The sequence below is a fragment of the Rhinoraja longicauda genome, chromosome 1 (genome assembly GCF_053455715.1).
Source record: "Rhinoraja longicauda isolate Sanriku21f chromosome 1, sRhiLon1.1, whole genome shotgun sequence".
NCBI classification, from domain to species: Eukaryota; Metazoa; Chordata; class Chondrichthyes; order Rajiformes; family Arhynchobatidae; genus Rhinoraja; species Rhinoraja longicauda.
The window spans coordinates 5,588,442-5,732,620 of NC_135953.1; the positions used below are offsets into that span (position 1 = coordinate 5,588,442).

Genomic DNA, 144,179 nt, shown 5'->3' on the forward strand with positions numbered 1-144,179 from the left:
TGGCTGGCGTTTGTGTTGTCCCTAAATCTGGAGGTGTGCGTTTCCACACTTCTGTGCCTCTTGCCCGATGGGAGAGGGGAGAAGAGGGAGTGACCGGGGGTGAGACTGGTCCTTGATTATGCTGCTGGCCTTGCTGAGGCAGCGTGAGGTGTAGATGGAGTCAATATCCTCAACAGATGTCCATACCCTCCATAGATGCTGCCTGACCATCTCAGTTCCTCCACCATTATTTGTTCAGACTTTAGACTTCAGAGATACAGCGTGGGAACAGGCCCTTCGGCCCACCGTGTCCACACCTACCAGCGATCCCCGCACACTAACACTATCCTACTCACACTAGGGACAATTTCCCATTTTACCAAAGCCAATTAGCCAACAAACCTGTACGTCTTTTGGAGTGTGGGGGAGAAACCGGAGCACCCGGAGAAAGCCCACGTGCTCACAGGGAGAATGTGCAGACTCAGTATAGATAGCACCTATAGTCGGGACAGAACCCGGGTCACTGGCGCTGTGAGGCAGCAACTTTACCGCTGCGCCACCGTGCCGCATTTCCCTCAAGATTCCAGTGTCTGTCCAAGTGCTTGTTAAATGCATTGAAGGTTGAGGCAGGTACTTTCAATGCATTTAACAAACACTTGGACAGGGACATGGATAGGACAGGCTTGGAGGGGTTGGGCGGAAGGACAGGCAGTGTTTGTTTGTCCCTTTGCGTTAGGTTGAAGAGCTAGATTCCATGAGACCGCAGGGAGAGGGAAAGAGGGGGGGGGGACAAACCGAACAGAATGGATTCATGGGGGTTGGTCTTGGAGGGGAGGATGATCCTCAAACTGTGGAGCATCCTGGACAATACAGCTCACCCCCTCCCCTCCGTGACACACTGGCCAACCTGAGGAGCACATTCAGCAACAGACTGGTCCCAACAAGATGCAGCACAGAACGCCACAGGAGATCCTTCTTCCCTGTGGCTGTCAAACTGTACAACTCCTCCCCCTACCGCCGAGTCTGACTGACTCCCCTCCCCTAAACCCACTCCCCACCTTCCCAATCTTTGCACGTCCCCCAAGCCGTTCCACTCGTCACTTTAACTTCATGCTTCATGTATCTTGTGTTGTTATGACTGTTGGCACCAACACCCAACCGCCTCTCCGAAGCCTCAGCGCCTTTCCCGGCCGATCCCAGGCCCGGACCACTGACGCTGCGGCCGCCTCTGCTGACTCTCACCCCGTCCCCGACTCTCACCCCCTCCCCGACTCTCACCCCCTCCCCGACTCTCACCCCCTCCCCGACTCTCACCCCCTCCCCGACTCTCATCCCCTCCCCGACTCTCACCCCTCTGCCAACTCTCACCCCTCCCCGACTCTCACCCCCTCCCCGACTCTCACCCCTCTGCCAACTCTCACCCCTCCCCGACTCTCACCCCCTCCCCGACTCTCACCCCCCCCCGACTCTCACCCCCTCCCCGACTCTCACCCCTCTGCCAACTCTCACCCCTCCCTGACTCTCACCCCCTCCCCGACTCTCACCCCCTCCCCGACTCTCACCCCCTCCCCGACCCTCGCCCCCTCCCCGACTCTCACCCCCTCCCCGACTCTCACCCCCTCCCCCACTCTCACCCCCTCCCCGACCCTCGCCCCCTCCCCCACTCTCACCCCCTCCCCGACCCTCGCCCCCTCCCCGACTCTCACCCCCTCCCCGACTCTCACCCCCTCCCCGACTCTCACCCCCTCCCCGACTCTCACCCCCTCCCCGACTCTCACCCCCTCCCCGACACAAACCCCTCCCCGACTCTCACCCCCTCCCCGACTCTCACCCCCTCCCCGACTCTCACCCCTCCCCGACTCTCACCCCCTCCCCGACTCTCACCCCTCTGCCAACTCTCACCCCTCCCCGACTCTCACCCCCTCCCCGACTCTCACCCCCTCCCCGACTCTCACCCCCTCCCCCACTCTCACCCCCTCCCCCACTCTCACCCCCTCCCCCACTCTCATCCCCTCCCCGACTCTCACCCCCTCCCCGACTCTCACCCCCTCCCCCACTCTCACCCCCTCCCCGACTCTCACCCCCTCCCCGACTCTCACCCCCTCCCCGACTCTCACCCCCTCCCCGACTCTCACCCCCTCTCCGAGTCTCACCCCCTCCCCGACTCTCACCCCCTCCCCGACTCTCACCCCCCTCCCCGACTCTCACCACGCCATCGGTCTGGTTCCAACTTCCACGCCTTTAGTTTAGTATAGAGATACAGCGCGGAAAGACAATAGACAATAGGTGCAGGATTAGGCCATTCGGCCCTTCGAGCCCGCACCGCCATTCAATGTGATCATGGCTGATCATTCTCAATCAGTACCCCGTTCCTGCCTTCTCCCCATACCCCCTGACTCCTCTATCCTTAAGAGCTCTATCCAGCTCTCTCTTGAATGCATTCAGAGAATTGGCCTCCACTGCCTTCTGAGGCAGAGAATTCCACAGATTCACAACTCTCTGACTGAAAAAGTTTTTCCTCATCTCAGTTCTAAATGGATTGACAGATTCTTGATTAGCACGGGTGTCATGAGTTATGGGGAAGAAGGCAGGAGAATGGGGTTGAGAGGGAGAGATACTATAGATCAGACATGACTGAATGGCGGGGAATACTTGATGGGCCGAATGGCCTAATTCTGTTCCCATCACTTATGAACATGAGTCCGGCAGCACCTTCAGATAGGTGATGTTTTGGAGATGGACACAAAATGGCCACTTGTGGCACGGTGGCTCAGCGGTAGAGTTGCTGCCTTGCAGCGAATGCAGCGCCGGAGACTCAGGTTCGATCCTGAATACGGGCGCCGTCTGTACGGAGTTTGTACGTTCTCCCCGTGACCTGCGTGGGTTTTCTCCGAGATCTTCGTATTTCCTCCCACACTCCAAAGGCGTACAGGTACGTAGGTTAATTGGCTGCGTAAATGTAAAAACTGTCCCTAGTGTGTGTAGGATAGTGTTAATGTGCGGGGATCGCTGGGCGGCGCAGACCCGGTGGGCCGAAGGGCCTGTTTCCTCGCTGTATCTCTAAATCTAAAAAAATCTAAAATGCTGAAGTAACTCGGCGGGACGGGCAGCACCTGGGGAGAGAAGGAGCAAGTGGCGTTTCGGGTCGGGACCCTAGTTCATATTTGCGCCACCGTGCGGCCCTGGGTTCACCCAGTCGCTGTGGTGTGTTTCTGCCTTGGTTTGGAGAGTCTGGGTTTTGCTGACATAAGTATAGGCTATCCGTGCAGGGACGGGGCTGCACACCTGTTGTCACGGGGCTGCGCGAGGGGCCATTACCGCTGGACGCTTCAGGCACGGGCACGGCACCAGGCTCCCCTCTCACGCACCTCGGCAGCGAGCAGCGTCTCACTCAAACCCTTCCCCCCTCGCTCCCGTTCTCTCCCCCCACCCCCCCAGCCCACCCATTCACACACTTGCCGGGCTTCATAGACACATAGAGACAAAGAAAATAGATGCAGGAGTAGGCTATTCAGCCCTTCAAGCCCTTCGAGCCAGCGCAGCCATTCAATATGATCAGAGCACTTAAGGATAGCGGAGTCAGGGGGTATGGGGAGAAGGCCGGAACGGGGTACTGATTGAGAATGATCAGCCATGATCACATTGAATGGCGGTGCTGGCTCGAAGGGCCGAATGGCCTCCTCCTGCACCTATTGTCTATTGTCTATTTATCTTGCACTAAATGTTATTCACGTTATTCCCTTCTCATGTATCTGTACACCCTGGATGGCTCGAATGTAATCATGTGTAGAAAAGAACTGCAGATGCTGGTTTAAATCGAAGATAGAATCAAAATGCTGGAGTACCTCAGCGGGACCGGCAGCATCTCTGGAGAGAAGGAATGGGTGACGTTTTGGGTCGGGACCCTTCAGTCTTCAGTCTGAAGAAGGGTCTCGACCCGAAAGGGCACCCGTTCCCTTCTCTCCAGAGGCGCTGCCTGTCCCGCGGAGTTACTCCAAACTTTCCACTCCACCTACCGAGGCACACATGACAATAAACTAAACTCAACCTCTCATCGTGAAGGTATGAAGGCTATTTGGTGGGAGACTCACCGGAGTCGCTGGCCTGGCATCTGTTTCTTGTTGATGGGAACGAATTCATTCCATGTTAGGAATGTGCCAAATTAGAAATGTGCTCCTGTACCAGGTGGTGAGAGAGCGGGCTCCCAGCTGAATAATGATGGCTGGCCTGGAGATTACAGATGTGTGGAAAAATCAGACGTTCTCCCATCCCTAACACCCAAGAATGGGTGTTAGGGTGTGCAACTATCTGGCCACGGTCTCATGTTCATAAGTGATAGGAGCAGAAATGGGCCATTTGGCCCATCGAGTCATAGTGTAGCTGGGATATGATGGCCAATGTGGGCAAGTTGGGCCTGTTTCCAAGCTGTATTACTCTCTGACTCTATTCGAGGAGCAGAATAAGGCCATTCGGCCCATCGTCTACTCCGCCATTCAATCATGGCTGATCTATCTCTCCCTCCTAACCCCATTCTCCTGCCTTCTCCCCAAAACCTCCGAAACCCCCATACTAATCAAGAACCTTTCAATCTCCACCTTAAAAATATCCATTGACGTGGCCTCCACAGCCTTCTGTGGCAATGAATTCCACAGATTCACCACCCTGACTAAAGACATTCCTCCTCATCTCCTTTCTAAGGGTACGTCCTTTGATTCTGAGGCTGTGTCCTCTGGTCCTGGACTCTCCCACTAATGGAAACATCCTCTCCACATCCACTCTAACCAGGCCTTTCACTGTCGTACTGTCGATATGTAGCACAATAAACAATCTTCGTTGAAGCATCAAATTATAATGATGCTAATGGATATTATTAGAACTATGAGACATGCAGTTAGTGCAGGTTTTTTAGTTATCTATTTTGGACAAAGGAAATCTGAGTGTTAAATAATGACGGGATTATCAGAGTCATTTACCCAGGGAGGGGGAATCAAGAATCAAGGCGGCACGGTGGCGCAGCGATAGAGTTGCTGCCTTACAGCACTTACAGCGCCGGAGACCCGGGTTCCATCCCGCCTACGGGCGCTGTCCGTACTGAGTTTGTACGTTCTCCCCGTGACCCGTGTGGATTTTCTCCGAGATCTTCGGTTTCCTCCCACACTCCAAAGACGCACAGGTTTGTAGGTAAATTGGCTTGGTAAATGTAAAAACTGTCCCTAGTGTGTGTGGGATAGTATTGATATGTGGGGATTGCTGGTCGGCGCTGCCCCGGTGGGCCGAAGGGCCTGTTTCTGCGCCGTTTCTTCGCCCGCCCCGAGTCGCGGGGCTTGGGTCGGCCCGCTGCGGACCTTTCACCGTCCGGCGCGGCCTGGAACGCGGCAACTTCAACAGCCTGACCGCGGGAGAAGACGGCAGGGGAAGAGAAAAGACATTCTGGCCTTCCATCACAGTGAGGAGGTGACTGGAGGAGACTCACTGTGATGGATGTTTCTTTTTGTTTGGTGTTGGTTTATGATTGTGTATATTATTGCTTATTTTTATTACTCTTGTTGTTGGACATAGAAACATAGAAAATTGGTGCAGGAGTAGGCCATTCGGCCCTTCGAGCCTGCACCGCCATTCAATATGATCATGGCTGATCATCCAGCTCAGTATCCCGTACCTGCCTTCTCTCCATACCCCCTGATCCCTTTAGCCACAAGGGCCACATCTAACTCCCTCTTAAATATAGCCAATGAACTGGCCTCAACTACCTTCTGTGGCAGAGAATTCCATAGATTCACCACTCTCTGTGTGAAAAAAAACTTTCTCATCTCGGTCCTAAAAGACTTCCCCCTTATCCTTAAACTGTGACCCCTTGTTCTGGACTTCCCCAACATCGGGAACAATCTTCCTGCATCTAGCCTGTCCAACCCCTTAAGAATTTTGTAAGATTCTATAAGACCCCCCCTCAATCTTCTAAATTCCAGCGAGTACAAGCCGAGTCTATCCAGTCTTTCTTCATATGAAAGTCCTGCCATCCCAGGAATCAATCTGGTGAACCTTCTCTGTACTCCCTCTATGGCAAAAATGTCTTTCCTCAGATTAGGAGACCAGATTAGGACTGGGGGTAATCTTTCATTTCACTTCACATTTATGTGTATGTGACAAATAAAATTAACTATTGATTATTGACTATTGAGGGGAGAGATTTAATATGAAGCTGAGGGGCAAGCTTTTCACACAGAGGGTGGTGGTTGTATGGATGGAGCTGCCATAGGGGGCAGTTGAGGCAATGTGCCAGTCAGCTGAACATTACCACACCATCCGCTGTTCGTGGAAAGGTTCTTCCGGGCCAACACCTTTGACCACAAGTCAATAGACAATAGACAATAGACAATAGATGCAGGAGTTGGCCATTTGGCCCTTCGAGCCAGCACCACCATTCAATGTGATCATGGCTGATCATTCTCAATCAGTACCCCGTTCCTGCCTTCTCCCCATACCCCCTGACTCCGCTATCTTTAAGAGTTCTATCTAGCTCTCTCTTGAAAGCATCCAGAGAATTGGCCTCCACTGCCTTCTGAGGCAGAGAATTCCACAGATTTACAACTCTCTGAGTGAAAAGGTTTTTCCTCGTCTCCGTTCTAAGTGGCCTACTCCTTATTCTTAAACTGTGGCCCCTGGTTCTGGACTCCCCCAACATTGGGAACATGTTTCCTGCCTCCAACGTGTCCAATCCCTTCATAATCTTATATGTTTCGATAAGATCTCCTCTCATCCTTCTAAATTCCAGTGTATACAAGCCCAGTCGCTCCAGTCTTTCAACATACGACTGTCCCGCCATTCCGGGAATTAACCTAGTAAACCTACGCTGCACGCCCTCAATAGCAAGAATGTCCTTCCACAAATTTGGAGACCAAAACTGCACACAGTACTCCAGGTGCGGTCTCACTAGGGCCCTGTACAACTACAGAAGGACCTCTTTGCTCCTATACTCAACTCCTCTTGTCACAAAGGCCATCGGGCGGTGGTCAGCATGGGACGGCCTGCAGGCTCTGCAGGGAAAGGACTCCATGGATCCTGTGGCGTGGTTCCCAGAGCAGACTGCCCAGCTTGTCTGGCGAGATGCCTCATCACCACAACTCACCGACAAGCACCAAGACCTGGCTTGGCTGACGGTGAGGGGAGCCCTCCCAGTCAGATCCTTCCCACACGGTCGAAACCTCAAGATGGCTGTCATGGAGAAAAGAAAGTTGCCCACCTCTTCACAGAGCGTGGATTTGCCAAGAGAGTCTGGAGAGGTCTGCAGGGGTCCCTGTCACGATTTATTCCGAACAGCCCCGTCACAGAGGACTCTGTGATCTACGGACGGTTCCCAGGGACGCATTCAGAGACTGACGTCGAGTGCTGCTGGAAGCTCATCAACTCGGTGAAAGACGCTCTTTGGTCTGTCCGAGCTTTGTTGACCTCCCAGCGGAGCGAGCTGTCCGTGGGGGAATGTTGCCGACTGGCCCGCTGCAGACTGCAGGAGTACGTGCTGAGGGACGCACTCAAGCTCGGTGAAGACAACGCCAAGGCCCTGTGGGGGAGGACCACAGTCTAGGGTCCTTCCGCTGCTGGACATGGGGGGGGGCAGGGTGTGGTGGAGAGAGACGCCCCTCCAAATAAGGGAAGGGATATGACCCGAGGAGGGGCCACATGAGTGGCAAGGTTGTGGGGTAAATGTGTGATTTGAATGGATGTCTAGCCTCCGAGAATGGCGGACAAATCTTTGCACAGTTCCTGGACTGTACATATAGTATAAGAAGATAACTGCAGATGCTGGTACAAATCGAAGGTATTTATTCACAAAATGCTGGAGTAACTCAGCAGGTCAGGCAGCATCTCGGGAGAGAAGGAATGGGTGACGTTTCGGGTCGAGACCCTTCTTCAGACTGATGTCAGGGGGGCGGGACAAAGGAAGGATATAGGTGGAGACAGGAAGATAGAGGGAGATCTGGGAAGGGGGAGGGGAAGAGAGGGACAGAGGAACTATCTAAAGTTGGAGAAGTCAATGTTCGTACCACTGGGCTGCAAACTGCCCAAGCGAAATATGAGGTGCTGTTCCTCCAATTTCCGGTGGGCCTCAGTATGGCACTGGAGGAGGCCCATGACAGAAAGAAGCATGGCGTGGTTTCGGATTCACAACTCGATGGATGAAAAAGGTTTTACAAAAAGAGGAGGTAGTTGAGGTTGGGACTATATCAGCATTTAGAAACAAAGAAACATAGAAAATAGGTGCAGGCCCTTCCAGCCAGCACCGCCATTCAATATGATCATGGCTGATCAGCCAAAATCAATACCCCGTTCCTGCTTTCTCCCCATATCCAGGCCCCAAGTGGTCAGGATGGGGGAACACACATCTAGCTCCCTCACCCTGAATATAGGATCCCCCCAGGGCTGCGTCCTTAGCCCCCTACTGTACTCCCTGTACACACATGACTGTGGGGCCAGGTTCAGCTCAAACTCCATCATCAAGTTTGCTGATGACACTGTGGTGGTGGGCCGGATCTCCAACAACGATGAGAAGGCCTACCGGGAGGAGGTGGCTGATCTGGCACTCTGGTGTCAGGACAATAGCCTCCTCTTGAATGTCACTAAAACAAAGGAGCTGAATGTGGACTTCAGAAGGGCTAAACATCCAAGGACATACATGCCACTGGAGATAAATGGGTCTACTGTGGATAGGGTGAGCAGTTTTAAATACTTGGGAGTCCGCATCACAGAGGATCTGACGTGGGCAACACACATTGCTGCACTGGTGGGTAAGGCAAAGCAGTGCCTTTACCACCTTAGACAACTGAGGAAATTCAGTGTCTCTGAGGATCCTTCATTGCTTCTACTCTGGGGCTGTAGAGAGCATCCTGTCCGGCAACATTACAGTCTGGTTTGGGAACAGCTCTGCCCAGGACAGGATGGCTCTGCAGAGAGTAGTGCGTTCGGCAGAACACACCATGGGAACTACACTCGCCCCCCTGCAGGACCTATACATCAGGAGGTGCAGATCCAGAGCAAGCAAGATCATGAGGGACCCCTGCCACCCCAGTAACGGACTGTTCCAGATGCTACGATCAGGCAAACGCCGCCGCTGTCACACTGTGAAAACGGAGAGGATGAGACGGAGCTTCTTCCCACAGGCCATCAGGACTGTCAACTTTTATAACCCCAGAGACTAAATTTTTGTCGACACTATAGTAACTTATTAACTTTATTTATATGCTGTAACTGTAATTCTTTTTTGTGCACAATCCGCAGGCATTGCCACTTTCATTTCACTGCACATCGTGTATGTGTATGTGACAAATAAATTTGACTTGACTTGATATCCCTTGATTCCGTTATTCCTAAGATCCCCTCTCACCCGTTTCTATAAGATCCCCTCTCATCCTTCTAAATTCCAAAGAATACAAGCCATGTTGATCCATTCTTTCATCCTATGTCAGTCCTGCCATCCCGGGAATTAACCTGGCGAACCTACGCTGCACTCCCTCAATAGCAAGAATGTCCTTCCTCAAATTAGGAGACACTTGGACAGGTACAGCTTTTTCACTCAGAAGGAGGTGGGTGTGGGGGCAAGCTGCCGGGGGAGGTGGGTGTGGGGGCAAGCTGCCGGGGGAGGTGGGTGTGGGGGCAAGCTGCCGGGGGAGGTGGGTGTGGGGGCAAGCTGCCGGGGGAGGTGGGTGTGGGGGCAAGCTGCCGGGGGAGGTGGGTGTGGGGGCAAGCTGCCGGGGGAGGTGGGTGTGGGGGCAAGCTGCCGGGGGAGGTGGGTGTGGGGGCAAGCTGCCGGGGGAGGTGGGTGTGGGGGCAAGCTGCCGGGGGAGGTGGGTGTGGGGGCAAGCTGCCGGGGGAGGTGGGTGTGGGGGCAAGCTGCCGGGGGAGGTGGGTGTGGGGGCAAGCTGCCGGGGGAGGTGGGTGTGGGGGCAAGCTGCCGGGGGAGGTGGTTGTGGGGGCAAGCTGCCGGGGAAGGTGGGTGTGGGGGCAAGCTGCCGGGGGAGGTGGGTGTGGGGGCAAGCTGCCGGGGGAGGTGGTTGGGATGAAAGCAGTATCAGCACTTGGAAAACAAATTGCCTCCAAGATGGCGCCCAACCCAGGCGACGATATGCGTGCTAGCCACAGAAGCAGATCTACAGTCACGTATTACAATCGCTCCACACTCTTAAATCTCTATTCCGACAGCAACATTTCTTACTTTAACTGTGATCTTCTTAAACTCCTTTCAGATCTTTTCAAAGGTGGCACGGTGGCGCAGCGGTAGAGTTGCCGCCTTACAGCGCTTTCAGCGCCGGAGACCCGGGTTCAATCGCGACTACGGGCGCTGTCTGTACGGAGTTTGCACGTTCTCCCCATGACCTGCGTTGGTTTTCTCCAAGATCTTCGGTTTCCTCCATCACTCCAAGGACATACAGGTTAATTTGTAGGTTAATTGGCTTGGTATAAGTGTAAATTGTCCCTTGTGTGTGTTGGACAGTGTTAAGTGTGCGGGGATCGCTGGTCGGCACGGACTCGGTGGGCCGAAGGGCCTGTTTCCGCGCTGTATCTCTAAACTAAAACTAAACTAGGGAAATCAATATTCATACCGCTGGGTTGTAAGCTGCCCAAGTGAAATATGAGGGCCTGTTTCCACGCTGTATCTCTACACTAAACTAAACTCCAGATCTGTCCGTATCAAAGATACTAGAGGAACAAGATGGACCACTCCGTTGAAATCACCTATACTGAAGTGTAGTACGCAGAGGAGCCATTTTAGTAAGCAAAACCCGCCGTTCACTTTGCCTCTCGCAGTGTAATCAGTGTTTTGGGGGAACAGTATGTGTGATGATACCATTAAAATGCAGAATGTACCTAATTTATCAATTTGTTATTTTTCTTTTAAAATGGCGCCGTGGCGTACTACGGTTTCTAGGGTCGAGTGGTCTATCTTGTTCCTCTAGTATCTTTGGTCCGTATCTCGACTCCCAGCATCCGAAGACCAACTGCACCGACTCCTGGCTGGGCGAGGACGAGCAGCGAACCCCAGCGCAACCAATGAGAGCTAAGGCCCAGCAACCTCCTGGAGCCTCCGAAACCACACCATGCTCCTTCCCCCAGAGCTCCCAGGCCAACACACAATCCAACGCATCCCTTCCGCTGACTCTATCTACACCTCACGCTGCCTCGGCAAGGCCAGCAGCATCATCAAGGACCAGTCTCACCCCGGCCACTCCCTCTTCTCCCCTCTCCCATCGGGCAAGAGGTACAGAAGTGTGAAAACGCACACCTCCAGATTCAGGGGCAGTTTATTCCCAGCCGTTATCAGGCAACTGAACCATCCTGTCAACAACTAGAGAGCAGTTGTTCTAGGCGGCACGGTAGCTCAGCGGTAGAGTTGCTGCTTTACAGCGAATGCAGCGCCGGAGACTCAGGTTCGATCCTGACTACGGGTGCTGCACTGTAAGGAGTTTGTACGTTCTCCCCGTGACCTGCGTGGGTTTTCTCCGAGATCTTCGGTTTCCTCCCACACTCCAAAGACGTACAGGTATGTAGGTTAATTGGCTGGGTAAATGTAAAAATTGGCCCTAGTGTGTAGGATAGTGTTAAATGTACGGGGATCACTGGGCGGCACGGACTTGGAGGGCCGAAAAGGCCTGTTTCCGGTTGTATATATATATGATATGATATGATATGATATGATATGATAGTCCTGAACTACTATCTACCTCTTTGTAGACCCTCAGACTGTCTTTAATCGGAATTTATTGGACTTTATTTTGCACTAAGCATTATTCCCTTCATCCTGCTTCTGTTCACTGTAAAATGGCTCGATTGTAATCATGTATAGTCTTTCTTTTGACTGGATCGCACGCAACAAAAAGCTTTTCACTGTACCTCAGTACACGTGACAATAAACTACATTAATCTAAACTAAATTAAACTAAACTAAACTAAACTAAACAATGAGGATTGGCCTGGACACTTCCTCTTCTCCCATCTCCGATCAGGCAACAGGTATTATAAGAAAATAACTGCAGATGCTGGTACAAATCGAAGGTATTTATTCACAAAATGCTGGAGTAACTCAGCAGGTCAGGCAGCATCTCGGGAGAGAAGGAATGGGTGACGTTTCGGGTCGAGACCCTTCTTCAGACTGAAGAACAGGCAACAGGTATTGGATTGTAAAAACACACACCTCCAGATTCAGGGACAGCTTCTTTCCAGCTGTTATCAGGCAACTGAACCATCCGACCACACCAGAGAATGGTCATGAACTACTATCTACCTCTTTGATGACCTTCGGACTGTCCTTGATTGGCTTTACCTCGCATTAAACGTTATTCCCTTATCATGGAGGACACAAAATGGTGGAGTGCCTCAGCGGGTCAGTCAGCATCTCGGGAGAGAAGGAATGGGTGACGTTTCGGGTCGGTATCGGTGATGTTTCGGGTCGAGAACATTCTTCAGACTGAGAGTTAGGGGGGATGGAAACCGAGGTATGGGAAGCTACGGAGAAAAACAAATCAGAGCCAGCACCGATGACTCGGGAAAGGTGGAGCTCACAATGGTCCATTGTTGGACACAAAAAGCTAGAGTGAATCAACGGGTCAGGCAGCATCTCTGGAGAAAGGGAATAGGTGACGTTTCAGATCGAGATCCTTCTTCAGACCCTCCTTCAATGAATGAATGAATACTTTATAGTTACATGCGAGAAGTCACGGTGATTTTTTCTTTGCTTGCATACGCAAGGTATGCAAACAGTCGCCCATAAAGGGCGCTGACAAAGTTGGTGCATGGTTGGCGCTGGAGGAGGTCACCACAAAGGGAGGTGAACAGTTAATCGAGCTGGACGACTGGGACTGGGGAGGGACAGAGAGAGAGAGAGAGAGGGAAAGCAAGGGTTCTGGAAACTAGAGTGGCACAGTGGCGCAGCGGTAGAGTTACTGCCTTACATCGCTTGCATGGTTCGATCACGACCATGAGCGCTGTCCGTACGGAGTTTGTACGATCTCACCGTGACCTGCGTGGGTTTTCTCCGAGATCTTCGCTTTGTAGGTTTGTAGGTTGTATAAGAAAATAACTTCAGATGCTGGTACAAATCGAAGGTATTTATTCACGAAATGCTGGAGTAACTCAGCAGGTCTGGCAGCTTCTCGGGAGAGAAGGAATGGGCGACGTTTTGTTTCTTCTGTGTGTGAAGAAGGGTCTCGACCCGAAACGTCGCCCATTCCTTCTGATCAGTCTGAAGAAGGGTCTCGACCCGAACCGTCGCCCATTCCTTCTCTCCCGAGATGTTGCCTGACCTGCTGAGTTACTCCAGCATTTTGTGAATAAATATCAGGTTTGTAGGTTAATTGGTATCTCTAAACTAAACTAAAAGCTGGTCCATTAACAATTCATAATAGGAATCTGAGGCGTAACCTTTTCACACAGGGGGAGGTGCTGACTCGAAGGGCCAAATGGCCTGCTCTTGCACCTATTTTCTATGTTTCTATGTAACCCCATTCTCCTGCCTTCTCCCCATAAGCCCTGACACCCGTACTAATCAAGAATCTGTTAATCTCCACTTAAAAAATATCCGTTGATTTGGCCTTCACAGCTGTCTATGGCAATAAATTCCACAGATTCATCACCCTCTGACTATAGACAATAGACAATAGGTGCAGGAGTAGGCCATTTGTCCCTTTGAGCCAGCACCGCCATTCAATGTGATCATGGCTGATCATTCTCAATCAGTACCCCGTTCCTGCCTTGTCCCCATACCCCCTGACTCCGCTATCCTTAAGAGCTCTATCTAGCTCTCTCTTGAATGCATTCAGAGAATTGGCCTCCACTGCCTTCTGAGGCAGAGAATTCCACAGATTTACAACTCTCTGACTGAAAAAGTTTTTCCTCATCTCAGTTCCAAATGGCTTACCCCTTATTCTTAAACTGGAGATCTTATCGAAACGTATAAGATTATTAAGGGGTTGGACACGTTAGAGGCAGGAAACATGTTCCCAATGTTGGGGGAGTCCAGAACAAGGGGCCACAGTTTAAGAGCCGAATGGTCTCCTCCTGCACCTATTGTCTATTGTCTATATTTAGATATGATGATAGACACAAAATACTGGAGTAACTCAGCGGGACAGGCAGCATCTCTGGAGAGAAGGAACGGGTGACGATTTGGGTTGAGACCCTTCTTCAGACTGAGGGTCAGGGGAAAGGAAATGAGAGATATAGACGGTGACGTGGAGAGATATAGAACAAATGAATTAAAGATATGCAAAAATGTAATGATGATAAATGTAACAGGCCATTGTTAGTTGTTTGCTAAGTGAGAACGAGAAGCTAGTGTGACTTGGGTTGGGGAGGGATATAGAGAGAGGGAATGCCGGGGTTACTTGAAGTTGGAGAATATATATAAAACTTCTTTGTGTTGTTTATTATGGGTTTTACAGTGCACTATGTTCACATATTTGTTGTTCTGCTGCAAGTAAGAATTTAATCGTGTATGAAGGAACTGCAGATGCTGCTTTAAACCAAAGATAGATACAAAACGCTGGAGTAATCAGCAGGTCAGGCAGCATCTCTGGAGAGAAGGAATGGGTGACGTTTCGGGTCGAGGTTGAGTCTGAAGAAGGGTCTCGACCCGAAACGTCACCCATTCCTTCTCTCCGGAGATGCTGCCTGTCCCGGTGAGTTACTCCAGCATTTTGTGTCTATATTTGGTAAGAATTTACTATGTATGAAAATAAAACACTTTTGACTCGTCTGACTGTTAGCTATCTACCTTGTTAGACAGGTACATGGATAGGACAGGTTTGGAGGGATATGGACCAAATGCAGGCAGGTGGGACTAGTGCAGATGGGGACATGTTGGTCAGTGTGGGCGAGTTGGGCCGAAGAGCCTGTTTCCACACCGCATATTTATAACTCTATTGCCCTCATGATTTTATACACCTTTCTATGATCACCCCTAATCCTCCTGCCCGCCAACGAATAAAGTCCTTCTGTTTGAACAATGTTTTCGACAGCCGAATACTTTAGTTACCGTATAGTTCTGTCAGGTTTGTCATGGATAATCGACCCTTTACAGATCCATGCCAACTCTCTCTGATCAGCTGAAAATCTTCAAGGCATTCAGTTGTTCCATCCTTAATTATAGACTGGTGATATTCCATCACAACAGCTGTTAAGACTAACTGCTCTATAATTGCCTGGCTGATCTCTCTCACCTTTCTTAAATATCAGAGAGACATATGCAATTTTCCATTTTCAGGGAATGGGACCCAAATCAAATGAACTTTAAGGGATTATGCACAGGGCCATCTAGTGTCTCACCTGCTTGCATTTATAGAACACTTTTAATCTTCAGCTTCCTCAGAACTGTCTGTACAAGAGTTCGTACGCTCTCCCCGTGACCTGCGTGGGTTTTCTCCGAGATCTTCGGTTTCCTCCCACACTCCAAAGGCGTGCAGGTTTGTAGGTAAATTGGCTTGGTATAAGTGTAAATTGTCCCTAGTGTGTGTAGGATAGTGTTAAAGTGCGGGGATCGCTGGCCAGTGCGGACTCGGTGGGCCAAAGGGCCTCTTTCCGATCTGTATCTTTAAACTAAACTAAACTAAACTTTGAGGAGTAGGAAAAAAAACCTGCAGATGCTGGTTTAAATTGAAGGTAGACACAAAATGCTGGAGTAACTCAACGGGTCAGGCAGCATCTCTGGAGAGAAGGAATGGGTGACGTTTTGGGTTGAGGCCCTTCTTCAGACTGAAAATACGGGATGTCCCGGCTAATACGGGACAGTTGGCAACCCTAGGAAGAAGGTAAACGAGCCTGAGAACCGTGACCAGCTGGTTCAAGGACAGCTTCTTCCCATTAACTAACAGGCTCTTGAACACTGCACAACCCTAAACACAACCCTACCTCAGCAACGATCTACGATTAACTTTGTTCTGGTTATAGACAATAGACAATAGGTGCAGGAGGAGGCCATTCGGCCCTTCGAGCCAGCACCGCCATTCAATGTGATCATGGCTGATCATTCTCAATCAGTACCCCGTTCCTGCCTTCTCTCCATACCCCCTGACTCCGCTATCCTTAAGAGCTCTATCTAGCTCTCTCTTGAATGCATTCAGAGAATTGGCCTCCACTGCCTTCTGAGGCAGAGAATTCCACAGATTCACAACTCTGACTCAAAAAGTTTTTCCTCATCTCAGTTCTAAATGGCCTACCCCTTATTCTTAAACTGTGGCCCCTTGTTCTGGACTCCCCCAACATTGGGAACATGTTTCCTGCCTCTAACGTGTCCAACCCCTTAATAATCTTATACGTTTCGATAAGATCTCCTCTCATTCTTCTAAATTCCAGTGTATACAAGCCTAGTCGCTCCAGTCTTTCAACATATGATAGTCCTGCCATTCCGGGAATTAACCTAGTAAACCTACGCTGCACGCCCTCAATAGCAAGAATATGCTTCCTCAAATTTGGAGTTACACTACGTAGAGTCCCAGCAGGCTCTATTCCCTGGAGCTCAGGAGGATGAGGGGTGATCTTATAGAGGTGTACAAAATCATGAGAGGAACAGATCAGATCTCTTGCCCAGAGTAGGGGAATCGGGAACCAGAGGACATATCATATCATATCATATATATACAGCCGGAAACAGGCCTTTTCGGCCCTCCAAGTCCGTGCCGCCCAGCGATCCCCGTACATTAACACTATCCTACACCCACTAGGGACAATTTTTTACATTAACCCAGCCAATTAACCTACATACCTGTACGTCTTTGGAGTGTGGGAGGAAACCGAAGATCTCGGAGAAAACCCACGCAGGTCACGGGGAGAACGTACAAACTCCTTACAGTGCAGCACCCGTAGTCAGGATCGAACCTGAGTCTCCGGCGCTGCATTCGCTGTAAAGTAGCAACTCTACCGCTGCGCTACCGTGCCACCCTAGGTTTAAGGCGAAGGGGAAAAGATTTAATAGGAATCTGAAGGGTAACTTTTTCACAAAAGTCGTGGAAAGAGCAGAGAGGTAGTTGAGGCTGGGACTATCCCAGTTAGACAGGTACATGTATAGGACAGGTTTGGAGGGATATGGACCAAATGCAGGCAGGTGGGACCAGTGTAGATGGGGCATGCTGGTCGGTGTGGGCAAGTTGGGCTGAAGGGCCTGTTTCCACGCTGTATGTCCACTCCATGACTTCAGTTTTGCTCTATTATGATCTGGCTACTTAGTATTACAGATTATCAATTTTTTGTCAGAAGGAACTGCAGATGCTGGTTTAAACCGAAGATAAATACAAAAAGCTGGTTTAACTCAGCGGGTCAGACAGCGTCTCTGGAGAAAAGGAATGGGTGACGTTTCGGATTGAGACCCTTCTTCAGGCTGAGAGTCGGGGAAAGGGAAACGAGAGATATAGACAATAGACAATAGGTGCAGGAGGAGGCCATTCGGCCCTTCGAGCCAGCAATAGCAATCACATTCAATGTGATAATGGCTGATCATTCTCAATCAGTACCCCGTTCCTGCCTTCTCCCCATACCCCCTGACTCCGCTATCCTTAAGAGCTCTATCTAGCTCTCTCTTGAATGCATTCAGAGAATTGACCACAATCCCTGGCTTAGGAAGCCAGTGCCTGTAGAAAGATATAGAAAAAATGAATGAAAGATATGCAAACAAGTAATGATGATAAAGGAAACAGGCCATTGTTAGCTGTGTGTTAGATGAGAACGAGTACCGACAATGAGACTCAATGAGATGACTTTGAAGCTGGTACCACTTGGGTGGGGGAGGGATGGAGTGAGAGGGACTGCAATATTTATTTTTATTTTCTTGTGTTAGTGAGTCCAGAAAGCTGCAGTAATAATTTCATATTTCCATTCAGGTTCATACGACAATTGAACACTCTTGAAGGTATTTATTCACAAAATGCTGGAGTAACTCAGCAGGTCAGGCAGCATCTCAGTCTCGACCCGAAACGTCGCCCATTCCTTCTCTCCTGAGATGCTGCCTGACCTGCTGAGTTACTCCAGCATTTTGTGAATAAATACCTTCGATTTGTACCAGCATCTGCAGTTATTTTCTTACATTAAACACTCTTGGCTCATCACATAGTGATAGAGTGATACAGTGCGGAAACAGGCCCATTGTCCCAACTAGCCCACACCGACCAACATGTCCCATCCACACTAGTCCCACCTGCCTGCGTTTGGCCCATATCTCTCCAAACCTGTCCTATCCATGGACCTGTCACCCATCCTTTTTCTCCAGAGATGGAGCCCAATCGGCTGAGTTACTCCAGCACTTTGTGTCTATCTTTGGTGTAAATCAGCATCTGTAGTTCTTTGCATCTACACCAAGGCACAGAGTGGATGTGGAAAGGATGTTTCCACATCCTGAGAACCAGAGGTCACAGCCTCAGAATTAAAGGGCGCTCTTTTAGAAAGGAGGTGAGGAGGACTTCTTTAGTCAGAGGGGAGTTAATCTGTGGAACTCATTGCCACAGAAGGCTGTGGAGGCCGAGTCAGTGAATATGTTTAAGGCAGAAGTAGACATATTCTTGATTAGGACAGGTATCAAGGGTCAAGGCCTCAGGAGGCAGTGGAGGCCAATTCTCTGAATGCATTCAAGAGAGAGCTGGATAGAGCTCTTAAGGATAGCGGAGTCAGGGGGTATGGAGAGAAGGCAGGAACGGGGTACTGATTGAGAATGATCAGCCATGATCACATTGAATGGCGGTGCTGGCTCGAAGGGCTGAATGGCCTCCTCCTGCACCTATTGTCTATTGTTATGGTGAGAAGGAATTCCCATGGAAAATGGGATTAGGAGACAGAGATCAGCCATGATTAAATTCTACTCCTATAACTTGTGAACTTGTGATTCAGTGGTTTGGTTCTGGCGGTCGTTCATACCCATGGGATGAAGTCCATTTCGGCAATGGGGTTGTTGACTGGGCCATCGCTGCCCCCTGGTGTTTAATGACGTGCAGTGGCAGAATCAGACGTATCGTGCTCCCTTCACCGCCCAGCACGGTTACCCTAAGACCTTCAAACCTTCTCCTGCGTTGTGTGGACTTCAGCACCAGCACATCTGGTGAGCTCTGCCCAAGACCCCAGGACGTTTCTTGAGGCAGCGTGAGATCTCGTGGGCGGCTCAGTGGGACAGCTGGGTTGGTAGAGCTGCTGCATCGTGGCGCTACACACCAGAGGTTCAATCCTGACCTCCGGTGCTGTCCTTGTGTGGAGTTTGCACGGTTCTCCCTGTGATTGCGTGGGTTTCTTCCGGAGGCTCCGGCTTTCCTCCCACATCCTGAAGACGCGCGGATTTGCAGGGATGTATCTAGGTACACGTGTCAATAAAGTATCATTGAATTAACTGGTCCTGAGACCCTGAGGGCGATGCCGTCTGGAGCTACACTCCTGGTAGGGTCACCCGTGGCGGGCAGGTCGATGGGGAGGTCCCTGACAAAGAGCAATCCGACCAAGGCCTCAACGGTGGAACAGGCGGAGGGAGGATGGCGGCTGACTTTAGTGGAGCGTCACAGCGGCTGGGAAGGCGGATGGATGAAGGCCGCAGCAGAAAAGGGTCCCCGGTCGTCTTGGACTCCACGCCACTGGATCCTGACCCAGATCTGTCGAGGACCGTGTGGTGGCTGTCTGTGCACCAGTCTCCCCGCGTTAAACAAAGTCACGCACAGGCGTCCGACCCTATGGAGAGGACGGTCACACTCGCTTCGAGTGACCGCCGATGATGATGGTGGAGTATCGTTTCTGTGTTGGACTGGGCGACATCCACAACTCTCGGCCATTTTGATTGATTGATTGATTGAAAGATCCACTCGAGTTCTATGTTCTACACACTAGTTCTATGTTATCCCACTTTCTCATCCGCTCCCTACGCACCAAGGGCAACTTCAGTTTAGTCTAGTTTATTGTCACGTGTACTGAGGTACAGTGAAAAGGTTTCCTTGCGTGCTATCCAGTCAGCGAAAAGAATAGACATGATTACGATCAAGCCGTCCACAGTGTACAGATACAGGATAAAGGGAATAACATTCAGTGCAAGATAAAGTCCAGTAGAGTACGATTAAAGATAGTTTGAGGGTCCCCAATGAGGCAGATGGGAGGTCAGGACCACTCTCTAGTACGTGAGAGGATGGTTCAATTGCCTGATAACCTCTGGGAAGAAACTGTTCCTGAATCGGGAGGTGTGAGCACTTCAAACTTCTTGCCTGATGGGAGAGGGGAGAAGAGGGAGTGATCGGAGTGAGACTGGTCCTTGATCTAGGATGCTTAAAACAGCTGAGAACACGCAATGGTGCAACATTTGAAAAGTAAAACAGACGTCGAGATGCAGAGTTTAATCGTGATGTGAAACTGAAACAGCCTATTGTCAACCATTCTTTATTCAGAAAACCAAATGCAGGAATGAGACAACAAATCCTTTCAATTTACCTTACAATCAATGGAACATTGCAAAAGGGTAAAACATTTTCACAGCTCATACCAACGATATCTGAAAACCACATTCTGTTCGGTCCCAACAGTAATCACTGGGTCTCCCATTCATTGAAGAATTCATCGCGGAATTCTTTGCCACAGAGGGCTGTGGTGGCCAAGTCATTTAATGCAGAGATAGATAAATTCTTGATTAGTACGGGTGTCAGAGATTATGGGGAGAAGGCAGGTAGAATGGGGTTAAGAGGGCGAGATAGATCAGCCATGATTGCATGGCAGAGTAGACTTGATGGGCCGAATGGCCTAATTCTACTCCTATCACTCATGGACTTATGACATCAGTAAGACTTGCTCCGATGTAATAGTTGCATAAAAAACCACTGCTTGATACTGATATTTTATGTTCTCTTGATACTGTATTTATCAGACAGAAAATCACCTCTGCATTTATCAGACACAAAATCACCTCTACTAACAGGTGGGTGTTCAAGGATTAATGGACACAGTGCAAACAATAGACCGCATTAACATCATTGCGTTTGTACTCTGCAAGTGAAAGAATGTTGGCCTTTGATGCAAGAGGGATTAGAGTACTAAACTCTTGTTACAAGCGCACAGGACTTTAGCCAGGCCACACCTGGAGCGATGCGCAGTTTTGGTTTTCTTATTTATGGATGGGTACACTTGCACTGAAGTTCTTCGCAGGCTTACTGGCTTGAGTCCTCAAGTCAAGAGATAACACTGTCGTTTATTAGTACGGGTGTCAGGGGTTACGGGGAGAAGGCAGGGGGATGGGGTTAGGAGGGAGAGATAGATCAGGCATGAGTGGATGGCGGAGTAGACTTAGATTTTAGATTTAGATTTAGAGATACAGCGCAGAAACAGGCCCTTCGGCCCACCGGGTCCGCGCCGCCCAGCGGTCCCCGCACACTAACACTATCCTACACCCACTCGGGACAATTTTTACATCTGCCAAGCCAATTAACCTACAAATCTGTACGTCTTTGGAGTGTGGGAGGAAACCGAAGAACTCGGAGAAAACCCATGCAGGTCACGGGGAGAACGTACAAACTCCGTACAGACGGCGCCCGTAGTCAGGATCGAACCTGAGTCTCCGGCGCTGCATTCGCTGTAAGGCAGCAACTCTACCGCTGCGCCACCGTGCTGACTTGATGGGCCGAATGGCCCAATTCTGCTTCTATCACTTATGAACTTTGGAAGAGGTGATCTTGTTGAGATTTAGGGTCTTGACAAAGGTAAATGCTAGGAGGATGCTTTGTCTTGCAGGCTCAGAATAAGGTGAGAAGAACTTTCTACTTTCAGAGGGGAGTGGAAGTTTAAACTTTTCTGCCTCAGAGCTGTAGAGGCTAAGGCACTGAGTATATTCAAGGCTATGACACAAGATATATGGCAGATGCTGGAATCCTGAGCAAAAAGACATCAGGACAGGTACATGGATAGGAAAGGTTCAGAGGGACGTGGGCCAAATGCAGACAGCTGGGACTAGTGTAGATGGGGCATCTCGGCCGACGTGGGCAAGTTCCATCATGGAATCTGTATCCATGCTGTATGAGTTTAAAAAACAAAGTGCCGGAGGAACTCAGCGGGTCAGGCGGCATCTATGGAGGGAAATGGACAGGTGAGGTTTTGGATCGGGACCTTTCTTCAGTCTTCAGCCAAAAGGTTGTCTGTCTATTCCGTCCACGGATGCTGCCTGACCTAATGAATTCTTCCGGCACTTTGTTTTTAGACTTTAGAGATACATCGCAGAAATGGGCCCTTCGGCCCACCGAGTCCGCACCAATCAGCGATCACCCCGTATACTAACACTATCCTACACACTAGGCTCAATTCACAATTTTACCGAAGCCAATTAACCTACAAATCTGTACGTCTTTGGAGTGTGGGAGGAAGCCAGAGCGCCCAGAGAAAACCCACACGGTCACGGGAAGAACGTACAAACTCCGTACAGACAGCACCCGTAGTCAGGATCGAACCCGGGTCTCTGGAGCTGTGAGGCAGCGACTCTACCGCCGCGTCACTGTGCCGCTCCTGAGAGGGTATAGGCTTAAGGTGAGGGGGGAAAGATTTAAGATGGACCTCGGGAGCAGCTTGTTCACTCAGAGGGAAGTTCTTGGCTGCCAGAGGAAGCTATAAAAGCGGATACAACTACGACTTATCGAAACGTATAAGATTATTAAGGGGTTGGACACGTTAGAGGCAGGAAACATGTTCCCAATGTTGGGGGAGTCCAGAACAAGGGGCCACAGTTTAAGAATAAGGGGTAGGCCATTTAGAACTGAGATGAGGAAAAACTTTTTGAGTCAGAGAGTTGTGAATCTGTGGAATTCTCTGCCTCAGAAGGCAGTGGAGGCCAATTCTCTGAATGCATTCAAGAGAGAGCTGAATAGAGCTCTTAAGGATAGCGGAGTCAGGGGGTATGGGGAGAAGGCAGGAACGGGGTACTGATTGAGAATGATCAGCCATGATCACATTGAATGGCAGTGCTGGCTCGAAGGGCCGAATGGCCTCCTCCTGCACCTATTGTCTATTGACTTCTAACAGACATTTTGACAAGATATATGGTTAGGAAGGGTTTAGAGGAATAAGGGCCAAATGCAGGCAAACATGGCCAGCCCAATATGCTAACTTAGTTGGCATGGCCAAGGTGGGACGAAGGACCTGTTGCACTTGCAGCTCCTCCAAGCTCATCTACCGTATTTGTTGTTCTCGGCGTGGACTCCTATGCACGGGAGAGAACAACCACAGACTGGTTGATCGTTTCGCTGAACACCTTCGCTTAGTAGGCCTGGGTCTAGGCGAACACTTTGACTCCCCTCTCTGGCCTTTCTGTCCCAGGCATCTTCCACTGTCAGAGTGAGGCAAGATGCAAATTAGAGGAACAGCACCTCATATTTCGCTTGGGCAGCTTACACCCCAGCGACATGACTTTTGATTTCTCTAATTTCAAGTAACCCTTGCATTCCCTCTCTCTCTCTCTGTCCCTCCCCCACCCTAGTCTTGCTAGTTTCACTCTTCTCATCTCTTCTTTACAATCTTCTCCACGGCCAACAATGGACCTTTGTGGGCTCTTTGGCCATCTTTGATTTGGTGCCAGCTTTGATTTGTTCTGAACCTTTTCATACCTCTAAATTTCCACTCCCCTGATTCTCAGCCTGAAGATGGAGGGTCTCAACGAGATTAATCCCTGGGATGGCGGGACTGTCATATGAGGAAAGATTGAAAAGACTAGGCTTGTTTTCACTGGAGTTTAGAAGGATGAGAGGGGATCTTATAGAAACATATAAAATGATAAAAGAACTGGACAAGCTAGATGCAAGAAAAATGTTCCCAATGTTGGGCGAGTCCAGAACCAGGGGCCATAGTCTTAGAATAAAGGGGAGGCCATTTAAAACTGAGGTGAGAAGGAACTTTTTCACCCAGAGAGTTGTGAATTTGTGGAATTCTCTGCCACAGAGGGCAGTGGAGGTCAAATCACTGGATGGATTTAAGAGAGAGTTAGAGAGTTCTAGGGGCTAGTGGAATCAAGGGATATGGGGAGAAAGCAGGCACGGGTTATTGATTGTGGACGATCAGCTATGATCACGGTGAATGGTGGTGCTGGCTCGAAGGGCCGAATGGCCTCCTCCTGCACCTATTTTCTATGTTTCGATGTTTCAACCTTCAAATGTCATCTATACCTTCTTTCCAGAGTTGCTGCCTGTCCAGCTGAGTTACTCCAGCAGTTTGGGTCTATCTTCGAAAGGGCCCTGTTTCCTTGCTCCAACAGTTTCATGACAGCTATAACCGCAGACCAGGGCCTGGGAACCTGCTCTTGCCCCGTCAGTGGCTGAGTGAGGCATGGCGTAGTCTGATGACCGTCAAAGTGGGAACTCACCCGAAGGACGTGACGCTCTGAACAGTTTAAGAACAGAAAGTCAAATTATTTTGGATGCATCTGGCTGCATGGAGTTTATTGGGTGCCGAGCCACATAAAATGAACAAGAAATATAAAATTAATAAACATACACAGCGCTGGAAATGCACTACAGGTCTGTCAGCGTCTACATAAGGGAGAGTTTTATACTTTGGTGTAGATCAATTCTCAACCAAATTAGTAGGTTAGGTGAGAAAATGTAGAAACAAAGAAATGCGGATGCTGGAATCATGCATGGAACACAGAGTGCTGGAGTAACTCAGCGGGTCTGGAGGACATGGACAGGGGACGTTTGGGGTCAGGACCCTCTTTGAGAACCACGCAGACCATTCCATCAGTCTGAAGGGTCCCTGACCCGAAATGTGTCGGGAGGAACTGCAGATGTGGACACAAAATGCTGGAGTAACTCAGCGGGTCGGGCAGCATCTGCGGAAAAAGGAACGGGTGAAGTTTCGGGTCGAGACCCTTCTTCAGACCGAGAGTCAGTGGGGGGGGGAACTAGAGGCATGAAAAAGTACAGAGCAAATCAGAGCCGGCACCGAAGGGCCAGGCGAGATGGAGCCCGCAGATTACGAGCCCAATCTTTCCTGGGTCATTGCGGGCTCCAACCTTCCTTGGCCATCGGTGCCGGCTCTGATTTGTCCAGTACCTTTTCACACCCTCTAGTTTCCCTCTCCCCTGACTCTCACTGAAGAAGGGTCTCGACCTGAGACTCCACCTGTTCCTTTTCTCCACAGATGCTGCCTTTTGTGATCCATCTCCTGACCCCCAAATGTGGTCTATCCATGTCCTCCAGAGATGCCGCCTGACCCGCTGCTTTCTCCGGCTATTTTTGCTCCAGCATGCCGGTAATATGTTAAAACCAACACTTTGCAATGATGCTGACACACCTGCTGTGATTCCAGCATTTGCAGTTTCCATCTGAAGTTGCCTTTGGAGTCTCTCGGGAAGCGTTGTCAAGGGACACCGCGTAGGATGACTTATCTGTGACACCAAATAACTGCCAAACAAAATGTGGTTCGTGGATATCCTGCAGACAAGATCAACGCTGCATTTTGGTTGGATGAGGGAGCTCCATCGATGGCTGTGAAGCGGTAGATGGCCTTCGAGGGAAACCAGCACGTGAACTTCGGCATCCTTCACTTGGCGCACTTCAAGGTCTGGCCCCAGGCCCATAGCTCCTCAATGACCTGCCGGCAGAGATGGCCATGTTCATAAGTCATAGGAGCAGAATTAGACCATTCGGCCCATCACGTCTACCCCACCATAGAGGTGTGCAAGATCATGAGAGGAATAGATTAGGTAAATCAGGTAAACATGGAAAATAGGTGCAGGAGGAGGCCATTTGGCCCTTCGAGATAGCACCGCCATTCAATGTGATCATGGCTGATCATTCTCAATCACTACCCCGTTCCTGCCTTCTCCCCATACCCCCTGACTCCGCTATCCTTAAGAGCTCTATCTAGCTCTCTCTTGAATGCATTCAGAGAATTGGCCTCCACTGCCTTCTGAGGCCAATTCTCTGAATGCATTCAAGAGAGAGCTAGATAGAGCTCGGCCGCGGGACCTTACATCGCTGGTGCGGCTCGGCCGCGGGACCTAACATCGCCCGGCGTGGCTCGGCCGCGGGACCTAACATCGCCCGGCGCTGCTCGGCCGCGGGACTTAGCAGTGCACGGTACGGCCGCGGGGCCTTCCATCGCCCGGCTCGGCCGCGGGACGTTTCAGCGCCCGGTGCGGCTCGGCGGCGGGGACTCCCATCCCCTTGCGGGGACTGTGCGGGTCGGTCGGGGACGAGCTGTCTGTACGTGGGCGTGGGGAAGAGAGTGGAAGTTTTGTTGCCTCCATCACAGTGAAGGGGTGTTTGGAGTCACTGTGATGGACGTTTGTGTTGGGGTCATGTGTCTTGTGTTCTTTTTTTTTGTGTGACTGCTATGTAATTTCGTTCGGTACCTTGGTACCGAATGACAAATAAAGCTCTGTATTCCTTCTCCCCATACCCCTTGACTCCGCTATCCTTAAGAGCTCTATCTAACTCTCTCTTGAATGCATTCAGAGAATTGGCCTCCACTGCCTTCTGAGGCAGAGAATTCCACAGATTTACAACAAAAGTTTTTCCTCATCTCCGTTCTAAATGGCCTACCCCTTATAATGAAAGCTTATTTATTTTTGCTATCCATTTTGCTGCTGTAACCCTGCAAATTTCCCCATTGTGGGACGAATAAAGGATTATTATTATTATACACACACAAACGCACACAAACACACACACTCACATACATACACATAAAAACCAACAAAATGCACTCTGCATTTTATCCAGCTTAAAATCATCCTTCCTATAGGAAATCAGTTTGATTTGACTTGAGTTGCCTTTGCCTAGTGTGTTTAAGCCACCTTAGGAACCAAACAATGATGAGCTAAACAATTGTGCATTGAAGATAAGACCTGGGAATTCCCTTCAGATTTTCATTTAAGGGTGGAAGTCGTCCGCCGCTTGTGGGAGCCGGCGGACCGCGGACTGCAGGGGGAGACGCCGAGCAGGCCCCTGGTCACCTTCTCGAAGACCAGAAGCCATGAGGATGGAGACCTCGATGAGGACGGACGCGAGGGGCGAGGCCGGTGGGAGAGGAGAGGGAACCGGGGTCTGTCCCTCCGCGCCCTCCAGGTCGGCTCCCACCCCTCAGGGAACAAAGGTGGATGGGCGAGGAGCGGAGAGGGACGTGGGCTCGCTGGTCGATCCACACGTCCAAGGGTGGTGACGGCTGGAGGCCCCGCAGCAGCCTGGGGCTCACCTGGATCGGGCACCGTTCATAACTCTTGGAGCACGGACTGGACTTGGAAAATGGCCCCAAAACATGGCGCCTCTTGCATGCGGGATAAGTGGACTATGTTCACTTTGCTTATCGAGGATGTGCTTAGGTACGGCAATACTATACTGGATGTATGTAAGAAGAGAATTTCACTGTGCGTTTGCCAGGGTTGCCAACTGTCCTGTGTTAGCCGGGACATCCTGTATTTTGGGCTAAATTGATTTGTCCCGTATGGGACCGCTCTTGTCCCGTATTAGGCCCGGGGGGCGCTGTAGGCCCGGACACTGTAGGCCCGGACAGTGTAGGTCCGGACAGTGTAGGCCCGGACGCTGTAGGTCCGGACAGTGTAGGCCCGGACACTGTAGGCCCGGATACTGTAGGCCCAGACACTGTAGGCCCGGACACTGTAGGTCCAGAGGCCCGGGCGCCACCTAACGGAGGTTGCGTAGCAACCCGTCTCCTGGCCCAGGAGGCCCACATTAGTGGAGCGGGAGCACGTGGCCGCTGGCTGGGTGAGGTCACTTGGGGCGCGGGGCGGTGACGTCACCCTTTCCCCCTTAATTGGGAGTGAGGAAGTCGGCAACCCTACTATTTCTGTACACTTTGCTTATCGAGGATGTGTTTAGGTATGGAAATACTGTGCTGGATGTTTGTGAGAAGAGAATTCCACTGTGCGTTCGCACATGTGAAAAAAAGCAGCGTTGAAGTATTGCAGTTACTTACTTTTTGATCTTCAAATCGGAATGAGCTTTTTACAAAGTTTTGAAACTTCTGTATGGTTTTCGGTAGGTGCTGCCCCTGGAAAGCAATTATCAAACCAGGTCAGAGACACACAGAACACAATGAAGATCACAAGGCAAAGCAATTATCAAACCAGGTCAGAGACACACAGAACACAATGAAGATCACAAGGCATAGGAGCAGAACTAGGCCATTCAGCCCATCGAGTCTACTCTGCCATTCAATCATGAACCATCCAACCAACAACCAGAGAGCAATCCTGAGCTACGATCCACCTCATTGGAGATTCTCGGACTATTTTTGATTGTACTTTACTGGACTTCATCTTGCACGAAACGTTATTCATGTTATTCTATTCATCATGTACCTGAACACTGTCGATGGCTCGATTGTAGTCATGTATTGTCTTTCCGCTGACTGGTTAGCACGCAACAAAAGCTTTTCACTGTACCTCGGCACACGTGACAATAAAAAAACTGAAACTAAGCTGATGGTAGACACAAAATGCTGGAGTAACTCAGTGGAACAGGCAGCATTTCTGGAGAGAAGGAATGGGTGACGTTTCGGGTCGAGACCCTTCTTTAGTCTTGACCCGAAACGTCACCCATTCCTTTTCTCCAGAGATGCTGCCTGTCCTACTGAGTTACTCCAGCATTTTGTGTCTACCTTGGATTTAAAAACCAGCATTTGCAGTTCTTTCCTAAACTAAACTCTAGGTATGTAGACTTCTAGGCCAAGCCAATTCAGATGCCTCATCCACATCGGTACATGTGACAATAAACCAAACTCAACTAAAGTCAGCTTAACATGGCTGATCTATGTTTCCCTCTCAACCCCATTCTCCTACCTTCTCCTCATAACCTTTGACGCCCTTACTAATAAAGAACCTGTCGACCTCCACTTTGAAAACACCCAATGTCTTGGCCACAGCAGTCTACGGCAATGAATTCCATGGATTCAAATGTGGAATTACCATGAACAGCAGCATAAGGTGGGTAACACCTGACTCGTTGCCATGGGAAAGATGGAGGAATGGGAGAAGACAGCATGAAGTTCTTACAGCAGAAGGCAATGGACGGGTCACACAGCGGGTGGTGGAGCAGAGGAGCGGCAAACAGGAGCATCGGGAAAGAGAGAGGCTGATTTGGGAATAGGGTGACCGGGAAAGTAGTGGAGCATTGGGAAGAGTGCAGGGGGGTATTGGTAAAAGTTGGGGAGGGAAATCAGGAAACGGACGGGGGGGGGGGGGGGGGGAGGGTGAACGGGAAAGGAGAGGGGAATCGGAAAAGGGGGAGAGAGATTGGGCAAGTTAGGGGGAGGGAGACGGAAAGAGAGTGGGAAAGGAAGGAGATGAAGAGCGGGTAAGAGAGGGAAATTGGGAAAGGAGGGGGATGAAAAGTGGGAAAGGTGAGGGAATACGATTGGGCAAGGAGATGGAGGCAGAGTGGGAAAGGAGCGGGAGGTAGATCGGGAAAGGAGGGGAGGAGAATAGACAGTAGATTTACAGATTTACAACTCTCTGACTGAAAAGGTTTTTCCTCATCTCCATTCTAAATGGCCTACCCGTTATTCTTAAACTGTGGCCCCTGGTTCTGGACTCCCCCAACATTGGGAACATGTTTCCTGCCTCTAACGTGCGCAACCCCTTAATAATCTGAAATGTTTCGATAAGATCCCCTCTCATCCTTCTAAATTCCAGTGTATACAAGCCTAGTCGCTCCAGTCTTTCAACATATGACAGTCCCGCCATTCCGGGAATTAACCTAGTGAACCTACGCTGCACGCCCTCAATAACAAGAATATCCTTCCTCTAATTTGGAGACCAAAACTGCACACAGTATTCCAGGTGCGGTCTCACTCGGGCCCTGTACAACTGCAGAAGGACCTCTTTGCTCCTATACTCAACTCCTCTTGTTATGAAGGCCAACATTCCATTGGCTTTCTTCACTGCCTGCTGTACCTGCATGCTTCCTTTCAGTGACTGATGTACTGGGACACCCAGATCTCGTTGTACGTCCCCTTTTCCGAACTTGACACCATTCAGATAATACTCTGCCTTCCTATTCTTACCACTGAGATTAGAACTGGGAAGGGAGATTGGGAAAGGAGAAGGATGGAGGTTGGGAAAGGAGGGGCAGTGGGGAATGGGGAAAGGCGGGGAGGGGAGGGGGGGGGGACCAGGGAAGGGGATTGGGGAGGGAGACCTGGAGAGGAGAGGAGGTGGGTGAAAAATGTGAAGTCCCTGTAAGATTGGCAGCATACGTGGCATGGGGAATCGAGAACCAGAGGACATAGGTTTAAGGGGAGAGGGGAAAGATTTAATAGAAATCTGAGGGGTGGGTGTATGGAATGAGCTGCCAGAAGAGGTAGTTGAGGCAGGGACTTTCGCAACGTTTGAGAAATATAGACAGGTACATGGATAGGACAGGTTTAGCGGGATATAGGGCAAGCGCAGGCAGGTAGGACTGGCGTAGATGGGATATGCTGGTCGGTGTGTGGGTAAATTGAGTCGTGCAGTATGACTCCATGACTCTATATGACGACGGACAAACCTGTCATGGAGGCATCTGCACTCAAAGTGGAGCCTGTAAGCATCATATATATATTCCTTTATTTGTCCCACACCGGGGAAATCATAAAGAAAGGGTCGACTGGGCTTGTATTCACTGGAATCTAGAAGGATGAGAGGGGATCTTATAGAAACATATAAAATTCTTAAGGGACTGGACAGGCTAGATGCAGAAAAATGTTCTCAATGTTGGGGGAGTCCAAAACCAGAGGGTCACAGTTTAAGAATAAGGGGCAGGCCATTTGGGACTGAGATGACGAAAAAAAAATTCAGCCATAATCTGTGGAATTCTCTGCCACAGAAGGCAATAGACAATAGACAAATAAGGTTTAGGAGTAGGCCATTCGGCCCATCGCGCCAGCACCGCCATTCACTGTGATCACGGCTGATCATCCACAATCAGTACCCCGTTCCTGCCTTCTCCCCATGTCCCTTGACTCCGCTATCTTTAAGAGCTCTATCTAACTCTCTCTTGAAAGCATCCAGAGAATTGGCCTCCACTGCCTTCTGAGGCAGAGAATTCCACAGATTCACAACTCTCTGGGTGAAAAAGTTTTTTTCTCATCTCCGATCTAAATGGCCTACCCCTTATTCTTAAACTGTGACCCCTGTTTCTGGACTCCCCCAGCATCGGGAACATGTTTCCTGCCTCTAGTATGTCCAATCCCTTAATAATCTTATAAAATCCCCTCTCATCCTTATAAACACATAATTCACTGGATGTTTTCAAGAGAGAGTTAGATGTAGCTCTTAAGGTTAATGGAATCAATAGACAATAGACAATAGGTGCAGGAGTAGGCCATTCGGCCCTTCGAGCCAGCATCGCCATTCAATGTGATCATGGCTGATCATTATCAATCAGTACCCCGTTCCTGCTTTCTCCCCATACCCCCTGACTCCGCTATCCTTAAGAGCTCTATCTAGGGCTCTATCTAGGGCTCATTAAGAGCTCTATCTAGAATCAAGGGATATGGGGAAAAAGCAGGAACAGGGTACTGATTCTGGATGATCAGCCGTGATCATATTAAATGGCGGTGCGGGCTCGAACGGTCGATTGCCTGCCTACCCCTGCACCTATGTTTTTTGTTTCTATGTTTAAACTGGAGCTGAAACAAATCCTGCTCACCAACATAAAGAAATGGCAATTCATTAAAAACCACTCTTGAATAATATGGCGAGTTTACCTTTTCAACCATGGTCTTCATTTTGGTTTTCATGTCACCTACTGTGATTGCAGTCTTGGACGTTTTCACTGGCTTTAGTTTGTCTTCCAGCTTTGTGTTTTTTCCTGGTGTCTGCAACCAAAAATTTGTAAACAATGGGATCCTTGTCCACAGACCGTTTAGTCAGTATAAACTCTTTCCTCCCCAACTCCATCGTCATTGTACAACAGAACAATATTACAGCTCCATAAAATATAGCACCACATTAGGTTCAGTTTAGAGATAGAAACATAGAAAATAGGTGCAGGAGTAGGCCATTCGGCCCTTCGAGCCTGCACCGCCATTCAATGTGATCATGGCTGATCATCCAGCAGGGAACAGGCCATTTAGTCCACCGAGTCCACGCCGACCAGCAATCACCCTGTACACTAGTTCTAATGTAGAGAATGTACACGATGTGCAGTAAGTAGTTCATTGCAGAGAACTATGGACTTGGCCCAGAACAATCTACAAACCAACTTCCCTTCCATTGACTCCATCAACATTTCACGCTGCCTCGATAAGGCGACCAGCATAAGGCGACACCGGTTACTCCGTCTGTAGAATTCTCTGCCTCAGAAGGCAGTGGAGGCCAATTCTCTGAATGCATTCAAGAGAGAGCTAAATAGAGCTCTTAAGGATAGCGGAGTCAGGGGGTATGGGGAGAAGGCAGGAACGGGGTACTGATTGAGAATGATCAGCCATGATCACATTGAATGGCGGTGCTGGCTCGAAGGGCCGAATGGCCTCCTCCTGCACCTATTGTCTATTGTCTATTGTCCTTCTTCTCACCTCTCTCATCCGGCAAGAGGTTACAGACACTGTATGTGAACACACACACCTCTAGATTCAGGGACAGTTTCTTCCCAGCTGTTATCAGGCAACTGAACCATCATCATAAGTTCATAAGTGATACAAGTAGTATATGAGGCCATTCCGCCCATCAAGTCTACTCCGCCATTCAATCATGGCTGATCTATCTCTCCCTCCTAACCCCAGCTTCATATCACCAACTCAGAGACCTACCCACCAGCAGAAGTTTTCTTGAGCAAAACATAAAGTGCTGGAGTAACTCCGGTAACGGTGGCGCAGCGGTAGAGTTGTTCTGTAACAGCGCCGGAGACCCAGGTTCGATCCTGACTACGGACGCTGTCTGTACGGAGTTTGTATGTTCTCCTATTTATTCACAAAATGCTGGAGTAACTCAGCAGGTCAGGCAGCATCTCGGGAGAGAAGGAATGGGTGACGTTTCGGGTCGAGACCCTTCTTCAGACTCCGGGTTTCTCCAACACTCCAGAGACCTACAGGTTTGTAGGTTAATTGTAATTGGCTTTGGTAGAGATTGTAAATTGTCCTTAGTGTGCCGGGTAGTGCAAGTGTACGGGGAGTGTTGGTTGACAGGGACTCGGTGGGACGAAAGGCCTGTTTCCGCACTGTATCTCTGAACTATATTAAACTCAGCAGGTCAGGTAGCATCTATCGAGGCAATCGACAAGACGACATTTCGTGTCGGGACCCTTCTTCAGACCGATGAAGTGGTCCTGGGCAAGCTGGATGCAGGAAAAATGTTCCCAGTGTTGGGGGAGTCCAGAACCAGGGGCCACAGTCTAAGAATAAAGGGGAGGCCATTTAAAACTGAGGTGTTAAAAAAAATAAAATTCAGCCAGAGTTGTGAATTTGTGGAATTCTCTGCCACAGAGGGCAGTGGAGGCCGATTCACTGGACGAATTTAAAAGAGAGTTAGATAGAGCTCTGGAGGTTAGCGGAATCAAGGGGTATGGGGAGAAGGCAGGCATGGGTTACTGATTGTGGACGATCAGCCATGATCACAATGAATGGCGGTGCTGGCTCGAAGGGCCAGATGGCCTCCTCCTGCACCTATTTTCTATGTTTCTATGACATAGAAACATAGAAAATAGATGCAGGAGTAGGCCATTCGGCCCTTCGAGCCTGCACCACCATTCAATGTGATCATGGCTGATCATCCAGCTCAGTATCCTGTACCTGCCTTCTCTCCATACCCCCTGATCCCTTTAGCCACAAGGGCCACATCTAACTCCCACCTGAAGCATGATCTGAAACATTGCCTGTCAATACCTCCCCACAGATGCTGCCTGACCCGCTGAGTTACTCCGGCGCTTTGTGCTTTGCCCCGGATTCCAGCGCCTGCAGTTCCTCGTGTCCCCTGAACCCGGATCGCTGGGGTTGTGAGGCGGCAGCTCCTCTCACCCCGACGACTTACGACTTTTAATTTTGTTGGCTGCCCCTTTCACCTTTGATACCTCCTGAAATACTGCCCTTTGTTCTTAATGCCGGTTATTCCATTTATAATTTAGTTAAAAAATTTAAAAAAATTAATGAGAAACGGCCGAGCAGTTCGCTGCGGCTTATTATGTTGTACCTGACCCAACAAAAACCCTCTTCGCTCGAAACCCAAAGGACAAAAGACATTCCTTTCCCTAATATGGTCATCACTCACCTGCACGAGTAAATTAATGACACTTTCTCTTTTTTTTCTCTCTCAAAAAAAAATAGGAAAGTAATGGAGAGCCTTGAGAATTAACAACTACAAAAAAAAAAAAAAATTCCATTTGAAAATGAATGCATGGCATCAGTCTTACATCAGTCAGATCAAAGACAATGTTATTATAGGATACAGAAACCACATTCAAATCCCTTGGAAAGGTAGGTGGCTCAGAGCCAAAAGGGTAGATTTTGAGCCTTCAAAGAATCGTGATGCGGAACAACAGAAATTGTTTTTTTGTGCTTCTCCGTAAGGTTTTAAGCCCTTCGCAATGTCTCCGGCCTTTGTTTCTCCGGCATTCCAACACGCAGAAGACATGTGGAAGGCCGAGGGAATTCACTTTGCAGATCCGCAGTTCAGTCCAGTTCAGTTCAGTTCAGTTCAGTGTCGTGGCGTGCTCACCACTCAGCGGAATGACAACACAGGGGCTCCTCAGCTTACCATGGGGGGGGCTCCGTTCCGAGGACCCCGTCGGAAACCGAAAATATCGCCCGTCGAAATGCATTCAATACACGCGTCCGGTGAATGGCCGAACTGGACTGAACGAATGTTGGGGGAGGTCCAGAACCAGGGGCCACAGTTTAAGAATAAGGGGTAGGCCATTTAGAACTGAGATGAGGAAAAGCTTTTTCAGTCAGAGAGTTGTGAATCTGTGGAATTCTCTGCCTCAGAAGGCAGTGGAGGCCAATTCTCTGGATGCTTTCAAGAGAGAGCTAGATAGAGCTCTTAAGGATAGTGGAGTCAGGCGGTATGGGGAGAAGGCAGGAACGGGGTACTAATTGAGAATGATCAGCCATGATCACATTGAATGGCGGTGCTGGCTCGAAGGGCTGAATGGCCTCCTCCTGCACCTATTGTCTATTGTCTATTGAACTGCGGATCTGCAAAGTGAATGGCCGGAAGCGAGCTGCGGCTCGCTGCAGTTTGCACCGTCGCAAAGCCGAAGAATCGCAAGCCGGGGAGCATCTGTACGTGATTACAATCGATCCATTTACAATGTTTACTGTCGATACAAGATAAGGGAATAACGATTAATGCAAGGTAAAGCCAGCAAAGTCTGATCAAAGGTCGATACACAATGCTGGAGTAACTCAGCAGGTCAGGCAGCATCTCTGGAGAGAAGGAATGGGTGACATTTCGGGTCGAGACCCTTCTTTAGACTCAAGAAGACTGAGACTTGAGTCTGAAGAAGGGTCTGAACCCGAAACGTCACCCATTCCTTCTCTCCAGAGATGCTGCCCGTCCCGCTGAGTTACTACTGCATTTTGTGTCCACCTTCGATTTAAACCAGCATCTGCCGTTTTCTTTCCTAAAAAATGTTCCCAGTGTTGGGGGAGTCCAGAACCAGGGGCCACAGTCTAAGAATAAAGGGGAGGCCATTTAAAACTCAGGTGTTAAAAAAAACCTTTTTCACCCAGAGAGTTGTGAATTTATGGAATTCTCTGCCACAGAGGGCAGTGGAGGCCAATTCACTGGATGAATTTAAAAGAGAGTTAGATAGAGCTGTAGTGGCTAGTGGAATCAAGGGATATGGGGAGAAGGCAGGCACGGGTTACTGATTGTGGATGATCAGCCATGATCACAATGAATGGCGGTGCTGGCTCGAAGGGCCAGAGGGCCTCCTCCTGCACCTATTTTCTATGTTTCTATGACATAGAAACATAGAAACATAGAAAATAGGTGCAGGAGTAGGCCATTCGGCCCTTCGAACCTGCACCGCGATTCAATATAATCATGGCTGATCATCCAACTCAGTATCCTGTACCTGCCTTCTCTCCATACCCCCTGATGCCTTTAGCCACAAGGGCCACATCTAACTCTCACCTGAAGCATGACCTGAAACATTGCCTGTCAATACCGCCCCACAGATGCTGCCTGACCCGCTGAGTTACTCCGGCGCTTTGTGCTTTGCCCTGGATTCCAGTGCCTGCAGTTCCTCGTGTCCCTTCCTCGTGCCCCTCCTCCTGGCCTCCTCCTGCACCTATTTTCTATGTTTCTATCACATAGAAACATAGAAACATAGAAAATAGGTACAGGAGTAGGCCATTCGGCCCTTCGAGCCTGCACCGCGATTCAATATAATCATGGCTGATCATCCAACTCAGTATCCTGTACCTGCCTTCTCTCCATACCCCCTCTTTCAAGAGAGAGCTGGATAGAGCTCTTAAGGATAGCGGAGTGAGGGGGTATGGGGAGAAGGCAGGAACGGGGTACTGATTGAGAGTGATCAGCCATGATCGCATTGAATGGCAGTGCTGGCTCGAAGGGCTGAATGGCCTACTCCTGCACCTATTGTCTATTGTCTATTGTCTAAAGTCAGATCTAACACAGTACAAATGTCACCAAAGAGGTAGATAGAAGTTCAGAACTGCTCTCTATTTGTGATAGGATGGTTCAGATGCCTGATAATAGCCAGGATGAAACTGTCCCTATATCTAGGGTGGGGGGGGGGGGGAGGGGGAGGGGGTGGGGGGGTACATTCAGGTGAGACGGGCCAGTAAACAGTCACAGACTTCTGCGGAACCCATTGGTGTCTTCATGGTGGAACAGCTCTGGCCAAGACTGCAAGAAGCTGCCTTGGAAAAACAGCCAACACAATCAAAGCCTTGTACCACGCCAGTCATTCCTTCTTCCTGTTCCCATCGGGCAAAAGGTACAGAGGCTTGAAAGCGCGCACCACCAGAATTAGGAACAGCTTCTTCCCCTCTGTTATCAAGCTTCTGAATGGGCCTTCCATAAGCTCGGGAACTGTCTGATTCACCTCTGCCCCAATGCGGACATTGGATTTGTCTATGGAACTGATGCGCTACAATGCTGAGAACTATATTCTGTACTCTGTATCTCTCCCTTTGCTCTATCTATTGCACTTGAGTTTGACTTGATTGTAGTTATGTGTAGCATTATCTGATCTGATTAGATAGCATGCAAAACAAAGTTTTTCACAGTGCACATGACAACAATAAACCTAAATCTTCTATAGTGTAAGAAAATAACTGCAGATGCAGGTACAAATCGATTTATTCACAAAATGCTGGAGTATCTCAGCAGGTCAGGCAGCATCTCAGGAGAGAAGGAATGGGTGACGTTTCGGGTCGAGACCCTTCTAGCAACCCACTGGTTAGCCGCATAAATAGGATGGCCGAGTTAGAGATTGCCAAGAAGTACTTAAAAGAGAGTTAGATAGAACTTCGGGGGCTAGTGGAATCAAGGGATATGGGGAGAAGGCAGGCACGGGTTACAATATAGTTTCTATATAATGTTAAAAGTAAACGCGAACACAAGGGCCGAATGGCCTACTCCTGCACCTATTGTCTATTGTCTATTGTCACCCATTCCTTCTCTCCTGAGATGCTGCCTGACCTGCTGAGTTACTCCAGCATTTTGTGAATAAATCTTCTATAGGATCAGTGGCATTGATTCCTGGATCGAGAGAGTTGTCCTGTCAACACAGGATAAAGCAAGCTGGGTTCTGTATTGAAGATGGTACAAAGTTTTCGAGTAACTCAGCAGATCTGGCAGCATTGTTAGTTTACTTTTGACATACAGCGCTGAAACGGGTCTTTCAGTCGACCGAGTGCACTCTGACCAGCGATCCTCGCACACAGTAACGCCATCCTACACACACCAGGGGCAATTTACGATTGCACTAAGACAATTAACCTACAAACCTGTACGTCTTCGGAGTGGGGGAGGAGACCGGATCACCCGGAGAAAACCCATGCGGGTCACGGGGAGAACGTACGAACTCCGTACAGACAGCACTCGTAGTCAGGGTCGAACCTGGGTCTCCAGAGCTGTAAGGCAGCAACTCTACCGCTGTGCCATTGTGCTGCCCTCTGGGGAAAAATGATGGGCGACTTTTCGGGTCGGGACCCTACTTCGTGTTCTGTACTCTTTGGAATGAGGAGATGACCTTATTGAGATATATTAGATACTAAGGGATCTTGACAAAGTGAAGTGCAGGAAGGAACTGCAGATGCTGGTTTAAACCAAAGATGGGCACAAAAAGCTCAACGGGACAGGCAACATCTCTGGCGAGAAGGAATGGGTGATGTTTCGGGTCGAGACGTCAGTCTGAAGAAGGGTATGGACCCAAAACGTCACCCATTCCTTCTCTCCAGAGATGCTGCCTGTCCCGCTGAGATTCCCCAGCTTTTCATGTCTATCTTTGACAAAAGTGAACGTCGAGATGACTCACGAATGGGAGGGTCACGAACAAAAATCACGGGCGGCATGGTGGTGCGGCATTAGAGCTGCTACCTCACAGCGCCACAGACCCGGGTTCGATCCTGTCTATGGTGCTGTTTGTACGGAGTTTGCACGTTTCTCCCTGTGACCGCAACGGCCTCCTCCCACATTCGAAACACGTACAGGTTTGTAGGTTAATTGGCTTCTGAAATTGTCCCTGGTGTCTAATATAGAGCTAGTGTGCATGTGATCACTGGTCGGCATAGACTCGGTAGGCCGAAGGTAGACTTGATGGGCTGAATGGCCTAATACTGCTCCTATCACTTATGAACTTATTCATGTACCTGTGCAAGTGTCTTTCAACCAAACTCACCTAACTCTGGGTGGAAAAGATTCCTTTCTGATCCCCTCCAAATCACTCACCCTTCACCCCAAATCTATATTGTCCAGTTTTATCCATGTCTGAAGTAGAGAATAGTTCCCTACAATCTGTCTTATCTATATATACACCGATCAGCCAAAACATTATGACCTGATGAGCCAAAACATTATGACCACCTGCCTAATATGCTGTTGGTCCTCCGTGTGCAGCCCCATACGCAGCAGGGTGCGATGCACTGTGTATTGTGACCACCATTCCTCCCGTGAATTAACATTTTCTGTGACTTGTGCCATAGTCGACCTTCTGTCGGTTCGGACCAGACGGGATAGCCTTCGTTGCCCTCGCGCATCGATGAGCCTTGGGCGCCCAACACCCTGTCTGTCGCCGGTTTGTGGTTTGTCCCTCCTCGGACCACTGTCGGTCGGTACTCACCACTGCTGACCGGGAGCACCCCACAAGCCTTGCCGTTTCAGAGATGCTCTGACCCAGTCGTCTGGCCATAACAATTTGGCCCTTGTCAAAGTCGCTCAGGTCTTTACTCCTGCCCATTTCTCCTGCATCCAACACGTCAACTTCAAGAACTGACTGTTCACTTGCTGCCTAATATATACCACCCCTTGACAGGTGCCATTGTAACAAGATAATCAATGTTATTCACCTCACCTGTCAGTGGTCATAATGTTTTGGCTGATCGGTGACTACCTTAGTCATGTCTCCTTTTATCTTGAGTTCACACGTTCTAACTCGTTGGAGCAGAATTTGGCCATTCGGCCCATCGAGTCTACGCCGCCATTCAATCATGGCTGATCCATCTCTCCCTCCTAACCCCATTCTCCTGCCTTCTCCCCGTAACCCGTGTCACCTGTACTAATCAAGAACCTGTCAATCACAACCTTAAAAAAATCCACAGCCGTCTGTGGCATTGAATCCCACAGATTCACTACCCTCTGACTAAAGAAATTTCCCCTCATCTCCTTTATGAAGGTATTTCCTTTAGAAAATATTTGATGCAGGTGCAAAAACACCATTTAAAAGACATCTGGACTGCGACAAGGATGGAAAAGGTTTCGAGGGACATGGGCCAAATGCGCGTAAATGTGATCAGCTTAGATGGGCTACCTTGGTTGGCACGGACGAGCTGGGGCAAAGTGGCCTCTCTCCATGTTGTATGACTCGATGGATCTTGATCTCGGCCTCTCCAGTCCCTCTTCATCACTGAAACCCCCAGCCCAGGCAACATCCTGCTGAATCTCCCCTGCACCCTCTCAAACGCTATCACGTCCATTCTACAGTATGTTGACTAAAACCACACGCCGGGTGGCACGCTGACTACGGGTGCTGTCTGTACGGAGTTTGTACGTTCTCCCCGTTACCTGCGTGGGTTTTCTTTGGGAGCTCCAATTTCCTCCCACACTCCAAAGGCGTACAGGTCAGGAGGTTAATTGGCTTTTATATAAATATAAATTGTCCCTCGCGTGTGTAGGATAGTGTTAGTGTGCGGGGATAACAGGTCGGTGCAGACTTGGTGGGCCGATGGACCTGTTTCCGCGCTGTATCTCTAAACTAAACTAAAAATGGTCAGGAACAGCCTTAAAAGGGACTTTCTGTAGCACCTTCCATTAAGAATGTCCCAGTGTGCCGTTGAAGGTTTTATCAGGATTAAAACATGGTAACAGAGCAGTGAACAAACTCTGATAGATAACGATCAGACCGTATGGTAATGATCGGATAATATGATTTTATGGGAAGTGCTTAAAGCTCTTAAAAGCTGTGGTGTTGTCAAATGATTTTGCAATGGTTCTTTGTCATTGCTAAATCAGTCTGCTCCGAGCCCGTGCCGAGCAACGATCCCTGAACACTAACACTGTCCTGCACACACTCGGGACAGCGTAGGTTTACTAGGTTAATTCCTGGAATGGCGGGACTGTCGTATGTTGAAAGACTGGAGCGACTAGGCTTGTATACACTGGAATTTAGAAGGATGAGAGGGGATCTTATCGAAACGTATAAGATTATTAAGGGATGGACACGTTAGAGGCAGGAAACATGTTCCCAATGTTGGGGGAGTCCAGAACAAGGGGCCATAGTTTAAGAATAAGGGGTACTGAGAACGGAGATGAGGAAAAACCTTTTCAGTCAGAGTTGTGAATCTGTGGAATTCTCTGCCTCAGAAGGCAGTGGAGGCCAATTCTCTGAATGCATTCAAGAGAGAACTAGATAGAGCTCTTAAGGATAGCGGAGTCAGGGGGTATGGGGAGAAGGCAGGAACGGGGTACTGATTGAAAATGATCAGCCATGATCACATTGAATGGCGGTGCTGGCTGGAAGGGCCGAAAGGCCTCCTCCTGCACCTATTCTCTATTGTCTATTGTGGGACGATTTACAATTTTACCGAAGGCTAATTAACTGACAAACCTGCACGTCTTTGGGGTGTAGGAGGAAGCCGGAGCAACCGGAGTAAACCCACGCAGAGCACTGGGAGAACGAACAAACTCCATACAGACAGCACCGGTAGCCAGGATCGAATCCGGGCCTCTGACGCTGTGAGGCAGCAGCTCTGCCGCTGTGCCACCGCCCCACCACCGTTCCTTTCCTTGCGGAAAGGAAATTACCGATCGGGTAATCCCTGTTAACATTTCCGATTTCTATCTGGTACAAACCAAAGGAGGCCTGCAGAAGATTTGATGCTGCAATGATTCAATTCGATGATTCGATGATACTTTATTGCCGCATGTACCAGGGCACAGTGTGAAATGCTTTGTTTTGCATAGAACCCGGTAAAATCACACAGCGGACCTCACTAAGGCAGGACACAAGAGTCGCCATGTTTCTAGCGCCAACAAAGTGAGGGAGTATGGAGAGAAGCCAGGAACGGGGTACTTACTGATTGAATGGCGGTGCTGGCTCGAAGGGCCGAATGGCCTCCTCCTGCACCTATTGTCTATTGTCCATAAAGTTGCAAAAGATGTAACAACGATGCAATATCTTTATACTTCAATATGTTTATTATTATGTGTTCATTGGAGACCCTCTGACGATCTTTAATCAGACTTTACTGGACTTAATCTTGCACTAAACGTTATTCCCTTCGTCATGTATCTGTACACTGTGGTTGTAATCGTGGAGAGACTTTCCGCTTCTGGTTAGCACGCAGCATTAAAGCTTTTCACTGTACCTCGGTACACGAGACAATAAACTAAACTAACTAGACAAAAAAAAAAAAAAAACTGCAGATGCTGGTTTAAATCGAAGGTAGACACAGAAGGAATGGGTGACGTTTCGGGTCGAGACCCGTCTTCAGTCTGAAGAAGGGTCTCGACCCGAAACGTCACCCATTCCTTCTTTCCAGAGGTGCTGCCTGACCCGCTGAGTAACTCCAGCATTTTGTGTCTACCTTCGATTGTAACTAACTAGTCATCTGTAGAGAGGAAATGACTGCTCAGAAAACCCTTCTAACATATCTGATTTTAATTGAGGTACAACGCATGTGATGAAGTTGGCCTGCATAAGATTTTAAACTGCAATATGTTTATTATATTTTGTGTGCTGTCTTGAGTCGGTTTCGGAAATGGCACACAGAACATCGAACATCGCAGCACAAGACCATGGCCTTTGCTCCATGAAATCTGTGCTGAACACACCGAGTCCATCTCCTATCTACCTGCGTCCAAACCATATCCCTCCATTCCTTGCTTATCCAGGTGCCCATCCAGAAGTCTCTTAAATGCCACATTGTACCTGTCTCAATCACCAACCCTGGCACTCACCACCCGCTGTGTAAAAAAAAAAGTTGCCATCTCCTTTAACACACACTCTTACATTGGCTCTGAAAGACAACCTTATACACCCCCCTGTAGCAAGACTAACCAGGCAGTCACGCTCTGATTACTACATAGTTATTAGGGCAAGAGACATCTGAACACTGTGGTTAAAGAACTAAAAGAAGCATTATTCCACAATTTGTCTCGCATAATCATGCCAAACTTAATTACATGATGCTAAAGGCTGGAATTCATTTCATGTGGTAAAAGGCTAAATACTGTGATGTAAACCCATGTAAGTTGTAATTCAATACAGTTGATTCTTGGTCAGCCAATAACCCGTTTACCATGAGGATTTCTCCTCATCAAGAAACAAAAACAGGTGACTTAATAGGGGATTTAAAAGCTACACCACCAGCTCGCACATGTGGGCTGGGAAATACGTCACAACTTCTTTGCTAATCGGTTTTAACTGCAATGGTAAAAGGGAAATGTAAATAAACAAATGGGAATATGCCAAGATGGGCAAAGAGGGATATTGCATGCAGGTGGAATGTGAAAGGTGTGAGCAGGCAGCTTTGTGTTTGTTTAGTTCTAGAGATGCAGCATGCCAACTACCTCACTCCCAAATAAGGGACAAGGTGACGTCACCGCCCCGCGCTCCACGTGACCTCACCCAGCCAGGGGCCACGTGCTCCTGCTCCACCAATGGCGGCGCCCGGGCCTCCGGACTCAGACTGTCTGGACCTACACTGTCCGGACTACGCTGTCCGGACCTACGCTGTCCGGACCTACACTGTACGGACTACGCTGTCCGGACCTACGCTGTCCGGACCTACACTGTCCGGACCTACGCTGTCCGGACCTACACTGTCCAGGACTACAGTGTCCGGGCCTACAGCGTCCGGGCCTACAGTGTCCGGGCCTACACAGTCTGGGCCTACAGCGCCCCCCGGCCCAATAAGGGACAAGGGTGGTCCCCTACGGGACAGACCAATTTAGCCCAAAATACGGGATGTCCCGGCTAATACGGGAAAGGTGGCCACCCTAATATAGGCCCTTCGGCCCAGCAAGTGCATGCCGACCTCGATCACCAATGCACACTATTTCTATGTTAGCCCACTTTCACATCCACTTTGTAGTTTAGTTTATTACTGTCACGTGTGCCGAGGTACAGTGAAAAACTTTTGTTGCGTTCTAACCAGTCAAAGAAAATGACTGTACACGATGGCAAGAAATTAGATAGGGCGGCATGGTGGCGCAATGGTAGAGTTGTTGCCTTGCAGCGCCAGAGACCCGGGTTCGATCCTGACTACGGGTAATGGAGGTACGGAGTTTGTCCGTTCTCCCTGTGACAGTGTGGATTTTTTCCTGCATCAGTTTTCCCCCCCACACTCCCAAGAGGTACAGGTTTGTAGTTTAATCAAGCTGTCCACAGAGTACAGACAAAGAATAACATTTTGTGCAAGATGCATTCTGATAAAGTCTGATTAAAGATAGTTAAAAGTCTCCAATGAGATGGGAGGTAAGGACCACTCGAGCTGGTGAGAGGACCATTCAGTTGCCTGATAACAACTGGGAAGAAACTGGCCCTGAATCTGGAGGTGTGCGTTTTCACACTTCTGTACCTCTTGCCTGATGGGAGAGGGGAGAGAAGAGGGATTTCCTACTCACAAGAGGCAATATAAAGAGGCCAAATTACCTACAAACCTTCATGTGTTTGGGACGTGGGAGGAAACTGGAGCACCTGGAGGAAGCTCACACGGTCACAGAGAGAACGTGGGGAATACAGGGAGAAGAGGGATTGTCTGACGAAGGGTCTCGACCCGAAACATCACCCATTCCTTCTCTCCAGAGATGCTGCCTGTCCCGCTGAGGTACTCCAGCTTTTTGTGTCTATCTTCGGTTTAAACCAGCATCTGCAGTTCCTTCTTACACACTGCTTGGGGCTGGAGACTTGTCGAGGGCTATTACTGAAGGACATTAGTGAACCAGATGGATTTGGTATACATGTGGTGTATATGTAGTATACATGTAGGGTATATATGTAGGGTTGCCAATTGTTCCGTATTAGCTGGAACATCCCGTATATTGAGCTAAATTGGTTTGTCCTGTACGGGACCGCCCTTGTCCCGTATGAGGCCCGGGGGGCACTGTAGGCCCGGACACTGTAGGCCTAGACACTGCAGGCACTGTAGGCCAGAGGGCCGCTGTAGGCCCGGACATTGTAGGCCCGGACACTGTAGGCCCGGGGACCGCTGTAGGCCCGGACACTGTAGGCCCAGGGGCCGCTGTAGGCCCCGATACTGTAGCCCGGGGGCCGCTGTAGACCTGGACAGTGTAGGCCCGGAGGTTCGGGTGCCGCCTGACGGAGGTTGCGTAGCAACCCGCCTCCCGGCCCGGGCGGACGTCATTGGTGGAGCGGGAGCACGTGGCCGCTGGCTGGGTGAGGTCACATGGGGCGCGGGGCGGTGATGTCACCTTTTGTCCCTTATTTGGGAGTGAGAAAGTTGGTAACCCTATATACATGTGGTATACAGTGGTATACATGCATATGGTATACATGCCTTCATTGGTCAGAGCATTGAATATGAGTCAGGAACAAAGATACTAGAGGAGCAAGATGAACCACTCCATTGAAATCGCCTACACTGAAGTGTAGTAAGCAAAGGAGCGTAATGTCCGCCATTTTAGTAGGCAAAACCCACTGTCCGTTATGCCTCTCCCAGTGTAATCAGTGTTTTGGGGAATAGTATGTGTGATGATGCCATTAAAATGCAGAATATATCTCATCTATCAATTCAGATTTTTGTTATTTTTACATAGAAACATAGAAAATAGGTGCAGGAGGTGGCCATTCGGCCCTTCGAGCCAGCACCACCATTCTTTGTGATCATGGCTGATCATCCACAATCAGTAACCCGTGCCTGGCTTCTCCCCATATCCCTTGATTCCACTAGCCCCCAGAGCTCTATCTAACTCTCTCTTAAATTCATCCAGTGATTTGGCCTCCACTGCCCTCTGTGGCAGAGAATTCCACAAATTCACAACTCCCTGGGTGAAAAAGTTCCTTCTCATCTCAGTTTTAAATGGCCTCCCTTTATTCTAAGACTTTTTCTTTTTAAAAGTTTCTGCCTACTGAAATGGCGCCATGATATACTACGGTTTTTAGGGACGAGTGGTCTATCTTGCTCCTCTAGTATCTTTGGTCAGGAAGTTATGTTGCTCGATTGTTCGATAAAGACTTTGGTGAGGCCTTATTTGTAACACTGCATATTGTTCTGGTCGCCCCATTATAGGAAGGATCTGAAGGTTTTGGAAAAGGTGCAGAAGAGGTTTACCAGAATGCTGCCTGGATTAGTGGGTATTAGCTACAAGGAGAGTTCAGACAGACACGGATTGCTTTCTTTGAGGTGAGACCTGATAGATGTACACAAGATATGGGAGGTGTAGATAGGGTAGACAGACAAAGAACTAGGGGGCATAGCTTTAAGGTGAGAGGGGAAAATCTTAAGTTTAGTTGAGATACAGCGTGGAAACAGGCCCTTCGGCCCAATGGGTTTGCACCGACCAATGATCACCCTTGTACTAGTTCTATCCTACACACTCGGAACAATTTACAGAAGCCAATTAGCCGACAAACCTGCGCACCTTTTTGAATGTGGGAGGACACTGGAGCAGCCGGATAAAACCTACAAGGTATCAGGGAGAACATGCAAACTCCGCATAGACAGCACCCGAGGTCAGGATCGAACCCGGGTCTCTGGTGCTGTATGACAGCAATTCTACCGCTGTGCCACCGTGCTGCCCTGCTGCACCACTTAAAGGAGATGTGTGAGGCACGTTTTAGATTTTTTTAGATTTAGAGTTCCCGCCGCCCGGCGATCCCCGCACATTAACACTATCCTACACACACTAGGGACAATTTTTACATATTACCCAGTCAATTAACCTACAAACCTGCACGTCTTTGGAGTGTGGGAGGAAACCGACGATCTCGGAGAAAACCCACGCAGGTCACGGGGAGAACGTACAAACTCCGTACAGACAGCGCCCGTAGTCAGGATCGAACATGAGTCTCCGGCGCTGCATTCGCTGTAAGGCAGCAACTCTACCGCTGCGCCACCGTGCCGTTCTTTTACACAGAGGATGATGCGTGCCTAGAACAAGCTGCCCGGGATGGGACTAATGCAAAGACCATAGTAGTGTTTACGAGGTCTTTGGGAAGGCACATGCACTCGCAGGGAAGGGAGGGATATGTATCATGTACAGGCAGTCAGGGTCAGTTACAGCGACAAAGGATGGGTGGTGTTTTGTGTTGAGACCCTTTTTCAGGCCGAAAGTCTTTCAATCTGAAGAAGGGTCCCGACCTGAAATATCACCCATCCTTTTTCTCTAGAGATGCTGCCTGACTCGCTGAGTTACTCCAGCACTTTGTGTCTATCTAAACTAAACATTAGTTCTACGTTATCCCACTTTTGTGTCCATTCCCGACACACTTTTGGGAAACTTACAGAGGCCAATTGCAAATTATAATTACAAATCCGCGTGTCTTTTGGGATGTGCGGGGGGAACTGGGGCACAGGGTGGAAACCCATGTGATCATCACATGGAGGACATGCAACCTCCGAACAGACAGTACCCGAGGTCAGGATCGAACCCTAATCTCCGGTGCTGTGAGGCAGCAACTCTACCATGTCAACCACTGTGCCGAGAATGTCCAATGAAATGAAAGAATTCCACAGTTTCACAACTCTCTGGGAAGAAGTCTTTCCTCATCTCAGTCCTAAATGGCCTACCCCTTATTCTTAAACTGTGACCCCAGGTTCTGGACTCCCCCAACATTGGGAACATTTTCCTGCATCTAACCTGTCCAATCCTTTAAGAATTTTAAATGTTTCTATAAGATCCCCTCTCATCAGTCTAAATTCTAGTGAATACAAGCCCAGTCGACCCATTCTTTCATCATATGTCAGTCCCACCATCCCGGGAATTAACCTGGTGAACCTACGATGCACTCCCTCAATAGCAATAATGTCCTTCCTCAAATTAAGAGACCAAAATTGCACACAATACTCCAGGTGCGGTCTCACCAGGGCCTGTACAACTGCAGTAGGACCTCTTGATCCTAAACTCAAATCCTCTCGCAATGAAGGCCAACATGCCATTAGCTTTCTTCACTGCCTGCTGTACCTGCATGCTTACTTTCAGTGACTGATGCACAAGCACACCCAGGTCTCGTTGCACCTCCCCTTTTCTTAATCTGACACCATTCGGATAATAGGTAGACACAAAATGCTGGAGGAACTCAGCGGGTCAGGCAGCATCTCTGGAGAGAAGGAATAGATGATGTTTTGTGTCGAGACCCTTCTTCAGATTGATTCATTCAGATAATAATCATTATTATTAGACAATAGACGACAGACAATAGGTGCAGGAGTAGGCCATTCAGCCCTTCGAGCCAGCACCACCATTCAATGTGAATGGCTGATCATTCTCAATCTGTACCCCGTTCCTGCCTTCTCCCCATACCCCCTGACTCCACTATCCTTAAGAGCTCTATCTAGCTCTCTCTTGAATGCATTCAGAGAATTGGCCTCCACTGCCTTCTGAGGCAGAGAATTTCACAGATTTACACCTCTCTGACTGAAAAGGTTTTTCCTCATCTCCGTTCTAAATGGCCTACCCCTTATTCTTAAACTGTGGCCCCTGGTTCTGGACTCCCCCAACATTGGAAACATGTTTCCAGCCTCTAACGTGTCCAACCCCTTAATAATCTTATATGTTTCGATAAGATCCCCTCTCATCCTTCTAAATTCCAGTGTATACAAGCCTAGCCGCTCCAGTCTTTCAACATATGACAGTCCTGCCATTCTGGGAATTAACCTAGTAATTCATTCAGATAATAATCTGCCTTCCTGTTCTTGCCATCAAAGTGGATAACCTCACATTTATCCACATTATACTGCATTTCCCATGCATCTGCCCACTCACCCAACCTATCCAAGTCACCCTGCAGCCTCACAACATCCTCCTCGCAGCTCACACTGCCACCCAGCTTTGTGTCATCCGCAAACTTGGAGATGTCACATTTAATTCCCTCGTCTAAATCGTTAATATATATTGTAAATAACTGGGGTCCCAGCACTGAGCCTTGCGGCACCCCACTAGTCACTGCCTGTCATTCTGAAAAGGACCCGTTAATTCCTACTCTTTGCTTCCTGTCTGCCAACCAGTTCTCTATCCATGTCAATACCCTACCCCCAATACCATGTGCTTTTAATTTTGCACACTGATCTCTTGTGTAGGACCTTGTCAAAGGCTTTTTGAAAGTCCAGATACACCACATCCACTGGCTCTCCCTTATCCATTTGCCCATTGGGGCTGGGTAATCAATGATGAATTACCAGTGATACCCAGATCGCAACATTGAATTAAAATAAAACTGAACAATCATCACTGCGAATTCCACACCACCGGACACCAACAATTTTCCACCCAGCACTAGGATCACTGTGTGTTGAATATCTCAGTTTTGTTCATTTTATTGTCACGTGTACCGAGGTGTTGTGAAAAACTTTTGCTGTGTGCAGACAATGATTACAATCGAGCCATTTACAGTGTACAGATACAAGAAGATAACTGCAGATGCTGGTACAAATCGAAGGTATTTATTCACACAATGCTGGAGTAACTCAGCAGGTCAGGCAGCATCTCGGGAGAGAAGGAATGGGTGACGTTTCAGACTGAAGAAGGGTCTCGACCCGAAACGTCACCCATTCCTTCTCTCCCGAGATGCTGCCTGACCTGCTGAGTTACTCCAGCATTGTGTGAATAAATACAGTGTATAGATACCTTAGGGAATATCGTTTAGTGCAAGGTAAAAGCAAGCAAAGTCCGATCAAGGCTAGTCCGAGAGTCACCAATGAGGTAGATAGTAGTTTTCAGGATGGCTCTCTGGCTGTGGTAGGATGGTTCAGTTGCCTGATAACAGCTGGGAAGAAACTGAATGGGAGTTGGTTAACTGCAGGTATTGTCACAGCGTTACGCCATTTAGAAAATATCTGCAAATCCAGTCATTCTGAGCGGTTACCCGATCAAGTTCAGAATAGCAATACTCTTTGCTTCCTGTCTGCCAACTAGTTCTCAATCCATGTCAATACCCTACCCCCAATACCATGTCCTCTAATTTTGCACACTAATCTCTTGTGTAGGGGTGTGGGGGTGGAGAAGGAGGGAGAACCTACAAAGAACAGCCTTGCAGACAGAGACAGCGCTTGTGATTTGCAGTCGGAAGCAGATGTTTGCTGATTATGGGTGTACACTTTGAGATAATGACAGGACAGCGTGTGTACAGTGGGGCATTCTGCTGCTCCAAGGGACAGCAGGTTCCCGTTCCCACTGCTTTGAAAATTAACCTCCTCTCCTTTTATTTCAAAGCTGCCGATTGCTGGGCAAGATGGGGAGAAAAAAAAATGATCCTGGTAAATTAAAGGTGCTCACATTTAAACAGCATCTGATGTTGATGCATCCCAAAGATTTCTCACCGTTCATTTCATTTGCACTGCTGAAACCAGACAGTGATCAGAAACCCCCCTGCCTACTTAAAAAAAAATTAAAGAGGCAAAATATTGATTTTTGGGAAAAGATATAATAGGAATTTTTGGGGTAACTTTTTCACACAAAGGGTGGTGGGTGTATGGAACAGACTGCCAGAGGAGGTAGTTGAGGCTGGGACTATCCTAATGTTTAAGGAACAGGTTAGGAGCGTGAAGTGAAGTCAATGGAAGGGAGGTTGGTTGTGTGAAAGGCCAACGTTTGCATTGACGTTGGTTTGCCCAGAGTCATAGAGTGATACAATGTGGAAACAGGCCCTTCTGCCCCAAGTTGCACACACCGGCCAACATGTCCCATCTACACCTGTCCCACATGCCTGCGTTTGGCCCATAACCTGTCATTTCCATGTACCTATCTAATTGTTTCTTAAATTTTGCAGTAGTCCCAGCCTCAGCGTCTTCCTCTGGCAGCTCGTTCCATACACCCACCACCCTTTCAGTGAAAATGTTACCCCTTAGATTCCTGTTAAATCTTTCCCTCTTTACCTTAAACCTAAGTCCTCTGGTTCTTGATTCCCCTATTCTTGGCAAGAGACTCTGTGCATCTACCACATCTATTCCTCTCATGATTTTATACATCTCCATAAGATCATCCTTCATTCTCCTGCACTCCAAAGAATAGAGTCCTAACCTGCTTAACCTCCCTCTGTAGCTCAGGCCCTCGAGTGCTGGTAACATCCTCATAAATCTTCTCTGCACCCTTTCCAACTTGACAACATCTTTCCTATACCATGGTGCCCAGAACTGAACGCAATACTCTAAATGCGGCCTCACCAACATCTCATGTAACTGCAACATGACCTCCCAACTTCTATAGACAATGCACTGACTGATGAAGGCCAATGTGCCAAAAGCCTTTTTGTCCACCCTATCTACCTGTGACTAGTGGGAGAGTTTAGGACCGGAGGTCATAGCCTCAGAATTAAAAGACGTTCCTTGAGGAAGGAAATGAGGAGGAATTTCTTTAGTCAGAGGGTGGTGAAATTCTTTGCCACAGACGGCCGTGGAGGCCATTGATGGATATTTTCAAGGCAGGGATAGATAGATTCTTGATTACTACGGTTGTCAAGGGTTATGGGGAGAAGGCAGGAGAATCGGGTTTGGAGGAAGAGATCGATCAGCCATGATTGAATGGCGTGGTAGACTTGACGGGTCGAATGGCCTAATTCTGCACCTATCACATGAACTTATGACGCCACCTTTAAGAAACTATATACCTACACTCCTAGATCCCTCTGCTCTACAACACTCCCCAGTGTCCTACCATTCACTGTGTAGGGTCCTGTCCATGTTAGACTTCCCAACATACGTGATATTATGTGCTACCGCCGACAAATATGTCTTTGTATCTGTTTTCCCACAATTGAAGTGGACAAGACACAAAACATTCCCAGCCGATCAACATTCTTTACTTAAATCCGACGGTCCACTCTAAGTTTAGACGGATCAGGCACTAATCAGCGGGCTCAGAAGAGGTGCTGCAAAGCATCTTTCTGGGATTAGGGGAGAGCAGACAAAGTAACTGTGAAGAATGCGAGATGAAGAGGGAGGAAAGCAAGCAGTTTGGTTTTGCATTTCAGTCTCAGCCAAAGCTGGAAAGCTTGTCGGAGGTAGCACATATTATTCAGGTAGGCGCTGACCACTGCAGGTTTTAGGGCTGGAATTTAGCGGGCCTTCTGGTACCTCGATCAAAGGGACAGGCTCACATGTGAAGGCGGGCAATTATCAGCAGGAGACGCACAGAGCAGATGCTGGAATCCTGAGCAAAACACAATCTGCCGGAGGGCCCTTACCGGGTCAGGTCTGTTCATTCCCTCCCAAAGTATCTACTGGACCTAGGGGGTGGCACGGTGGCGCAGCAGTAGAGTCGCTACATCACAGCGCCAGAGGCCCCTGTTGGATCCTGACCACGGGTGCTGTCTGTACGGAGTTTGTACGTTCACCCCGTGACCTGCGTGGGTTTGCTCCGCTCATACCAAAGACGTGCAGGTTTGTAGGTTAATTGCCTTCAGTAAAATTGTAAATTGTCCCCAGTGAGTAGGGTAGTGTTAACGTGCGGGGATCGCTGCTTGGTGCTGGACTCGGAGGGCCGAAGGGCCTGCTTCCTCGCTTCCTCGCTAAATCTTGTCTATTTAGAACGGAGATGAGGAAGAACTTTTTCAGTCAGAGTGGTGAAGGTGTGGAATTCTCTGCCTCAGAAGGCAGTGGAGGCCAGTTCGTTGGATGCTTTCAAGAGAGAGCTGGATAGAGCTCTTAAGGATAGCGGAGTGAGGGGGTATGGGGAGAAGGCAGGAACGGGGTACTGATTGAGAGTGATCAGCCATGATCGCATTGAATGGCGGTGCTGGCTCGAAGGGCTGAATGGCCTACTCCTGCACCTATTGTCTATTGTCTATTGTATCTCTAAACGAAATCCGTGGGGAAATGAAAAGCCGATATTTTGGGTTATGACCCTTCATTTGACACATAGGCGATGTTTGCTTCATGGTTCGTGGGCCGATCCAGTCGAAGGCTACAGATGGAGGCCCTGCAGGAGCCTGGGGCTTACCTCGCTCGGGAGCCGCTCCAGTAGACTCAGCGCGCGGGCGAACTGGACTTTGGTCTTTGGAAATGGCGCCAAAACATGGCGGCGCCCCGTGTGTAAATATGCAAACAGAATTTCACTGTACAGTTGCACACGTGTCAACTAAAGCACCATTGAATAGAGCCATTGAATAGGTTAGGTTAGGCTTATTAGTGTCACACATATACCCAAGGTGCAGTAAAAAGCTTTGCTTTGCATGCTGTAGGGGCCATTTATGTTTAGGCTAGCTACTGTCGGCCATATTATATTATTTTGTCTAGATATATCTTGCCGTATTATTTTGGACACTTTGCGGCGGTCATTAGATGCGCAGGGTGGTGTACATATAGGCAATAGACAATAGGTGCAGGAGGAGGCCATTCGGCCCTTCGAGCCAGCACCGCCATTCAATGTGATCATGGCTGATCATTCTCAATCAGTACCCCGTTCCTGCCTTCTCCCCATACCCCCTGACTCCGCTATCCTTAAGAGCTCTATCTAGCTCTTTCTTGAATGCATTCGGAGAATTGGCCTCCACTGCCTTCTGAGGCAGAGAATTCCACAGATTCACAACTCTCTGACTGAAAAAGTTTTCCCCATCTTCCTTGATTCCTAAGAGCTAAATCTAACTCGCTCTTGAAAACATCCAGTGAATTGGTGCGCACTTTCAAGGTTCTGTATCATCTACCAGATGGCAGCAGGGAGAACGTGTGCCTCCAGAAAAGTCTGAAGAAGGGTCCCGACCCAAAACGTTGCCTATCTTTTCCTTCCACAGATGCTGACTTAATGATCAATAGGGGCAGCCTTGGCAGTCAAACCCAATGCCCTGTTCTTTGTCGTGTGCTCACATCCATTCCAAATTCATTATCAGGGCAGCAGGGGCAGAGACCTAGTTTAGATACAGCACAGAAACAGGTCCTTCGGACCACAGGGTCCGCGCCAACCAGCGATCCCCGCACATTAACACTGTCCTACACCCACGAGGGAGAATATTTATTTTACATTTACCAAGCCAATTAACCTACAAACCTGTACGTCTTTGGAGTGTGGGAGGAAACCGGAGTTCTCGGAGAAAACCCACGCAAGTCATGGGGAGAACGTCCAAACTCCGCACAGACAGCACACAGTCAGGATCGAACCCGGGTCTCACGCGCTGCATTCGCGCTGCCCTGATAATGAATTTGGAATGGATGTGAGCACACGACAAAGAACAGGGCATTGGGTTTGACTGCCAAGGCTGCCCCTATTGATCATTAAGTCAGCATCTGTGGAAGGAAAAGATAGGCAACGTTTTGGGTCGGGACCCTTCTTCAGACTTTTCTGGAGGCACACGTTCTCCCTGCTGCCATCTGGTAGATGATACAGAACCTTGAAAGTGCGCACCATCACACATTGGGACAGTTTCTTCCCCTATGTTATCAGGCTTTCTAAACTGGGGTAGTGGTCAATTCACCTCTACCCCAGTGTGGCAGCAACTCTACCGCTGTGCCGCCGTGACCGCCCGGGGACTCTGGCTATTATCATCCTTATTCCAAGCACACAGTTTCATTTATACTGTGGCCACGATATAGTGTCATAAAGTTATACAGTGGAAACAGACCCTTCGGCCCAACTTGCCCACGCCGACCAACATGTCCCATCTACACTAGTCCCACTTGTGACCTCGCCCATTTCCCTCTAAACCTATCCTAATCATGTACCTGTCTAAATTTATTGAATGTTGCGACAGTAACTGCCTAAACTACCTCCTCCGGCAGCTTGGTCCATACACCCGTATTTTTTCGTGGGAAAAAGTTAATGTTCAGAAATAATAGGAGCAGAAATGGGTCATTCAGCCCATCAAGTCCATCAAATCTATCTTTCCCTCTTAACCCTATTCTACTGCCTTCTCCCCATAACCCCTGACACCCGTAGAAATCAAGAATCTATCAATCTCTGCCTTAAAAATATCCATTGATGGCCTCCAGAGCCTTCTGTGCAATGAATCCCACTGATTAAAGAAATTAACTTGTCCACAGTTACCCCTCAGGTTCCTATTAAAACTTTGCTCCCTTATCTCAAAACCTCTGTTTTCTGCTTCTCGATTCCTTACTCTGGGGAAGAGGCTCTGGGCATCTACCCGCTCTACACACATCAGCCAAAACATTATGACCACTGACAGGAGAAGTGAAGCACATTGATTATCTTGTTACAATGGCACCTGTCAAGGGGTGGGATATATTAGGCAGCAAGTGAACAGTCAGTTCTTGAAGTTGATGTGTTGGATGCAGGAGAAATGGGCTGGAGTAAAGACCAGAGCGACTTTGACAAGGGCCAAATTGTTATGGCCAGACGACTGGGTCAGAGCATCTCTGAAACGGCAAGGCTTGTGGGGTGCTCCCGGTCAGCAGTGGTGAGTACCTACCGAGGAGGGACAAACCACAAACCGGCGACAGACAGGGTGTTGGGCGCCCAAGGCTCATCGATGCGCGAGGGCAACGAAGGCTATCCCGTCTGGTCCGAACCGAAAGAAGGTCTACTTTGGCACAAGCTACAGAAAATGTTAATGGTGATCACGGGAGGAATGTGTCACAATACACAGTGCATCGCACCCTGCTGCGTATGGGGCTGCACACGGATGACCAACAGCATATTAGGGCAGGTGGTCATAATGTTTCGGCTCATCAGGTCTTAATGTTTTGGCTGATTGGTGTATTCCTCTCATGATTTTGTACACATCCATAAGATCACCCCTCATCCTCCATATGTAACCAACTCAGGACAAGGAATCTGGTTGGGCTGGATAACAGACTGATTAATTAGATGGTCTCATCTCGACATCATACGTGAGATAAAAAGATAAGCATCTCCAAGGAGATGCCTGTGAACTTTTACCCAGCACCGCTTCCCAGCATAAAATCTTATCATGTCTTTCTGACATCCATGACCAAGTCCATTTTTAAACACAGCTGGCTAATTCCTTTCAATAATTCCTTTACGTTGTTTAGATGCCTCAGGCAGAAATCCTCTGAAGCTACAGGTATAATTTGTGTCTTCAGCTTTTTCCCCAGCAGGTGACCAGCACACAGTTACATGTGAATAGATGGAGATCTTGAAGTTAGGCACAAAATGCTGGAGCACCACTATTCATTGTAATCAAGGCTGATCATCCACAATCAGTAACCTGTGCCTGCCTTCTCCCCATATCCCTTGATTCCGCTAGCCCCGAGAACGCATTTCACCGTGCCTTGGTACATGTGACAGTGAAGTATAATTGAATCATTGAAATCACCTTGACTGATTCCAACTGGGCCGATCAGCCCCATCTACGTGAACAAGGGCTGGGTATCAGTGAGCAGTGAGTGACTGCAGGTCACCACAACCCTAGCCACACATCAAACTATGCACAAGTCACGGAGACCCAGCAATGCTTACCGAAAGGTTAATAAGGGTCGGAAAAGCACACCTCAAGTTTAACCTACAGCAGACTGAGTGCTCCAACAGTGATGTAATGCTGAGGCTTTATAAGGCGCTGGTCAGACCGCATCCAGAGTATCGTGAGCAGTACTGGATGAGAGGAGATCTTATCGAAAAAGGATGAGAGGAGATCTTAAGGATAGCGAAGTCAGGGGGTATGGGGAGAAGGCAGGAACGGGGTACTGATTGAGAATGATCAGCCATGATCACATTGAATGGCGGTGCTGGCTCGAAGGGCCGAATGGCTTCCTCCTGCACCTATTGTCTATTGTCTATTGTCTATTGGTCCAAAATCAAAGGAAGGGGGTGTGCTGGCGTTTCAGAGGGTCCAAAGGAGGTTTTTCGAGAACGCTCCCGGGTACAATTGGGTTAACCTATGATGAGCGTTTGACGGCACTGGGCCTGTACTCGCTGGAGTTTAGAAGGATGGGGGGGGGGGACGGACCTCATTGAAACTTACCACATAGTGAAAGGCCTGGATAGAGTGGATGTGGAGAGGATGTTTCTACTAGTGGGAGAGACTAGGACCAGAGGCCACAGTCTCAGAATAAAATAGACAATAGACAATAGACAATAGGTGCAGAAGGAGGCCATTCGGCCCTTCGAGCCAGCACCGCAACGTATGACAGTCCCGCCATTCCGGGAATGCACCAGAGAAAGCAACCTTCAAGAAACAATTCACCAGGTACAAATATCGGGCAGGTTTGGAGGGATAAGGACCAAAAGCAGGCAGGTGGGACGAGTGTAGATGGGGCATGTTAGTCGGTGTGGGCAGGTTGGGCTGAAGGGCATGTTTCCACACTGTACGACTCTATGGCTCTATTACTCTACGTGCAGGCTATGGTGACCTGAACTGCTTTCATGGTTCTCACTTGTGCAGGTGAGGGAAAGACTGTCATTTTATTTTCACCCCATTTCGAAATAATTAAAAATATGGGGAAATGAACAGGAGCAATGGTGCTACATGCCCCCCCCCCCCCCCCCCCCCCCCCGCTCCCTAACCCAAGCCTGTAGACAGATCTACTTCAAAAGGGGGCAATAATGGTACGATGTCAGAATAAACAAGCCTGTGTGGCGGATCAGGCCACTCCTTGGGTCAGCCCCCTCGTTACGTGACGGACAGGCGAAAGGGGTTAAAAGCCAGACCAAGGGAAGGCGTATCTTATCCCTAGGAGAACTACGCTGTGGGCAGGAGCTCACAGCCTAATAAAAGAATCTTACTAAACACTGTCTGGCGTCTTGCCTTTTCTCTGGCCTCCGCCAGGCCACTACATTGGTGACCTCGACGGACATCACACGTAGTGATGTCAAACGATAATGTGCAACCCGGTCCTGCCGACCTCGTGCAACCCGGTCCTGCCGCCCTCGGTCCTGCCGACCTCGAGGCCGTCTCCCTCAAACTTCCGACCGGGGGCCACAGTTATTCCGCCCTAGCAGCCGCACAGCTGGGGGACGAGATGACCGCCTATCGTACAGCCGTGTCCGGCCTGCAGCTGGAGGACATTGTCTGTGGCCCCGGGGATACAACACTGTTGTGCGACACCTCCACTGGCCTGCCTCGGCCCATCGTCCCTGTCGTCTGGTGTCGCAGGGTATACGAGGTGCTCCACGGGCTGTCTCACCCCTCCATTCGGGCGACGGTGGCCCTTGTATCCTCCCGTTTCATGTGGCACGGGCTGCGTAAGCAGGTCGCACACTGGGCACGCACCTGCATCCCGTGCCAAACTTCAAAAATCCAGCGACACGTGCGTGCGCCTCTGCAAGAGTTTCGTGTCCCTCGGCAGCGCTTCGACCACATTCATGTGGACATCGTGGGGCCGCTGCCGCCGTCCCGGGGCATGACCCACCTCTTCACTGTGGTAGATCGCTTCACGCGGTGGCCGGAGGCCATTCCGCTGGCAGACACCTCGACGGCCACCTGCGCGCGGGCCTTGGCGGCGCACTGGATCGCCCGGTTCGGGGTGCCACTGGACATTACATCCGACCGGGGGCCACAGTTCACTTCGGAACTGTGGTCGGCCATGGCAAGACTCTTGGGTGTCAGCCTACACCACACTACGGCGTACCATCCACAGTCGAACGGGTTGGTGGAACGCTTTCACCGCCAGCTGAAAGCTGCCCTGAAGGCTCGGCTCACGGGCCCAGACTGGGTGGACGCCCTGCCGTGGGTTTTGCTGGGGATCCGCACCGCACCCAAGGAGGACTTGGCCTCCTCCTCCGCCGAGTTGGTGTACGGGGCCCCCTTGACGGTTCCCGGGGAGTTCATCCCACCAGCGCAGGGTCGAGTGGAGCAGCCTTCTGACGCCCTGCAACGTCTTCGGCAGACGGTGGGCAGGCTGGCACCTGTGCCCACGTCACGTCATGGGACATTCCAGCCACACGTCCCTGCCGCTCTGGAGGACTGCCAGTTTGTGTTCCTGCGCAGGGAAGCACACCGATCACTTCTCCAGCGGCCGTACGAGGGCCCCTTCCGGGTCCTGCAACACGGCTCGGCCACATTCGTTCTGGACATGGGGGGTCGCAGAGAGACTGTTTCGGTCGCACGGCTGAAGCCGGCACACGTGGACATTGATCGGCCGGTGCCGGTTGCACAGCCCCGCCCGCGCGGTCGCCCCCCGTCCAAGCTACCCCCTCCAGTGTCTGCTACGACCCCTCCACCTGTCGGTCAGTCGCCGGTCCCTGCGCCGGTCATGGTGCGCACCCGGGCTGGTCGCCTCGTGCGCCCTCCTGTCCGTTTTGTACCTCCGGTTCTTGGGGGGGGTCCTGTGGCGGATCAGGCCACTCCTTGGGTCAGCCCCCTCGTTACGTGACGGACAGGCGAAAGGGGTTAAAAGCCAGACCAAGGGAAGGCGTATCTTATCCCTAGGAGAACTACGCTGTGGGCAGGAGCTCACAGCCTAATAAAAGAATCTTACTAAACACTGTCTGGCGTCTTGCCTTTTCTCTGGCCTCCGCCAGGCCACTACACCTGCAATCTATCTTCTTTGTTTAAAAAAAAATGTTTTTGGTTTAATACTGTCCTTCCAAGTTACGGTAATTGGCCTTTTCCTCGGAGGCTTTCATGTGGCTTAAAGGGATGTCAGGAGAGTCGACGCATGATTCAGCCTTTCCGACAGATTCCCACCGCTTCTCACACACACACACACACACACACACGCACAATGAAAAACACTTCTCCAGCTGGGATTAAGCACCGGATGACAGTCGCAAACTGGCAGAGCATTTTGCCGTGACTTAACGGCACCTTTGCAATAGCCACAGCAGCGACTCGTGCTGAATGGAAAGGAAGCATGCAGGTACAGCAGGCAGTGAAGAAAGCCAATTGAATGTTGGCCTTCATAACAAGAGGAGTTGAGTATAGGAGCAAAGAGGTCCTTCTGCAGTTGTACAGGGCCCTAGTGAGACCGCACCTGGAGCACTGTGTGCAGTTTTGGTCTCCAAATTTGAGGAAGGATATTCTTGCTATTGAGGGTGTGCAGAGTAGGTTTACTAGGTTAATTCCTGGAATGGCAGGACTGTCATGTGTTGAAAGACTGGAGCGACTAGGCTTGTATACACTGGAATTTAGAAGGATGAGAGGAGATCTTATTGAAACGTATAAGATTATTAAGGGGTTGGACACGTTAGAGGCAGGAAACATAATCCCAATGTTGGGGGAGTCCTGAACAAGGGGCCACAGTTTAAGAATAAGGGGTAGGCCATTTAGAACTGAGATGAGGAAAAACCTTTTCAGTCAGAGAGTTGTGAATCTGTGGAATTCTCTGCCTCAGAAGGCAGTGGAGGCCAATTCTCTGAATGCATTCAAGAGAGAGCTAGATAGAGCTCTTAAGGATAGCGGAATCAGGGGGTATGGGGAGAAGGCAGGAACGGGGTACTGATTGAGAATGATCAGCCATGATCACATTGAATGGTGGTGCTGGCTCGAAGGGCCGAATGGCCTCCTCCTGCACCTATTGTCTATTGAAGGCCAAAGACCGGTTGAATTTATGAGCAGGAAGGAACTGCAGACGCTGGTTTAAACCGGAGATAGACACAAAAAGCTGGAGTAACTCAGCGGGTCAGGCAGCATCTCTGAAGAAAAGGACTCACATTGCTAAACACTCTATTTCCCCCTCCTATTCCCACACTGACATTTCTGTCCTGGGCCTCCTCCACTGTCAGAGTGAGCCCCAAAGCAAATTGGAGGAACAACAACTCATGTTTCGCTTGGGCAGTTTACAACACCTGTACCTATACCTCCTCCCTTGACTCCATCCAAGGACCCCAACAGTCTTTCCAGGTGAGGCAGAGGTTCACTTGCACCTCCCCCAACCTCATCTACTATATCCGCTGTTCCAGGTGTGGACTCCTATATAGCGGCGCGATAAAGTGCAGGCTCGGCGATCGTTTCGCTGAACACCTCCACTCAGCCTGCCTAAACCTACCTGATCTTCCGTTGCTAAACATATTAATTCCCCCTCCCATTCCCACACTGACCTTTCTGTCCTGGGCCTCCTCCATTGTCAGAGTGAGGCCCAGTGCAAACTGGAGAAACAGCACCCCATATTTTGCTTGGGCAGCTTACACCCCAGCGTTATGGAGATTGATTTCTCCAATTTCAAATAACCCTTGCTTTCCCACTGTCTCCGTCCCTCCCCCACCCCAGTTCTCCGACTAGATTTAGATTTAGAGATACAGCGCGGAAACAGGCCCTTCGGCCCACCGGGTCCGCACCGCCCAGCGATCCCCGCACATTAACACTATCCTACACCCACTAGGGACAATTTTTTAAAAACATTTGCCCAGCCAATTAACCTACAAACCTGTACGTCTTTGGAGTGTGGGAGGAAACCGAAGATCTCGGAGAAAACCCACGCGGGTCACGGGGAGAACGTACAAACTCCGTACAGACGGCGCCCGTAGTCGGGATCGAACCTGAGTCTCTGGCGCTGCATTCGCTGTAAGGCAGCAACTCTACCGCTGCGCCACCGTGCTTCACTGTCCTGATTAGTTTATTGATCGTACGCCTCCTTGTCACTTTCCCCTCAGCTAACCATTCTGCATTTCCTTAGCACCCTCTGCTTTGATCTGTTGTTTTCACGCCTTACCCTTCCACATCTCTATGCGTCCCTCTCCCCGACTCTCAGTATGAAGAAGGGTCTCAACCTAAAACGTTACCTATTCCTTTTCTCTGGAGATGCTGTCTGGCTCACTGAGTTACTCCAGCACTTTGTGTCCTTTTCTCAACACCAGCATCTGGAGTTCCTTGTTTCTACATAGAACAGCACAGCACAATCTATCTTTTCCTCTTAACCCCTTAACCCCTGACACCTGTCAAGAACCTATCTCGGCCGTAAAAATGTCCATTGACTTGGCCTCCGCAGCCTTCTGTGGCAAAGAATTCCACAGATTCACCACCCTCTGACTAAAGAAATTCCTCCTCATCTCCTTTCCAAAGGTACGTCCCTTTTATTCTGAGCCTATGACCTCTGGTCCTAGACTCTCCCACTAGTGAAAACATCCTCTCCACATCCATTCTACCCAGGCCTTTTGCTATTCAGTAAATTTCAATAAGGTCCCCCCCTCATCCTTCTAACCTCCAGCGAGTACAGGCCCAGTGCCGTCAAATGCTCATCATACATTAACCCACTCATGAAGGAATCATGAACCAGAGGACATTGGTTTAAGGTGAGGAGGGGAAAGATTCAAGAGGAACCTGAGGGTGACCTTTTCACTCAAAGGGTGATGGGTGTATGGAACGAGCTGCTGGAGGAGGTAGTTGAGGAAGGGACTATCGCAATGTTTAAGAAACAAGTACATGGATAGGACAGGTTTAGAGGGACATGGGCCAAACCCAGGCAGGTGGGACTCGTGTAGATGGGACATGTTGGTCGGTGAGGGCAAATTGGGCCGAAGGGCCTGTTTCCACGCTGTCAGACTCTGACTCTATGTATTATTTATTATATACTTTTTATATATTATTGCATTTACAGGCCGATTAAGCTGCAGCAAATAAGAAATGTATTTTTCCATTGCCGGTACATATGAGAATTAACCACTCGTGATGTTGTTATAGTCTAGAATCGCACACAGGCCAGCCGGGGTCAGGATGGTGAATTGTCCTTTCCTGAAGGTCGCCCAGTGAACCAGGCTGATTTTTGCAACACAGTCATTGTTACTAAAAATAGCTTTTCTCCAGTTTTATTCAATGACTTGAATTTCAATTCCCCAGTTGGGGTATGAATCTGTGGATCAATGGTTCAGGACTCTGGGTATTGATTCAGTAACCTGACTTCCATGTTACCATGCCCACAATTGGAATGCAGGAAATACTACAGCCGGGTTTTACAATCAATGGCAGGATTTGAGTATAGGAGCAGGGAGGTTCTGCTGCAGTTGTACAGGACATTGGTGAGACCACACCTGGAGTATTGCGTACAGTTTTGGTCTCCTAATCTGAGGAAAGACATTCTTGCCATAGAGGGGGTACAGAGAAGGTTCACCAGATTGATTCCTGGGATGGCAGGACTTTCATATGAAGAAAGACTGGATAGACTCAGCTTGTACTCGCTGGAATTTAGAAGATTGAGGGGGGATCTGATAGAAACTTACAAAATTCTTAAGTGGTTGGACAGGCTAGATGCAGGAAGATTGTTCCTGATGTTGGGGAAGTCCAGAACAAGGGGTCACAGTTTAAGGATAAGGGGGAAGTTTTTTAGGACCGAGATGAGAAAGTGGAATTCTCTGCCACAGAAGGCAGTTGAGGCCAGTTCATTGGCTATATTTAAGAGGGAGTTAGATGTGGCCCTTGTGGCTAAAGGGATCAGGGGGTATGGAGAGAATGCAGGTATGGGATACTGAGTTGGATGATCAGCCATAATCATATTGAATGGCGGTGCTAGCTCGAAGGGCCGAATGGCCTACTCCTACACCTATTTTCTATGTTTCTTTGTTTCTATAATCCATTTGCGTTACTCGTACGTTGAACAGAACGGCAAGGCGAATGAATGGCATGACCCACCATATCTGCACCACCATGTAACAAATGGCCATTTAACAAATCCCACTGGCCTGACTGCACATGGTCCATACCAAGGGTCGCGACCCGAAACGTCACCTATTCCTTTTCTGAGTTTGAGATTGGTTTATTGTCACATCCACCGAGGTACAGTGAAAAGCTTTTGTTGCGTGCCAACCAGCGAGGGGAAAGGCAATACATGATTACAATCGAGCCGCCCACAGTGTACAGATACGTGATAAAGGGAATAACGTGAATAACGTTTAGTGCAAGATAAAGCCAGCAAAGTCCGGTCACAGATAGTCCGAGGGTCTCCGATGAGGTAGATAGTAGATCAGGGCTGCTCTCTGGTTGCGGTAGGATGGTTCAGTTGCCTGATTACAGCTGGGAAGAAACTGCCCCTGAATCTGGAGGTGTGCATTTTGCCCGACGGGGGAGGGGAGAAGAAGGAGTAACCAGTGGGCGACTCGTCCTTGATTACGCTGCTGGCCTTGCCGAGGCAGCGTGAGGTATAAATGGAGTCAATGTCACTGATATTCCAGAGAAAACAATGCAAGTTTGTCCAACTTCTCCTTATAGCTAACACATTCTAAGTCAGGCAACGTCGTCCTTGCAGATAGACACAAAATGCTGGTGCAACTAAGCGGGACAGGCAGCATCTCTGGATAGAAGGAATGGGTGACACTTCTATCCAGAGATAGAATCTGGATTGAATTCAGACTGAGAGTTAGGGGAAAGGGAAACGAGAGATAGAGATGTTGATATAGAGAGATATAGAACAAATGAATGAGAGATATGCTCAGTTTTTATACACAGTGCTCAGTCTGATGAAGATAAGCATGCCTCATGCTTTCTTTACCACCATGTTTATAGTCACTGTACCCAAAACGTTAGTCCATTGAAACTTCAATCACCTGGTCCACAAGTTACAGTTCTAGATTGCGGCACGGCCAACTTTGATGTTATTCGACTGGAACTTGTGAAGTTGATTGGAGCAGGTTGTAAGGGGTGTCCAGAATGTGAGATGCTTTTAAAAGTGTGACAGTGAGAGTTCAAGGTACGCATGTTACTGCTGGAGGGCACGAGTAAGGAAACCTGGATGACAAAAGAAATTGAGGCCCTGGTCAGGAAAATGGAGGCATGGGTCAGGTACAGGCAGCTGGGATTAAGTGAACCTGGAAGAGTATAGAAGATTGAGGAGCATAGTTTTAGTTTTGGAGATACAGCATGGAAACAGGCCCTTCGGCCCACCTACATGGCAGACCATTGATCGCCCGTTCACACTAGTTCAATGTTATCCCACTTTTGCATCCTCTCTCTAGAGGCAATTTGCAGAGGCCAATTAAGCTATAAACTAACACGTCTGAGGGGTGTGGGAGGAAACCCACGTGGTTTAGATTTAGATTTAGAGATATAACGCGGAAACAGGCCCTTCGGCCCACCGAGTCTGCGCCGCCCAGCAATCCCCGCACATTAACACTATCCTACACACACTAACGACAATTTGTACATTTACCCAGTTAATTAACCTACATACCTGTACGTCTTTGGTGCGTGGGAGGAAACCGAAGATCTCGGAGAAAACCCACGCAGGTCATGGGGAGAACGTACAAACTCCACACAGATAGCACCCAAGGTCAGGATCGAACCCAGTCTGGCATTGAGAGGCAGCAGCTCTCCCAGGTACTTAACCAATTGACCAACCAATTGACCAACCAATTGAAGCCACAGTCAAGAAGGCACATCAATGCCTCTGCTTCCTCGGAAGATAATAATAATAATAATAATAATCCATTTATTTTATATAGCGCCTTATCACATGCTCAAAGCGCTTTACAAAAACAATTAACATAGAAACAAACAGACAAACTATCCTGACGGAAAAGCGGCGAATACTCAACGCCAGCGTCCTCTCACGTCAGGGTCCGGCAGTAGACATTAAAAAGCACAAGACATACAGATATAATTTTTTACACAAAACAGCCATCACAGTGATTGCTCTAGGCATACCCTCACTGTGATGGAAGGCAAAGTCTTATCTCCTCCTCATTCTTCTCCCGTGGTGCCACGAGGTGATCGAGGCTCCCAACTTTTTTGAAGCCCCCACCGGGCGATGGAAAGTCCCAGGGCCGAGCCGAGCCGAGCAGGCCGATGAAAGTCCTGAGCCCCCACCGGGCGATGTAAAGTGCTGCGGCCGAGCCACGCAGGGCGATGAAGGGCCTGCGGGCGGGTCGATCGTACCTCGCGCTTCGGGGCGGTCGAAGCTGCTACGGCTGGAGCTCCCAAAAGTCGGTCGCCGGCCAGGGACCTGCGAGCTCCCGATGTTGCGGTCTGCAGGGCCCACGGCCGAAGCCTCCGAGATGGTAAGTCCAGGCCCTGCGACCGGAGTCTTTGAGGTCGATCCCAGCTGGAGGCCGCCGACTCCACGATGTTAGGCCGTAGCGCGAACGGAGATACGACACGGTAAAGGTCGCATCTCCGTTGAGGAGGAGATTTGAAAAAAAGGTTTCCCCCAACCCCCCCGCCACCCCCCTACATACACAGAATTAAAAATAAAACAAAACGTACATTTAACAACGACAATGACAAAAAAACAAAAACAAAAAAACGGAGAGACTGCCGGTGAGCCGCAGCTGCAGAACAGAGTGCAGCCTGACCCACTGAGTTACCCCAGCATATTGTGTCTCAGATCAGATATACCACATGTGGATATAATCAAGTCAAACTCAAGTACAATAGATAGACAAAGGGAAAGATAGAGTGCAGAATATAATTCTCAGCCTTGTGGAGCACAAGCTTTCACCTTGTGCAACGTGTTGGCTAGCTGATAGAGTCCTAGAGTCATACAGCATGAAAACACATACTTAACAAATACATATGGGGGGAAACGGGTAACTAGAGAGAGAATGGGACCTCTCAGGAATCAAAGCGGTCACCTCTGTGTGGAGCCACAGGAGATGGGCAAGGTCCTAAATGAGTATTTCTCCTCTGTATTTACCGAGGAGAAAGACAGTAGGACGGAGGAAATTGGAGCAGTTACTGGAAGTGTCTTGAGAGCAGTCAGGTTACCGTCGAAGAAGTACTGAAGGTACTGTCGTGTTTGAAGGTGGACAAATCTCCAGGTCCTGATCAAATACATCCGAGGACATTACGGGAAACCAGAGAGGAAATTGCGGGAGCCCTGGTTGAAATGTACGAGTCGTCCTTAAATACAGGAGAGGTGCCGGAAGACTGGAGGGTGGCAAATGATGTGTCTCTTTTTAAGAAGGGCTGCAGGGAAAATGCTGGAAACTATAGGCCGGTGAGCTTAACATCTGTAGTTGGAAAGTTACCAGAGAGTATTCTGAGGGATAGGATACACGGGCATTTGGATGGGCAAGGGCTGATTAGGGACAGTCAGCATGATTTTGTACGTGGGAGGTCGTGTCTCACAAATCGGATTGCGTTTTTTGAAGACGTGACCAAAAAGGTTGATGAGGGCAGAGCTGTAGATGTGTACATGAACTTCAATAAAGCTTTCGACAAGGTTCCGCATGGCAGGCAGGTGGTCAAAAAGGCTTTTGGCACTTTGGCCTTCATCAGTCAGAGTATTGAGTACAGAAGTTGGGTGGTCATTTTGCAGTTGTATAAGACGTTGGTGAGACTGCATTTAGAATATTGTGTTCAGTTCTGGGCACCGTGTTATAGGAAAGATATTGTCAAGCTTGAAAGGGTTCAAAAAAGATTTATGAGGATGTTGCCAGGACTAGAGGGTGTGAGCTATAGGGAAAGGTTGAGTTCCATGGAGCGCAGGAGGATAAGGATGATCTTATAGAGGTGTATAAAATCATGAGAGGAATAGATTAGGTAGATGCACAGAGTCTTTTACTCAGAGTAGGGGAATTGAGGACCAGAGGACATAGCTTAACATCTGTTAAGGGGAAAAGATTTAATAGGAATCCGAAGGGAAACTTTTTCACACAAAGGGTGGTGGGTGTATGGAACAAGCTGCCAGAGGAGGGAGTTGAGGCTGGGACTATCCCATTGTTATCCCAATAGACAGGTACATGGATAGGAAAGGTTTGGAGGGATATGGACCAAGCGCAGGCAGGTGGGACGAGTGTAGCTGGGACATTGTTGGCCAGTGTGGGCAAGTTGGGCCAAAGGGCCTGTTTCCACACTGTATCACTCTATGACTCTATGACTATGACTTCGGCCCAACTTGTCCACTAGTCCCACCTGCTTGCATTTGGCCATATCCTTCTAAACCTTTCATATCCGTGTACCTGTGCAAATGTCTTTTAAATGTTGTGATAGTACCTGCTTCAACTACCTCTTCTGGCAGCTCGTTCCACATACCCATCACCCACTCTGTGGAAAACTTTCCCCTTCGGGTTCCTGTTAAATCATTCCCCCCCTCACCTTAAACCTATGTCCTCTGGTTCATGATTCCCCTACTCTGGGCAAGAGGCTCTGTGCATCTATCTGATCTATTCCTCTCATGATTTTTTAGACCTTTACAAGATCACCCCTCATCCTCCTCAGGTTCCTATTAAATCTTTCTCCTCTCATCTTAAACCCATGTCCTCCGATAATCTAGGCCTGAGCTTCTAAAAGGGGACCGAAACAAAAAAAAAAGTTCTATAATCCAAGGAATATGGGTAGGGAAACCAGCCACGACACAGAGAGGGGGAGGAATGCACAAAAATATGTGTCAAAGAGAAAGGATGAAACGAAACGAATCCCACTGCATTTACCTAGCGCTGTGCTTGGGCCACTGGGTGTGTCTGCTTCCCAGGTGTACTATTCAGTTTCTCGTCAAGCTTAGGCTTGGCTTTGACCTTTGCTGGTATCTCTTCTTAGAAAGATTTGATTTGAAAAGAAAGAAGATTAAAATGAAAAAAAGATCAAAAACCCAGGCGTCGGTATGTGCGGAGGGGGAGGGCCGGTGGGGGGGAACGGTGGATTACCGCAAACACTTGTGTGGGGATTAACTTTATAACTAGATATTTTTTTGAATACTTTCGTGAAGCGTAAAAATGTGTCCATAAATCCTCCTTTCTCATTTACCTGCGCCGTAATCTGGAATGAATAGAATGGGTAGAATGGGTTTGTCAAAGTAGCCACAGGAGGTGGTTCAGATATCCAATACCCTACTGTACATTTCACGAGTCCTAAAGGCATTTAAAAAAAAACCATTCAGCACACCTTAGAGGTAAGCTTTGACATCCAAAAGTGTCAGGACAGTGGTCTGCCTTCCACAATTTTATTTAAACACTGCGTGTTTAATTTAATTGAGATACACAGCACGGGAACGGTCTGAAGAAACGAAACGTCCCCCATTCCTTCCCTCCAGAGGTACCGCTGCCTGTCCTGCTGAGTTACTCTAGCTTTTTGTGCGTATCTTCGATGGAAGCAGGCCCGTCGGCTTACCGAGTTCACGCTGGCCATCCACCTCCTGTCCACAGAAGGCAGTGGAGGCCAATTCTCTGAATGCATTCAAGAGAGAGCTGGATAGAGCTCAAGGATAGCGGAGTCAGGGGGTATGGGGAGAAGGCAGGAACGGGGTACTGATTGAGAATGATCAGCCATGATCACATTGAATGGCGGTGCTGGCTCGAAGGGCCGAATGGCCTCCTCCTGCACCTATTGTCTATTGTCTATATATTGTCACACTAGTTCTATGCTATCCCACATTCTCATCCAATCCGCACACTCTAGGGGCAATTATCAGAGGACAATTGACCTACAAACCCGCACGTCTTTGGGATGAGGGAGGAAAGTGGAGCTTCCGGAAGAAACCAAGCTGCGCGGTCACAGAAAGAACGTGTAAACTCCACACAGACAGCACCCCGAGGTCAGGATCAAATTTGCCGGGGCTGGTGAGCTCGGGTTGCATGGTGAGAATGGATAGGCTGGAACTGTTTTCCTGGGATGCATCATAGCTCCCATCCAAGACAGCAAGAAATCGCAGAGAATTGTGGACGCAGCCCAGACCATCTCACAAACCAACCACCTATACAATGGCAGCATTTAGACCTCACGCTGCCTCGGCAAGGCCAGCAGCACAATCAAGGACCAATCTCACCTCGGCCACTCCCTCTCCTCCCATCTTCCATCGGGCAAAAGGTACAGAAGTGTGAAAACGCACATTTGGTCAATATCCCTCCAAACCTGTCCTATCCATGTACCTGTCTAACTGCTTCTTAAATGTTGGGATAGTCCCAGCCTCAACTACCTCCTCTGGCAGCTTGTTCCATACACCCACCACCCTCTGGTATTGTTCTGTCCTTTTCTATGTTTTATATATGGGAGGGAGGGCTAAATGCAGAAAAATGGGTCAAGCCCACAATGCCAACTGGGAACTTGAGGAGAGGGACATTGGTTCGCAGGCTGATCCGGATGAAGGTGATGGAGGGGTGCCAACTTCCTCACTCCCAAATAAGGGACAAGGTGACGTCACCGCCCCGTGCCCCACGTGACCTCACCCAGCCAGCGGCCACGTGCTCCCGCTCCACCAATGGTGGCCGCCCGGGCCGGAGACGGGTTGCTATGCAACCTCCGTTAGGCGGTGCCCGGTCTTCACAGTCCGGAACTACAGCGGCCCCCAGGCTACAGTGTCTGGGCCTACAGTGTCTGGGCCTACAGTGCCGTCCGGGCCTAATACGGGACAAGGGCCATCCCGTACTGGACAAACCACTTTAGCCCAAAATATGGGAAGTCCGGGCTAATACGGGACAGTTGACAACCCTAAAGGTGATGGAGGTAGCCCCGGAAGGAGCCTGGGGCTTACCTGGATTGGGAGCTGCTCCAGTAGATCAAGCGTGTGGGTGTACCGGACTATGGAAATGGCGCCAGAACATGGGGGCGCCCGCATAGTGATAGGTGATAGGACTTTAAGGGATGGGAGCAGAATTACGCCATTCGGCCGATCAGGTCTACTCCGCCATTCAACCATGGCTGATCTATGGAAGATGGACACAAAAAGCTGGAGTAACTCAGCGGGACAGGCAGCATTTCTGGAGAGAAGGAATGGGTGATATTTCGGGTCGAGACCCTTCTTCAGACTTCCCTCTTAACCCCATTCTCTTGCCTTCTCTCCAGAATCCCTGACACCCGTACTAATCGAGAATCTATCTACCTCTGCCTTAAAAATACCCATTGACTTGGCCTCCACAGCCATCTGTGGCAAAAACTATTTCACTGTGCAGTTGCACGTGACAAATAGAACATCATTGAAACCATTGTTTGGCTACTGCCTTGCAGCGCTGGAGACACGGGTTCGATCCTGACTACGGGTGCTGTCTGTGCGGAGTTTGTACTCTCTCCCCGTGACCTGCGTGGGTTTTCTCCAAGATCTTCGGTTTCCACCCATGAGAATCTATGCTATTAGGTGATATAGTTAATTAGAGATCTTAATCATAATGTGCCCCTGACAACTCTTTGAGTGTACTCATATACACTCAAAGGCGCGGAACCGGTGGGCCGAAAGGGCCTGTTTCCGCGCTTTATCTCTAAACTAAACCTGAGGAACATCTATCCCCGGGCAAATTACGTCTGTACGAACAGATTATCAAATATATTGGGGGACTTGCAGTACTCACATTTTGTGCCATTTATCAACGTAGTTAGTGACTGTAATCCAATGATTCCACTGGGGCGTATTAGGTCACGGATGGGGTAATATAAATACAAGTTCTTGTTTTCTTTCTTCACACATTCGAGTGGAAATTTAAAACATTATCAATCGGCTTCAATAAAAATTGTCTGAAGAAAATGATATACGGCGCAGAAATTGCTATTAGTTTTTTTTTTAAAAAGCTAATTGCCATGTCCAGCGGTCTAAAATTGTATGTTTCAATCGTTTAACTTGAGACAAGCTCCCAACCTGTTGAAATATATGGTTTTGAATTTAATCATATAGGTCCAGCTTTGTAATCTCTCCTTCGCTTTCAGTCAGTAATTCCCCAGTAGTTCTTCATGCCAAGAAAGAAAAAGGCGCAAGTGAACAAAGGATGTTTTCTTTCTCTCTCCCCCCCCACCCCCCCCCAACTGATGATATGGCTACATTCACTTCCAACTGGTGCTTTTGTTGGTCTCTCGGTGCACCTGGGCTTTTTATTTTCAACTCAAGAGATTAACGCACGAATGTCGCAGAGAAAAGGAGGGGTGTGGGGGTTAAAAAAAAAGGTGGCTCTCTATTGCAACAGAACCGGCCTCAGATCAAAGCCCTGCCCGCGACCCCTCTGTGTGTTTCTGTGTGGGATTCCGCAGATGAGACGAAGGGGAAGGGGGGAAGGGGGGGGAGAAGGGAAGGAAACAGAAGCGGCAAACACCAGCGTCACGCTCACTCATTATGTGACCAGCTCGGGACATTTCAGGAATGGTGTTTCAGCCTGAGAACTGGGGTCGCCGTCAATCCTGGAAAGGGCGGCCTGGCTCGAGCGAGCGGCAAAGCTGTTCTCACCTCTCTTCCCAAGTCAATAGCCGTCTGCATTGGCCGGTCTGAGGAAAGGCCCCGACTAGAAAAGACACCCATCCATGGTTCTCCAGAGATGCCGCCCGACCCGCTGAGTTACCCCGGCACTTGGTGCTGCGTTGACCTGTTTCCTTTGGTCTACAACTCGCACTGTCTTCACTGCAGAATGGAGAGACACCGACCGCTCTGGTGTTTAGTTCAGTTTGGTTTAGAGATGCAGCGCAGAAACAGATCCTTTGGCCCACCGAGTCCGCGCCGACCAACGATCCCCGCACACTAACACTATCCTACACATACTAGGGACAATTTACAATGAGTCACTTAGCCTACAAACCTGTACATCTTTAGAGTGTGGGAGGAAACCGGAGCACCCGGAGAAAAACCCACGCAGGTCACGGGGAGAACGTGCAATCTCCGTACAGACAGCACCCATAGTCGGGATCAAACCCGGGTCTTATAAGGTAATAAGTGATAGGAGCAGAATTAGGCCATTCGGCCCATCAAGTCTACTCCGCCATTCAATCATGGCTGATCTATCTCTCCCTCCTAACCCCATTCTCCTGCCTTCTCCCCATAACCCCTGACACCCGTACTGATCAAGAATCTGTCTGTCTCTGCCTTAAGAATGTCTTTGGCACTGTAAGGCAGCGACTCTACTGCTGCGCCACTGTGCCGCTCAGTGTCTTTGATTATCATCTATATACTAAAACTCTTGTTTGTTATCTTGTTTGTGACTGAACTTCAGCCAAAACGGTACACGATAGTGTGACAAGTTTAGGCCCACCTTACTCACCATTGTCACTTTAGTGATAATGCAAGCAGTTTCATTGAAATCGGTGTTATATTTTTTTAGTTATTCACATTTTAAAGTTTAAAAGGCGGGGAGGGGGAGGGGTGGAGGGAGGGGGAGTGGGGGAGTAGGGAGAGGGGAGGGGGGGGTTGAGGAGAGAGGGGAGGGGGGGAGGACAGGGTGCTGCACCAATGCAGCAGAGGTTTGGGCCTAACGGGTCCACTTGGTCTAGTAGGCAATAAAACCACCGTCTCATGTTCGTGGGTTCCAGTCGGCACAGAGGTGCAGCTGGTAAAGCAGCTCCTCACCGCTCCAGAGACCTGAGGTGCAATCCTGACTTCCAGGGCAGTCCGTATGTAACATAGAAACATATAGAAAATAGGTGCAGGAGTAGGACATTCGGCCCCTCCAGCCAGCATTGCCATTCAATATGATCATGGCTGATCATCCTAAATCAGTACCTCCTTCCTGCTTTCACCCGATCTATATACTAAAACTCTCGTTTGTTTGTTTGTTTGTTTGTTCCTGAACTATAGCCAAAAGAGTACATGACTGCGTGACAATTTTAGGCCGATCTTACTCACCGTCATTCCTTTGGTGTTAATGGAAGAACTTTCATTCAAATTGGTGTTATATTATTAAAGTTATTCACATTTTAAAGTTTAAATCTATCTCCTAGGGAGGGAGGGAGGGAGGGAGGGAGGGCGGAGGGAAAGGGGGTGAGGGGGAAGGGGAGGAGGGAGGGAAGGATGCGGGAGGGGGCAGGGGGAGGGAGAGGGAGGGGGAGAGGGGAAGGGGAGAGGGGAGGGGGAGAGGGTGTTGCACCAATGCAGGAGAGGTTTGGGCCCAACGGGTCCACTTGGTCTAGTATCCCTTGATTCCGTGAGCCCTAACAGCTCTATCTAACTCTCTCTTGAAAACATCCAGTGAATCGGCCTCCACTGCCTTCTGTGGCAGAGAATTCCACAGATTCACAACTCTCTGGGTGAAAAAGTTTTTCCTCATCTCAGTCCTAAATGGCCGACCCCCTTATTCTTAAGTTTGCACGTTCTCCCTGTGACTCCCAAAGAGGTGCAGGTGAGGGTTGTTGGGGACATGCTGAACTCCCTAAGCCTTCTTAGGAAGTTGGTGTGTTTTCTTGGGCATTTGAAAAGACTTTTGGATAGTCACATTGATAAGCAGGGAATGGAGGGATGTGGATTATGCGCAGGTAGTAAGAAATGATCCTGGCATCATGTTCAGCACAGACATTGCGAGACGATCTTGGGGGAGTCCAGAACCAGGGGGCCACAGTTTAAGAATAAGGGGTAGGCCCTTTAGAACGGAGATGAGGAAAACCTTTTTCAGTCAGAGAGTTGTAAATCTGTGGAATTCTCTGCCTCAGAAGGCAGTGGAGACCAATTCTCTGAATGCTTTCAAGAGAGAGCTAGATAGAGCTCTTAAGGATAGCGGAGTCAGGGGGTATGGGGAGAGGGCAGGAACGGGGTACTGATTGTGGATGATCAGCCATGATCACAGTGAATGGCGGTGCTGGCTCGAAGGGCCGAATGGCGTACTCCTGCACCTATTGTCTATTGAAAGGCCTGTCCTTGTGCTGCACTGTTCTTTGTTCTATGAAACTCATGTGATTCAAGGGAGAACACGTAAATTCACACCACACCAGCCATACTCTCATTTCGCTCCTCCCATCAGGAAGGAGGTACAGGAGCCTGAAAACTGTGACCGTATCAGCTTCTTCCCAATGACCATCTGCACAACACTAACCTCACAACACTAACACTGCACAACACTAACCTCAGCAACTAAGAACCTCCACCGACTGTCTTTGGTTGTACCAAATTAAAGTTTTCAGCATCTGCATTAGTTATTGATTTCATAGTTCATAAGGTCATTAGTCACAGGAGCACAATTAGGCCATTCAGCTCATCGAGTCTACTTCGCCATTCAATCATGGCTGATCGATCTTTCCCTCTCAACCCCATTCTCCCCATAACCGTTGAGATTTATTGAATTCAGCTGCTGCAAGTAAGAATTTCATTGTTTCATTGTTAGTACGTATGATAATTAAACACTTTCGACTCTTGAAGTCCACACAGACAGAACCTGAGTTTAGGATTGAATCCTGGTCTCTGGTGCTGTGGGGCTGCGCCAACAGATTAAGATGCACAGGATTTATAGTGAAGGAAGGAACTGCAGATGCTCTGAAGATAGACACAAAATGCTGGAGTGACTCTATGCTACATTTTCCTTCATCTCATTTCTTTCGATGTCTCATTTTCACACCTGACCCTTCCTTATCTCAGTGTCTCCCTCTCCCTGAGGTGAGAAGAAACTTTTTCATTCAAGAAAGTTGTGAATTAGTGGAATTCTCTGCCACTGTCTTGCTAGTGGAAGATAGAGGGTCAGGGTGGAAGGACAATATTGTGTGTACCAACCTGGGAGAAACAAGATCGCCTAAATGAATATATTGGAATTTAGAAGGATTAGAGGAGATCTTATCGAAACGTATAAGATTTTTAAGGGGTTGGACACGTTAGAGGCAGGAAACATGTTCCCAACGTTGGGGGAGTCCAGAACAAGGGGCCACAATTTAAGAATAATGGGTAGGCCATTTAGGACTGAGATGAAGAAAAACTTTTTCAGTCAGAGAGTTGCGAATCTGTGGAATTCTCTGCCTCAGAAGGCAGTGGAGGCCAATTCTCTGAATGCATTCAAGAGAGAGCTGGATAGAGCTCTTAAGGATAGCGGAGTCAGGGGGTATGGGGAGAAGGCAGGAACGGGGTACTGATTGAGAATGATCAGCCATGATCACATTGAATAGCGGTGCTGGCTCGAAGCGCCGAATGGCCTCCTCCTGCACCTATTGTCTATTGTCTATTGATAATGTGAATATGATCAACGCATCCAATTTAGTTCTGTAAATGGACTGTGAGCCGAGGTCAAGGCCAACAGCTTCACCCTCAGCGAGACACTTCTTGTCACACACGCAACACTCCCTCCGCCCACAAACAGGCTCACCTAAACCCCTTCAGTTTCCGCTGGTCATTGGGCATGGCGGTGGTTAAAGGAGGAAATCCCCACTTGCACCTTGACAAAAATATCTGGAATGTTGTGATGACATCGAACAGTGCAGAGCAGGAGCGGGGCTCTTTGGCGACACACAACATGATGCCAAGTTGAACTGATCTCATAATCCTTTATTCCTTGTACTTCCACGTGCCTATCTAAAAGCCTCTCAAACGCCGCTATTGTATCTGCCTCCACCACCCCCCCTGGCAATGTGTTCCAGCCCCCCCACCACTCTGTGTAAAAACCTTGCCCCACACATCTCCATTAAACTGACCCCCTCTCACATTATAGCTTTGCCCCCCCGCCTAGTGTTGGACATGTCCACCCTGGGAAAAAGATTCTGACTGTCTCCACCATCTATGACTCTCATACTTTTATGTACTTCTATCAAGTCTCCCCTCGACCGGACGCACAGTGGCGCAGCGGTAGAGTTGCTGCCTTACAGCTAATGCAGCGCCGGACACCCGGGTTCCATCCCGACTACGGTACCGTCTGTACGGAGTTTGTACGTTCTCCCCGTGACCTGCGTGGGGTTTCTCCGAGATCTTCGGTTTCCTCCCACACCCCAAAGACGTACAGGTTTGCAGGTTAATTGGTTTGGTAAGTGTAAAAAAAAAATTGTCCCTAGTGTGTATAGGATAGTGTTAATGTGCGGGGATCACTGGTCGGCGCGGACCCAGTGGGCCGAAAGGGCCTGTTTCCGCGCTGTATCTCTAAACTAAACTACACTAAACCGCCGACATCCAGAGAAAACAATCCAAGTCCATCTAACCTCTCCTTGTATCTGAAACCTTCTAATGCAGACAGCATAAATGAAACCCTCTACTCCAGGCAGCTTTCTGGTGATGTTTTACGTTCATTGAAAAGAACCCCTCTGTACTGATTTTGTTATTTTTTAATTTGAGTAGATTTGATTGATTAAATTTAAATCTTCCTTTATATGTTATACGAAACATGTTGTCAAGCTTGCAAGGGTGCAGAGAACATTTACGAGGATGTTGCTAGACTCAAGGGCCTGAGTTACAGGGAGAGGTTGGGCAGGCTAGGACTTTATTCCTTGGAGCACAGGAGGATGAGGGGTGATCTTATAGAGGTGTACAAAAATCATGAGAGGAATAGATCGGGTAGATGGATGGAGTCTCTTGCCCAGTGTAGGGGAATCAAGAACCAGAGGACAAAGTTTAAAGTGGCGGAGAGGGGGGAGGTTTAATAGAAACCGGAGGAGTGACTTTTTCACACAAAGGGTGGTGGGTATATGCAAAGTGCAGCCGGAGGAAGTAGTTGAGGCAGGAACTATCACAATGTTTAAAAAACAATTAGGCAAGTACATGGATAGGATAGGTTTAGAGGGATCTGGGCCAAACGCTGGGAGGGGGGACTAGTGTAGATGGGACACTAGTGTGTGCAAGTTGAGTCGAAGAGCCAGTTTCAACACTGTGTGACTGTGATGTTCTAAGATTCTTCAACGAACTGTTGTGTTGGTCTGAATTGCACAAGCACCTGATGTGGGATATTAACACAAAAACCAGCTGACTCAGACCCCAAGATAGACACAAAAAGCTGGAGTAACTTAGCGGGTCTGGAGAAAAGGAATAGGTGACGTTTCTGATCGTGACCCTTCTTCAGACCCGATACGTCACCCTTCTTCAGACCCGATACGACTCCAGAGATGCTGTCTGTCCCGCTGAGTTACTCCAGCTTTTTGTGTCCATCTTCGGTTTAAACCGGCATCTGCAGTTCCTTCCCACACATTTTGTGACTCAGAGCACAGGCTGACTCAGAGAGCCATGGATGACAATGCATTTCAGGTGATAAATTGGCGGGAGGGGGGAGGGGGGGGGGGGGGTGTTGCAGGAGATGCCTAATGACCTATCTAATCAAGGACAGGGGACAAAGGTTTAAGGTAAGAGGGGAATGATTTAATAGGAACCTGAGGGGCAACATTTTAATCGAGAGCGTAGTGGGTGTGCGGAACTGATCTTTCAGGCACTGATGACCAAAGACCAGAATACAAACTGTGGTAACAGAGGCAACTGCACACCCTAGTGGCTGTGTGGTGCAGGACACCTCACTGATCTTCACTTTACCCAGGCAGTCCAGATCGCTTACTTCCTTAATTTAGTTTAGAGATACTGCGTGGAAGCAGGCCCTTCGGCCCAGCAGGTCCATGCCGACCAGCGATCAGCCGTATACTAGTTCTATCCTACACACTAGAGGCAATAGAAACCGGGGGACCCGGATAAAACCCACGCGGTTTTCACAGGGAGAACGTACAAACTCTGTACAGACAGCACCCATAGTCAGGATCGAACCCGGGTCTCTGGCGCTGTAAGGCAGCAACTCTACCGCTGCGCCACTGTGCTGACCAAAGGCTGGATGTTTATTCATTCATGGCAGATGGACGTCTTGGCACTGTAAGCATTTATTGTTCATACCCAATTGCCCCAGTTAAAGGTTACTTTCCCTAAAACGTGGGATAATTTGAGGTGCCTAAGAGCTTTATAAAATGACAATGGGCGTAGATAGGGTTGAAAGTCAGTCTTTCTAAACCTTTCCTATCAATGTAACTGCCCATAGGGAGACACAAAATGCTTGAGTAACAGCCGTTCAGGCAGCATCTCTGGAGAAAAGGAATAGGTGAGGTTTCAGGTCGAGACCCTTCTTCAGAGTGAGAGTCAGGGGAGGGGAAAACAAGAGGTATGGAAAGATTCAGAACAAATCTGAGCCAGCACCAGTAACCAAGGAAAGGTGACCTACCCCTTTTCTCCAGAGGGATGACCCGCTGAGTTACTTCAGCATTTTGTGTCTCTCTTCTGTGTTACTTTCCATACAATGTAACTGTCCAAATGTCTTTCAAATGCAGTTATAGTTCCTGCCTCAACTATATCCTCTGGCAGCTTATTCCATATGCCCACCACCCTCTGAGTGATAACGTTGCCCCTCAGGTTCATATTAAATCTTGCCTGGCTCATTGTAAACTTACACCGATCAGCCAAAACATTATGAGCTGATGAGCCAAAACATTATGACCACCTGCCTAATATGCTGTTGGTCCTCCGTGTGCAGCCCCATACACAGCAGGGTGCGATGCACTGTGTATTGTGACACATTCCTCCCGTGACCACCATTAAAATTTTCTGTGACTTGTGCCACAGTCGACCTTCTGTCGGTTCGGACCAGACGGGATAGCCTTCGTTGCCCTCGCGCATCGATGAGCCTTGGGCGCCCAACACCCTGTCTGTCGCCGGTTTATGGTTTGTCCCTCCTCGGACTACTGTCGGTAGGTACTCACCACTGCTGACCGGGAGCACCCCACAAGCCTTGCCGTTTCAGAGATGCTCTGACCCAGTCATCTGGCCAGAACAATTTGGCCCTTGTCAAAGTCGCTCAGGGGTTTACTCCTGTCCATTTCTCCTGCATCCAACACATCAACTTCAAGAACTGACTGTTCACTTGCTGCCTAATATATCCCACCCCTTGACAGGTGCCATTGTAACAAGATAATCAATGTTATTCACTTCACCTGTCAGTGGTCATAATGTTTGGCTGATCGGTGTATGTCCTCTGGTTTTTAATTCCCCCTACCCTGGGTAAAAGGTACCATTCTCCCTATTCCCCTCATAGACAATAGACAATAGACTATAGGTGCAGGAGTAGGCCATTCGGCCCTTCGTGCCAGCACCACCATTCAATGTGATCATCGCTGATCATTCTCAATCAGTACCCCGTTCCTGCCTTCTCCCCATACCCCCTGACTCCGCTATCCTTAAGAGCTCTATCTAGCTCTCTCTTTAATGCATTCAGAGAATTGGCCTCCACTGCCTTCTGAGGCAGAGAATTCCAAAGATTTACAACTCTCTGACTGAAAAAGGTTTTCCTCATCTCCGTTCTAAATGGCCTACCCCTTATTCTTAAACTGTGGCCCCTGGTTCTGGACTCCCCCAACATTGGGAACATGTTTCCTGCCTCTAACGTGTCCAATCCCTTAATAATCTTATATGTTTCGATAAGATCTCCTCTCACCCTTCTAAATTCCAGTGTATACAAGCCTAGCCGCTCCAGTCTTTCAACATATGACAGTCCTGCCATTCCGTGAATTAACCTAGTAAACCTACGCTGCACGCCCTCGATAGCAAGAATATCTTTCCTCAAATTTGGAGACCAAAACTGCACACAGTTCGTAGGTTTCCTCATACACCTCAAAGACGTACAAGTTTGTAGGTTAATTGGCTTCAGTAACATTGTAAATGACCCCCGGTGTGCAGGACAGTGCCAGTGTACGGGGTGATCGCTGGTCGGCTGAAGGGCCTGCTTCCATGCTGTATCTCTAAAGTCTAAATGTCTAGAAAATGTTTCAGGCTGGTAGAAGGAGGTGAGGAATGGGTTTGCGCAAGAAGCAGCAAGTGAGAGATGGATCCAGACGAGGAGTGGGTCATTGGCAGACGAGTCAGGTGCGGGAAGGAAGAGCGGATATAGCAAACAAGGCTGAAGGTGATACGTGGAGAACACAAAGGGTTGCAAATGGAAGGGTGGCCATTTCCCTGCACAGAAGCTGCTTGACTTGCCAAGTTCCTCCGGCAGTTTAGAAGTAGAAACAAAGAACTGCAGAAGCTGTTTACACAAAAGAACACAAAGTGCTAGACTAACTCAGTGGGCCAGGCAGTATCCCTGGACAACATGGATAGGTGACATTTTAGGTCGGGATCCTTGTTCAGACTGATAAACTTAAGAAGGGTCCTGACCCGAAACATCACCTATCCATGTTCTCCAAAGATGCTGCCTGACCCGCCGAGTTAGACTACAATCAGTGAGGATAGGTGACAAATCATCCTCTATGATAATCCTCAACATTGGTACCCCAAAAGGATCAATAGTCAATAGTCAATAGTCGTTTATTTGTTACATACACATAAATGTGTAGTAAAATGAAACATTACCCGCAGTTGAACAATAAGACCAATAAGATTAATCAATAAAAATGCAATAACACATACAATCACAACTAACACCAAACAAAAAGAAACATCCATCACAGTGAGTCTCCTCCAGTCCCTCCTCACTGTGATGGAAGGCCAGAATGTCTTTTTCTCTTCCCTGCCGTCTTGTCCCACGGTCAGGCTGTTGGAGTTGCCACGTCGGGGCGGTCGGGGCTCCCGATATTGAAGCCCCCGCTGGGCGGTGAAAAAAAAAAGAAAAAAAAAGAAAAAAAAAAGAAATCCCGCGGCCTATTTCAGGCCGCGCCGGATGGTGAAAGGTCCGTGGCGGGCCGACCCAAGCCCCGCGATTCGGGGCGGGCGGACACGTTGCCTCTGCCGCTGCCGGAGCTCCCGATGTCGGCCCCCATCCAGGGGCCTGCGGGCTTCCGACGTCCACGCGGCCCGCGCCGGAGCCTCCGGAGACGAGTCGCAGCCGTTCCCGCAGCATTCGCAGGCAGCCAGCGCCACAGGTGGTGAGTCCGGACCGCGGGCTCTGTGAACCAGAGACCCAGGTGGTCCCAGGTGTAGGAAAAAAAACTGCAGATGCTGGTTTAAATCGAAGGTAGACACGAAATACTGGAGTAACTCAGTGGGTCAGGCAGCATCTCGGGAGAGAAGGAATAGGTGACGTCTTGGGTCGAGACCCTTCTTCAGTCACCTGCTGAGATACTCCAGCATTTTGTGTCTACCCCCGTAAGGATATGTTTTTTTGCCACCTTCCATGCTCCTTATACACTCATGACTGCAGTCAAACCAACCAAACTCAATTTACAAATTCGCAGACAACATCACCGTGGTTGGCCGGATATCAAATAATGACAAGACGGAGTTTGGGAAGGAGATAAAGAACCTGGTAACCAGGTGTCGTGACAACAACCTGTCCCTCAAGGTCAGCAAGACAAAGGAGATTGTGATCAACTTCAGGAAGATCACAATGCACACACATTGATGATGCCAGAGAGATGGTTAAAAGCCTCAGGTTCTGAGGAATAAATATCAAAAGCAATTTGTCCTGGACCAGTCACATCAAAGCAATGGCCAAGAAAGCAAACCCATGCATCTACCTCCTTAGAAGGCTGAGGAAGTTCGGCATGTCCCCAACAACCCTCACCAATGTCCACAGATGCGCCGTAGAAAGCATTTCATCGGGATGCGTCACGGCAGTGGTCCCAGACTCTCCACATCCACTCTATCCAGGCCTTTCACACGATTTCTAGGGCCACCTCCTTGAGTACTCTGGGATGCAAACCATCAGGCCCTGGGGATTTATCTGCCTTCAGTCCCAACAGTTTACCTAACACCATTTCCTGACTAATGTGGATTCCCTTCAGTTCTTCCCACCCTTGATCCTTGGTGTCCAAGTATTCCTGGGAGATTGTTTGTGTCCTCCTTCGTGAAGACAGAACCAAAGTCCTCGTTTGACTGTTCTGCCATTTTCTTGTTTCCCATTATAAATTTACCTGTCTCTGACTGAAAGGGACCTACATTTCAGTAGGGACTTAACATCGCCCGGCGCGGCTCGGCCGCGGGACTTAACAGCGCCCGGCGCGGCTTGGCTGCGGGACTTAACATCGCCGGTGCGGCTCGGCCGCGGGGCCTTCCATCGCCCGGTACGGCTCGGCCGCGGGACTTAACAGCGCCCGGCGCGGCTTGGCTGCGGGACTTAACATCGCCGGTGCGGCTCGGCCGCGGGGCCTTCCATCGCCCGGTACGGCTCGGCCGCGGGACTTAACAGCGCCCGGCACGGCTTGGCTGCGGGACTTAACATCGCCGGTGCGGCTCGGCCGCGGGGCCTTCCATCGCCCGGTACGGCTCGGCCGCGGGACTTAACAGTGCCCGGCGCGGCTCGGCCGCGGGGCCTTCCATCGCCCGGTACGGCTCGGCCGCGGGACTTAACAGCGCCCGGCGCGGCTTGGCCGCGGGACTTAACATCGCCAGTGCGGCTCGGCTGCAGGGCCTTCCATCGCCCGGTACGGCTCGGCCGCGGGGCCCTTCAATCGCCCGGTACGGCCACGGGACGTTTCAGCGCTCGGTGCAGCTCGGCCACGTGGGCTGTGTGGGTCGGTTGCCTCAGTAGGGGTCGAGCTGTCTGTCCGTGGGCATGGGGGTAGAGAGAGGAAGTTTTGTTGCCTTCCATCACAGTGAGGGGGTGTTTGGAGTCACTGTGATGGATGTTTGTGTTGGGGTCGTGTGTCTTGTGTTCTTTTTTTTTTTTGTGTTTTGTGACTGCTGGAAAATGTAATTTCGTTCGGTATCTCGGTATCGAATGACAATAAAAGAATTTATTATTATTATTTATTATTTGTCTTCCATCAGAGCTTAGAGCTTCCATCACCTCCTCTGATCACTGACTTGATCATAGAGGCACAAGATAATGTCCACGCTAATTGCAAGGATTTGGCAAGCTATACAAAGTGTTATCTCAACTCACATTGAGTGTTTTCTTTGGAGGAGTCTTTGCCATCTCCTCCTCTTCATCTTCGTCATCATCCTCATCGTCATCCTCTTCCTCCTCCTCGTCCTCATCATCTTCCTCCTCCTCCTCCTCCTCCTCCTCGCTGAAATGCAACACGGCAAATTCAGGGGGAGAAGATACATCACTGTATTACATTGCTGGTAATTTGCAGTTCCAAAATAGCTCAGGGCGGTGCAGTGGCACAGAAGTAGAGTCGCTGCTTTACGGCGCCAGAGACCCGTCTTCGATCCCGACTACAGGTGCAGTCTGTGCGGGGTTTGAACGAACGTTCTCCCCTTGTGACCATGTGGGCTTTCGCCGGGTACTCCAGTTTCCTCTCACACTCCGAAGGTGTACAGGTTTGTACGTTAATTGGCTTCGATGAAATTGTAAACTGTCCCTGGGGTATAGGATAGTGCTAGTGTACAGGGTAATCATCACTGGTCGGCGCGGACTTGGTGGGCCGAATGGTCTGTTTCCGCGCTGTATCTCTAAAGCCTAAAAAGAGTGTGTGATTTTTTCACTAGTTATGTTTTGCATTAATGCCTTGTTTTTTTTTGTTGAAGTTTTCTTTCTCCTACAATTTGTACGAGTCATTTATGTGTAATTTATTTCTGTGCTTTGTCTGAGTTTATGTGCGTGTGATGCTGCTACAAGCAAGATTTTAATTGTACCTGTACCTCACCGTACTTGTGCATATGACAATAAACTTGACTTGCTGCCCCAGTGCCTATTCAGTACGTTTTGAAACCAAACACAGTACACTCGTAACACAAAAACATAGCAGATTCCAACTCAGTACACCTGTTGGATCTTGTAAGTTTAGACTTGTAGAGATACAGCCAGAAGCAGGACCTTCGGCTCAACGGGTCGGCGCCGACCAGAGGTCACCCCGAACCCCCATTGGGCGGCACGGTGGCGCAGCGGGAGAGTTGCTGCCTTACAGCGCTTGCAGCACCGGAGGCCCGGGTTGAATACCAAGTATGGGTGCTGCCTGTGTGGAGTTTGGTCGTTCTCCCTGTGGTCTGTGTGGGTTTTCTCCGAGAACTTTGGTTTCCTCCCACACTCCAAAGACGTACAGGTTTGTAGGTTAATTGGCTTTGGTTTGTATAGTTGGTATAAATTGTAAATTGTCCCTAGTGTGTGTAGGACAGTGTTAGTGTGCAGGGATCGATGGTCGGTGCAGACTCGGAGGGCCGAAGTGCCTGTTTCCGAGCTGCATCTCAAAACTACACTAGCACCATTCTGTACACTAGGGGCAATTTACAAATATTACCAAAGCAAATTAACCTGTAAATCTGCACGTCTTTGGAGTGTGGGAGGAAAACCAGAAAAAAACCCATGCGGTAACAGGGAGAATGTATAAACTCCATACCGACAGCACCCATAGTCAGGAGCGAACCCAGATCTCCGGCGCTGTAAGGTAGCAGCTCTACCGCTGCGTCACTGTGTCACCCTGTAAATTGTGCAATTCGTACAACTTTACAAACTTCACTGAGGGGCAAAGTTTATATGCGGGGCAACATAAGGCAGACAGTCAGAACCTTTATCCCAGGGTGAAAATATCCAACACTAGAGGGCATAGCTAGAAGGTGATGGGGGGAAAGTTTAAAAGCAATGTAAGGGGCAAGATAGTTTAGACAGAGGGTGGTGAGTGCCTGGAACATGTTGTTGGGAGGCAGATGGTGGAGGCAGATACGATAGTGGCTCTGAAGAGGCTTTTGGATAGGCACATGGATATGCAGAGAATAGACAATAGACAATAGGTGCGGGAGGAGGCCATTCAGCCTTCGAGCCAGCACCGCCATTCAATGTGATCATGGCTGATCATTCTCAATCAGTACCCCGTTCCTGCCTTCTCCCCATACCCCCTGACTCCGCTATCCTTAAGAGCTCTATCTAGCTCTCTCTTGAATGCATTCAGAGAATTGGCCTCCACTGCCTTCTGAGGCAGAGAATTCCACATTTGAGGGCATGTTTAAGGTGAGGTGCGTTTAATAGGAACCTTAGGGGCTAAGTCTTTACATTAAGGGAGGTCGGTGTATGTAACGAGCTGCTAGAGAAAGTTGAGGCAGAAACTATCATAACGTTTAAGAAACGCTGGGGAGAAGGCAGGAACGGGGTACTGATTGAGAATGATCAGCCATGATCACATTGAATGTCGGTGCTGGCTCGAAGGGCCGAATGGCCTCCTCCTGCACCCATTGTCTATTGTCTATTGCCCTCTGATTCTCGATTCCCCTACACTGGATAAAAGACTGCATTTATCCTATCTATTCCTCTCATGATCTTGTACACTTTTATAGGATCGCCCCTCGTCCTCCTGCGCTCCAAGGAATAAAGTCCAAGCCTGCTCAACCTCTCCCTATAGCTCAGACCCTCGAGTCCTGGCAACACCCTCGTAAATCTTCTCTGCACACTTTCCAGCTTAACAACATCTTTCCTATAACAGGGTGACCAAAACTGAACATAATACTCTAAATGGGGCCTCACCAATGGCTGGTGTAACTGTAACATAACCTCCCAACTTCTATACTCAATAGAAGATAGGCACAAAATGCCTGAGTAACTCAGCGGAACGGGCAGCATCTCCGGAGGGAGGAATGGGAACTATATGTTGAAAGACTGGAGCGACTAGGCTTGTATACACTGGAATTTAGAAGGATGAGAGGAGATCTTATCGAAACGTATAAGATTATTAAGGGATTGGATACGTTAAGAGGCAGGAAACATGTTCCCAATGTTGGGGGAGTCCAGAACAAGGGGCCACAGTTTAAGAATAAGGGGTAGGCCATTTAGAACTGAGATGAGGAAAAACGTTTTCAGTCAGAGAGTTGTGAATCTGTGGAATTCTGCCTCAGAAGGCAGTGGAGGCCAATTCTCTGAATGCGTTCAAGAGAGAGCTCGATAGAGCTCTTAAGGATAGCGGAGTCAGGGGGTATGGGGAGAAGGCAGGAACGGGGTACTGATTGAGAATGATCAGCCATGATCACATTGAATGGTGGTGCTGGCTCGAAGGGTCGAATGGCCTCCTCCTGCACCTATTGTATTCGGGTCGAGACACTTCTTCAGAATAAATACTCAATAGTCTGACTGATGAAGCCCATTGCGCCGATATCTTGACACATAAATGTTTCCTATACACTTGGCAAGTGTTTGAACCTGTGCTGGACAAAAGAGGCATCCACAGTTCAAGTTGTCTGGTTTAGAAAGGAAAGGGAAGAATAACTCACTCCTCATCTTCTTCATCATCATCCTCTTCATCATCAGCGTCATCTCCTTCATCGCTTTTACCTTTAGCTTTCGGTGACTTTTCTAACTTTGCATTTTTCTACAAACGTAAAAGATGATTTCAATACAAATGATTTAGATGAGCGCGTTCATGGCAAAATTAGCAAGTTTGCAGATGACACAAAAGTGGGTGGTATTGGAGATAGTGAAGATGGTTGTGAAAAATTGCTGCAGGATCTTACTGGAGTATCAGTGACATTGACTCCATCTCTACCTCTTGCTGCCTCGGCAAGGCCAGCAGCATAATCAAGGACCAGTCTCACCCCGGCCACTCCCTATTCTCCCGTCTCCCATCAGGCAAAAGGTACATAAGTGTGAAAACGTACACCTCCAGATTCAGGGACATTTTCTTCCCAGGTGTTACCAGGCAACTGAATCATCCTACCACAACCAGAGAGCAGTCCCGAACTACTATCTACCTCTTTGGTGACCCTTGGACTATCCTTGATCGGACTTTGCTGGCTTTACCTCACACTAAACGTTATTCCCTTATCATGTATCTATACACTGTAAATGGCTCGATTGTTATCATGTATTGTCTTTCTGCTGACTGCACGCAACAAAAGCTTTTCACTGTACCTCGTTACAAGTTACAATAAGCTGAATTGAAGAGCAGGGGAATCAAGAACCAGAGGACATAGGTTTAAGGTGGGAGAGGAAAGATTTAATAGGAACCAGAGGGGTAACTTTTTCATTCAGAGGGTGGCGGGTATATGGAATGAACTGCCAGAGGAGGTTGTTAAGGCAGGTGTGATAACAAAATTTCAAAGACATTTCAGCAGGTACATGGACGAGAAAGGTTTCGAGGGATATGGACCAAATGTGTGCAAATGGGATTATTTTAGCTGGGGCATCTCGGTCGACTTGGACGAGTTGGGTCAAAGCTGTTTCCATGCTGTAAGAAGACATCATAAGGATTCAGCAGGATTCTTGTAAATCTCAATAACTTGGTACTCAGCATTTGAGAAGCCGTAAAATTGCAGCCCTCGGCAAAAAAAATCCAGTTAATACCAAGTTGCTCTTGGACATATCCCCATTAACCAGCTGCATTTCAAAATTGGCCAAGATTACGTGCATGCATTTCCCTTTAGAATGGCTCAACATATTGTTAGCCCGACAGTCGTTCGAAAAAGTCGGAGTAAAATAGTGATTTATTTTTAATAAGAGGACGTGTTCTCGGGAACCACTACTACGAATCCATTCCCAGGGAGTGAACCATATTATCATCAATAACAGGCAAAAACATTTCAGGTCTTTAGGGGCAAGATAGGGCATGCATGCTTTAGAGATGAGTAGCTGCAAGCACAGCATAACAAGTAAAGTGGATTTAATAGGGGTTTAAAATCACGAAGGGTTTCGGAAAGGTGTTTGCAGCAGCAGGAGGATTAATACCAAGGACAACATTTTGAAGTGGGCATCAGAAGTCATGGAATCCGATAGCCATACAGCATGGAAACTGGTCCTGCGGTCCAATTTGCCCATGCCCCATCTACGCTAATCCCACCTGCCTGCGTTTGGCCCATATCCCTCTAAATCTGTCCTATCCACGTACCTGTCTAAATGGTTAGTACCTGCCTCAACAAACTCCTCCGGCACCTCGTTACATATACCCACCACCCTCTGAGTGAAAAAGTTGCCTCAGATTCCTATTAAATCTTTCTCCTGTCACCTTAAACCTATGTCCTCTGGTTCTCGATTTCCCCTACTCTGGGCAAGAGACTCTGCGTTTACCCAATCAATTCCTCTCATGAATTTGTACACTTCTATAAGACCACCCCTCAACCTCCTGCCCTCCTAGAAATAGAGTCCTGTGCCCCAAGGAATAGAGTCCTAGCCTGCTCAACCGCTCCCTATAGCTCATGCCCTTGAGTCCTGGCAACATCCTCGTAAATCATCTCTGCACCCTTCCAGCTTTATTTTGTTAATACCAAGAACAACATTTTGAAGTGAGCACCAGAAGGCATGGAATCCTCGAGTCATACAGCATGGAAACTGGCCCTTCGGTCCAACTCGCCCAAGCCGACCAACATGCCCAGCCTATGCCACTCCCATCTGCCCGCATTGGCCCATATCCCTCTAAACTTTTCCTATTAATCTACCTATACAAATGTCTTTCAAATGCTCTCTCAACCTGCCTCAACTACTTCCTCTGGCAGCTCGTTCCATATACCCACCAGCCTCTGAGTGAAAAGGTTGCCCCTCGGGTTCCCAACAAATCATTCCCGTCTCATCTTACCCCAATGTCCTTTTTAGTTTAGATTAGTTTAGAGATACAGCGCGGAAATAGGCCCTTTGGCCCACCAAGTCCGCGCCGACCAGTGTTCCACTCACACCAATACTATCCTACACACACTAGGGACAATTTACAAATTTTACCAAAGCCAATTAGCCTACAAACCTGTACGTCTTTGGAGTGTGGGAGGCAACTGGAGCAACCAGAGGAAACCCTGGTTTCGGGAAACGTACAAACTACGTTCAGACAGCACCCACGGTCAGGATCATATCTGGATCTCTGGCGCTGTGAGGCAGCAACTCTACTGCTGTGCCCACTGGTCCTTGATTCCCCTAACCTGGGTAACGGACTCAGCACATTCAGAGTTGTGTGAATGGAAGGGCGTATTATGGGATCGCAGAGTGAGGCTAGAGTCAAGTCAAGAGTTTTGTTGCCGTATGTCCCAGATTGAACAATAAAATTCTTAGTTGCAGCAGCACAACAGAAAATGTAAACACAGTACACTGTAAACAGTATGATAAACGAGGAAAATAGTTCATACATATACACACATATACATATGTGTGTGTGTGTGTGTGTGTGTATAGGAAGGAACTTCAGATTAAGCCGAAGATAGACATAAAAAGCTAAGCAACTCAGCGGGTCAGGCAGAATCCCAGGAGAAAAGGAATAGGTGACATTTCGGGTGGAGCCCACCTGCTTAGACAATAGACAATAGACAATAGGTGCAGGAGGAGACCATTCGGCCCCTCGAGCCAGCACCGCCATTCAATGTGATCACGGCTGATCATTCTCAATCAGTACCCCGTTCCTGCCTTCTCCCCATACCCCCTGACTCCGCTATCCTTAAGAGCTCTATCCAGCTCTCTCTTGAATGCATTCAGAGAATTGGCCTCCACTGCCTTCTGAGGCAGAAAATTCCACAGATTCACAACTCTCTGACTGAAACAGTTTTTCCTCATCTCAGTTCTAAATGGCCTACCCCTTATTCTTAAACTGCAGCCCCTTGTTCTGGACTCCCCCAACATTGGGAACATGTTTCCTGCCTCTAACGTGTCCAACCCCTTAATAATCTTATAAGTTTCGATAAGATCTCCTCTCATCCTTCTAAATTCCAGTGTATACAAGCCTAGTCGCTCCAGTCTTTCAACATATGAAAGTCCCGCCATTCCGGGAGTCTTCTTCAGACTGAGGGAGTCACTCTGAAGAAGGTGGGTTCCACCCGAAATGTCACCTATTTCTTTTCTCCTGGGATTCTGCCTGACATAAAAACAATAATAATACAAAAAGACAAAACCAATGGCCCCAAGTCCATGTAGTTCAAAGCTTAGACAATAGAAAACATACAATAGATAATATGTGCAGGAGGAGGTCATTCGGCCCTTCAAGCCAGCACCGCCATTCAATGTGATCATGGCTGATCATTCTCAATCAGTACCCTGTTCCTGCCTTCTCCCCATACCCCCTGACTCCGCTATCTTTAAGAGCTCTATCTAACTCTCTCTGGAAAGCATCCAGAGAATCGGCCTCCACTGCCTTCTGAGACAGAGAATTCCACAGATTCACAACTTTCTTGTTGGAGGTGGTAGTGATAGCTTCAGATATATGTCTGAATCCTCACATACCTTTGCAGGTTGTACTGCGGTGGAAGATGACTTGCGCTTCATAGCTTCTCTCCTGGCGGTTGCCTTCACATGATCATCTTCGGATTCAGAATCTGAGTCAGGCACGCCTGCAAATTTCAAAAAATAAAAACACTTACAAAAATAATTATCCAAAATACATTTGTGCCATCCTTCGGTATCACAAAATGCTGGAGTAACTCAGCGGGTCAGGCAGCATTTCTGGAGAGAAGGAATGGGTGGCGTTGCGGGTCGAGACCCTTCTTCAGACTGATGTCACGGGGGGCAATAGACAACAGACAATAGGTACAGGAGTAGGCCATTTGGCCCTTCGAGCCAGCAGCACCATTCAATGTGATCATGGCTGATCATCCACAATCAGTACCCCGTTCCTGCCTTCTCCCCATACCCCCTGACTCCGTTATCCTTAAAAGCTCTATCTAGGATGAGGGGGGGGGACCTCATTGAAAATTACTGAATAGTGAAAAGCTTGGCTAGAGTGGATGTGGAGAGGATGTTTCCACTAGTGGGAGAGTCCAGGACTAGAGGTCATCGCCTCTGAATTAAAGGACGTTCCTTTAGGAAAGAGATGAGGAGGAATTTCTTTAGTCAGAGGGTGGTGAATCTGTGGAATTCTTGCCACAGGAGGCTATGGAGGCTGTCAATTGATATTTTTTAGGCAGATAGATAGGTTTTTGATTAGTACGGGTGTCAGGGGTTACGGAGAGAAGGCAGGAGAATGGCGTTCACAGGGAGAGGTAGATCAGCCATGATTGAATGGCGGAGTAGACTCATGTCAGTACCCTACCTCCAATACCATGTGCTCTAATTTTGCCCACTAATCTCCTATGTGGAACCTTGTCAAAGGCTTTCTGAAAGTCAAGGTACACCACATCCACCGGCTCTCCCCTGTCAATTTTCCTGGTTACATCCTCAAAGAATTCCAGAAGATTAGTCAAGCATTATTTCCCCTTCGTAAATTCTTGCTGACTCGGAACAATCCTGTTACTACTATCCAAATGCTCCGCAATTTCGTCTTTTATGATTGACTCCAGCATCTTCCCCACCACTGATGTCAGACTAACTGGTCTATAATTTCCCGTTTTCTCTCTCCCTCCCTTCTTAAAAAGTGGGACAACATTAGCTACCTTCCAATCCACAGGAACTCATCCTGTGCCATACTACAGCTCCTCTTGTCTTTGACCTGATTTGCCAGCTGTTTCTCTCCCCACAGATGTTGCTAGAATTTAAAACATTTTCTGTTTCAGGTTTACTAGGTTAATTCCCGGAATGGCGGGACTGTCGTATGTTGAAAGACTGGAGCGGCTAGTCTTGCATACACTGGAATTTAGAAGAATGAGAGGGGATCTTATCGAAACATATAAGATTATTAAGGGATTGGACACGTTAGAGGCAGGAAACATGTTCCCAATGTTGGGGGAGTCCAGAACCAGGGGCCACAATTTAAGAATAAGGGGTAGGCCATTTAGAACGGAGATGAGGAAAAACTTTTTCAGTCAGAGAGTTGTAAATCTGTGGAATTCACTGCCTCCGAAGGCAGTGGAGGCCAAGTCTCTGAATGCATTCAAGAGACCTATTAGAGTTCTTAAGGATAGCGGAGTCAGGGGGTATGGGGAGAAGGCAGGAACGGGGTACTGATTGAGAATGATCAGCCATGATCACATTGAATGGTGGTGCTGGCTCGAAGGGCCGAATGTCAATTTCAGACTTCCATAAGTTTGCATTTTTGTTTTGTTTGATTTTCTATTGAATGGAAGTTTCCCTCCCTGCAGGTTCTTTGTACATGCAGAGAGAATGAATGTTCAATACACTATTGTGGGCATTTGTGGACCTAACCTCAGGTCTTTGGCTACAAAATTAAACCATCTCCAAAACCTGAAAAGCTCTTTCCAATAGTTAATTCCGCCTCAAACAGAACCCTTTCCATTTACTTTTGCAATGATAGGTGTAATTAGTGTTTTTCTGCGATGGTACACATTGATGCGACGTACCAGCATCTCCAAAAAGTTTTAAACTAAACTTTCCAATATTATACAACTTTAATTTTACATTTTAATTATTAGTTTATGTTCATAAGTTATAGAAGCAGAATTAGGCCATTTGGCCCATCGTCCACTCCACTATTCAATCATGGCTGATCAATCTTTCCCTCTCAACCCCATTATCCTGCCTTCTCCTCATAACCTCCGACACCCGTACGAATCAAGAATCTACAGGTTCGATCCTGACTACGGGTGCTGCACTGTAAGGAGTTTGTACGTTCTCCCCGTGACCTGCGTGGGTTTACTCCGAGATCTTCGGTTTCCTCCCACACTCCAAAGACGTACAGGTATGTAGGTTAATTGGCTGGGTAAAATGTTAAAAAAATTGTCCCTAGTGGCTGTAGGATAGTGTTAATGCACGGGGATCACTGGGCGGCACGGACTTGGAGGGCCGAAAAGGCCTGTTTCCGGCTGTATATATATGATATGATATGATATCAAACTCTGCCTTAAAAATATCCATTGTCTTGGGCTCCACAGCCATCTGTGGCAATGAATTCCACAGATTCACCACCCTCTGACTAAATAAATTTCTCATCTCCTTCCTAAACGGAGATGAGGAAGAACTTTTTCAGTCAGAGAGTGGTGAAGGTGTGGAATTCTCTGCCTCAGAAGGCAGTGGAGGCCAGTTCGTTGGATGCTTTCAAGAGAGAGCTGGATAGAGCTCTTAAGGATAGCGGAGTGAGGGGGTATGGGAGAAGGCAGGAACGGGGTACTGATTGAGAGTGATCAGCCATGATCGCATTGAATGGCGATGCTGGCTCGAAGGGCTGAATGGCCTACTCCTGCACCTATTGTCTATTGTCTAAAAGAACGTCCTTTAATTCTAAGGCTATGACCTCCAGTCCTGGACTCTCCCATGAGTGGAAACATCCTCTCCACATCCACTCTATCCAGGCCTTTCACTACTACATTAAAATTGATTGATCACAAAATCAATACAGAAGAGGAGAGTATATCGATGGAAAGAATTGATAAATGTAGCTTAAAGGTGTATTGGCACAATTGTGTCTACAAAACAAACTGCTGTAGGTAACTCGGCACAGTGGTGCAACTGGTTGAGCTAGCAGTCTCACAGCACCGGAGACCCAGATTAAATCCCAATCTTAGGTGCTGTCTCTAAGGAGTTTGCACGTTCTCCCAGTGACAGCGTGGGTTTCCTCCTGGTACTCCGGTTTCCTCTCACATCCCAAAGATGTGCGGGTTTATAGGTTAATTGACCTCTGTAAATTGCTTAGCTGTAGGGTGCAGATGAAAAAGTGGGAAAACACGTAACTAGTGTTATTGGGTGATTAATGGTCGGTGTGGGCTCGGTGGGACGAATGGCCCGTTTCCATGGTGCATCTTGAAACTAAACTAACTCAGTTTAGTGGTTTATTATTGTCACATGTGCACACGTGGTGCAGTGAAAAGCTTTTGTCGTGCTAATCAAAAAGACTAAAGATGCTCCCCGACATACGATGCTTCGACTTACGATATTTCGACTTTACGATGATGCAAACGCTGGGCAACTGCAGCGAGCCGCAACTCGCTTCCAGCCACGTGATCAGGTGTATTAGATGCATTTCGACTTACGATATTTTCGGTTTACGATGGGTTTCTCGGAACGTAACGCCATCGTAAGTTCAGCACCTGCATATGATTACAATCAAGCCATCCACAAGGAACAGACGGCAGGTACAGCATTTACTGCAAGATACAGTCCAATAAAAGATAGTTTGAGGGTCTTCAATGAGGTAGAGGGAAGATCAGGACTTCAACTTCAACTGCTGAGAGGATGCTTCAGTTGCCAGATGACCACTGGGAAGCACCTGTCTCTGAATCTGGAGGTGCGAGTTTTCAAACTTCTGTACCTCTTGTCTTGATTGCGAGAGGGGTGAAGAGTGACCCGGGTGAGACTGGTCCTTGATTATGCTGGCGGCCTTGCCCAGGCAGCACGAAGGTGCGGTTAAGTGGATGTTTAGAGATAAAAATCAATCTTTGCCTTTGGTCAACATTAACTTGAAGAACCTTGCATCCCAGAAGAGATGGGCATAGAATAATACAGCAAAGTGACAGGCCCTTTGGCCAATAAAGTCTGTGCTCGACATCATGCCAAGATAAACGAACCTCCGTTTTGATTACAAGCAGGTAAATTAAATTCGTATGTACACATCAAATCCATTGTAGACTTGGAGCGTTGCAAAATAATGAGTCCACCAGAATATGTAGTACAACTGTATTTATTTAGTACTTTTAATACTTCCATTTCAAAGACAGCGCATCCATCAGAGGTATTGCATTTGTTTGTCCCTCTAATGTAGGAAGATGACATGAGAATAAAGACATCAGTCACTGAAAGTAAGCATGCAGGTACAGCAGGCAGTGAAGAACGCTAATGGCACGTTGGCCTTCAATAACAAGAGGTGTTGCTTATCGGAGCAAAGAGGTCTTTCTGCAGTTGTATAGGGCCCTAGTGAGACCACACCTAGAGTGCAGTATTGTGTGCAGTTTTGGTCTCCAAATTTGAGGAAGGATATACTTGCTATTGAGGGAGTGCAGCATAGGTTCACGAGGTTAATACCCGGAATGGCGAGACTGTCGTATGTTGAAAGACTGGAGCGACTGGGCTTGTATTCTCTGGAATTTAGAAGGGTGAGAAGGGATCTTATTGAAACATAAGATTATTAAGGGATTGGACACGCTAGAGGCAGGAAACATGTTCCCGATGTCGGGGGAGTCCCGAACCAGGGGCCACAGTTTAAGAATAAGGGGTAGGCCATTCGGAACGGAGATGAGGAAAAACTTTTTCACTCAAGAGTTGTGAAGCTGTGGAACTCTTTGCCTCAGAAGGCAGTGGAGGCCCATTCCCTGGATGCTTTCAAGAGTTAGATAGAGCTCTTAATGATAGTGGAGTCAAGGGATATGGGGAGAAGGCAGGAACGGGGTAGATTGTGGATGATCAGCCATGATCACATTGAATGGCGGTGCTGGCTCGAAGTGCCAAATGGCCTACTCCTGCACCCATTGTCTATTCAATGGTTCCAAATACTGGGATACTCACCCCTCTGTTTACGCGAGCAGCACACATATTAGTGAGAATTTAACTGCTCACTCCCTTCCATGAATTGGCTTCTATGGCAGCCCAGCCGACTGAAATAAAGCTGAGCAATAAATAACCTGCACCCAAAAGCAAGCGTGCAAGGTATTCCTAGAAATGGACCCAAAAATTAAGGAAAGAGCCCAACGTTATAGCCTCCTTGTCGTGTACATCTTGCGACACCCTTTATTGTGCATTGCAACACCTCAGTGCTTCGGCACAAGGTCCATCATTTTCTCAAGCTCGTATCCAGATCCTATCGATGCTTCAAGATCATTCCTTGAAGCTTTACCATCCACCCGTCCACGTAGAGGTCTTTCAGACGCTAAAATAGGTGCTGATCAACATCTTTCACCATCGGGCATGGCCCATCCAAATGTATCAAGCTCGAGCAAAGGGGCTAGGGACGGGGAATGCAATGGGGCCAAAGGTTCTGTAAGCAGTAGTTGCATCAAATCCAGGCCAATCTGCAAACAGAAAATAATGGTCGTAAAAACAAAGAACTTGAATCAGAAAATAAAAACTTCATTAATAATCTGTCAAAGCAAATGAGGCAAAAAGTCTACAATATTAAATGTTACCCCAATATATTATTCATTGAGTAATGCAATAGTTGCATGAATACACACGACCACACTTACCAAGATTATCCATGATATGATCAGAATCCCAGGGACCATTTCCCTCCAGGGTCTGCGTACTACGACGTCCTCTTTGGTCACAGAGACCTTGCGTTGAAGGGTCCTGGTCCTACATTGTTTCTTCATGCCTAGAGGTCGAACGATAAGACTTTCATCCCAAATGAGTCCGAGCTGGAATCTAAAACATGTTCCAGGGTAAAAGGCCAATGTGAACATCTACTGCCGACAGTAGTCCACCCGAGCATCCAGTCTGAAGAAGGGTCCCGACCCAAAAGGTTCTCCAGGAAGGCTGCCTGACCCGCTGAGTTACTCCAGGAAGGCTGCCTGACCCGTTGAGTTACTCCTTCCACCCAAGCAAAGTAACGGAAACGACATTTGAGATGGCCGGCAGAGAGGAAAAGTAAGAAACACCTATTTTCTGCATTTCCAACATCAATTCCACCCAAGATCATAGCTGACATGGACATACAACGCAGAAGGAATGGTACAGGGATGCATTAATCAAATGGTTATTTGTTTAGGAGAAGGAGATGGGTTAAAAACACACTTACCAATGATGTGTTCCCCACTGATATAAATAGGACCAGAACCAGTCTTCAGGCGGAAACGGACTGGAGGAGACACTTCAAATCCACCCAGACCCATCTAGAAAAGACCAGCATTCAATATTTTAAATATGATACTCATTACCAAAAAGCAAAGTATTGGAGGAACCCAACGATTTCATTCAATTATACTTTATTGTCACATGTACCTGGGTGCAGTGAAATGCTGCGTTTTGCATACAATCATGTAGCAGACCTCACCTCAGCAGGTCAGGCATCATCTGTGCGGCACGGTGGCGCAGAGGTAGAGTTACTCCCTTCCAGTGCCAGAGAACCGGGTTCGATCCTGACTACGGGTGCTTGTCTGAACGGAGTTTGTACATTCACCCATAATCTGTGTGGGTTTTCCCTGGGATCGGTTTCCTGCCACTTTGTAGGTTAATTGGCATGGTAAAATTGTAAATTGTCCCTAGTGTATGCAGGATAGTGTTAGTGTGCGGGGATCACAGGTCGGCGCAGACTCGGTGAGTCAAAGGGCCTGTTTCCGTGCTGCACCTCTAAACTAAACTGTGAGAAATGGATGGACGACGTTTCAGACCGGGACCCAAAACGTCACCTGTCTATTATAGAGTCAACCAGAGCTGAAACAGGCTCTTCGGCCTAACTTGGCCATGTTGCCTGAGCAGCTGAGTCACTCCAGCACTTCAAGTCTCAGAGGACACAGGCTTAAAGTGAGAGGAGAGAGATTTTAAGGTGATCCGAGGACGGTGGATGCCTGGAACAAATTGCCAGAGGTGTTGGCGGCGGCAGGTATAATAGCCGAATAAATAGCAACAAAAAAAAGAACTGTAGATGATGATTTACACCAAAGATAAGACACTAAATGCTGGAGTAGCTCAGTGGGCCAGCATCTCTGTCAGTCTGAAGAAAGGTACCAATCCGAAACATCACCCATCTGTTTTCTCCAGAGATGCTGCCGGACCCGCTGAGACATTGGCTTTCGTGGAAAGGGTGCAGAAAAGATTTACGAGGATCATGCCATGGCTCGAGGTCCTGAGCTACAGGGAGAGGTTTAGCAGCCTAGGAATTTATTCCTTGGTGCACAGGAGGATGAGAGGCGAGAGGTGTACAAGATAAGAGGAATAGAGAGGCTAAAATCACAAGAGTCTCTCACCCAGATTATTGAAAATGAGAATCAAAGGACCTAGGTTTAAGGTGAAGTGGGAAGATTTAATTGGAACCTGGGTGGCAACTTTGAAAAAATTATACAATGGATAGTAGGGAAATGGAACACACTGTCGGAGGAGATAGTCGAGGCAGGTACTATCATAACCTTTAAAAAACATTTAGACAGGTACATAGATAAAATGTGTTTAGTGATATGGGCCAAAAGCAGGCAGGTGGGACTAGTGCAGATGGGGCACGTTGATTTGCATGGGAAAGATGGGCCGAAGGGCCTTTCCCCCCACTGTATCTCAATGACTATGAACACTGAATTCTCTCATTTCAAGTAACTCCCCACTACCCCCTTTCTTTTTCCTATGTGCACCCATTTTCCCCATCATCTTCCACCCCCAACCCCCACCACCCAGCTCCATTCCCCTCAGTGCACTCACCTCCCATCCCCGAGTCTCTCTTTCCCCCCTTTATCCTGCCCCCTCTTTCCGCTCCTCCATGTCCCCTTGCACCCAATCCCTCCAGCTGGTTTTATATTTCACCTCTCCTGATCTGACAACCTGTGATTTAATTAAAGTAAACATAGACAATCTGCCAATGTGCAGCAGCTGCGATGGTGCAAAGGCATTTTCTAAAAGATTTTTTTAAATTCAATACAAAATTTCTCTCCCCTTTCGCCTTTGTTGCTTACTCCACCCCTCTGCCTATCAAATCCCCTCACCTGTATCCAGGCTTTGTCCCACTCGCACCCTCTTCAAGCTTTTTCCCTCCTATAATAAGTCCAAAGAAGGGTCCCAACCCAACGCCTGAATTACACCAGCACTTTGTGCTTTGCTGCAGATTCAAGCATCTGCAGTTCCTGCTGTCTTGTGATCTTCATCTGTAACTACCAGTACAGAGAATTGTGGACGCAGCCCAGGCCATCACACAAACCATTGACTACATTGACAATTCACACTGACTCGGCAAGACCAGCTGCATAACCAAGGAAGAGTCTCACCCCGGTCACTCCCTCTTCCCCCCTCTCCCAAAGAGAGAGCGGTCCTGAGCTACTATCTACCTCACCGGAGACCGTCAGACTACCTTTAATCGGACTTTACCTTACACTAGATAGACACAAGAAGCTGGAGTAACTCAGCAAGACAGGCAGCATCTCTGAAGAGAAGGAATGGGTGACGTTTTGGGTCGAGACCCTTCTTCAGACTGGTTAGGAATAAGGGAAACGAGAGATCTAGACGGTGATGTGGAGAGATAAAGAACATGAATGAAAATACAAAGTCTCATTCTAAGAAAATACAAAGTCTCTGTCTATCTCGGTCAGGACAAATCTTTTGTTTGTTTGTTTGTTTGTTTGTTTTTATGTCTTGTTTGCTTGGTAAAGCGTCTTTGAGTATCTTAAAAGCGCTATATAAAATAAATGTATTATTATTATTATTATCTGCAGTATAAACCAGCATCTGCAGCTCCTTTCTACACAACAGACCATGTGTTTTGGACACAAAATGCTGGAGTAACTCAGTGGGACAGGCAGTATCTCTGGAGAGAAGGAAAGGGCGACGTTTCGGGTCGAGACTTTTCTTCATACTGGGTCTCGACCCGAAACATCACCCATTTCTTCTCTCCAGAGATGCTGCCTGTCCCGCTGAATTACTCCAGCATGTTGTGACATTTCGATTTAAACCAGCATCTGCAGTTCTTTCCTGCACATATGTGTTTTGGAGATACAAATAACATCAGATGCTGGAGTCTTGAGCAAAATACAAAGTGCTCCATGGAGCAACTCAATGGATCAGGCAGAATCTGTGGACGGAATGGAAAAATAATGTTTTGAGTTGGGATCCTTTTTCAGACACTGTCTTAAAAAGAGGTTTACTAAGTGCTGGAGTAACTCAGTGGGCCAGGCAGCATCTCTGGAGAACATGGTTAGGTGTCATTTCGGGCTGGGACCCTTCCTCAGACTGATTGTGAAGGTGGTGAAATCACAGGGAGAGAGGAAGGCAGGAGAAAGCGTGGCAGGTAATAGGTCGAAACGGGTAGATGGTTGGAAACAAAGGCGAGAGATTAAAACTGAAGGTGTGAGACAAAAAGATTGAATAGTTGGGAATTATGAAGCAGAGGAAGGAAATAGGTGAGAATCCAGTTGGGAGAGGGGGCAAGGTAAGAAAATTGGTTGGAGGGGGTCACCGAAAATTGGAGTAATCAATGTTCAAAAATTTCTAACTTTCCATCAGCTCCAAATATATCAAAACAAGCCTTGCCCCCTTGTGTACAGATGAATAGGCCACTTACTGAAGTCAGAACGGATGGTTTCAGAGATGTTAAGGGCATTTTAATCATTTTCCCATTCGCACTCATGGCCTCCACCTCAATGACGTGCAGCTCATCCTTCGTTTCAGGCCCCACACACACCTGCCAACATGAGAATAGGGAACAAAAGTTTCAAAAAGCAATTCAAAAGCACACATCAAATCTAACTCCTTCCTGGAGCTTCACCAAAGCCAGAGGAATGAAAAATTCTCCAGTCACAAGATCAGACACAACATCTACACATTTATAGAACACCGAACATAGACACAAAATGCTGGAGTAATGCAGCGGGTCAGGCAGCATCTCTGGAGAAAATGAATGGGTGACGTTTCCGGTCGAGACCGTTCTTCAGACATACCTGCCAGCTCTGCATTCTGAAGATCATAAGGTCATAAGTAGACACAAAATGCTGGAGTAACTCAGCGGGTCAGGCAGCATCTCTGGAGAGAAGGAATGGGTAACATTTTGGGTCGAGACCCTGATTCAGACTGAAGAAGGATCTCGACGTGAAACGTCACCCATTCCATCTATCCAGAGATGTTGCCTGACCCGCTGAGTTACTCCAACATTTTGTGTCTACCTTCGATTTAAACTAGCATCTGCAGCTTTATTCCTACACATAAGGTCATAAGTGATAGGAGTAGAATTCGGTCATCCGGCTCATCAAGTCTACTCCATCATTCAATCATGGCTGATCTATCTTTCCCTCTCAACCCCATTCTCCTGCCTTCTCCCCATCACCCCCGACACCGTTACTAATCAAGAATCTATCAATATCCACCTTAAAATATCAATCGGCGGCCTCCACAGCCATCTGTGGCAATGAATTCCACAGATTCACCACCCTCTCACTCAAGAAATTCCTCATCAACTCCTTTCTGAAGGTACATCCTTTGATTCTGGGGCTTTGGCCTCAGAATAAAATTTCAGTCTCCAGTACATCCGGAGAAAGGAAAATGGGCAAAAGGTGTTGAATTGGGCGGCACAGTGGCGAAGCGGTAAAGTTGTTGCCTTACAGCGCCAGAGACCCGGGTTCGATCCCGACGATGGATGCCTCTCCTCTGTACGGAGTTTGTATGTTCTCACTGTGACCGCGTGGGTTTTCACCGGGTGCTTCAGTTTTCTCACTCACTCCAAAGACGTACAGGTTTGGAGGTTAATTGGATTAGGTAAAATTGTAAAGTGTCTGTAGTGTGCACAGTAGTGCTAGTGTACAGGGTGTTTACTGGTTGGCACGGAGACAGTGGACCAAAGGGCCTGTTTCCGCGCTGTATCTCTGAAGCCTAAAATAAAGTTGTCAGAGGCAGAGCTTTTTTCTCACCTACAAAGAGTGGCGAGTGCCTGGAACACTCTGCCAGGCGTGTTGGAGGAGGCAAATACGACAGTGGGTTTTCAGGTAGGTACATGGATGTGCGGGGAGTGGAGAGATGCGAATCAGGTGCAGGCAGAGGAGATTGGTTTAACTTGGCATCTTGTTCGGAACAGACATAGTGGGCCGAAGGGCCTGTTCCGGTGCTCTACTGCTCTGGTTCTTAACTTGATCAGTTGTTGGAAATGTGAATCTGCTGCTGTCAAGATAAGAGTTGCCTTTCATGTTTGCCTGAAATGTGCATTGGTTTGGTCCACAAATAGGTTGCTCAAGACTTCCTTGCTGCTCATCCTTGCTCTGCTCACTGTTCCTTTGGGCCTCCAAGATGGTGCTTGTTCATCTGCCTGCTTCAGCAGGAATATTGCACAAAAGCAACTTAATTAGAGGCCTCCAACTCTATTTTTACTCTTTTCAGCGCTTTTTAATCTTTTCCCATTTTAACTAGAGGCAGGTGTCATTCCTCTGGCTAGACGTTAAATACTATTGCGTCTCTAACTTGTACCTCTCATTCCAAGACCGTAAATTTGTGGGGCACACTTTTTGATTTTAGGCAATTTAAAAGGTCTTGTGATGCAACATTGGAGATAAGTGGATGAAAGGAGATTACACAGTGTGATAATTTTCACTTCAAAGGTGATAAAGAGTGCTCTAATTCACCCTGTGGATTGTTGAGTAGCAATTTCTTGGTTCTTTGTAAAACGCGAGCGTGCTTTCTTTGCAAATCCAAACTAATTTTTCTGACTATTTGCATTTAACTAGCGCCTTTTATAGCAGAGGCATTTGGTCTGAATAGACAATAGACAATAGACAATAGGTGCAGGAGGAGGCCATTCGGCCCTTCGAGCCAGCACCACCATTCAATGTGATCATGGTTGATCATTCTCAATCAGTACCCCGTTCCTGCCTTCTCCCCGTACCCCCTGACTCCTCTATCCTTAAGAGCTCTATCTAGCTCTCTCTTGAATGCATTCAGAGAATTGGCCTCCACTGCCTTCTGAGGCAGAGAATTCCACAGATTCATAACTCTTTGATTGAAAAAGTTTTTCCTCATCTCCGTTCTAAATGGCCTACCCCTTATTCTTAAACTATGGCCCCTGGTTCTAGACTCCCCCAACATTGGGAACATGTTTCCTGCCTCTAACGTGTCCAACCCCTTAATAATCTAATATGTTTCGATAAGATCCCCTCTCATCCTTCTAAATTCCAGTGTATACAAGCCTAGTCGCTCCAGTCTTTCAATATACGACAGTCCCGCCATTCCGGGAATTAACCTAATAAACCTATGCTGCACGCCCTCCATAGCAAGAATATCCTTCCTCAAATTTGGAGACCAAAACTGCACACAGTACTCCAGGTGCAGTCTTACTAGGGCCCTGTACAACTGCAGAAGGACCTCTTTGCTCCTATACTCAACTCCTCTTGTTATGAAGGCCAACATTCCATTGGCTTTTTTCACTGCCTGCTGTACCTGCATGCTTACTTTCAGTGACTAATGCACTAGGACACCTAGATCTCGTTGTACGTCCCCTTACCGAGTCACAGAATGAGCTAAAAACTTAACCATTGCAAAACCCTATGAAGGACGACTGGTTATGGAAGGCAAGTCAGCTGCCTGGATAATTAGGATTCAGAAAAGCTAGGAGTTCAATAAAATATTCTTGTAAGCTGGCAGGGGTGAAGGCAGTGACAATGTTTAGTTTAATTTAGAGATACAGCGCGGGAATAGGCTCTTCGAGCCCCCTGCGTTCGCGGCGAGCAACGATCCCCGCACACCAGCACTATCCCATTCATTAGGGATAATATACAATGTTACCGAAACATACAAACCTACACGTCTTGAGTGTTGGAGGAAACTGGAGCAGCTGGAGGAAACCCACGCAGTCAAGGGAAGAACGGACAAACACCGTACAGACAGCACCTGTAGTCAGGATTGAGCCCAGGTCCCTGGCGCAAAGGTAGCAACTCTACCCCTGAGCCACGTTGAAGGCGGCAAATGAATTAGAGTCATAGAGTGATACAGTGTGGAAGCAGGCCCTTCAGCCCAACTTACCCACACTGGCCAACATGTCCCAGCTACACTAGTCCCACCTGCCCGCTTTTGGTCCACATCCTGCCAAACCTGTCCTATCCATATACCCAAGATAGACACAGAATGCTGGTGTAACTAGGACAGGCAGCATCTCCTGTCTTGCAGTTACTCCAGCATTTTTTGTCTATCTTAGATTTCAACCGGTATCTGCACTTCTTTCCTACACATTCATTCCCTATACCTGTCCATTTCTTAAATGTTGGGATTGTCCCTGCCTCAACTACCTCCTCTGGCAGCTTGTTCCATACACCCACCACCCTGTGTGTGAAAAAGCTACCCCTCAGATTCCTATTAAATATTTTCCCCTTCACCTTAAACCCATGTCCTCTGGTCCTCGATTTCCCTCCGCTGGGCAAGAGACTCTGTGCATCTATCCGATCTATTCCTCTCATGATTTTATTCACCTCAATAAGATCACCCCTCAACCTCCTACACTTCAAGGAATAGAGTACCAGTCTGCTTAACCGCTCCCTATAGCTCAGACCCTCCTGTCCTGGGAACATCATAGAAACATAGAAAATAGGTGCAGGAGGCCATTCTGCCCTTCGAGCCAGCACCGCCATTCATTGTGATCACAGCTGATCATCCACAATCAGTAACCTGTGCCCATCTTCTCCCTATATCCCTTGATTCCACTAGCCCCCAGAGCTCTATCTATCTCTTAAATTCATCCAGTGATTTGGCCTCCACTGCCCTCTGTGGCAGAGAATTCCACAAATCTCTGGGTGAAAAAGTTCCTTCTCACCTCAGTTTCAAATGGCCTCCCCTTTATTCTAAGACTGTGGCCCCTGATTCTGGACTTCCCCAACATTGGGAACATTTTTCCTGCATCTAGTTTGTCCAGTCCTTTTATGATTTTATATGTCTCTATAAGATCCCCTCTCATCCTAAACTCCAGTGAATACAATATACTATCACCATAGGAAGGTTGCAAGGTTTGGAACATCCTCGTAAATCTTCTCTGTACCATTTCTAGCTTGACGACATCTTGACAACTGCACTCAGCATAGGGTCAGGTGAGGAGAGACAAGTAGACTTTCCAATTGCACACAGCTCAGGGTACTCACCGTTCTCAGAACCAGTTGATGTGCCCGCGGATCATCCTCCATCTTGAACTTGTACTCTTTCTTTGATCCTTCCAGCATGCACCCTGGGCAATGAGAATTTAAACTGTAAATATAATCAACTGCTCCCAGCAACGCATTTGGAAATTAGTGCATACATTAACTCTCGAGATGTTAATTTAGGATGGCATTGGTGGTTTTTGGGTGGGGGGTAAAAACTTCATTGATACAGACTCCTTCCAAGTATTAGCATGCCTTAATGTGTATTAGAATCAGTGAAGTATTTTCAATATACTATCACCATAGCAGGTTGCAACGATTAGAACAGCTTTGAAAGTCAGTCAAAAGCCTGCCTGAAACTTATTGGTCTTCCAGTGCAATGAGCTATCCACAAGGGTCCCAACCAAAAAGACTGAAGAAGGGTCTCGACCCAAAACATCACCCATTCCTTCTCTCCAGAGATGCTGCCAGCCCCGCTGAGTTACTCCAGCATTTTGTGTCCATCTTCAGTTTAAACCAGCATCTGCAGTTCCTTCCTACACATGTTCTCCAGGGATGCTGCCTGATCCAGCAAAATATTCCAGCACTTTGGCGGCACGGTGGTGCAGCAGTGTTGCTGCCTTACAGCGCCGGATATCTAGGTTTGATCCTGACTGCAGCTGCTGTCTGTATGGAGTTTGCACGTTCTCCGTGACCACGTGAGTTTTCTCTGGGTGCTCCGGTTACTTCCTATATTCCAAAGATGTGCAGGTTAATTTGAAAAATGGGGACCCATGCTGATCGAACGTGAATCTTGCAAATTAGTGCAATGTTCCTGTATTGTATGATGACTGATCCATGAATCTACTGCTTTATGTAATTTCAAAGTATGTGAAAAGTATAATTTCGTTTGGAGATACAAGAAGGAAACAGGCCATTCGGCCCACCGACTCCACGGTGACCATCAACTGCCCATTCACACTAGCTCTATGTTATCCCACTTTCCCTACACACTATGATCAGGATCAAGTCCGTGTCTCTGGCACTGTGAGGCAGCGACTCTACCAGTTTAAGGAAAAAATTGCTAAGAACAGAAAACCCATTTAGTGACACCAGGCGAGCATTAAGTGTTAGCCAGACTAATAAAAGACTCTAAACACTTTTTCCAATGATCCAGCAAATTTTTTATTCCCTTTCCACTTTTAATTGAGCTCAGATTTAAGCAATTTGAAAGGTGCAGAAATGAATGGATTTGTCAGCTCTAGAAACATGATCTTATAGATTTAGAAGATCGCAAAGAGAATAGATAGGGTAAAAGCACACTCTTTTACCCAGAGTAGGGAAATCAAGAACCAAAGGACGCACGCTAACCAACACTGAACAATGTTACGCACAGATCGAAAAAGAATTGCTTGCAGTGGTTTTTGCCTGCACGAAATTCAAGGACTTTATTTTTGGAAAGTCTGTGACAATAGAAATGGTCACCATCTTGAACAAACCCATTCACACTGCTCCGGCATGATGTAGCTGCAGCGTTTTGATTTTGACATTGTCTACAAAAAAGACAAAGACATGCACATTGCTGACACGCTATCAAGGGCGCCACGCAAAACCAGCGAACAACAGCCCTCTGAAGAAGGTTCTCGACCCGAAACGTCACCCATTCCTTCTCTTCTGAGATGCTGCCTGACCTGCTGAGTTACTCCAGCATTTTGTGAATAAATGCCCTCTGAACAGGATCAGTTCTCCGTAATGAAAGTATCGTATGTTCCTACTGATTGCCTTAGCGACCTGGCTGAGCACACGGCTGCTGACGAGACCTTACAACTGCTGTCTGCAGTCATCCGGCGTGGTTGGCCGGATAAACAACACAGCACCCCGCTCGCAATCCGCCCATAATTCTTGGTTCGCGACGAGCTGATGTTACAGGACGGGATTATAGCCAAAGGCCACAAGGCAGTTGTCCCAGCTGTCCTCCGAGACAAGTACTTCGATGCCGTCCACAGGGGCCACCCCGGTGTGGAGGCAACCTTACAACGGGCACAGAGCATGTTTTACTGGCCTGGAATGACCAAGTAAATACGTGACAAAACTGTAGTGTGCGCCATCTGCAACAGCCTAATGCGGCACCAGCAGAAGCAGCCCTTACTGTCGCACCCGGTTCCTCCTCTACCGTGGTGCACGGTAGCCACCGACATATTCGAATGGCATGGGAAGCACTATCTGGTTCTTGTCGACTCTTATTCGGGCTGGTTTGACATCGATCTACTCCAAACCGTCACATCTGAAGCAGTTATCCAGAAGCTGCAGCGCCATTTCTCCGTGCACGGTTCCCCTGCACGCCTTCTGTCCGACAACTGCAGTCAGTTCACCAGCCAGCTTTTCAAAAACTTTGCACAACGATGGGACTTTCGGCATGTCACCAGCAGCCCTGAGTTTCTGCAGTCCAACGGACTCGCCGAACGAGCCGTCCGAAGCGCAAAACAACTAATGGAGCGTTCCTACCTCGCTAAATCTGATATCTACCTGGACCTACTCAATTTAAGGAACATTGCCAGGGATCCCATACTGGGTTCCCCAGCCCAGCGACTGCTGTCTCGCCAAACCCGTGCTGCCCTGCCTGTACCCCAACAGCTTTTGCAGCCGCAGGTCCGTTCTCCGCCCGCGGTCCAGAAACGACAACAATTCAAGCGCAATGCACAAAAACGTCTTTTCGACAAATCCAGTAAGCCGCTTAAACCTCTCTCCAGTGGACAGGTCGTTCGCCTCCAGACCACCAAGGGCTACGGCCGTCTGGGTCACATCCACAGCCCTGCCAATGATCCGCGCTCCTGCCTGGTTAGCGCGGACGGAGCCATTTACACACGCAACCGTCAACATCTCCTTCCAGTGAAGGAACCGCGTCCTGCGACTCCACATCCAGAGGTCTCGCTTTTTGCATACCCTCCCACTACCGGACCGGCTGCTCCACTACCGGAGACTGGGTGCCCCGCCGCCCCTCCACGGCGTTCGACGTTTTTGTGCATTGCGCTTGAATTCACCACCTCCACCCGACGGGTCTCCGGTGCCGTCCCCGGTCACAACCCCGGTCCCCTCCCCATTCACTTCACCCGTGAAGGGAGGAGATGCGGATTCGTACCGCACACGCGCCGGTCGGGTCAGCAGGCCACCCATTAGATACGGCGATTTTGTGTAACCATCTATCTTCCCCATATGCGATATTAACGTTTCGGCTACTATAGTGTTTAGCCACCATGTTTCCACGTATCTATGCTTTATTTGTTTCTACAAGGAAAGATGTAGATTGGTTATTTCCCACTAACCAATGGTAGCACTTGTTAGTAGTTGCTCCGCCTAATATGCGATATATATTACCTATAGCTTGCTTATGTGGGGGTAGTTGGAGTAGCTGTTAGTCGCTGTGACGTCTTGCAGATCAATGCTGTAAGTGGACTTTAATAAATGTGTGTTGCATTTTCGACATGTGTACGACTCCACTCTTTAAGGTGAGAGGGGAAAAAGTTAATAGGAAACCGAGGGGGAACTTTGTCACACAGAGGGTGGTGGGTACACGGAATAAGCTGCCAGAGGTGGTTGAGGCACGTACTATAGCAACATTTCAAAGCCATTTGGACAGGTACATTGATAGGAAAGGTTTAGAGGGATATGCCCCTATACTGGCAGTGGGACTAGCAGAGATGGGGCATCTTGGTCAGCATGGGCAAGATGAGACGAAGGGCCTGATTCCATGCTATGACCCCCAGTATTATTCACTGCAGGCAGATAGTTAAGATATAAGATTTTTCCCTCGTTTTCTCAGAAGCACAATCAAATCTACAAGTTAGAACTTGAGATGCAATTCCACTGTCAGCGTTATTAACATTTTGGTTAACTATTCTAAAAAGATTATTTAAGGGGTTTTACTGAAGCTGGAAAATCAATTTTGGCCCAAATAGGAGCACACCACCTCCCTCTAGTGAGGCAGTCACTAAATCAAACAGCTCAGAAATGGATTAGTTATATCTTGCCCGATAGACATCGAACATTGTCCAACATCTCATCTTACATTCAAAAGCAGCAAAGTCAGAACGCTGACCAAAACACACAGAGTAGGAAGAACTCAACAGGTCTGGCTGCATTTTTTTTTAGTTTTAGAGTATAGTGCGCAGAAACTGGCACCGACGAGCGATCCCCATACACTAGCTGTTGCTATATCTATAGTTAGGACTTTGAGATGGTATAGAAACTGCCATTACACTAGCACTATCCTACACACACATACGAGGGACAATTTTACAAACTCCAAACAGCCGTGGTCAGGATCGAACCTCTGGCGCTGTAAGGCAGGAGCTCTACCTGCTGTGCCACTGTGCCGCCCATGAAATGGATAGACAACATGTTGGGTGGGGATCCTTCTTCAGACCAGAGTCTGCCTGCAACCAGATTGTAGAAAGTCGAAACCTCATGTCCATTCCCTCAGATGCCGTGTGTAGGAAGGAACTGCAGATGCTGGTTTATACCGAAGATGGACACAAAGTGTTGGGAGCATCTCAGCGGGTCAGGCAGCATTCCTGGAGAAAAGGAATAGGGGAATTAGAACCCGACCCGTCACCTATTCCTTTTCTTCAGAGATGCTGTCTGACCCACCGAGTTACTCCAGCATTTTGTGTCTACCCTCACAGATGCTGCCTCATTCGCCGAGTTCTTCTGGCACTTTGAATTTTGCTCAAGATTCCTGTATCTGCAGTTTCTTGTGTCTCCAATGTTCTCAGACTGAAGAAGTGCCTCGACCCGAAACGTCACCCATTCCTTCTCTCCAGAGATGCTGCCTGACCCGCTGAGTTACCCCACCTTTTTGTGGGCATAGGGGACATGTGGGCATAGGGGACAGGGAGTGCCAGACACAGGGAGGGAATAGATCGTTTCAGTACACTACACTACCCTGTTCATCTAATGACTGCCCCCAAGTGTCCCAAATAATACCGCAAGATATTCTACAAAAAATACTATAATATGCCAACAGTAGCTAGCCGAAACATAAACGGCTCCGACGCCTTCTCTCGAGAGATGCTGCCTGTCCCGCTGAGTTACTCCAGCATTTTGTGTCTATCTTCGATTTAAACCAGCATCCGCAGTTTTTTTTCCTACATACCTGCAGTTCTTTCCTACAGATCGCCCAGGTAATTGGCGAGAGAGGGAGCGAGTAGGGTAGTGCCAGGGTAATTTGGAGGGGAGAGGGAGGGGAGAAACAGGGTAATACCAGGGTATTTGGGGGGAGAGGGAGGAAATAGAGTAGCGCCAGGTAATTGTGGGAGAGGGAGGAGAGGGCAGGGTAGCGCCAGGGAATTTGGGGGGAGAGGGAGGGAATAGGGTAGCGCCAGGATATTTAGGGGGAGAGGGAGGGAGGGAATAGGGTAGCGCCAGGATATTTAGGGGGAGAGGGAGGGAGGGAATAGGGTAGCGCCAGGGTATTTAGGGGGAGAGAGGGGGAGGGAATAGGGTAGCGCCAGGGTAATTCGGGAAGGGAGGGGGCGCAGGGTAATTAGGGGGCGCAGGGTAATTGGGGGGAGGGGATGAAGGGGATAGGGTAGCGCCTGGGTAATTGGGGGGATGAGGGGGGAAGGGGAGAGGAGGGGGAACAGGGAAGCGCCAGGTAATTGGGGGGAAGGGGAGTTCAGGGGAACGCCAGGGTAATTATTTGAGTTTCGAGGTGATGGGGGGGGGGGGGGGGGGGTGCAGTCGGGGAGAGAGGGAGCGCCATGGAGGGAGGGTGGCCTCGCGTCGTCGACGGGGGGTGGGGGGGGTCGGGGTCTGTGAGGAAGGGGGGGGGGAGGAGTTAGAGGGAGGGGGGAGCCGCTCCGCGAGTCGGCCCCCTGCTGAGGCCTCGGCCTTGCGCCGGGCCGCCGCCGCTTACCGAAGAGCCGCACGCTGGGGTTGAGCGGGGTCGCCAGGAGCGGCCGTTCTCTCAGCTCCTCCATCGTCGTCGCCGCCGCTGCTCCGCTTGACTCGCCGCGCGACCAACGGCCGCTCACGTTCCCCGACGTCGCTCGCCGTCCCCGCGCACGCCGCCCCCGCGCACGTCGTCCACCGCGCACGTCGTCCCCGCGCTTGCAGCCCCCGCGCACGTCGTCCCCGCGCTTGCAGCCCCCGCGCACGTCGTCCCCGCGCTTGCAGCCCCCGCGCACGTCGTCCCCGCGCTTGCAGCCCCCGCGCACGTCGTCCCCGCGCTTGCAGCCCCCGCGCACGTCGTCCCCGCGCTTGCAGCCCCCGCGCACGTCGTCCCCGCGCTTGCAGCCCCCGCGCACGTCGCCCCAATCCTCCCCCCCGCGGTGATTGACTCCCCTTTGGGCCAATTGCAGTTAGATGTCCCGCCCCCTTCCCTCAAACGACGGCCCATCAGCGCCGCGCTGTCAACCCCTCCCCCCGCTCTGACTGGCTCTCCCATGAACCAATCATATCGCCCATCCATGTGAGTGTCTCTCCGGCCGACCAATGGGAGTGCACACCCCTCACATCGTCCCGCCACCTCACGTCCTCCCGCCCCAATACATCGTGTCGTCCCGCCTCCTCCCAACGTCGTCCTCCTCGTTAGGTCATCACGTCGTCCCCTTCTCCCCCTCCCATCGTCGTCCTCCTCGTTACGTCATCATGTCGTCCCTACTCCCCCCCTCACGTCATCACATCGTCCCTTCTCCCCCACCTCAAGTCATCAGTCCTCCCTTCTCCCCCCCCCCCCACCCCCTCACGTGGTGATCCTCTCACTGTTCAAGGGTCACAGCTCAATAGACAATAGACAATAGACAATAGGTGCAGGAGTAGGCCATTCAGCCCTTCGAGCCAGCACCGCCATTCAATGCGATCATGGCTGATCACTCTCAATCAGTACCCCGTTCCTGCCTTCTCCCCATACCCCCTGACTCCGCTATCCTTAAGAGCTCGACTTGCACACGGACCATCTCACCAAACCTGCCCACATAAAGATCTAAATGACCCTTTTGCAACCAGTACCCCCCCCGCACGAGCGAGTGAAACCTGAGATAGCCCAGATGTTGGCGGTTGTGCAGTAGAAAGCAGAAAAAGCAGAAAAATAGAAATGATAATAAAACACCATTGACTGGGAGCAGCCACTTGTTCCAGAGCGGAGGATCGGCAGCGCGGCGCTGATTGGCGGATGGTGGCCTGAGGGGGGCGGGATGAAGTACGGTGGGCGGTCGAAGGACGCACGCTACGATTGCCCATCCGATGAATCACTCACACCCTTGATCGACTCCACGTCCAACCAATGGGTGTGAGCGTCTCACGACCGCCTTCGCACGTCGTCCCGCCCCCAACGTTGTAATGTTTCTGCGTCCTCTGGTCCTCGATTCCCCCACTCTGGGCGAGAGACTCTGTGCATCTACCCGATCTATTCCTCTCATGATTTTATACACCTCTATAACATCACCCCTCATCTTCCTGCACTCCAGGGAATAGAGTCCCAGCCTGCTCAACCTCTCCCAATCACTCACATCCTCGAGTCCTGGTAACATCCTCGTAAATCTTCTCTGTACCATTTCCAGCTTGACAACATCTGAAGTAGACTCTGAAGTGGGGTCTCAACATGAAACGCCACCCACAGTCTAATGCGTTTCTTTTATTTCTCCATTGGGTGGCAGTGTCCCCCAAGTTTCAGAAACACTTCTGAACTATATTTTCTTCATCCGAGTTAAATTCGTGTTGTTTTATGGGTTTTTTGTAGCTACACTTTGGAATATAGTACAGGATTTTGCTTTGTCTTTCTGTTGGTGTGGACAGTGCCCTTTGAAGAGGATATCGACCATTTCAGGTCACCATAGACAGGTACATGGATAGGACAGGTTTGGAGGGATATGGACCAAACGCAGGCATGTGGGACGGGTGCAGATTGGACATGTTGGCCGGTGTGGGCAAGTTGGGCCAAAAGGCCTGTTTCCACACTGTAGCACTCCATGACTCCATGACTTGCCCTTGATCAGCCAAGACCTTTGGGATCTCCTGGCTACTAACTAACCATTTTAAATCTCCTTCCCATTTCTGTACTGACCTTTCAGTCATGGGCGTGGATCATTGGCCAAACGAGGCCACAAGCAAACTGAAGGAGCATCACCTCAGATTCTGCTTGGGTAGAACAGGGTATGAACAGGGCATCACGGTGGCACAGCGGTAGAGTTGCTGCCTCACAGCGCTGGAGACCCGGGTTCAATCCTGACTATGGGTGCTGCCTGTACGGAGTTTGTATGTTCTCCCCGTGACCGCATGGGTTTTCTCCAAGTGCTCTGCTCTCCAAAGACGTACAGGTTTGGAGGCTAATTGGTTTGGTGAAATTGTAAATTGCTCCCAATATATGTAGGATAGCGTTAGTGATCGCTAATCGGTGCGGACCTGGTGGGCCAAAGAGCCTGTTTCCGCGATGTATCTCTAAATTAAGCATTGATTTCTCCAATTTTACGTAATTGGATATGCAGGGAATGGAGGGATATGGATCACATGCAAGCAGATAAGAGTTGATCTTGGCATCAAGGGGTAGGCCATTTAGAACGGAGATGAGGAAAAAAAAAATTCAGTCAGAGAGTTGTAAATCTGAGGAATTCTCTGCCTCAGAAGGCAGTGGAGGCCAATTCTCTGAATGCGTTCAAGAGAGAGCTAGATAGAGCTCTTAAGGATAGCGGAGTCAGGGGGTGTGGGGAGAAGGCAGGAACGGGGTACTGATTGAGAATGATCACATTGAATGGTGGTGCTGGCTCAAAGGGCCGAATGGCCTACTCCTGCACCTATTGTCTATTGTCTATTGTCTATCATGTTCAGCAGAGACATAGTGGGCCAAAGGGCCAGTTCTTCTGCTGTAATATTCTATGTTCTAAAGGTGAAACTTCAAAGGTCAAAAGGTCATCTGTATTGAGCACTGTACAGAGTTGGTCCCAGGTGTATAAATGGCAGTCTATTGGCAGTTTAGTTCAGTTTAGTTTATTGTCACGTACACCGACGTACAGTAAAAAGCTTTTGTTGCATGCCAACCAGTCAGTGGAAAGGAAAAAAGAAGGACAGTAAAAGCTTCTCTTGGTATGTTAAGAGAAAAAGATTGGTAAAGACAAATGTGGGTCCCTTGAAGGCAGAAAAGGGTGAAATTATTACGGGTAACAAGGAAATGGCAGAAGAGTTGAACAGGTACTTCGGATGTGTCTTCACTAAGAAAGACACAAACAATCTCCCAGATGGACTAGTGGACAGAGGATCAAGGGAGACAGAGGAATTGCAAGAAATTTGCATTAGGCGAGAAATAGTATTGGCCCATATTCCTCCAAACCTGTCCTCTCTGTGTACCTGTATAACTGTTTCTTAAATGTTGGGATAGTTCTGTCTCAACTACCTCCTCCGGCAGCTTGTTCCATACACCCGTCACCCTCTGTGTGAAAAGGTTACCCCTCAGGTTCCTATTTAATCCTTCCCCCCTCACCTTAAACCTATGTCCGCTGGTACTCGATTCCCCTACTCTGGGCAAACGACTGTGTGTTTACCCAATCTATTCTTCTCATAATTTTTGAACACCTCTGTAAACATCACCCCTCATCCTCCTGCGCTCCAAGGAATAGAGTCCGAGCCTGCTTAACCTCTCCCTGTAACTCAGGCCCTCGTAAATCTTCTCTGCAATCTGTCCAGCATGACAACATCTTCCCTATAACACGGTGTGCCCAAAATGAACACGATACTCTAAATGTGGTCTCACCAACGTGATGGATTTAGATTTTTTTAGATTTAGATTTAGAGATACAGCGCGGAAACAGGCCCTTCGGCCCACCGGGTCCGCGCCGTCCAGCGATCCCCGCACATTAACACTATCCTACACCCACTAGGGACAATTTTTACATTTGCTCAGCCAATTAACCTACATACCTGTACGTCTTTGGAGTGTGGGAGGAAACCGAAGATCTCGGAGGAAACCCACGCAGGTCACGGGGAGAACGTACAAACTCCGTACAGACGGCGCCCGTAGTCAGGATCGAACCCGAGTCTCCGGCGCTGCATTCGCTGTAAGGCAGCAACTCTACCGCTGCGCCACCGTGGCGGCCTTCAGATTGGATAACTGCAACACACCTTCAGCCACTTGCAAAAAAGGCACCAGCATGTCGTACACTCACACGTCAAAACAGGAGTTCAGAGGAATTCGGAGAAAAGGGATCGCTAATGGCAAGAGAGGGCTGTTGAGAAGATCAAAGGGAGACGTACATCAGGGGGAAATGCAGGCTGGAGGCTCGGAGCTGGGAAGAGACAGGTTGGTGAGAGGATGCCAGTGAACCATGAACGATCTGCAACAGGAGAAGTGAAGCAGGCAGCCACACTTTGAGTACGTGTTAGCAGAATACTTTAAACATGAAATCACCTCAGCGATGCCTTCAGGAAACCGGGGAACGAGAGCAAAAACAAGGAGTTTGAGTTTAGTTTATTGTCACCTGTATCAAGGGACAGTGAAAAGCTTTTTTGTTGCATTGCTATCCAGTCAGCGGAAAGACTATACATGATACCATCGAGCCGCCCACAGTGGGCAGACACAGGATAAGGGGAATAAAGTATAGTGCAAAATAAAGTCCAGTAAAGTCCCATCAAAGGTAGTTTGAGGATCTCCAATGAGGTATAGTTTAGTTTAGTTTAGAGATACAGCGTGGAAACAGGCCCTTCGGCCCACCGGGTCCACGCCGACCAGCGATCCCCGCACATTAATACTATCCTACGCGCACTAGGGACAATTTTTACATTTACCAAGCCAATTAACCTACAAACCTGTACTCTTTGGAGTTGGGGGGGACCGAAGATCTCTGAGAAAACCCACGCAGGTCACGGGGAGAACGTACAAACTCCGTACAGACGGCGCCCGTAGTCAGGATCGAACCCGGGTCTCTGGCACTGCATTCACTGTGAGGCAGCAACTCTACCACTGCGCCACCATGACCGGAGAGCTCAGGACTGCTCTCTGGTTGTTGCTAGGATGATTCAGTTGCCTGATAACAGGTAGGAAGAAACTGTCCCTGAATCTGAAGGTGTGCGTTTTCACACTTCTGTACCTCTTGCCCGATGGGAGAGGGGAGAAGAGGGAGTGCCCGGGGTGCGACTGGTCCTTGGTTATGCTGCTGGCCTTGCCGAGGCAGCGTGAGGTACAAATGGAGTCAATGGAAGGGAGGTTGGTTTGTGTGATGGTCTGGGCTGTGTCCACAATTCGCTGCAATTTCTTGCTGTCTTGGATGGAGCTGTTCCCAAATCATGTATCTGGAAATGTGGAAGCGTGGAATTGCAGAGACCACCGGTGTCCGGTGTCTTTGCTAATGCGCTAACAAAGCACAAATTGAACTCGTGAATCTTTTTAGATTCAGCTAGGTTTAGAGATACAGCGTAGAAACAGGCCCTTCAGCCCTCCAAGTCAAACAGGCCCTTCACCAGAACCAGAGGCCACTGTTTTGCAGAACCAGGGGCCACAGTTTAAGAATCAGGTGTCGGCCATTCAGAACGGAGATGAGGAAGAACTTTTTCACCCGGAGAGTTGTGAATTTGTGGAATTCTCTGCCTCAGAAGGCAGTGGAGGCCAAGTCTCTGGATGCTTTCAAGAGAGAGTTAGATAGAGCTCGTAAGGATAGCGGAGTCAGGGGGTATGGGGAGAAGGCAGGAGCGGGGTACTGATTGAGAATGATCAGCCCTGATCACATTGAATGGTGGTGCTGACTCGAAGGGCCGAATGGCCTACTCCTGCACCTATTGTCTATTGTCTATTTATTGTCTATTTATTGTCTATTGTCTATTGTCTATTGTCTATCATCTATCGTATCTGCCTCCACCATCACCTCAGGCAGCAAGTTCCAGCCTCCCCACCTTCCCATGGCTAATACATTTGACCTTCACATCTCCTTTAAACTTATCCTATCTCACCTTAAAGCTATGCCTTCTGGTCTTTGACATATCCACCCTTCGGAAGAAGGTTCTGGCTGTCTACCTTACCTATGCCTCTCGTAATTTTACATGCTTCTATTGTCTCCCCTGCATGCCTGACGTTCGAGAGAAAATAACACAAGTTAGCCCAATCTCTCCTTGATAGCCTTAATAATACTCTCCTTAATGAGACTGAAGAAATGATCTGGACTTGAAACGTCACGCATTCCTTCTCTCCAGAGATGCTGCCTGTCCCGCTGAGTTACTCCAGCATTTTGTGTCTATCTTCTCCTTAATAGCTAATGCCCTCTAATCCTGGCAGCATTTATAAGGATGAGGAGGGATCTTATTTAAGCTTACCGATTAGTGAAAGGCCTGGATAGAGTGGATGTGGAGAGTGGAAGAATCTAAGACCAGCGGGCACAGCCTCAGAATGAAAGGACGTACCTTTAGGAAGGAGATGAGGAGGAATTTCAAGAGAGAGTTAGATGGAGCTCTTAAAGATAGTGGAGTCTGCGGGTATGGGGAGAAGGCAGGAACGGGGTACTGATTGTGGATGATCAGCCATAATCACATTGAATCCCAGCGGTATGAACATTGACTTCTCCAACTTTAGATAGTTCCTCTGTCCCTTTCTTCTCCTCCCCCTTCCCAGTTCTCCCTCTATCTTCCTGTCTCCACCTATATCCTTCCTTTGTCCCGCCCCCCCCTGACATCAGTCTGAAGAAGGGTTTCGACCCGAAACGTCACCCATTCCTTCTCTCCTGAGATGCTGCCTGACTTGCTGAGTTACTCCAGCATTTTGTGAATAACTACCTTTGATTTGTACAAGCATCTGCAGTTATTTTCTAATAGACAATAGACAATAGGTGCAGGAGGAGGCCATTCTGCCCTTCGAGCCAGCACCAACATTCAATGTGATCATGGCTGATCATTCTCAATCAGTACCCCGTTCCTGCCTTCTCCCCATACCCCCTGACTCCGCTATCCTTAAGAGCTCTATCTAGCTCTCTCTTGAATGCATTCAGAGAATTGGCCTCCACTGCCTTCTGAGGCAGAGAATTCCACAGATAGAGAATTCTTACACTATATTGAATGGCGGTGCTGGCTCGAAGGGCCGAATGGCCTCCTTCTGCACCTATTGTCTATTGTCTATTGAATTTCTTGAATCAGAGGGTGGTGGATCTGTGAGATCATTGCCACAGAAGGCTGTGGAGGCCAAGTCAATCTGTATTTCTAAAGAGGAGATATCGGCACGGTGGCGCAGCGGTAGAGTTGCTGCCTTACAGCGAATGCTGCGCCGGAGACACAGGTTCGATCCTGACTACGGGCGCCGTCTGTACGGGGTTTGTACGTTCTCCCCGTGACCTGCGTGGGTTTTCTCCGAGATCTTCGGTTTCCTCCCACACTCCAAAGACGTACAGGTATGTAGGTTAATTGACTGGGTAAATATAAAAATTGTCCCTAGTGTGTAGGATAGTGTTAATATGCGGGGATCGCTGGGCGGTGTGGACTCGGTGGGCCGAAAGGCCTGTTTCCGCGCTGTATATATATGATATGATATGATACGATATGATATGATATGATATGATATGATATGATGATGATAGGTTCTTGATTAGTAAGGGAGTGAACGGTTCTGGGGAGATGACAGGAGAATGGGGTTGAGAGGGAAAGATAGATCCCAAAATGGCGCCCAAGCCAGGCGACCCTCTGCTGTCCCCAGAAGTGAATCTGTAATAACTCATTGCAAACGTCCCATTCTTATAAACTTTCTTCCCAGCTGCAACTGAACCATCCGACCAACAACTAGAGAGTGGTCCTGAGCTGCTGTCTACCTCTTTGAAGCCCCTCAAACTATCTTTAATCAATATTTACTTTCTTGCACTAAACGTTATTCCCTTTATCCTGTATTTGAATCCAGTGAATGGATGACTCTATTGTAATCATGTAGAGTCTTTCCGCTGACAAGTTTGCATGCAACAAAAAGCTGTACCTCGTTACACAAAACAATAAACTAAACTAGACCAAACTAAACTAAACTAATCTAAACTAGATAGCCATGATTGAATGGCAGAATAGACTTGATGGACAAAATGGCCAAATTCTGGTGCTCTGACCTATGAATTTATAAACATTCTGATAAACTATTTCTGCACCCTCTCCAAAGCCTCCACATCCATTTTAGAAACATAGAAAATAGGTGCAGGAGGAGGCCATTTGGCCCTTCGAACCAGCACCGCCATTCATTGTGATCATGCCTGATCATCCACAATCAATAACCCGTGCCTGCCTTCACCCCATATCAATAGACAATAGACAATAGGTGCAGGAGGAGGCCATTCGGCCCTTCGAGCCAGCACCGCCATTCAATGTGATCATGGCTGATCATTCTCAATCAGTACCCCGTTCCTGCCTTCTCCCCTGACTCCGCTATCCTTAAGAGCTCTATCTGGCTCTCTCTTGAGTGCATTCAGAGAATTGGCCTCCACTGCCTTCTGAGGCAGAGAATTCCACAGATTCACGATATCCCTTGATTCCACTCGCCCCTAGAGCTCCATCTAACTATCTCTTAAATTCAGCCAGTGATTTGGCCACCACTGCCCTCTGTGGCAGAGAATTCCACAAATTCACAACCCTCTGGTTGAAAAAGTTCCACGTTTCAGCACTTGCGTCTTTTATCATCGTTATCTTTGGTGTGACATCATATCACTGACATATGATGAAAGTATGGGTCGACAGGGCTTGTGTTCACTGGAATTTAGGAGGATGAGAGGGGATCTTATGGAAACATATAAGATTCTTAAAGGATTGGACAGGCGAGATGCAGGAAAAATGTTCCCCATGTTGGGGGAGTCCAGAACCAGGGGGTCACAGTCTAAGAATAAGGGGTAGCCCATTTAGGACTGAGATGAGGAAAAACGTCTTACATAGAAACATAGAAAATAGGTGCAGGAGGAGGCCATTTGGCCCTTCGAGCCAGCACTGCCATTCATTGTGATCACGGCTGATCATCCACAATCAGTAACCTGTGCCTGCCTTCTCCCCATATCTCTTGATTCCACTAGCCCCTAGAGCTCTATCTAACTCTCTCTTAAATTCATCCAGTGATTTGGCCTCCACTGCCCTCTGTGGCAGAGAATTCCACAAATTCACAACCCTCTGGTTGAAAAAGTTCCTTCTCACCTCAGTTTTAAATGGCCTCCCCTTTATTCTAAGACTGTGTGGCCCCTAGTTCTGGACTCACCCAACATTCGGAAATTTTTTCCTGCATCTAGCTTGTCCATATATATTAATGATTTGGATGAAGGAATTAGAAGTAACACTAACACGTTTGTAGATGACACAAAGCTGGGTGGCAGTGTGAACTGCGAAGAGGATGTTAGGAGGTTGCAGGGCGATCTGGACAGGTTGAGTGTAATTTTGTAATGGGGCAACCAGAACTGCAGGCAATACTCCGGGTTGGCATGGTGGCGCAGCGGTAGAGTTGCTGCTTCACAGCGCCGGAGACCCGGGTTCGATCCTGACTACCGGTGCTGTCTGTACGGAGTTTGTACGATCTCCCCGTGACCTGCGTGGGTTTTCCCCGGATTCTCCGGTTTCCTCCCACACTCCAAACACTCCAGGTTTGTAGATGAATTGGCTTGGTAAAATTGTAACTTGTTCCTCGTGTGTGTGGGATAGTGTTAGTGTGCGGGGATCGCTGGTCGGTGCGTTCTCGAAACTAAACTGGAAAAAAAACTGCAACGTACCCAATATGGAAATTACTGCTTGAAAAGCTGGAGGGTTAATTGAAAATTAAAACATGAGACTTATAGGTTTCTTGGTAAAGCTGCAGGGAAGGGTAGGTATCTGAGCATTTCAATGTCAAGATGTAATTGTCTGGTGGAACTGGTTTTTCGACTAAACTCCCTCCTTCATTTGGCCATATAAACCCTGAACTCCCCCCACCTCATTTCCCACCAAATATTTTAAGATCCCGAGGAAGGTGTCACCAAGCCGTAGAGTGCAACAGCGTGGAAACAGGCCCTTCGGCCCAACTTGCCCACGCCGACCAACATGTCCCATCTACACTAGTCCCACCTGCCTGCGTTAGGCCCATGTCCCTCTAAACCTGTCCTATCCATGTACCTGTCGAACCATTTCTTAAACGTTATGATAGTCCCAGCCTCAACTACCTCCTCTGGCAGCTCGTTCCATACATTCAATACCCTTTGGGCAAAAAAGTTACCCCTCAGTTTCCCATGAAATCTTTCCCACCCCCACCCCCCTCCCACCCCCATCTGAAACCTATGACCTCTGTTTAGTTTAGTTTAGAGATACAACGCGGAAACAGGCCCTTCGGCCCACCGGGACCATGCCGAACACTAACGCTATCCTATACCCACTAGGGACAATTTTTACATTCACCAAGCCAATTAACCTTTAACGTGTACACTTCAAACTTTCGACTTTGGAGATACCAGGTGGAGACAGGCCCTTCGGCCTACCGAATCCATGCTGACCGCCAGTCTCCCCATACAACAGCATTATCCTGCAAACTAGGGACAATTTACAATCTTACAGAACCCAATTAAACTACAAACCTGTACGTTTTTAGAATGTGGGAAGAAACCGGAGCACCCGGAGAAAACCTGGTCACAGGAAGAACGCACAAACTCCACACAGACAGCACCCGCGTTCGGGATGGAACCCGGGTCTCTGGCGCTGTGAGGCAGCAACTCTACCGCTGCGCCACCGTGCTGGCCCCTAGTGTGTGTGTTGGATGGTGTAAAGATGCACACCATCCAATGTTAACCTTGTTGTTCCCCTCAGGCAGTGTGTCCAGAAGAATGTAAATGGCTTTGAGTGCCTGTAAATTCACCCTGCTGCCCCTGACTAAAGCCATATCTGTAAAGCACCCTGGTTAATTATCCCCATGCATCTCTCCTTGTCAGGTTGCTCAGCAACCATTCTTTTGATCTACCACTTAAAGAGATTTGGATCTGGATGGACTTTCGTGTGGCACAGTTGCGCTGATGGAAGTTTAGCTTCGTTCAGAGATACAGCGCAGAAACAAGCCCCTCGGCCCACTGGGTCCGCGCCGACCAGCGATCCCTGCACACCAACACTATCCCACACACACACACACACACACACACACACACACACACACACACACACACACAAAGGGCAATTATTATTTTTTTAATCTTTATACCCCTAGGTCTTTGGAGTGTGGGAGGAAACCGAAGATCTCGGAGAAAACCTCACGCAGGTCACGGGGAGAACGTACAAACTCCGTACAGACGGCACCCAGAGACCCGGGTTCAATCCTGACTACCGATGCTGTCTGTACAGAGTCTGCACGTTCTCCCCGTGACCCGTGTCGGCTTTCTCCGGGTCTTCCAGTTTCCTCCGACACTCCAAAGACGTGCAGATCGGCGGTTCAGTTGAGTTTATTGTCACGTGTACCGAGCGAGGTACAGTGAAAAGCCTTTGTTGCGTGCTAACCCAGTCAGCGGAAAGTCAATACGTGATCACACTCGAGCCGTCCGCTGTGTACAGACACATGATAAAGGGAATAGCTTTCAGATAAGGCAATAAAGTTTAGATAAGTTAATGAAGTTTAGAGGTGAATTGGCTTCTGTGCATTGTCATTAGCTTGTAGGATAGAACGAGTGTACCGGTAATCACTGGTTGGCATGGACTCAGTGGGCCGAAGGTCATATTTCCACACTGTATCTCTAAAGTCTGAAGCTTTTCCTGTACCTCGGTACACGTGACAATAAACAAAACTGTCCAAAATGAAGCATGTGAGCATCATCAACAGGGAGTAGCTTCCTCCCCTCTGTTAGACAATAGACAATAGGTGCAGGAGGAGGCCATTCGGCCCTTCGAGCCGGCACCGCCATTCAATGTGATCATGGCTGATCATTCCCGTTTATACTTCTTATAGACAATAGACAATAGGTGCAGGAGTAGGCCATTCAGCCCTTCGAGCCAGCACTACCATTCAATGTGATCATGGCTGATCATTCCTGTTTATACATCTTATAGACAATAGACAATAGGTGCAGGAGGAGGCCATTCGGCCCTTCGAGGCGGCACCACCATTCAATGTGATCAAGGCTGATCATTCTCAAGACATACAGGTATGTAAGTTAATTGGCTGGGCAAATGTTTAAAAAAAATTGTCCCTAGTGTGTATTGTTAATGTGCGGGGATCGCTGGGCGGCGCAGACCTGGTGGGCCGAAGGGCCTGTTTCCATGCTGTATCTCTAAATCTAAAATCTAAATCAGTACCCTGTTCCTGCCTTCTCCCCAGACCCCCTGACTTTGCTGTCCTTAAGAGCTCTATCTAGCTCTCTCTTGAATGCATTCAGAGAATTGGCCTCCACTGCCTTCTGAGGCAGAGAATTCCACAGATTTACAACTCTCTGACTGAAAAAGGTTTTTCCTCTTCTCCGTTCTGAATGGCCTACCCCTTATTCTTAAACTGTGGCCCCTGGTTATTAGACGCTGGAATGGACTACTCAAATACTGAGGGTATGTTCCTCGTGACCCCGCCTCCCACGTTTCAGCACTTGCGTCTTTTATCATCGTTATCTTTGGTGTGACATCATATCACTGACATATGATGAAAGTATGGGTCGACAGGGCTTGTGTTCACTGGAATTTAGGAGGATGAGAGGGGATCTTATGGAAACATATAAGATTCTTAAAGGATTGGACAGGCGAGATGCAGGAAAAATGTTCCCCATGTTGGGGGAGTCCAGAACCAGGGGGTCACAGTCTAAGAATAAGGGGTAGCCCATTTAGGACTGAGATGAGGAAAAACGTCTTACATAGAAACATAGAAAATAGGTGCAGGAGGAGGCCATTTGGCCCTTCGAGCCAGCACCGCCATTCATTGTGATCACGGCTGATCATCCACAATCAGTAACCTGTGCCTGCCTTCTCCCCATATCTCTTGATTCCACTAGCCCCTAGAGCTCTATCTAACTCTCTCTTAAATTCATCCAGTGATTTGGCCTCCACTGCCCTCTGTGGCAGAGAATTCCACAAATTCACAACTCTCTGGGTGAAAAAGTTCCTTCTCACCTCAGTTTTAAATGGCCTCCCCTTTATTCTAAGCCGCCTGGTTCTGGACTCTTCCAACATTGGGAACATTTTTCCTGCATCTGGCTTGTCCAGTCCCTTTATAATTTTATATACGTCTCTATAAGATCCCCTCTATATCCACCAATCAATTGTATAGGAATCCACCCAGAGCGATGTGAATCTGTGGAATTCTCTGCCACAGAAGGCAGTGGAAGCCGATTCACCGGATGTTTTCAAGAGAGAGTTAGATTTAGCTCTTAGTGGCCAACAGAATCAAGGGATATGTGGAGAAAGCAGGAACGGGGTATTGATTGTGGATGATCAGCCATGATCACATTGAATGGCGGTGCAGGCTCGAAGGGCCGAATGGCCTACTCCTGCACCTATTGTCTATGTTTCTATGATCCCCTCCTATGGCTTTACCATTCATTCCTCGTCGAGCTGCCGCACGGCGGAGGCCTTGCCGAGGTTCGGCGTAGCCGGGAGGGAGCTGGAGACGTCAGGCGCTAGGAGCAAGGGCCGATGGGAGGGTGAACTAGGGTAATGCCTCCAGCGTGAAGTATGTCAGTGATATGGTGTCACACCAAAGATAACGATGATAAAAGATGCAAGTGCTGAAACGTGGTAGGTGGGGTCACGAGGAACATACCCTTAGTATTTGAGTAGTCGATTCAAGCGTCTAATAACCAGGAGCCACAGTTTAAGAATAAGTCAAGTCAAGTCAATTTTATTTGTATAGCACATTTAAAAACAACCCACGTTGACCAAAGTGCTGTACATCTGATTAGGTACTAAGGAAAAAAAAAAAGAAACATACAGTAGCACGCAAACAGTTCACAGCGCCTCCTCAATGAGCCTCAAACGCTGGGGAGTAGAAATAGGTTTTGAGCCTGGACTTAAAGGAGTCAATGGAGGGGGCAGTTCTGATGGGGAGAGGGATGCTGTTCCACAGTCTAGGAGCTGCAACCGCAAAAGCGCGGTCACCCCTGAGCTTAAGCCTACACCGCGGGATAGTGAGTAGCCCCAAGTCGGCCGACCTGAGGGACCTGGAGTTAGAGAGGGGGGTTAGAAGATTTTTGATGTAGGGGGGGGAATGTCCATTTAGGGCTTTATACGTGAATAGGAGGAGCTTGAAGTTGATTCTGTACCATACAGGGAGCCAGTGGAGAGAGGCCAGAATCGGGGTGATGTGGTCCCTTTTACGGGTACCCGTCAGGAGTCTCGCTGCGGCGTTTTGGACCAGTTGCAGGCGGGACAGGGAAGATTGGCTGATCCCAGTGTATAGGGAGTTGCAGTAGTCTAGGCGGGAGGAAATGAAAGCGTGAATGATTTTTTCTGTGTTGTCGAATTGGAGGAAAGGTTTGATTTTAGCTATGGTTCGAAGTTGGAAGAAGCTGGCTTTTACCACAGCGTTGACTTGCTTATCAAATTTTAATGCAGAGTCAAATATCATGCCGAGGTTTTTGACATGCGGTTTGACTAGGCAGGATAGACTTCCAAGACTGCCTGTTATCGATTTGATGGAGTCGGGGGGGCCGAATAGGATGACCTCAGACTTGCTCTCATTTAATTGGAGGAAGTTCTGTGCCATCCAACATTTTATGTCCTCAAGGCAGTGTAAGAGGCTGTTTAAATTTGACTGGTTGTTGGGTTTCAGGGGGAGGTAAAGCTGAGTGTCATCGGCATAGCAGTGGAAAGAAATGCCGTGCCTTTGAATGATTTGGCCAAGGGGGAGCATGTATAGAGAGAAGAGAATGGGGCCTAGGATGGAGCCTTGTGGAACTCCGCAAGAGAGGCTAGCTGGAGCAGAGGAATAACTGCCTATGTTGATGGCGAAACTCCTATCTTTGAGGTACGAAGCGAACCAGCTCAGGGCAGTGCCATCAATGCCAACCGCGTACCGGAGACGGTCAATAAGGATGGTGTGGTCCACTGTATCGAACGCTGCGCTGAGGTCGAGAAGGAGCAGGATTGCACAGTCGCCGGTGTCGATGGCGAGAAGCAGGTTGTTGTACCTTCAACAAGGCAGACTCTGTGCTGTGGTGGGCTCTGAAACCTGACTGGAAACTTTCCAGGATGGTGTATTGGTGCAGGTAGGGCACTAATTGGTTTAGAATTGCCTTTTCAAGGACTTTTGACAGGAATGGCAGTTTGGAAATGGGTCTGTAGTTGCTAGGCAAGGTGGGGTCTAGGTTAGGTTTTTTCAGTAGGGGCTGGACCACCGCGTGCTTGAAACTGGTTGGAACAGTGCCAGTGGCCAGAGAACTGTTGATAATAGAGAGGATGCTGGGACCGGCTATTGCAATGACATCCTTCAGAAGGGCAGTGGGGGCAGGATCAAGGGGGCAGGTTGCAGGTTTCATAGCGGAGACAAGCTTTGCAAGGGAGGATAGAGTGACGGGTTGGAAGCAGTCCAATTTAGATGAACAGACTAGTGAGACAGCTAGGTCACGGGTGGGAGGGGAAATGTTCATTCTAATGTTCTCAACTTTGTTGGTGAAAAATTTAGCGAATTCTTCGCACTTAGCAGGGGACCCAACTAAGCTGGTACTGGGGGCGGGACATATGACAGAGGTAATTATTCTAAATAGGACCTTGGAGTTATGAGAGTTTTTGGAAATAAGGTCGGAGAAGTATTGTGCTCTAGCAGACTTTACTGCTTCCTGGTATTTGAGAAGATTGTTTCTCAGAATTTCGAAGGAAATTTGAAGCTTGTCACATTTCCACCTCCTTTCTGATTTTCTGCACTCCCTTCTTAGGGCTTTGGTGGTGTCATTGAGCCACGGCCGACCTTTGGGCTTAGGCTTTTTAAGGGGAGCGATAGAATCCAGGATGGAAAAGCAAGTGATATTAAATAAAGAGGCAAGATCCTCAGTGCTGAGATGGGGGGGGAGAAGCCTCAATAGTGCAGATGTTGGGGGCAGCTGTGAGAGCCTCGGAGAATTTACTGGCAGTCAATGAATTTATGTTGCGGGAGTAGCGAACAGGGAGATGAGATTTTGCGGGAGATAAAGGCAGAGATGCGTCAAAAATGATAGCGCTGTGGTCCGATAGACAGGCTTCAGTAGTTTCAATGTTGTTGATTGTGAATCCGGACGATAACACTAGGTCGAGAGTATGGCCTAACTTGTGAGTGGGTCCCGTGGTGTGAAGAGTCAGATTGAAGGACTCAACCAGGTGCATAAATTCACTCACAAGAGGCTTAGTGGGACAGCAAACATGAATATTAAAGTCACCAAGAATCATGATCCGATCAAATTTGGGCAAAATGCTAGAAATCAGATCAGCAAATTGGGTGATGAAGTCCTTATGCATTTTTGGTGGGCGATACACAAGAACAATTAAGAGGGGATAGGCTAGGCCTACTTTAATTAGTTGCACCTCGAAACTGGAGAAATGATCAGCGTTCAGGAGGCGGCAGTTGAAATGTTTCTTAAACACAGGGGTGTTTAAGGGGTAGGGGTAGGCCATTTAGAACGGAGATGAGGAAAAGCTTTTTCAGTCAGAGAGTTGTGAATCTGTGGAATTCTCTGCCTCGGAAGGCAGTGGAGGCCAATTCTCCGAATGCATTCAAGAGAGAGCTAGATAGAGCTCTTAAGGATAGCGGAGTCAGGGGGTATGGGAAGAAGGCAGGAACGGGGTACTGATTGAGAATGATCAGCCATGATCACATTGAATGGTGGTGCTGGCTCGAAGGGCCAAATGGCCTCCTCCTGCACCTATTGTCTATTGTCTATTGTCTATTGTCTATTGTCAGCTGCAGCCTTCAAGGTCGGCTGTAGGAGGCCCCCCTGAGACACAAAGAATGATCCCAGGAATGAGTGTGTTAACATATGATGAGCGTTTGACAGCACTGGGCCTGTACTCGCTGGAATTTAGAAGAATGAGGGGGGACCTCATTGAAACTTACAGAATAGTGAAAGGCCTGGATAGAGTGGATGTGGACAGAATGTTTCCACTAGGACCAGAGGTCACAGTCTCAGAATTAAAGGACGTTTCTTTCGGAAGGAGATGAGGAGGAATTTCTTTAGTCAGAGGGTGGTGAATCTGTGGAATACTTCTCCACAGAAGGCTGTGGACGACAAGTCCACATTTGGATAATATTTTTAAAGCAGAGATAGATAGATTCTTTATTAGTACGGGTGTCAGGGGTTACGGGGAGAAGGCGGGAGAATGGGTTCGGAGGTAGAGATAGATCAGCCATGATTGAATGGCGGAGTAGACTTGATGGGCCGAATCTCAGGTTCAGGACGCACGGTGGCTCACAGCACTTGCTGCGCCAGAGACCCGGGTTCGATCCCGACCACGGGTGGTGTCTGTACGGAGTTTGTACGTTCTCCCCGTGACCCGAGTGGGTTTTCGCCGAGAACTTCGGTTTCCTCCCACACTCCAAAGACGTACAGATTTGTAGACTAATTGGCTTGGTGTAAATGTAAATTGTCCCTAGTGTGTGTAGGATAGTGTTAATGTGCGGGGATCGCTGGTCGGTGCGGCCTCGGTGGGCCGAAGGGCCTGTTTTCATGCTGTACCTCTAAACTAAATCTCAACTATTACTGGATTGTACTAGTGACTTTGGACTTAGTTTAGTTTAGTTTTTGTTGTCAGATGTTTGCAAGACTAAATCAATCCGAATTTACCTCAGTTTTACTTTTAGTTTTGAAGTTTAGTTTTAGTGGAATTCTCTGCCTCAGAAGGCAGTGGAGGCCAATTCTCTGAATGCATTCAAGAGAGAGCTAGATAGAGCTCTTGAGGATAGCGGAGTCTGGGGGTATGGGGAGAAGGCAGGAACGGGGTACTGATTGAGAATGATCAGCCATGATCACATTTGAATGGTGGTGCCGGCTCGAAGGGACGAATGGCCTACTCCTGCACCTACTGTCTATTGTCTATAGATGTATAAACGGGCGCGGAAACATCACCCGTCCACCTTCTCCAGCGATGATGTCTGGCCTGCTGAGTTTATGTTTAGAGAAATGAGACACAGCGTGGAAACAGGCCCTTCGGCCCTCCGAGTCCGCACCGACCAGCGATCACCCAGTGCACTAGTGATCTACCAGAGACAATTTACCGGAGCCAATTAACCTACAAACCTGCACGTCTTTGGAGTGTGGGAGGAAACCGGAGCACCCGGAGAAAACCCACGTGGGTCACGGGGAGAACGTACACCCCCGTACAGACAGCACCCGTGGTCAGGATCGAACCCGGGTCTCCGGCGCTGTGAGGCAGCAACTCTACCGCTGCACCACTGTTGTCTTTGCATTACATTGTTTTTTAATTTTTTATTGGATTTAAAAAAAAAAAATTATATTATCTGTTGAGTACAGTTTTTACAAACCTGTTGTGCCGCTGCAAGTAAGAGTTTCAGTTGAAATGTGTAGGAAGCAACTGCAGATGCTGGTTTAAACCGAAGATGGACACAAAAAGTTGGAGTAACTTAGCGGGACAGGCAGCATCTCTGGAGAGCAGGAACGGGTGCCCGAAACATCACCCATCCCTTCTCTCCAGCGATGCTGCCTGTCCCGCTGAGGTACTCCAGCATTTTGTGTCTATCTTCAGTAAGAATTTCAGTGTTCTTTTTCCGAAGATATGACAATAAAAGACCTTCGACTCGTGTCTTTTTTTTCACCTCTTTGTCCACCCGTCTGTGAATTGACCCCCTCCCCCCTCCCCCTCCCCCTCCCCCCCCCCCCCCCCCTCACCTGTAGGAAGGAACAGCAGATGCTTGTTTATACCAAAGAAAGGCGCAACAAGCTGGAGTAATTCAGCGGGACAGGCATCATCTCTGGAGAGAAGGAATGGGCGACGTTTCGGTCAAGAGGCCGGAAGAAGGGTCTTGACCTGAAACGTCACCCATTCCTTCTCTCCAGAGATGCTGCCTGTCCTGCTGAGTTACTCCAGCTTTTCATGTCGAACCCCCTTACCTGTATCCACCAATCAATTGTGTAGGGAGGAACCGCAGACGCTGGTTTACACAGAAGACACAAAATGCTGGAGTAAATCAGCGGGTCGGGCAGCATCTCTGGAGAGAAGGAATGGGTGATGTTTCAATAGACAATAGGTGCAGGAGTAGGCCATTCGGCCCTTCGAGCCAGCACCGCCATTCAATGTGATCATGAGACCTGAAGAAGGGTGTTGACCTGAAACGTAACCTATTCCTTTTCTCCAGAGATACTGCCTGACCCGCTGAGTTATTCCAGCACTTTGTGTCTGTCTTCACCTATCACTTGCCAGGCTTTGTCCTATCCCTGGCTTTTTCCCAGCATTGTCCCCTTCCCCCCCCGCCACCCCACGACTGCAATCAATCTGAAGGAGGGTCCCGACCTGAAACGTTACCTGTCCATTTCCCTCCACAGATGCTGCCAGACCAGCTGAGTTTTTTCCAGACAAAATACTGGAGTACACAGCACAGTACTGCAAAGACCAAAATAGACAATAGACAATCGACAATAGGTGCAGGAGGAGGTCATTCGGCCCTTCGAGCCAGCACCGCCATTCAATGTGATCATGGCTGATCATTCTCAATCAGTACCCCGTTCCTGCCTTCTCCCCATACCCCCTGACTCCGCTATCCTTAAGAGCTCTATCCAGCTCTCTCCTGAATGCATTCAGAGAATTGGCCTCCACTGCCTTCTGAGGCAGAGAATTCCACAGATTCACAACTCTCTGACTGAAAATGTTTTTCCTCATCTCAGATCTAAATGACATACCCCCTTATTCTTAAACTGTGGCCCCTTGTTCTGGACTCCCCCAACATTGGGAACATGTTTCCTGCCTCTAACGTGTCCAACCCCTTAATAATCTTATACGTTTCGATAAGATCTTCTCTCATCCTTCTAAATTCCAGTGTATACAAGCCTAGTCGCTCCAGTCTTTCAACATATGACAGTCCCGCCATTCCGGGAATTAACCTAGTAAACCTACGCTGCACGCCCTCAATAGCAAGAATATCCTTCCTGAAATTTGGAGACCAAAACTGCACACAGTACTCCAGGTGCGGTCTCACTAGGGCCCTGTACAACTGCAGAAATACTGGAGTAACTCAACGGGTCAGGCAGCATCTCTGGGGATAAATGAATCGATGAGGTTTCGGGACGAGAAGAAGGGTCTGAAGAAGGGTCTCGACCTGAAATGTCTCCTACTCCTTTTCTTCAGAGCCTGTCCCGCTGAGTTACTCCACCTTTTTGTGCCTATCTGCAGTGTAAACCAGCATCTGCAGTTCCTCCCCTTTACAAAGTTTCATAATTACTACACAAAGAAAATTGGGACTCGACAAGAAAGTGGACATAGCACAGACTTAAGGGGCCAAACTTCGGTTTCCTCCCACACTCCAAAGACGGACAGGTTTGTAGACTAATTGGCTTGGTGTAAATGTAAATTGTCCCTAGTGTGTGTAGGATAGTGTTAATGTGCGGGGATCGCTGGTCGGTGCGGCCTCGGTGGGCCGAAGGGCCTGTTTCCATGCTGTACCTCTAAACTAAATCTCAACTATTACTGGATTGTACTAGTGACTTTGGACTTAGTTTAGTTTAGTTTTTGTTGTCAGATGTTTGCAAGACTAAATCAATCCGAATTTACCTCAGTTTTACTTTTAGTTTTGAAGTTTAGTTTTAGTGGAATTCTCTGCCTCAGAAGGCAGTGGAGGCCAATTCTCTGAATGCATTCAAGAGAGAGCTAGATAGAGCTCTTAAGGATAGCGGAGTCAGGGGGTATGGGGAGAAGGCAGGGACGGGGTACTGATTGAGAATGATCAGCCATGATCACATTTGAATGGTGGTGCCGGCTCGAAGGGACGAATGGCCTACTCCTGCACCTACTGTCTATTGTCTATAGATGTATAAACGGGCGCGGAAACATCACCCGTCCACCTTCTCCAGCGATGATGTCTGGCCTGCTGAGTTTATGTTTAGAGAAATGAGACACAGCGTGGAAACAGGCCCTTCGGCCCACCGAGTCCGCACCGACCAGCGATCACCCAGTGCACTAGTGATCTACCAGAGACAATTTACCGGAACCAATTAACCTACAAACCTGCACGTCTTCGGAGTGTGGGAGGAAACCTGAGCACCCGGAGAAAACCCACGTGGGTCACGGGGAGAACGTACAAACTCCGTACAGACAGCACCCGAGGTCAGGATCGGACGTGGGTGTGTGGCGCTGGCTGTGAGGATTTGATTATTTTCGAAGGATTTGTTTGGCGAGGACAAACGAAGGCAATCAGAATTTGCTTTTTGGACTTCTGTCGGAAAGCAGAGACTGTCTTTGTTGAAAGAGTCCTCTAATTGGGGAGGATTTGTTCGTGTTTTCTGAAAGTCGTAGGAGCGGCAGTGGCTGGCGGAAGGCCAAGTTGCACTTGAACTGGTGGGAGCTGAGTCTGGAGCGGTGTTTGTGGTCTGTAGCATCGGAAAGATCCCTCCCACACCGACTTTGCCCGGTCCAGGTGTGCCAGGTAAGTACGGCAACAGTGCATTGGATTTTCGTTGAAGCCGGGAGGGCGACCGAGACCTGGGGAAGAAGCCTCCGGAAGCTCCATTTTCTACGACGGGAGGATTGGCACGGACTTTTCCCTATCTTATCAGGAGGAGACTGCTTCTGTTGCTTTGCCAGGAAAGCCTTCACAAGACTTTAAACTGCTGCAAATGCGTGGAGGTGCAGCAATAGCAGAAAGACTGCTTTGACTTATAAAATACTGAGACGTTTTGTTTTGCTCCACGCCCTAAAGATGGCGGCCCCCAAGACTTATGCAGCTGCCGTACAGTCGGCAGTCTCCGTGACTAAGGGCCATGAGTCGTTGGGGCGTATACACGGGGTGAAAGTGACCTTGCAGGGCAACATTACCTTCAAGGCTGTGCTAACCGCGCTGGGGGAGACTGTTGGCAAGAAGGCCATAATCGCAGGCGCGGTGGTCAGTGGGAAGGCTGTTGTCATCCTAAAGAATGAGCAGTCGGTGGCTACCGCATTGGAAAGGGGGATCACGGTGGCTGGGATTTACATGGCGGTGGACCCATGGGGACGGCCCGTGCTGGCGGTCATGCTGTCCAACGTTCCCCCTTATGTTCCGGACGCGCTCCTGCTCCCACATGTAACTAAGCTGGGGGAGGTGCGGTCTGGGCCCACCAAACTGTTGCATAGGTTGGATGATCCCGAAATGCAGCATGTATTAACGTTCAATCGCCGCGTGTACATACAGCTGGCACAGGGGATTGATATGGAGGGGAGTTTTGAGGTTGAATGCGAAGGATTCTGCTATCGCGTGTTTTGGAACACGGGCCAAGCACGCTGCCATGCATGCAAAGAGGTGGGGCATTTCCGCAGGAATTGTCCCAAGCACCGGGCTGCCAGCTCCACCAAGATGGCCCAGGAAGGCAGTGCTGGCCCATCTGGGGCTGCTGGTTCTACCACGGTGGCCCGTGATGACTTTGTTCCCTTGCTCCCATCCTCCATTCCCCCACCACCCCCATGTCCCGTACCTGTGGCGGAGGATGCCGGTGCAGTGTGGGGGGTGGATGAGGGGCACTGGGAGAGACAGAGGAGTAAGAAAGCTAAAAGGAAGAAGAAGAACGTTCAAGCGGGACGCCAGGCAGAAGGTCACCTTAATAAGGGTCCCCCGGCAGTAGATATTATCGAGCTCGCCTCTGAGCCTGAGGGTCTGAAGGCTGGAGAGGATGAGCAGGTAGATGGCGGGGCGGAGGAACAGGCTTCAGCAATGGAGCTGACTGTACCACCGCACGCTAGTGGTTATAAGAGGAGGAGGCACGGGTCCTCTGACACGGAGAACGGCCCTGAAGGTCAGGGGCGACCTGAAGGGAGGTGTTTCTCCCCTGTTGAGGCAGAGTACCCAGTACACGCTTCCTCTGGGCAGGAGGATGCCTCTGTAGTGCAGGGACCACCTGAGAGTGGTGACACACTACCCGAGGGGGCTGTTCCCCCAGGGATTGCGTCCGCTGGCTTAGAGGGTGACCAGGGGAAGATTGATGGGGGGGACTTGAGAGTGGGGGTGGGTCCCCAGCCCATGCTCCCCATTGAGGCTACGAGTCCTATTGAGGGGTGTGCTGCCCCATCGGCTGAGGGAGCAGGGGAGACTCCGGGAACATCGCCCCCTGAGGGCCAGAGCGAGGTGGTTCCCCTGGTGGTGGGGGACGGGGACTCTCTGGGTGACGGTGCTGGGCCGGGTGCCCTGGGTGCGAAGGAGGACATGGTCGTTTCGGATCGTGTCCTTCGGTCGGACTCCAGACGTACCCTCTCACTGCCCGCCCCGGAGACTTCCTCCGACATCACTGCCCCCAATCCGGTTACAGAGGGCGGTGGGGGTGTGCAGGAGCCTGGCCATTTACCAGGCAGCTTGCCACAGTTAGAGGTACCGGTACCTGCCCCCGTCACTGATCCTGGGGGTGGGATGGTGACGGAGGAGGGACCGGGTGATGTGGCCGACCCGCCCACCTCACAGGGAGGGGTGAGCGAGGCGGCTGGGAGTCAGAACAATCCAGACTCGGGCTCAGACATTGAGTGGGAGGAGGAGGGGGACGTGGAGTCCAGCGACAGTGAGTTGATGGACTATCCCACCCGCAGCACCGTGTCTCGGCTTGTTGATATCTGGGAACTCCGGAAGTTTCTGAAGGACAGCAGAGGGAAGAGGAATAAGGCAGATCTGGCTGTCGACCTCTGGTCAGACCTGACGGTACCCTTGCAGTCCATTTATGCCATCCTTCAGGAGGAGGGGAACATGGCAGGTGTATTGAAAAATGAGCGGCGCCAGCTCCAAGAGCTTTTTAAGTCCCTAAAGAAAGGGCAGAGGGCTCGGGGAGGCTCCATTCCGTCAAGGGGGGCTGGTAAAAGTTCTTGTGCGCTTTCAAAATGAAGCTCACTATAGCCAGCCTGAATATTAATGGGGCCAGGGAGTCTCTCCGTAGGTTTCACCATCTCTCGGTGCTGAGGGACGGGAGGTACGCGGTGAGCTTCCTGCAGGAAACACACACTGTGGCTAGTGACGAGCCCACCTGGCTCCTGGAGTGGGAAGGGGGGGTCTACATCAGCCATCTCACCTCCATTTCGAGTGGAGTGGCCTTCCTGTTGGCCCCATCTTTCCAGCCGGAGATTGTCAAGGTGCAGGACATTGTACCAGGCCGGCTGTTGTATCTGGCCGTGCGCCTGGATGGCGTGCCGTTACATTTTATTAATGTGTACGCCCCCAAGAGCGGTGCTATGCAGACGCGGTTAACACAAGAAGTGACCGCGCTGTTGAACACCATCGATCGGGGGGAGTGTGTTTTCCTGGGGGGTGATTTTAATTGTACCCTTGAGGTGAGAGATCGCTCTGGCATTCAGCGCGATCCGGCAGCGGTCAAGACATTAAGGGAGTTGGTGGATTCTTTTGAGCTAGTAGATGCTTGGAGGAATTTCCATCCCAACTCCGGCGCCTTCTCATACAGGTTTAAGGGGGGTGGTTCCCGTATTGACCGTGTATATGTGTCTAAGGCTTATGTGTCCTGTGTCTCGGCAGCCTCCATGCGGTTGGAGCCGTGCTCGGACCACTGCCTGGTGCGAGTGGACTTTATCCCGACGCGCACACGGGCAGGGTCCGCGTACTGGCACTTCAACAACCGGCTACTGGAGGAGCGCCGGTTCCGGGACTCATTCAAGCAGTTCTGGGCGGAGTGGAGGGAAAGGCAGGGGCGTTTCCCTTCCCTAAGGCAGTGGTGGGATGTAGGGAAGGCTTACGTCCGTCTGTTTTGCCAGGACTACACGAGGGGGTCGACCAAGGGGCGGGACTCCGAGATCGGACGGCTTGAGAGAGAGTTGCTCGACTCGGAGTCTCGCCTGGGTCAGACGGAGGGGGACTCATGTGAGTGGGAGGAGTACCAGGAGAAGAAAGGGGCACTGAGGGACTTGCAGCTGAGGAGGTCCCGGGGCGCGTATGTGAGGTCGCGAGTCCAGATGTTGCACGATCTGGACCGCGCCTCCCCCTTTTTCTTCTCCCTGGAGAAGTGCCGAGGTGCCCGCAGGCAGTTTGTCGAGTTGCTTGTGGACGATGGCTCCTCCGTCACGGATCCGGAGAGGATCGGTGCCTCAGTTAGGTCGTTCTATGACACTCTGTTCTCCGAGGGAACATCTAGTGAGGAGGCACAAGGGGTGCTGTGGGAGGGCTTACCCGTAGTGTGCAAAGAGGTGGCTGAGCGTCTCGATGATCCCCTAACTCTGGAGGAGTTGACTGGTGCCCTGCACCAGCTCAGTAGGGGCAAGTCTCCGGGGCTGGATGGGCTGACTGTGGAGTTTCTTCGTGCCTTCTGGGGTGTTCTGGGGGGCGACTATGTGAAGGTGTTGGGGGAGAGCCTGGCGACCGGGGAGATGCCCTTCTCATGGCGAAGGGCAGTCGTCGTCCTGCTGCCCAAGAAGGGCGAACTCCGCCTCTTGAAGAACTGGCGCCCGGTCTCTCTTCTCAGTACGGGTTACAAAGTCTTTGCACGGGCATTGGCCAATCGCCTGGGGCCCATGCTGTCCCATGTGATCCACCCTGACCAGTCCTACACAGTCCCGGGCCGGTCCATCCAGGACAATATCCATCTGGTCCGGGACCTGATCCATCTGTGCCAGAGGGCTGGTCAGTCCGTTGCCTTTCTCTCCCTTGACCAGGAGAAAGCGTTTGACCGGGTGGGACACGACTACCTTCTCGGGACTCTGCGGGCGTTTGGATTCGGACCCCATTTTGTGGCCCGGGTCCGGCTCCTATACGCTGCCGCAGAGTGCCTGGTCAAGGTCAATGGCTCTTTGTTGGCTCCCATTCACTTTGGGAGGGGGGTTCGTCAGGGATGCCCCATGTCCGGCCAGCTTTATTCCCTCTGTGTGGAGCCATTCCTGTGTCTCCTACGGAGGCGGCTGGCAGGTTTGGATTTGCCGGGGCCGGGGGTGGAGGTGGTTCTCTCGGCCTACGCCGACGATGTGCTACTAATGTTCACCGACCCGGTTGACCTACGGAGGATGCGTGAGTGCCAGCGGGTGTTCTCAGCCGCATCCTCCGCCAGGATCAACTGGGGGAAGTGTGCTGGGCTCTTGGTGGGTCAGTGGCAGGTGGACTCCCTGCCGGAGGAGATGGCAGCTTTTGCGTGGAGCACCACGCACCTCCTCTATCTGGGGATCTACCTGAGTCCCACTGAGGGGGCTTGGCAGGCGAATTGGCAGGAGCTGGAGGCGAAGGTGGTCGCCCGTGTGGGGCGCTGGTCAGGCCTCCTTGGTGTGTTATCATATCGGGGTAGGGCTTTGGTCATAAACCAGCTGGTGGCCTCTCTGCTGTGGTACCGGCTGGCCACTCTGGTCCCGTCCTCTCGTTTCATCGCCATGATACAGAGGAGGTTAATTAACTTCTTCTGGGGTGAGAGGAACCACTGGGTCTCTGCTGGGGTTCTGAGTCTCCCGTTGGAGGAGGGCGGTCAGGCGCTGGTCTGCGTCCGCACTCAGGTGGCAGCCCTCCGACTCAGGACCTTGCGGAGGTACGTGTACTCTGAGTGCCCTCCCAGATGGCACACGCTGGCCACGTACTTTTTCTGCCAGGGGCGCTGCCTCCAGGAGGGATCCCGGCTCCCGGTAGCGGGCATGAGTCAGCGCGCTAGGAGGGAGTTGCCTGGTTTTTACCGTGATCTCCTGAGAGCCAGGAATTTGGTCACCTTCAGCCAGGGCGCTGCTCCTCAGGGGGAGGGGGGTGCTGTGGTTGTGAGGGGGGCCGGTCCTCACCCTGTCACGGTGGGTGTCGAGGAGAGGCGTGTGCGTGGAGCGATTCCGACTGGGCTTACCCCCGCTCCGTCGGAATTGCTCATCGGGCCCACGGCACGGGTCCCTTCCCGAGAGCCGGCCCCACGCAATATGAGCCGCCTTTCCCAGATGCCCAGCGTGCCGTTCCGTGACGCGGAGAGGCGCGTTTTGTACAGGCTGCTCCTGCACACTCTCCACTTCCTCGCTGTCGTCTTCCGTCCGGACACGCCCTGGCGGTCCGTGTTACCACCTGACGGCGGGAGCGGTCCCCAGTGGAGGTCTCTCTATAAGGGGGTCCTCCCGCTTTACATCGGGGACCTGGGGTGGAGAGTGTTGCATAAGGCTATAGCCTGTAACAGATACTTGAGCCGGTTCACGGTCTTGTCTGCCGCCTGTCACTTCTGCGGCGAGGAGGAGACCGTGTACCATTTGTATACAGAGTGCGTGAGGTTACAGCCCCTGTTCCAGTATCTGAAGGGGCTGCTCCTCAAGTTCTGGCTCCATTTTAGCCCTACGCTTTTAATTTTTGGGTACCCGGTACAGAGGGGGGAGGGTCAGGAGGGAGGAGGGGGTCTCCCTGTCGGTCTGCTCCTGGGCCTGGCCAAGATGGCCATCCGCGGGTCCAGGCAGCGGGCAGTCGACGGCCTCACAGAAGACGGCTGCCTACCCCTGTTCCGGGCTTACGTCCGTGCCCGCGTGTCCCTGGAGAGGGAACACGCGGTGTCCACGGGGACTCTGGAGGCCTTCCGTGAACGCTGGTCGCCGCGGGGGGTTGAATGTATTGTTGACAGAGATGGTGGGATTTTAATGTGATAATTGTTTAATTTGTAAACTGCCGATACAGGCGGTTTTTGTTTGATCACATTTTGCATAGTATGTTTGTATGTTTTTCTTTGGAATAAAACTTTTATATATAAAAAAAAAAAAAAAAAAAAAGTGGTCAGGATGGAACCCGGGTCTCTGGCGCTGTGAGGCAGGAACTCTACCGCTGCGAACACGTGCCGCCCACAGAACCTGTGCCGTGTCCATTTTGGCCCCAATTAATCTTCACATCAGCAAAACACCATGAATAGAAGCCTAATCTATTGAATCATATTTTTTATTTGCCTTTTTTTTTTTTGCATTGCAAATAACCCTTTAGCAAGTACTTTTTATTAAAATGAATAACATTCGATTTTAAAGGTTAAAAATGAAAAAAAAAAATCCAAGCCCATAATATACAGTAATGTGCAGCGTCATTTGGTAACAGGGGTTTCAGAGTCTTTGCGAGTGAGTGGGGGGTCGAAGAGGGGAGGGGGTGGGGGGAGGAAAGGGAAACGAGGTGGGGGGGGGGGGGTCAGACCACGGAAGCCACGGACGTAACGGAGGTGATTTTGGTCCCATCGTCCGCCCAGGGCTGTAGGTTCTGCAGGGCGTAGAGAGAGGCGTTGTGGACACAGAGCGCGTCCTGGTGTAAGGGCTGATTCAGCGATTTCTGGAAGGCCTCCTGTTGAAGTTGGATCATCAGCCGGTTAGCCTGTTGCCTCTCGGCCTCTCGCTCTTCCGCCGTCTGCCTCCTGCACCGAGAGAGAAAAAAAAACATCAGGGGTCACTCACGTCCACGCCCTTGGGCGCCAGGCCACGCTAGAGAGGGACCCAGCCCTCGTTCCCACGGGCGCCCCGGGGGATTTCCGGGGCCGCTGGGCACCGCATGGGGTGGTGTGCATCCTTGACAAAGATTGTAACATAGTTTTAGTTTAGTTTAGTTTAGAGATACAGCGAGAAAACAGGCCCTTCTTCGCCCATGCAGTCTGCACTGACCACAGCGATCCCCACACATTAACACTATCTTACAAACACTAGGGACAATTTACAATTTTTACCGAAGCCAATTAACCTACAAACCTGTACGTCTGTGGAGTGTGGGAGGAAACCGAAGATCTCGGAGAAAACTCATGCAGGTCACGGGGAGAACGTACAAACTCCGTACAGACGGCGCCCGTAGTCAGGATCGAACCTGAGTCTCCGGCGCTGCATTCGCTGTAAGGCAGCAACTCTACCGCTGCGCCAGTACTACTTCCTTTCCTACACATTCTGTACTCAATACTCTGGTTGATGAAGGCCCATGTGCCAGCAGCCTGTCTTTGAAGGTTTGGGGATGCTGCCTTATGATGCTCAGTCCTACATTCTTGTGATCTGATCGTATTCACACTGCTCTCCTGCGCGGCGTGTTCGGACTCATGTTCCACTCAGTCTCTCTGACAGGCAGACTGTGTCGTTAGTTGTAATTTGCTGCACAAATTTTAGTAATTGTAACTTCCTCGCGGAAAGTGTCAGATCCTTCTGACACTGACAGGCAATTAGACAGTTGAAGTCAGGCCAGAATTAGTTACGAGCACACCTCCAGCAATAAAAACCACCAACACAGTTATCAGGCGCGGTGGCGCAGCGGTAGTGTTGCTGCCTGATAGCAACCCACCAGAGACCCAGGTTCGATCCTGACTACGGGTGCTGTCTGTACAGAGTTTGCATGCTCTCCCCGTGACCTGCGCGGGTTTTCTCCGGGTGCTCCGGTTCCCTCCCACACTCCAAAGACGTACAGGTTTGTAGGTTCTTTAAATTGTCCCTAGTGTGTTGATATAACTAGTGTGCGGATAATCGCTGGTTGGCACAGGTTCAGGCCTGTGGGCCGAAGGGCCTGTTTCCACGCTGTATCTCTAAAACTAAAACTAAAAGGTAAACTCAGTGTGATTTACCCTTGAAAACAATGAATCCAAACAAGAGTATACAATGGACAATAGACAATAGATGCAGGAGGAGGCCATTCGGCCCTTCGAGCCAGCACCACCATTCAATGTGATCATGGCTGATCATTCTCAATCAGTACCCCATTCCTGCCTTCTCCCCATACCCCCTGACTCCACTATCCTTAAGAGCTCTATCCAGCTCTCTCTTGAATGCATTCAGAGAATTGGCCTCCACTGCCTTCTGTGCCAGAGAATTCCACAGATTTACAACTCTCTGACTGAAAAGGTTTTTCCTCATCTCCGTTGTAAATGGCCTACCCCTTATTCTTAAACTGTGGCCCTGATACAAAATGCTGGAGTAACTGCTGGCCTCCACAAAGGTGCAGCGGTAGAGTTGCTGCCTCACAGCACCAGAGGCCTGGGTATGATCCTGACTACGGGTGCTATCTGTACGGAGACAACCTGTGACTGCATGGGTTCACTCCGGGTGCTCCGGTTTCCTCCCACACTCCAAAGACGTGCAGGTTTGTAGATTAATTGGCTTCTGTAAATTGCTCCCAGTGTGCAGTACGCTAGACTGGCATGACATCGAACTAGTGGTGTGTGGGCCAAAGGGCCTGTTTCCCTGTTATATCTAAACTAAACTAAACTTTGTTTAGCATTCAAGAGAGAGCTGGATAGAGCTCTTAAGGATAGCGGAGTCAGGGGGTATGGGGAGAAGGCAGGAACGGGGTACTGATTGAGAATGATCAGCCATGATCACATTGAATGGCGGTGGTGGCTCGAAGGGCCGAATGGCCTCCTCCTGCACCTATTGTCTATTGTCTATTGTCTATAGTTCCTTATTTGTCCGTTACCAGCTGCCATTTTATGTGGTATTGCCATAGAACTTCAGTAGTTTTCTTGGTTTAGTTTATTTCAGAGATACAGCGCAAAATCAGGCCCTTCGGCCCACCGAGTCCGCGCCGACCAGCGATCCCCGCACACTGACACCATCCCACACACACTGGGGGCAATTTACAATTTTACCGAAGCCAATTATGAATTGTCTTTCTGCTGACCGGTTAGCACGCAACAAAAAGCTTTTCGCTGTGCACGTGACAATAAACGAGAGTGAACTGAACAATTAAACTACAAACCTGTATGTCTTTGGAGTGTTCAGGTTAGTTTGGTTTAGTTTGTGTGGGAGCAAACCAGAGCACTCAGAGAAAACCCACGCAGGTCACGGGGAGAACGTACAAACACCGTAGTCAGGATCGTACAGCACCCGTAGTCAGGATCGAACCCGGGCCCTTCTGCAGTTGTACAGGGCCCTAGTGAGACCGCACCTGGAGTATTGTGTGCAGTTTTGGTCTCCAAATTTGAGGAAGGATATTCTTGCTATTGAGGGCGTGCAGCGTAGGTTCACTAGGTTAATTCCCGGAATGGTGGGACTGTCATATGTTGAAAGACTGGAGCGGCTAGGCTTGTATACACTGGAATTTAGAAGGATGAGAGGGGATCTTATCGAAACGTATAAGATTATTAAGGGGTTGGACACGTTAGAGGCAGGAAACATGTTCCCAATGTTGGGGGAGTCCAGAACAAGGGGCCACAGTTTAAGATTAAGGGGTAGGCCATTTAGAACTGAGATGAGGAAAAACATTTTCAGTCAGAGAGTTGTGAATCTGTGGAATTCTCTGCCTCAGAAGGCAGTGGAGGCCAATTCTCTGAATGCATTCAAGAGAGAGCTAGACAGAGCTTTTAAGTATAGTGGTGTCAGGGGGTATGGGGAGAAGGCAGGAATGGGGTACTGATTGAGAATGATCAGCCATGATCACATTGAATGGTGGTGCTGGCTCGAAGGGCAGAATGGCCTCCTCCTGCACCTATTGTCTATTGTCTCTGGCGCTGTGAGGCAGCAACTCTACCGCTGCACCAGGCTGATGGATGTTCATTACTTAAGCTTTTAAACTACTGGAGTTATTTATCCAGTAGTTTAAAGGCTTAAGTAATCGACATGCATAAACCTCTGAGGTAGAAAATTCATAAAGAGAATCATCTCTCCAGTCATAAATGATTGAGCCTTTCTCACTTACACAACACCTCTTGGTTCTAGACTCCTCTGTGAGGTAAAACAGCTTCCCAGCATCAATGAAGTTCCTTAATCTATACACTAAAACTCTCGTTTGTTTGTTTGTTTGTTACTGAACTACAGCCAAAACCGAACATGATCGCTCGACAAATTTAGACCCACCTTACTCACCGTCGTTCCTTTGGTGCTAACGGAAGAGGTTTTACTGAAATCGGTAGTGTAGGAAAATAACTGCAGATGCTGGTACAAATCGAGGCTATTTATTTCACAAAATGCTGGAGTAACTCAGCAGGTCAGGCAGCATCTCACGAGAGAAGGAATGGGTGACGTTTCGGGTCGAGACCCTTCTTCAGACTGATGTCAGGGGGGGCGGGACAAAAGAAGGATATAGGTGGAGACAGGAAGATAGAGGGGAACTGTGAAGGGGGAGGGGAAGAGAGGGTCAGAGGAACTATCTAAAGTTGGAGAAGTCGATGTTCATACCGCTGGGCTGCAAGCTGCCCAAGCGAAATATGAGGTGCTGTTCCTCCAATTTCCGGTGGGCCTCACTATGGCACTGGAGGAGGCCCATGACAGAAAGATCAGACTGGGAGTGGGAGTGGGAGGGGGAGTTGAAGTGCTCAGCCACCGGGAGATCAGGTTGGTTAAGGCGGACTGAGCGAAGGTGTTGAGCGAAACGATCGCCGAGCCTGCGTTTGGTTTCGCCGATGTAAAGAATTTGACATCTAGAGCAGCGGATGCAATAGATGAGGTTGTAGGAGGTGCAGGTGAACCTCTGTCTCACCTGGAAAGACTGTTTGGGTCCATGGATGGAATCGAGGGGGGAGGTAAAGGGACAGGTGTTGCATCTCCTGCGGTTGCAGGGGAAAGTGCCCGGGGATGGGGTGGTTTGGGTAGGAAGGGACGAGTGGACCAGGGAGTTATGGAGGGAACGGTCTCTGCGGAACGCAGATAGGGGAGGAGATGGGAAGATGTGGCCAGTAGTGGGGTCCCGTTGTAGGTGACGGAAATGTTGGTGGATGATATGTTGGATACGCTGGCTGGTGGGGTGGAAGGTGAGAACGAGGGTGATTCTGTCCTTGTTACAAATGGGGGGAGGGGGAGCAAGAGCGGAGCTGCGGGATGTAAAAGAGGCCCTAGTGAGAGCCTCATCTATAATGGAGGAGGGGAAGCCCCGTTTCCTGAAGAATGAGGACATCTCTAACGCCTTAGTGTGAAACACCTCATCCCGGGCGCAGATGCGGCGTAGACGGAGGAATTGGGAGTAGGGGATAGACTTTTTGCAGGGGACCGGGTGGGAAGAAGTGTAGTCCAGATAGCTGTGCGAGTCAGTGGGTTTATAGTAGATGTCAGTCACTAGTCTGTCTCCTGTGATGGAGATGGTGAGGTCCAGAAACGGTAGGGAGATGTTGGAGATAGTCCAAGTATATTTAAGGGCAGGATGGAAATTGGAGGTGAAGTGTATGAAGTCAGTGAGTTCTGCATGGGTGCAAGAGGTAGCACCAATGCAGTCGTCGATGTAGCGGAGGTAGAGTTCGGGGATGGGGCCAGTGTACGTCTGGAACAGGGATTGTTCGACGTACCCGACAAAGAGGCAGGCGTAGCTAGGGCCCATGCGAGTGCCCATAGCTACGCCCCTGGTTTGGAGGAAGTGGGAGGAGTCAAAGGAGAAGTTGTTAAGGGTAAGAACCAGCTCTGCTAGGCGGAGGAGAGTGTTGGTCGATGGGGATTGGCTGGTTCTACGGTCGAGGAAGAAACAGAGGGCTTCAAGACCATCCTTGTGAGGGATGGAAGTGTAGAGTGACTGGACATCCATGGTAAAGATGAGGGAGTGGGGGCCTGGGAACCGGAAGTTATCCAGGAGATGGAGAGCGTGTGAGGTGTCTTGGACGTAGATGGGGAGGGATTTAACCAGGGGGGATAGGATGGAGTCGAGGTAGGTAGAGATATGTTCGGTGGGGCATGAGCAGGCAGAGACAATGGGTCTGCCGGGACAGTTGTGTTTGTGGATTTTGGGTAGGAGGTAGAATCGGGCCGTGCGGGGCTGGGGAACGATAAGGTTGGAGGCATTGGAGGGTAGATCACCGGAAATGGTGAGGTCCGTGATGGTGCTGCTGATAAAGGTCTGGTGTTGGTCGGTGGGGTCAAGGTCCAAGGATAAGTAGGAAGAGGTGTCTGAGAGTTGTCGCCTGGCCTCGGACCGGTAGAGGTCAGCACGCCAGACTACCACAGCCCCTCCCTTGTCAGCGGGTTTGATGACC

At 49.2% G+C, this 144,179-nt stretch overlaps 2 protein-coding genes across 4 annotated transcripts in view; both read right to left on the bottom strand.

Annotated features, from left to right (window-relative positions):
* Positions 1-20,350: 20,350 nt before the first annotated feature.
* npm1b (nucleophosmin 1b) lies at positions 20,351-110,411 on the bottom strand. Of its 3 annotated transcripts, none has more exons than XM_078405020.1 (11): positions 110,279-110,400; positions 108,721-108,935; positions 104,389-104,471; positions 99,846-99,965; positions 96,387-96,480; positions 90,056-90,162; positions 86,140-86,237; positions 82,883-83,009; positions 31,654-31,764; positions 27,883-27,957; positions 20,351-25,536 (listed from the first exon to the last, which is right to left on the bottom strand). In XM_078405020.1, exons 3-11 carry the CDS (start codon positions 104,464-104,466, stop codon positions 25,486-25,488), a joined length of 861 nt encoding a protein of 286 aa, XP_078261146.1. In that variant the 5' UTR covers positions 104,467-104,471; positions 108,721-108,935; positions 110,279-110,400; the 3' UTR covers positions 20,351-25,485. The 3 variants fall into 3 exon arrangements, with proteins under 3 accessions (XP_078261146.1, XP_078260965.1, XP_078261057.1); XM_078404839.1 differs by having other exon boundaries at positions 108,693-108,935; XM_078404931.1 differs by lacking the exon at positions 108,721-108,935 and having other exon boundaries at positions 110,279-110,411.
* Positions 110,412-138,454: 28,043 nt separating this feature from the next.
* Positions 138,455-144,179, bottom strand: part of tlx2 (T cell leukemia homeobox 2) — a 49,092-nt gene continuing 43,367 nt past the window's right edge. Inside the window, exon 3 of the mRNA XM_078408745.1 lies at positions 138,455-138,674. Within this exon, the coding sequence (XP_078264871.1) occupies positions 138,455-138,674 (220 nt within the window). The remainder of the gene's footprint in view (positions 138,675-144,179) is intronic.

What these genes read in the sequence shown, in the direction of transcription:
- npm1b (XM_078404839.1), bottom strand. Translation starts at nt 108,762, where the DNA reads ATGTTGTCTATCCATTTCATGGGCGGCACAGTGGCACAGCAGGTAGAG. An exon ending in CCTGCCTTACAGCGCCAGAG is followed by an intron (nt 104,472 to 108,692) that starts GTTCGATCCTGA and finishes CTCATTGCCCAG; the next exon opens with GGTGCATGCTGGAAGGATCA. An exon ending in CCGCAGTACAACCTGCAAAG is followed by an intron (nt 86,238 to 90,055) that starts GTATGTGAGGAT and finishes TTACGTTTGTAG; the next exon opens with AAAAATGCAAAGTTAGAAAA.